Source organism: Vipera ursinii (assembly GCF_947247035.1).
Source record: "Vipera ursinii genome assembly, chromosome: 1".
Taxonomy (NCBI): Eukaryota; Metazoa; Chordata; class Lepidosauria; order Squamata; family Viperidae; genus Vipera; species Vipera ursinii.
The window spans coordinates 217,890,352-218,034,530 of NC_139512.1; the positions used below are offsets into that span (position 1 = coordinate 217,890,352).

Genomic DNA, 144,179 nt, shown 5'->3' on the forward strand with positions numbered 1-144,179 from the left:
AGGCAAAAATGTTCGTACTCATTATGCAAGAAATTTCTTTGGACAAGGCTGCAAAGCTGGGAAAGGCAGAAGGAATAAAAGAAGACAACTACCGGTTGCAGCAAGGTGGATGGACTCAGTTTTAGTGACAATTGGTACAATGTTGGAGAATTTGAAGGGCTGAGTTAGGGACACATCATAGTGAAGAAAATCCATCTATATGGTTGCTAAGAGTCAGCAACAACTCGACGGCCCATAATCAAACAAACAAACAATGGAAATGGGACGAAGCAGCCATTACTTCTTTCTCTCAAATCTCCCAAGACACTTTTCACCTTCCAAGCCTGTGCTTTAAATTCTTCTATCCCAGGGGTGTCAAAATCAATTTCATTGAGGGCCACATCAGCATTGCAGTTGCCCTCAGGGGGCCGAGTGGGTATGGCCAGGGTGGGCGTGGCCTACTGGGTGGGCGTGGCTAGAGTGCATATGGCCTACTGGGTGGGCGTGGCCAGCTCTACATCGTTTGCATCAAGGGTGCCTATGGGGGCCTGGGCAGGAGTGGGAGAGACCTGAGGGTCTCTGGCAGAAGGAGGGTCTCTGGGCCACAGCCAAGGCAGTGGGGGCCGTTCCCTCACTGTTTCCAGGATGGCTTCGCGGGCCACATGAAACCACTTCGCAGGCCGGATCTGGCCCCCGGGCCTTGTGTTTGACATGTCTGTCCTATCCCATTCATTCCCAATGTGTGCCACACCGATATTGTTGAACTAAAAATGCAATGATGATTGATTGCAAGGATCCTCCTTGATTATAATCCAAGACAGCTGGACCAATTTAATTGAAAGGAAATATATTGTGTAAATATCAGCAATTCTGTTCTTTTTGGTAACAGCCCATATGGTTGTAAGTAAATAAAGAAAAGAAACAGCAAAACCCCATCCTCTATATCCTCCCCCATCATCAACTCAGTTCCAATGAAGAGGTCAAATTTGTTTTCCCCCAAAAGGTCTTTTCTGTCTACACTCTCTACAGCAGGTGAAGCCAACTGGAAGTGTTACAGCACCAAAGACTTTCAAGGTACCCAAAATCCTATCTACTGAGGTGTCTTTGCCTTAATAAATGTGTCTATCATCAGACTGCCGGGGACCTTTTATTCCAAAATAATTAAATAGCCATGCATTTGAAGAAATCAGTCTTCATCTCCGTATGTCTTCCATGAAATTTAAATGTCAAAATCCCAGGCACCTTTTCTCCCAGCCACTTTAGAAGGGGACTGTTAGCAAAAGGCCTGGGCATCAATTTAAATATCTCGACAATCCTGCAAGTACAACCTAATGTGGACCGTAAAATGGATGACCCATATTGTGCCATGCCATTGTGCATTTTGCACAAGACATTGTGCTATCTCATGCTTCTGGGTTTCTGTTTGGGATTGGGTGGTGTGAGAGAGCAAAGTTGAGCTCACTGTCTGCTCTTTTCAAAAGTGGCTGCAGTCAGGCAGACAAGACACACACACACACACACACACACACACACACACAAACACACAGAAGCCTTCCCTCAGGCATTCATCCATTCCCCAAGAACTGCACTCAAAGGCATCCAGGCCAGTGTCTCAGCTGCCTGGCTAATTGAGCCAAACCTGGTGTTTTCAAGGACATGGTGACCTATCCAGAGGCAGCCTCATCCTGCTCAGTCCTTTGAGTTTACAAAAGCAAATGCTAAGACCAAGTGGGAGGAGGGGACGTGTAGAGCAGGAAAAGTGAAAACAAGGCTTACTGACGAGGAATCGAGGAAGCCACATCTTGTGATCGGCAGCTCCTCAAGAGGACCTTCATTCAACTGCCAGGACCACAAGCAGTTGGTGAGCAGCATATCCTGGTGGGAGTTGCCTGGAGCTCTGCAAAAATTAGAAAAGGAGCAACCATAAAGAAACAGCAACTCGTCCCAACTAGTGTAAGAACATTTGAGAAAAGGCAAAGGTTGCATGTTACTTTAAAGCAGGGGTCTTCAAACTTGGCCCTTTTATGACTTGTGGACTTCAACTCCCAGAATTCCTCAGGCAGGCACGCTGGCTGAGGAATTCTGGGAGTTGAAGTCCACAAGTCATAAAAGGGCCAGGTTTGAAGACCCCTGCTTTAAAGTCTTTGAGACTCTGGTCTGAAAAGACTATGTATTAAAGGAGAGAGTATTAAAGACATATTTGCAAGGCAACATCACCTTGCAAAGTCCTAGAAGGGTGAAGCTGATCCAGAGCAATATCTGGATTGGTGGTGAGACCCCTCCTCAAGAAGCCCACCTTGGACCCATCCTCATTGAATAACTTTCGTCCAGTCTCCAATCTTCGCTTCTTTGCGAAGGTTGTTGAGAGCGTGGTGGCGCACCAACTCCCTCAGATCCTGGATGAAGCGGTTTATCTAGACCCGTACCAATCGGGCTTCAGGCCGGGCTACAGCACGGAGACGGCATTGGTCGCTCTGATAAATGATCTCTGGAGAGCCCGGGACAGGGGCCATTCCTCTGTCCTAGTCTTATTAGACCTCTCGGTGGCTTTCGATACCATCGACCATGGTATCTTGCTGCGACGCCTCAGGGGACTGGGAGTGGGAGGCACGGTTCTGCGTTGGTTCTCCTCCTTTCTCCAGGGTCGCTCGCAGTCGGTGTTGGCAGGGGGACAGAGGTCGACCCCGAGGCCTCTCGCTTGCGGAGTCCCTCAGGGGTCGGTCCTCTCGCCTCTCCTGTTCAACATCTACATGAAACCGCTGGGCGAGATCATTCGCAGCTTTGGAGTAGGGTACCATCAGTATGCTGATGACACCCAGCTTTTCATCTCAACTCCAAACAACATCAGTGATGCCCTCAACGTGATGTCCCGCTGCCTGAAAGCGGTCCGGGAATGGATGGGGAGGAACAGGCTTCAACTGAACCCGGACAAGACTGAATGGCTGTACGTACCGGCAAGCCAGGATACTCAGAACATCCCATCCCTTAACATCGGGGACAAGTTACTACCCCCTGTTGATAGGGCCCGCAACCTGGGTGTCCTCCTTGACTCGCAGCTCTCCCTGGAAGATCACATAGGAGCTGTGACCAAGGGGGCCTTCTCCCGGGTTCGACTAGTTCGCCAATTACGGCCTTATCTGGACCTGGATGCCTTACGTACAGTCACCCATGCTCTTGTGACCTCTCGCCTAGACTACTGTAACGCTCTCTACATGGGGCTGCCCTTGAGATCCACTCGGAAGCTTCAACTGGTGCAAAGTGCAGCGGCACGGACACTCTTGGGAGCCTCCCGATACTCCCATATCACACCTCTCCTCCGTGCGCTGCACTGGCTTCCAGTTGCCTTCCGTGTGAAGTTCAAGGTGCTAACAATGACATACAAAGCCCTACATGGCATGGGTCCGGACTACCTACGGGAGCACCTTCTGCCAATGTCAGCACCCCACCGTCCTGTGCGCTCCCACAGAGAGGGCCTCCTCAGGGTGCCACCGCTCAAGGAATGTCGGCTGGTGGCCCCCAGGGGGAGGGCATTCTCAGTGGGGGCGCCAGCCCTCTGGAACAGCTTACCAACCGAAATCTGGATGGCCCCCGACCTCCGCACCTTCCGGCGCGACTTAAAAACTTACCTCTTCCAGCAGTCCGGCCTGGCCTGATAGCTCTAATTGGGGTCCCAGTTTGTGTTTTACTATTGTTTTTTTCACTATTGTTCATTCTGTATGCCTACCTTATTCTGTACACCGCCCCGAGTCCCTCGGGAGAAGGGCGGTTTATAAAAACAAACAAATAAATAAATAAATAAATCTTGTTTTTGTGGAAAGTGTGTGCTGCAATGAAGTATTGTGCACAGATTTGTTACACTGTCCAGTCCTTGGAGAGCAAAGAACCCTCATGGGTGTGTGCCCACGTGTGCAGTTTTCATTATTTTATTTGTTCCTAATTAGAATTTAAAGCAGGAAATAATGTGCCAGACCATTACTGTTGTTTATAAGTCCATATATTTGCAGCTGCTAACCCGCCACCCAATCTCCTCAGATAACTTCCTTCCTCTATACTGGAATCCTCAGGCTAACCAAATGCCTGTTATTTACTCCTGTCTCCCTTTAGAATCAAAACCTTTGTTTTTCCATTACTTCTTCCTCTTCCTGTTCATTAACAAACATCAGGAAAAAAAAGAATTTATTCCCCCCCCCCCCGGTTTGCTGTTGCTGCAACAACAACAACCTTGATTAATAAAAATTGAATGATTCTGCATGATACTGGCTGAAGAGCTCTACTGCGATGTAAGCCATTTGCCCTTTTTTGGAATGAACCAGACTTTGGGATCAGAAATAAAATGAAAGAGAGCCTTCTGTCAAGGCTTTCAGATTTGAGCAGCAAAAATCCAGATGACCAAGAGAGTCGAGAGGCTTTCGTCTCTTTCATGCCATTTGGCCATTGGTGAGATTTTTCACAATCTAACCTTACCAGAAATCTACAGGTAGTCCTTGAATTACGACCACAATTGAGCCCAACATTTAAGTTGCTAAGTGGAACATTTGTTAAGTGACTTTTTTTGCCACCGTTGTTAAGTGAATCATTGCATTTGCTAAGTTGGCAATGTGGTTGTTAAGTGAAGCAGTCTTCCCCATTGACTTTGCTTGTCGGAAGGTGTTCATGTGACCCCGGGACACTGCGGTTGTGATGACTATAAAGCAGTTGCCAAACGTCCAGATTTTGATCCCATGACCATGGGGATGCTGCAACGGTTGTAGGTGTGAAAAATGGTCATAAGTCCCTTTTTTTTCCAGTGCCCCTGTAACTTTGAATGGACACTAAACGAACTGTTGTAAGTCGAGGACTACCTCTATTATTCCATAAAATGTAGAACAAAAGTTCACCAAACACCCTGCCCAATCTGCTGTAATATCTGTGAAGTGCTGCTTCTGTGGGAAATAGCAACAGACAATAGTGCAATAGTGTAAAAAAGATTAGCTATATGTTGTTGTTAGTTGCGAAGTCGTGTCCGACCCATCGTGACCCTATGGACAACGTTCCTCCAGGCCTTCCTGTCCTCTACCATCTTCTGGAGTCCCTTTAAGCTCACGCCTACTGCTATATACACTGCTATATTAAAATGAGCTTGAATAAATTACCCCATCTCCATATACTGCCTATGTAAAAGCCTGAACAGTCCTGAATATCAAGGGAACAGGTGGTGCCTCTGCAGATCTGTACAAAATTGTGATATTCCTTAAAGACTGAGATTAGCGGTAGGGTAATGAGTCAACGAGAGATCAATATCAGAAGCTGCAGATTAGCTGTTGAAGCTTCTGATGAAGCAGAACTGAATCAAATGTTCTGAAATAACTGTGCTTTTATATATTCCATAGAAAATCTCTGCATGCATCTTCCCTCAGCATTTAAAGCAGTTGCCAAGCACTTCACATTGGGTCTTTTTTTTGGTCTTTTTCATTGTGCAGCAAGAGGTGTGAAGGACACTGCTGCCCGTGGCACTGCTTTCTCCACTATCAGTCCGTAATCATTACCCCAAATGGATAAGGTTGACTCAGCCTTCCATCCTTCCGAGGTAGGTAAAATGAGGACCCAGATTGTTGGGGGCAATTAAGCTGACTTTGTAATAATGCCGCTTGGGGTGTTTGTGAAAACCCTAATAAGCAGGCATATACATAGAATGAAGGCTATTGCTAAGCACACTGATTTGTGCTTCTTAGATTGTAAGCCGCCCTGAGTCTTCGGAGAAGGGCGGGATATAAATGGGATTAAAATAAAATAAAAAATAAAATAAAAAATCGGAGCTAAATGGCAACAAGGACCTCTTTTTAATTAGTGGACATACTAATGTGGGGACAAGTCTCTGGGAAAGAGATAAATGCCAGTAACATGTTTGCTTTCCCTTTGCCCCTTTCCCTACATTCGCACATACTGACAATGGAAAAGAGACTAAAGCAGCAGCATCTGAAAAAAGTCCTCTGTCTTGAGTCAAGCTACATTTTGGATAACTGTGGCAACCGTATAGAACTAATTTGCCATTGCCCTCTTTCATATTTTCTTATCTTCCTACCGCAGCTTCACCGGCAACCCTAAGATTCCCTGCTTGTTCCCCATCCAAGTAGTAACCAAGTCAACCTTGTTTTAGCTTTGGGTCCACTAGCTGTTGCCACCAACTACAGGTCAATAGTACTGTGAAAATAGTCACATTCATCATTTAGGGCCATAGTCTACTTCATGTGACGCACAGCTTATAGCCCTGTTAATTTTAAGGTGCCACAACTCTCTCTGTACTTTTGCTGAAAATGTTAAGGCAGGCAGCCGTTAGGAAATACCTAACAGACTTATTTCCGAAATCTTACTAGAGAGGGAGATTACGAAGAGGCGGCCCAGCATTTCTTGAGGAGAGCTTATTCCTCTTGGCCCAGGAAGAAATCAATTTCCAGCCTGCAGTGTAATTTTTTTAAAAAAAATGATCCATTGGATCTGATAGAGAAATGTTAACTATCTTACTAAACCAGAAGACGGTAACTGTGCTTATCTACAATCAGCTGTTCTTAAAACACTGGGACTTGGGTGATGGGAACTGAGCTAATCAAGGAATCCCCAGAGGCTGTATTTGGCTTGAATGCTATTTTAGCATAAACAACTGTATTAAAAATAATTATATGCCTTTTTGTTTAAAGGATGGGGAGAGGTAAGTTGTTAGTCTATTACAGGATAGTCCTAGATACAGTCCCGTCACAAACCTCGTGGCCTTCACAATTCACTCCAAAAATACTGTCAACTGACTATTTTCCCAGTGGAGAAAAAGGATAGATTTTGTGCCATGAATAGGATTTTCTTCACAACAGAGCAGTGATTTGTCAAGCCTTTTGGGTTTCAAGTAACAATAAGCCACTTTTGAGTATTTACCGCATACCAAGACACACATAAATCGACAAATCTGAAACTAACGCCAAGGTAGCATCTTTATAGCTGAAAGTTGTCAGTGTGCTATTGCAGTCTAGCTAATTCTAATGATTCCTGTGGTTCCTTGCCATGTAAACAGCTCATGTATAGAATAGCAACATTGTGTTTAGAGTCTATGTCAAAAATAGATCTGAATATACCTAGGTTTCTGTACAAATAGCATCCTCCAAAGAATTGGGCCCACCTTCTGTTAGGATTGAGGCTGTGCAACCTCAATGTAGCCTTTCAGAACAGAAAGAAAAGGGTTGTTTCATCCAAGGCAGAGGCTTCTAAATAGGGTGTGAACTCCTTTGTGGAGATACCATCATGGACATCAGGGAGTGGTGCCTTGGGAATTATATGAGGGATATGTCTCTGCTTGTTTTGGTTTCTATGGCCTCAGGAATAAAAGGAAGCCATATAAAAACAGGTAGCACATCTGCAATTACACGATCCATAAATAGATATCTGAGAGAGAGTCTCCTCCCACCCCTGCCAGCTTTTATATTTAAAAAAGGTAGATTTTTATCATTCAAATCTTTTTTTAAGGAAGGCATGACTCCTAGAAGTTGAACTGTTTGCCTTTGTATCTTCAGTGATCCCATGTAAAGGCGGTGTTTATGGTTTGCATGGGGAAAGCTCTTTTACATGGGTATTTGCTACATGCCCACGATCTGCCATAATCATAGTTCAGAGGAGTGCTTTTGTTAATTCAACAAACAGGCTCAGCTGCACAGCTGGCCTCAGTTCCGTGATATTGTCTGCCCCCCATATGTTAATACTATTTCCTTTTTAGTACAAGCATACTTGTGCCCATCCGGACAGTAAGCTGTTACAAGAGAATATCTGGAGATTTCTGCTATTGCTTTAAATCAACCTATTTTATCACAATAGTATGATTCCGGCTTCTACTAATCCATCCCTCAGAGTTTCAAATGTTGCAGAATAAAAGTAATTGCTTCTTCTTCTTGGAGATTTTTCAGATATTTAATGATTTTTGTGGCTCAACAGGGTTAAAATTATCCTTTTATGTATTTTCCCACCCTTTGTAAAAGTTTTGGGGAGAGAACAGTGCAGAGATTTTTTGTGTTGATGTACATTGTGGCTGTAATTGGATAACAAAAGTCTACAGGTCTGAAGATCATCACAGATGGTACACAATAATGCACAGCAAGTCAGGAACCATGTAGTCCTTGACTTCCTACCACAATTGAGCCCAAAATTTCTGTTGCTAAGTGAAACGTTTGTTAAGTGAATTTTGCCCCATTTTACAACCTTTCTTGCCACAGTTGTTAAGTGAATCACTGCAGTTGTTAAGTTAGTAACCTGGTTGTTAAGTGAATCTGGTTTCCCCATTGGCTTTGCTTGTCAGAAAGCCGCAGAAGTGGATCACATGACCCCAAGGCACTACAACCATAATAAATATGGCCAGTTGCCAAACATCTGAATTTTGATCATGTGATCATAGGGATGCTGCAACCATTGTAAGTGTGAAAAATGGTCATAAAGCACTTTTTTCATGCCGTTGTAACTTTGAATAGTCATTAAATGAACTGTTGTAAGTTGAGGACTATCAGCACAGTTTTTAGGGGGGCAGGTGGCTATTCTCCCACTTTCCTCCAGAAAACAATGTAAAAGGATTGTAGACGTGGGACTGCAAAGAAATAGGGAATACCACAAAGAGTGCATTTATCTACAAACCTTATATAGAGCAGATGGACTAAAAAGTCTGAGCTGCTATAGAGAAGATAGAAATTTGCCACTAAGTAAATTGATAGATGGATCATTATTCTCAGGAATCATAAGAGCATCCTGCTCACCATCCGTTTGCCATTTTACGCCACCTGTTTGCATAAGTCATTTCTTTCTGTCTTCCCCATTTTGTCCTAAAATCCAGAGTTTAGCGCATTCAAGTTAACCCACAGAGGCAAAGCATGTGTTTAATAAAAATGTACTTCCAAGTAAACAGTAATGACAGAATGTGTTTCCTAAAGAAATGGATGATCTCCTACCTAAGCTGAAAGTAAACTTGACATTTCCTGTTGGAGATTTATATATATATATATATATATATATATATATATATATATATATATATATATATATATATATATATATGTTTCAAATGTTAACTCTTTAGATATATATATATATATATATACACACACACACACACACACACAAACACACACACACACGTGTGTGTGTGTGTGTGTGTGTGTGTGTGTGTGTAATAACCTTAAAAATTCGAATCCCAGGTATATTCATGCTAAAAGTACAACAAGGTCACTGAACTCCGGGATAAATATAAAAACAAACTGTTTAATACTAAGCTTTTGTCAGTCCTCTGCCGACATCGCCAGAGTGAAAGCCAGTGGCTGGAAGATTTGCTTATATAGCTAGCTGTTTCAACGATCTGCTCATAGAGCACATAACTGGTCTATCTGCCCCTCGTTCTCCCCCAGGTTGCCCATCCATAGAACAACATGAAATCACAGCGAGTGGAAAGAGGGAGATGCCAATATGACCCACCCGAGAATCAAGAGAGAGACGACAGACTAACAAGAGCAGGACAATGCCCACGACAACAGGAACACCACTAGATGCGATCACACAACAACTTACTGAGGCAATAGGATGAGGCAACTTACAGGATGATCCGGCAATGACGTTGAACAGCCGCACGCAAGTGGCTTTCAAAAAGCAAACGCTTCATAGGTCATTTTTCGAAGATATCATCCAAGTAAAAATCTTGTATTTTGTGAATTTAGAAAAAAAGAGTGAAAAGGACCTTACTTACAATGTAAGCATTGTGCTTCATCTGCAACCTTCCCCAACTCTGCTTTGAACTACAACTTCATCCTTTTTATTCAGCATCTCTGTCTACGGCAGTCAGCACCTCTGGTGATATGAGGCTGAAATTATGAGAGAGGTAATTGTTTAATCGAATGTTGTAGGGAGAAAGGAGAAAGTCAGAGGGAGATTTCAGTCCATTGGCGCTGAAGTAGGGCTGAATAATGCGGTCATGGAAGGAGATTCAATGTTTACTTTTGAAATGCAACATCAATCTCCTTCCTTCGCTGCCCTGTCCAACCCTGCTCAACCTCATATGGACTGAAGTTCAACTTTTTACCGATAACAGAATTTGATAGATTTGTACACAAGGCTGAAAGCTGTTCTTATTTCCATAGTTTGGCTATGTGATTATAAAATCTCTAACGACAAGAATGATAAGATTTAATACGAACCTCTCTTCTCCTGTCTCTTCACAAATCATAAATAGAAAATTGGCAGCTAACATTACCCAAACCTACCCAGAAATAAACCTCTTTTAATTTAGCGGATGTTTTACTGTTGCTTCATCCTGTCCACCTAGGTTTTTTAACTGGTGAGTTCAGAATTGCCATTTTCAGATTCATACGAGATAGAAAGAGGCAACCCCATTTCTGGCCATCATGTTCCAAAGAATCATTTTGCATTCTTTAAGATAAATTCAGCTTTGTTCGACTTAGCCAATCATCCCTCTACAGAAGTTATCCAAACTCAAGATGCTCTAGTGTGATGAAACAGGTATTTCCTGAAAAATTAAAAAAAATATATCCAGGAACATTTCCAGTAGAGAGCTTACAAAATAGTTAACAGTCATCTGTGTGTGAGGATGAATGCTTTTTAAACAAATTATCTGAAATATAACTGATTTTTTTTTAATAAAGCTCTTCCAGGGAAGAAATGAATAAATGTCTTCTTGGCAAGCAAAAAAGAGATGAGAACTAAAAGTTCAATAAGATGCCTTTTTCAAAGAAACACTGGCATTTACACATTGCAATTGTTGGCAGAACAACTTCATGCTCAGATTGTTAAATGGTTAAACAGACTTATCAGTGACTGGGTTGACAAGTCCCAACACTTACATGGTTTTGATTTAGCATGTTCTATCATTCTACTCACTAACGTGTCCTGCATGTTCTCCTTAAAATGAAATGGAACCTTAGAATTTGGATATGGAAAGAACTAGATCCAAAGTCTGTGTTCACACTACATCCATATCCGCTGTTAAATGGTTCACTCAATTAGTTCAATCTATGGAGCTCGTACATCACACCAAACCATGAACTATCTACACCCCAGGCAAAAATAACTGAATACGTAGCTCAGGGTGTAGTCTAAACCAGCCCCAAAATGTCATGCTAGGTTGTATTGTATAAGTATACTTTTGGTGCATACACTTCACCTTTGTATTATTTTTATTAAATAGTGAAAAAATAAAAAATCAAATACTTAAGCTATCCTATTGGAAGATCCTAATTTCTTTCTTTCATTGATAGCCTTGTTTTCTGTCAACAATTAGCTGGAAGACTCATTTGCTGTCAGTTCGTCCTGTTTTAGTTTCTTAGCAGAGACATTTCCTGTTTCTTAGTGTGCTGTTCAAATTATATTTACTTTTGGGTCAACAAATCCGGAAGTCTGCTGAATGCTATTTTTGCACACCCAGCCTCCTTGTTTTTCTTTTGCTAGAGACTAGCCGTGTCTTTTCCTGTAGTGAGAGCTGCCACTCTGACTAGTAAGAGAAGAGCAACCTAGGCTGCTGGCCACAATGTAGATTACAGCAAGCATTGAGTAATCAACCCTGTGTGAACAACAGGAGAAAACATGCCCATTGTATTTTTTTTGCCATTCTATTCATTTCAAAAATTCATTTACGGTCCTATTTCTAACCATTCCATCATTTTAGAACATTTATTTTTTATTACAATATTCACTTTTGTTTTCCACTTCATAATCTTTCAACCTTTTGGGAAAGAGCATAACTGAAGGAAGCAGAACTGAGTTTTAGAGGCTGCCTGGCAGGCCTCAAACCAAGATTGCCATGTGGTGGTTTCTTTATTGTTTAACACCAATAGAGAGAATGTAGCCAGACTGAGCACTCTGGTGTCTGCATCTACCATTTACTCTGTGAACTATTCGGGAGGGGCTGTCTCTCTCACCCTCTTTCTCACACCAAAATAGACTGAGCTGCCTCTCACTCCTCTAGAATACACTCCCTCCTTCCTAGGAGTCCAGACTACTATATTCCGTTCAGCAGCCATCATTTTATTTCATTGGAAGGTCCAGGACACATTGGCCATTGGCCATTGATGTTATTCTAGTGCAGGGGTCCCCAATCCCCAGCCTGTGGACCTTCACCAGCCCACGGCATGCCAGAAACTGTTCTATGCAAACAAGTGAAACTCCATCCATGGGATGCAGGCAGTACACGAAACCATGCCCTCTCCGGTCCACGGAAAAACCTTTCTCCATGGAATCAGTCCCTGGTGCTCAAAAGGTTGGGGGATGCTGTTCTAGAGCATATAGTGAGAGGAAACCATGGCCTCTTCATTCTTCTTTCATATGGCTCCTTTTATCATGACGTTTATTTGGAAAGAACAAAATGCAAATATTAATGAAACCTGAAGACTTTCTTCTGGGTATTCTGAACAAAACAAATGAAAAACAGTTTGGGAGTTTTGGGGGGAAGGATGCTGCAACGCGCACGCACATCTGCGCGCGGAGAACAACTTGCCGAACGCGGACAGCGCAGCAAGATGGAGAATGATCCAGCAGCCACTCTGATTGACCGGGTGCGGACGAGGCAGGGGGGAAGGGCACCGCAAAGTGCATGCACACCTCTGTGCAAGGAACTACCGGAGGAGACGGGATCGGCAGGAGTCAACAGCAGAAGGCATGAACGACAAGTGGATACACCAGAGAAAAAAGGGGGGAGTGGCAATGGAAGGACACATATAATGCCAGTTCAGGACACACAGCTTATGACGACTGTGGGAGGGGGGCATTTGAAAGATGGGTCAGTGATAACACCATATGGCCTGACGCAAGAAAGATGGGTTGAGAAGATAGATAAGGCAGGAAAGGGGGCACAGCAAGGAAAGGCAGGGTTGACAGGAGTAGGAAGGGCAAAGAAAGGAACAGTAGGCTGGAAAGAAAGCAACAAGACTGGAATACATGCAAGGAGATGCGGGACAACTAAGGCAATTACGGTCAGCTAGGACGAGCTACCCCTTTATTTATTTATTTATTTATTTATTTATTTATTTATTTATTTATTTATTTATTTATTATTTGGATTTATATACCGCCCCTCTCCCAAGGGACTCGGGGCAGTGTACAGGGCAATTAAAACACTATGAAACAACACATAATATACAAAAATTAAAATGAAATTAAACCGACTAGCCCTAAACAATAAAGCACATTCTAAAATTTAAAATATTTTAAAATTTAAAATCTAAAATCCCAGTCCCTCAGTCCAGGCCGGCAAGTTCAAATAGCATAGTCTTCAGGTCGCGGCAAAAAGAGCGAAGGTCGGGAGCCATCCGGAGCTCAACAGGAAGCTGATTCCAGAGGGCAGGCGCGCCTACAGAGAATGCTCTCCCCCTGGGGGCTGCCAGTCGACATTCCCTGACCGACGGCACCCTGAGGAGGCCCTCTCTGTGGGAGTGCACAGGACGATGGGAAGTTAACGCCAGCAAAAGGTACTCCTGTAAGTAACCCGGACCCATGCCATTTAGGGCTTTATAGGTCATCACCAGCACCTTGAATCTCACCCGGAAGACAACTGGAAGCCAATGCAGCTTGCGGAGCAGAGGTGTTACATGGGAGTATCGGGAAACCCCCATCACAACTCGCGCGGCCGCATTCTGCACCAGCTGGAGCCTCCGAGTGGCATTCAAGGGCAGCCCCATGTAGAGAGCGTTGCAGTAGTCTATCCGAGAGGTCACGAGCGCATGAGTGACTGTGATCAATGGGTAGAGCACTGAGTCAACAGGGTTTGTAAACAAACTCCTCACCTCTAACACTCACTCTGATAATGCTGGCAGTGGACCAGCAAAAACAAAAGATTGTTTTAAGCTTGTAAATAGTTGTTTTTATTGTTTTTATTATTTTAACAATAAGCAGCTATTTTGTATTCATCCCGGAGTTCGAGGACTTTATACTACTGTACAGATATGCCTGGGATTTGCATTTTTATAGTGTATATATGTGTGTGTGTGTGTGTGTGTGTGTGTGTAATCCAATTACTAGACAGATTTCCATAGCAGAGATATCTTTTTATGTAATATTTTTGTTGTTAAATATAGATAGGAAAGTTTATAATTATGTGTAGAGGAGAACACACTAGATTTCTGATATAGATCATATGTTTAATGTTAATTTAATATTAGTTGTTAATAATGTACTTGATATATGGGGGGGTGTTTGTACACACAGTTGCTTTTGTTGTTTTGTCAGATGCTTGTGTTGTGATTCAGGGTCAGCCTGTGGGTTCGGCAGTTGGGTTGGACGATTCAGAGGAGGAGGAGGGGGGTGTTGGAGAGGTTGCTGAGGGTGTTGGAGAGCTTGCTGATTAGAGCCCTCAGCCAGGCCCCTCCCACCTGGTTATGACACTGACCCAGCTGTGTGAGCCTGACAGCGTGGATGAAGATGACCCACAGCTGGCCCTGTTCAAGGACGCCCGACGCAGGAGGCAGTCAATCAGGAGTAAACAGAGGAAGGCAATGGGGCACCTCGGAAGGAGGCAGAGAGAAGCCATGCCCTGAACTGTTTAAAAGGGGAATGCGTGGGAGGGCTGGTTTGCTGAAGGCAACCGTTTGAATAGCTCCTGTTTCATGGTTCGTGTCTTGTTTTTGCTCTGTTTGCTTTTGTGTCCATAAATTTGGCAGGCTTAGTTCCAGCCTCTTGCCTTCTTGTAAAGGGGTTGTCCCTGCCTTATCTGCAGGGCCGGTAGTAGGCTGGTACAGAACAGCTTGTTAGTTTTCTTTTTCTTTGCTTTGCATTTTATCTTTGAAGCTAAAGAATAATAAATAAATAATAAACCACCTAATGGACCCTGAACGGTTCCAGATGGCGCTTGGGTCTATACCTATTGCCCTCACCCACAGCCCAGTCGATGCCTTGGTGGATGCCTGGAAAAGGGTGGCTGCCGGGGCACTTGACTGTGTTGTATCCTTGCGACCTCTGACCCGGCGCAGATCCCGTTGGGCTCCATGGTTCTCTGCAGAGCTCCGGGAGATGAAGTGTCGGAGACAGGGTCTAGAGAGCGGTTGGATGTCCAGCTGATCCGAATCTGACCGATTGCAGTTAAGAACCTTTATAAGGTCTTATCTTGCGGTGATGAGGACGGCGAAGTCTAATTACTTCGCTGCCCTCATCGCGTCTGCAGATACCGGCTGTTTTAAATAACTATCGTCCAGTCTCCAACCTTCGCTTTTTGGCAAAGGTTGTTGAGAGAGTGGTGGCGCATCAGCTTCCTCTGTTCCTGGAGGAAACTGATTATCTGGACCCGTACCAATCGGGTTTCAGGCCCGGATACAGCACAGAGTCGGCATTGGTCGTGCTGGTGAATGATCTCTGGCGGGCTCGGGACAGGGGTTGTTCCTCTGTCCTGGTCCTATTAGATCTCTCAGCGGCTTCTGATACCATCGACCATGGTATCCTACTGCGGCGTCTCAGGGGGTTGGGAGTGGGAGGCACCATTTTACGGTGGTTCTCCTCCTATCTCCTGGGCTGTTCGCAGTCAGTGTTGACGGGAGGGCAGAGATCTGCCCCGAGGCCTCTCGTTTGTGGAGTTCCTCAGGGGTCGGTTCTCTCGCCCCTCCTGTTCAACATCTATATGAAGCCACTGGGTGAGATAATTCGTGGTTTTGGGGTGGGGTATCATCAGTACGCTGATGATACCCAACTTTTTCTTTCCACCCCGAACCAACCCAGCGATGCCCTCGCCGTGATGTCCCGTTGCCTGGAGGCGGTCCAGGTCTGGATGGGGAGAAACAGGCTTCGTCTCAATCTTGCCAAGACTGAGTGGCTGTGCATATCGGCATCTCGGGCTAACCAGACTATTCCACCTCTAACGATGGGGGGTGAGGTGTTACCCCCCGTTGATAGGGCTCACAACTTGGGCGTCCTCCTGGATTCACGATTCAATTTTGAAGACCATATAGGAGCCGTGACCAGGGGGGCTTTTGCCCAGGTTCGTCTGGTGTGCCAGTTGCAACCCTATCTGGACCGAGATGCCCTACGCACAGTCACTCATGCGCTCGTGACCTCCTGTTTAGACTACTGCAATGCTCTCTACATGGGGCTGCCCTTGAGGACCACTCGGAGGCTTCAGCTGGTGCAGAATGCAGCCGCGCGAGTTGTGATGGGGGTTTCCCGATACTCCCACGTAACACCTCTACTCCGCAAGCTGCATTGGCTCCCGGTTGCCCTCCGGGTGAGATTCAAGGTGCTGGTGATGACCTATAAAGCCCTAAATGGCTTGGGTCCGGGTTATCTGAGCGAACACCTGCTGCTGGCATCAAGCTCCCTTCGTCCAGTGCGCTCCCACAGGGAGGGTCTTCTCAGGGTACCGCCGGTAAGAGACTGCCGGCGGACAACACCCAGGGATAGGGCCTTCTCAGTGGGTGTGCCTGCCCTTTGGAACCAGCTGCCAGTGGAGCTTAGGACCACCCCCGACCTCCGTTCGTTCCGCCGGGACCTGAAGACCTGGCTCTTCAAGCTCTCTGGCCCAGGCTGAGAATTTTAATTTTAATTTTAATTTTAACTGGGGTTTTATTTGTTCAGGGACAGATATAATTTTTTTTAATCTGTTTTTAACTTTTGTATTTTTTGTTTTAACCACCCTGTAAACCGCCCTGAGTCCTTCAGGAAAGGGCGGTATATAAATATAATAAAATAAATAAATAAATAAATAAATAGAAAATAAATAAAAAAGGAAAAATGATGAGACACCCTGTTTTATTATTAGGGGCTCCAGCATCGTCGTGCGATGTTAGGGGAGTAGCTGAGAGTTGAAGGCTTTTTATTGGGTTATGTAGTTGGGTTGTTTTTTCTGGGACTCAAATACAAAGCATGTATTTCTCCATTTATCCTAGAATAGGAACAATATTTGGATCTGGAGAAGTTGGGCTATCCTCTGAAATCATAAGGTTACTGGCCAGAGAGCACAAAACCATGGGAAGAAAAATAAATTAAAAATGTATCATATAGCCACAAGATTGTTACCCAGGGCTTTTTTGTCATAGAATGCCCAGAACGGAGTTCCGGTACCTTTTTTGGATGGAACCTTGTAGGCGGGATGTATGACGTGTTTGAGTTCCAGCACTTTTTTTTTAGAAGGCTTTGTTCAAATATCCTGGCTTGTTGGGTGCTTACCAAATAGGTTAAGGCTTTTTCATAGCTTTTACTCCAGCTTGTTGGAAAAAGAACCTTATTTTGAGTTTGGCAGGCAGAATGAGCCAAATGGGAGTGACAATTGCTCATTTTGGATACAGTAAACTCTGGAGAATTTTGACTTAGAATGTCTACAAGATTCTCAGACATCCAGGTCATGGTTGTCCCAAAGGTGCTTTTTCAAAAGGCAACTGGACTTTTTTCCTTGAAGATGTTTTGCTCCTCATCCAAGAAGCTTCTTCAGTTCTGACTGAATGGTGGAGAATGGATTTATATTTCTTACAATTATCTGATTGTTAGCCTCTTTCTGAGAGTTGTTGAGGTCACTTGGAGGTTTATCTGTGCCCTCAGGGTCATCTGAATCGTACAAATGGGTATGGAACCTTCTTGGGAACTGCTGAAGAAACTGTCTCTAGCCCCCAACTGCTTCAACGACTGTAGGTATATACGGTAATAATTTTTTCCTCAGCTTCTGTTGCTTTAAATACATATTTTGCAAAATAGGATAAACAAGGCTGAACGTTACAATATTAGCACAGGATTTCATAGGACTATATTTTATTTTATTTTTTATTTTAATTCCATTTATATCCCGCCCTTCTCCGAAGACTCAGGGCGGCTTACAAGCTTAGCAATAGCCTTCATTCTATGTATATGCCTGCTTATTAGGGCTTTCACGCCCCCCAAGCAGCATTATTACAAAGTCAGCTTAATTGCCCCCAACAATCTGGGTCCTCATTTTACCTACCTCGGAAGGATGGAAGGCTGAGTCAACCTTGAGCCTGGTGGGATGCGAACCTGCACTAATTGCAGGCAGCTGTTGTTACTTAAGGAGGCATTAGCCCACTGCTCCACCAAGGCTCTTATAAAACCCAGCTGAAGGCCTAGGCCTGGGGTGACACCGCACGTGCCCACAGAGAGGGCTCTGCGTGCCACCTGTGGCACGCGTGCCATAGGTTTGCCACCATGACCCTATATTATTTCAGACAAGTGGCTGTCCAGCCTATTCTTAAAAATGCAATCTTCTCAGCACAAAAGGTTTCCTTTCTGTCAAAGTTTAACTGTTAACATCAAAGCAGTTCAGACTTTCTTTTTTAAACTGTGGCAAGACGCCTAATATTTTCTATTTTAAGCAGTCTATATATACCGCACTAACTCCTAGAGACATTTGCTGATTGTGAATGAAAGCCAGCAAACACATTTTAAAAAGCAATGTCCATGCAGGAACATTTTTTAAATTGGTTTCTGTCATATTAATTAGCTTTAATTCCTTCCAGTCCAGGTGATTACTTGATCAGGAAACAGCATAAGAACTGTTAGAGGCGACAAAAGAGTATGTTCATATGTGCATACACACACAGATATGTGTACACACACACCACACACATTACACAGAGAACATGAACTCTCAGCTATAAAAATCCTGGTCATAAAAAATTCTATTTCAGACAAGACTATTTACCTTGCATGCAATTATTGTGCTTATCCTTCCATCATCTAAAGTGTGGTAAAGATTAATCTCTTCAAGTAGAATTTGATTGATGGTATCTAGATCAACACTGCCATATAGTTTTTGTGGTCACAATAAAACTGTCGCTGTCTTTTTATGAAATGATGACTTTCTAGTCCAGCCTACAATCCTGTTGTTTCCTGATCTCATTCAGATACTAACCAGTCCTAACCCTGTTTAGCTTTTCAAGATAAAAATTACCCTGAGTATTTTAATTTGGGCAATGGTGAAGAACTACCCCACTTAGCCCTTGAGGAAATGAGGTGCTCTCTACTCATTTTGTTCTACTGCTGAAAGTTGTGCATGCCTGCAGCATTTCTGTGCAAAAAGCTTGAAAGCATTTTTGGCATAACATCCGAGTGAATATCCCATGCAAGTTTGTGTGCAGTTAGCACTGTTGTTAATTTATTACAATGGGTATGACAATACATGTAAGTAATTCTTTATATTTGATACAGCTTTTTCCAGTTTGGGTTCTTCCAAATAAGTTGAACTTTGTCACATAGTCTCCAACTAATGTGATGAGAAACAGAATACATCTGAAAAGAAGTACGGTATGTTTGGGAAAGCAATTTCCATTTCATAATTTCTTTATTTGATACAAGCTCAACCATTTGCAGTCATTAAGATGATAGTGTTGAATATTACAATCATCCCTCTGAACAGTTGAGTGGTAATTAGAAGCAAATGCATGGGAATTTGCAGTAATGGAAGAGTCTGTTAATGAGAATGTTCACTGCAAAACATCCTACAGTATGTATTCCACTAGATATGTATAGAAATTTGCTTCCAGATAGAAGTATAAAAGTAAAATACAAAGGTCAATCATTCTGCTTGCTTAATTCATATATTAGAAGAGCTGAAGTCATCCTGTTATAATTACAGGTAGTCCTGAACTTACGGCTACAATTGAATCCAGAATTTATGTTGCTAAGTGAGAAATTTGTTAAGTTTTACCCCATTTTATGACTTTTCTTGCGACATTTGTTAAGTGAATCACTGCAATTGTTAAATCAGTAACTCGTTATTAAGTGAATCTGGTTTCCACATTGACTTTTCTTGTCAAAAGGTCGTAAGAGATGATCACATGACCCTGGGACACTGCAAGCGTCATAAATATGAGCCAGTTGTCAAGCCTCTGAATTTTGACCACGTGACCATGGGACACTGCAACAGCCGTGTTTAAAACAGTCATAAGTCACTTTTTTCAGTGCCGCTGTAACTCCAAACGGTCACTAAATGAACTGCTGTAAGTTGAGGACTAATCTACAATAACAAAATAAAAGCAACAACAGTAAATAGCAAAGCAGCAAAAACTAGTATGACTGAAATACTTCAGAGAGAAATCAAAGTACTACAACAGAAATCAATATTTATTAGCATTCTAGTATTTCTCTTCCCCTTTCACAGTTTTAAACAATGACATGCTTTGTTTTCTTTTCAATTCTAGATGTGTTTAATACTAAATTAAATATGATTCCCTAAATACGATTCGCAAAGAATAATATGGACAATATGCTTGTAACTCAAAACATTTGTGCTTGCTGCAGAAAGTTTAGTGCAGTTCCTGAAGAATTGTAAAAATAATAATTGGGGGGGGGAAAGGAGAGAAAGTAACTCTTAGGATCATAATATGATCTTGTGCTTGAGTTTCCCAATTCATTTGGACATTGATCAGTTATCAATGCATAGTTCATCACATCAATGCACAATAACAACACAGATCAATATTTACCAGTAGCAAGTGCAGTATCACATTTTTCTACAAGAGAATTAAGCCAATAGCAAAGTGGGCATGTACAATAAAAGCACTCACCAGGCACATTCATTTTGTTACCTTTCCAATCTAGTTTCTTCAATGAGGCACATTCCAGTTTACACAATTTTTTTTATCAAAGTCAGCAATAAGATTAGTATCTCAAGATCATCACTTTACACAGAAGCTGAAAGTTTAGATTGTCTGTTTCCAGGTCAAATATAAAGTGTTATTATTTTCAAGGTCTTCTGCATTAGGCTGTGTTTTGACATATAAGGGGGACTCAGGGACTGCATGTTTTGAACCTGTGAAAGCTGCTGTGTCTTTTCCTAGAATCAGGTGATTACACTTGGCCACCGTATATGATTCTGAGAAGTGACACATGGGAGTTTAAGAAAATACTGGCAGGTATCACATGCATGCCCATGCAATGTTCTGGCACATTGCTCTCTTTGACTCTGAAGTGCTGTGCAGCCCTTTTACACAGCTAGAGTCCAAGCTATTTCAGAATGTGCTTCCTTTATGTGATTTCACTATTCATTGAAATCATCTGAGATGATTCAAGATTGGCTCAGGGCAATTCAGGGCTGAACCTTCTCAGTCTTGGGCATATGGTCCTCAAATATAAATAAGAACTGGTGCCTTTGTTAGCTTTAAAAAAGGTCTTCAATCTCACCTTTTAACAGCATTGTTGTGTTTTTAATATTGATTTTAATGGAGGTTTCAAATACAGTAAGAGTCCTGGTGGTGCAACGGTTAGAATACAGTACTGCAGGTGACTTCTACTGACTGCCGGCTGACTGCAGTCTGGCAGCTCGATTCTCACCAACTCAAGTTTGATTCAGCCTTCCATCCTTCCGAGGTCAATAAAATGAGGACCCACATTGATGGAGGCAATAGGCTTATTCTGTAAACCAAAGCACTGTGAAGCGGTATATAAATCTAACTGCTATTGCTATATAGTAGTGGTCCCCAACCCCCAGGCTGTGGCACACTACTGGGCCGTGGCCCGTTCAGAACTAGGCCGTGGAAGCGGTAGGTTCATTTATGCATGTAGTGTGCCGGCGAGTGCACGCACGCAGCTCAATTTCTGTGACGGTGGGTGCACGTGCCTGCCACTTGCACAAATGGAGCTGCGCACACCCAAGCGCTCACCCACTGCTTGCACGGAACCATCCCCTCCCCCCCCACCCCACCAAGGTAGAAAGATCGGAGACCACTGGCATACAATATAATCAGCAAAACAAGATGACTAAATCTTCATCTTCCTTCATCTTTGTCAAGTTGTCTTTCTCGGCAAGCCACATCTTCATATTCCACTGCTATCTAGAATGCTTTTAATGGCAATTCAAACACTGAATTGAAAATGATCTCAGTGCAGCCTGGTCATCTCCTACACCAATATGCTACAGAGCATGGGAGGATCCAATATTAAAAAATAATGCTGAATTTGGTTCAGCTGTGACAACAATCACTTTAAAGAGCATCTGAAAGTAGCTATAGACTGGCCAATGAGTAAATAGTGCAAAGTTCAATATTGCAAAGTTCATTCAAGAGGAAAACATAGTGAACTAGGGTGCCTGAGAAGTATCTGCCTTGGATAGCATTATACTTTGATTTGTTGTTGGGATGCTAAATATTGCTGTACTGTATAAAATAAAGAATAATTAATACTCTTCCCATGGACTATATTCAAGAGCCAATTAACTGGCAGTTCACCAGTAATCTGCCAGCTATGTTGAGTAATCTCCCAGGTGTGTTCAACACAAAGCAATAAAACAGTGATAACTATTAATGGGCTAAAGGACCTTCTGAATACATTTTTAATAGGCGGGGGCCTCTTAAAAGTAAGCCAAGTCAAGCTCAATTTCTGTGATTGTATCTTTCCCTTTCCTTGGCAGAGTTACTCTAAACTCTTCCTTGGCAGAGTTGCTTTAAAAAAAAAAGATTCCTTTTTTCCAGGCCCACATCAGCCTGGAAAATGGTAATAGGAGCTTGGTGGTTTCATCTTTATCAAACATGCCGCAATAGGAAATAAGTGATTACCATTTCATTTTTTGAAAATGCATCTAGACAAAAATGCCCAGGCTCATATAATATGCTATTTAGGTTGGAAAAATCCAACCCAATCTGGCACTCATGACAATTTCTTCATCTTCATTCAAAATATCCAGTGGACAGCTCCTGATCTTCTTTGGTAACTTTATATTCAGTCAAGTCCCTTTATAGTCTGTCAGTTTAGAATCAAGAAAAGTAGGGTTCTCATGGATTCAGAGTTGCAATCTTATGGCAATGAGGGTTAGGCTTCAGAATTTTAGGAAGTGGATAGGTACTTATATATTTTGGCATTCATTTATGAGTAGGCTAGGGCTGGTCTTCTCTCCTGCCTTTGATCTTCCTTCTACAAGAGTTCTGATTACACAATCTGTCCTCCAGTAATTGATCTATAATTCTACATCCTGCACCCTGGGATAACAAACAATAAGGATTGGTTTTTTGCATGACATCTCTTCAGGTACTTGAAAAATGCAAGCATATGTCTGCCTTTATCATTTTTTTCCAAGACTAAATATGCTGAGTAGACTTAAGTTTCTAGTCCTGTGATCATTCATACTGTTCTTCTCTGCATTCTAGTTTCAGAGATTTTTTTTTCTTTAAATGTGGTGTCCGGAACTAGATATGTTCATGCTTCTTATGTTCTGGGTTTTCACTGCAATTCTGCCTCTGCAGAATTTCTGTATTCTATTTCTATATGGCAACATCAGCAACTGGATGTCCTAAAGGCTTTAATGTAGCCACCTGAAAAATACTATTACCGTATTTTCTGGCGTATAAGATGACTGGGCGTATAAGACGACCCCCAACTTTTGAGAAGATTTTCAAGATTTTTTGTCTTATACGCTGGAAAATACTTACATGCCAGTTGCCAAGTGTCCGACACAAGCCCGATTCAGCCCCGTCTGATGCAGATGGTGCAAAGCCTCCCTTTTGAAGCCCAAAGGGGCTGTTCCTTCCACCCACCCTTTGGAATAAACGCAAGAGCTGCGTTCACATGACACGCTCTTCCAGGCCAGACTCTGCAAATGGCATGCCAGAAGCCACAACCACTGCTGGAACTCTGCCTTTTGGCAGCCTGCACGGCCAAGCGCAATCCGGCTTTGAGAGAACATTTGCAGATGGAGCAGCCGCCGTGTCTGGAGCCAAGCCCCGCCCAGGAGGCAGTCGGCCAGGCGGGCCCAGAAGATGTGCTGGAGAGCCGGGCTTGGGGCCGCCATGCCGAGGCCGGCTGGCGAGGGCCGCTGCTTGGTCTGCGGGCGAGAGGGGCGCCAGGCCGCCAAGTACCGCTGTCCAGACTGCCGGGAGAGATAGTGGGTAGCAGGGCGTGCTCTGCTTATGCTCAGATGCCGCTTGGGCGAGGGGGAGGGGCTTCCTGCCGCTCCCGGGGTCTGGCGTTTGCAAGGGGGAGGGGAAGGGGCTTAGAGGCTCTTGGGGGTGGGAAGGGAGAGTCACGTTGGAGGGGGGACTGGACTAAGGAGGCTTGAAGTTGCTTTGCAAGAATGGAGCGCTCAATTGATTTATGTACTATTTTCTGGCGTATAAGACGACTGGGCTTATAAGACGACCCCCCAACGTTTGAGAAGATTTTCATGGGTTAAAAAGTCATCTTATACGCCGGAAAATACGGTAGTACTCTGAACGATCCTCAGCTAGTCCTCAGTACCATGTTGAATGACATCTGGCCTGAGCGATCAATCATCTGGCATTATATTCTCAATCATTTTATCTTTATTATCCATAGGATTTTCTTGGCAAATACACGAGAGGTTTACCATACTTCATAGTATGATACAGTCCCTCCATCAACTTCTTACATTACTTTAATTCCAAGTAGGTGCTGGCTTGCTTTAACCGTGCGGGAGGGAGATTTTCATATATCAGGAAACCCTGCTGGGAGTATATACACCCCAAGTACCCACATGGCAGTCCTTCCAAAGAACAGCCTCCCTGCCATGATGAGGCAACATAGCATGTTTTGGTGTATATGGAATAACAGACCTAAACTTAATTTTAATGGATTAATTGAGGAAGGGAGATCTAGTGGACAGCAGATGATTGTAGCGATTTATATCATTTATGTGATACATTATACAAATGAAACCAGTTGCTTCACTTGTATGACATTGCCCAAAAGAAATAAATTGACGCACATGACATATATCATGTCATCTGTGTAATAACTCTCCTTCATGTAAAATTTAGTCTGCTGCATATAAAACCTGTTCCATCATTGTCCAGTAAACTGGGGCTTCACCATATCACTTACATAATATTTAAAGTATATTTTTGCTAGGGTAACTATTCTCAGCAATGCAAACAAACACTATTAATACAAATTATAAAGTTTAATGCTAGCAAAACTACTAAAGTATCAAATATGTGAAATATTTCTTTTAACTTCCTTCAATTAGTAACAGAAACACGTTTTGGTGGAGCTAAAGACTGTAGTAGGTAGCAACCTCTTTTTGCACAAGTAACTCTATTGCCATCCTCCAACAGAATTCTGCATTTATAACGATTATTGGGAAACATTCATCTGCAATATCATCAGTTATGTTTGCACAACATTCTAACCCACGTTTTGCTCAATTATTCCAACTTTTCAGTTTACACAATACACTAAACCATAAGCTAATCACAGTTAATAGGTGTGTATCGAGTCAGATTAAAAATGATTTAAAATCAAAATTTAAAAATGCTTTCAAATTCAAATCCTTTTCTTAAAATGTCAGTGAAAATGAAAATAGCTAATCCTCGATTTACAACCATAATTGAGCCCAAAATTTCTGTTAAGTGAATCACTGCAGTTGTTAAGTTAGTAACATGGTTATTAAGTGAATCTGGCTTCTCCACTGATTGTGCTTGTCAGAAGGTTGCAAAAAGTGATGCTAAGCATCTGAATTTTGATCACATGACCAAGGGGATGCTGAAACAGTTGTAAGTGTGAAAACTGGTTGTTAAGTCACTTTTTTCAGTGCTGCTGTAACTTCGAAGTGTCACTAAATGAACTGTTGTTAGTCAAGGACTATCTGTAATCATGAATTTAATGCTATTTCAACTTGTCAATATGACATTTTGGGCAATGTCATACAAGTGAAGCAATTGGTTTCATTTGTATAATGTATCACATAAATGATGTAAATCGCTACAATCATATGCTGTCTACTAGATCTCCCTTCCCCAATTAATCCATTAAAATTAAGTTTAGGTCTGTTATTCCATATACACCCAAACATGCTATGCTGCCTCATCATGGCAGGGAGGCTGTTCTTTGGAAGGACTGCCCTGAGGGTACTGGGGGGGGATATACTCCCAGCAGGGTTTCCTGATATATGAAAATCTCCCTCCCGCACGGTTAAAGCAAGCCAGCATCTACTTGGAATTAAAGTAATGTAAGAAGTTGATTGAGGGACTTCATCATACTATGAAGTATGGTAAACCTCTTGTGTAGGGATGCGGTGGCTCAGTGGGTTAGGACGCTGAGCTTGTCGATCAGAAGGTCGGCAGTTTGGCGGGTCAAATCCCGAGTGCCGCGTAACAGAGTGAGCGCCTGTTACTTGTCCCAGCTTCTGCCAACCTAGCAGTTCGAAAGCACGTAAAAATGCAAGTAGAAAAATAGGGACCACTACAGTGGGAGGTAACAGCATTCCGTGCGCCTTTGGCATCTAGTCATGCCGGCCACATGACCACGGAGACGTCCTCGGACAAGCGCTGGCTCTTCGGCTTTGAAACGGAAATGAGCACCGGCCCCTAGAGTCGGAAACGACTAGCATGCATGTGCGGAGGAACCTTTACCTTTAAACCTCTTGTGTATTTACCAAGGAAATCCTATGGATAATAAAGATAAAATGATTGAGAATATAATGCCAGATGATTGATCGTTCAAGCCAGATGTCATTCAACATGGTACTGAGGACTAGCTGAGGATCGTTCAGAGTACTAATAGTATTTTTCCGGTGGCTGCATTAAAGCCTTTAGGACATCCAGTTGCTGATGTTGCCATACGGAAATAGAATAAAAGAAATTCTGACATAGTAAATCAGATCCCTATCACGGTGCAAAGAAAAAAGTTATGAATTATAGTGATGGGGTAGATCTGTAAAAGGAGGAACTTACCAAACGGAAGTTGTTAGGAAGTGTTTAAGGAGAAGTGTGCAACCAAATGAGAGGCACCATACTGTACATGCTTAAGTATTAACAGAAAAAGAGAGCTTAAGAAATGTCCCCATTGATAAACATTTATAAGAAGCAGCAATAAAAATTATAAGAAATGCGTACTACTCTGCAGTTTTTCTCAGGATAAAAAAACAACAGAAAACAAGTCTCCAAATACCGTAGCATAATTTTCCTTACTTCTTTAATGCATCTTTTGGTAAAAACATTTAACGCTCCAGAAAGGCAGACTACTGTAAGAAATATTGCAAAATTTGCACAATCCATATTGGAACAGATGCTTGGAAGAAAGTGCAATCAAATAAATTTACCCGAAATACATCACTGATTAATGAAGGAAGCTAAGTCTATCGGAGCCAATTTTTTTAAATATAAAGGCAGTGACAAGAGTAAAAAAAATATATGTGAAAGGACAAGCACCGTCTCCAGCTTGATTAGTTGCTAATATTTATAATACTTACTGTAGTATCAGGATTAATCTTTAGAACCTCTAGCTGAAAAGAAGCCAGTTGTGACATGAACATCCAAGAATCCCCCCTCCATAATACCATTTATAATGTATTTCGGGCAAAGGGTGATCCATTGAAGAATTTCTTGCAGGTACAGTATTTTAAAAAAAGTCACAGTGTGAATTGGGGGAAGCTATTAAACATTTGGATTCAGAAATCTCTGTAACAATGCTCCAACTTTTACTAGCAGTACAGGAGCTACTTTTGCTACAGTAGAAAAGTTCCTTCAGAACTGAGAAATTTAGAAATGGGGAAAGCAGGAAAACTTACCTTTCTTTGAAGACTCCCTAAAGAAGTTGAACACATATCAATTGAATTCCCCAGCTCCCTGTATTTTAGGTTTCCTCAGCTGACTTGGTTAAAATTGCTGGTTTTAAATATATAGACAAATAAAAAGCTAAATAAAACGACATGCTTTTTCGTTAAAATTCTTTTATTTTTTTTTACCGTTTATTGCCAAATAAGGGGAAATTTATAATATAATGATCGTTCTTTTAGAACATCTTAGCAAAGACATTCTTCAAACATCCACTAAAAGTGAACTGCAGCTGGTTCCATTGTGAATGACTTCATAAGGAAAAGCCTAATTTATTTATTTATTTATTTTAATTCCATTTATATCCTGCCCTTCTCCGAAGACTCAGGGCAGCTTACAAGCTTAGCAGTAGCCTTCATTCTATGTATATGCCTGCTTATTAGGGCTTTCACACACACCCCCAAGCGGCATTATTACAAAGTCAGCTTATTGTCCCCAACAATCTGGGTCCTCATTTTACCTACCTCGGAAGGATGGAAGGCTGAGTCAACCTTGAGCCTGGTGGGACTCGAACCTAACGAAAAATTAATCTGAAAAAAACCTGACTAAATGATTTTACATACAACTATCTGAAAAAGTGAAATCCTACAGCTTTTGGAGTGCTGAAACTGCCCATCCAGTAGGATGCGTCAAGCAACCCCAGTGCACTTTTAACTAAAAACGGTTAAAAAATGTTTCTGACTAATGAATAAGTAACTATTTTAAAAAATTCAACCGACTTTTCCTGAATCGTGATTTACATCGAATCCATCCCGGATCGCGGCATAACAACAGACCAGAATCCAGCCATCGTAAAAAGTTGCTGTACAAAGCATATGAAAGCGAGTTAACTTTTCCTGCGTCAGTCATCAATCCGCTATAGCCGCTTTTCCCTGCAGTGCTCTATATCAGCGTTTCCCAATCTTAGGAACTTGAAGATGCGTGGACTTCAACTCCCAGAATTCCCCAGCCAGCATAGCTGGCTGGGGAATTCTGGGAGTTGAAGTCCACGCATCTTCAAGTTCCTAAGGTTGGAAAACGCTGCTCTATATAGCCTGCAACTCGAATTCCTTTCTCTTGGCTCGCTTGGGAGGAGCAGATCAACCCCCAAGCCGCCCTATAGAAACACCGAGCGGTCGGGTCGCGCCTTGCAAGATCACCGCAGCAGCACGAGACCGACTCCGCTCGCCTCGCTTCCGCACCGTCGCCTGCCTCACCCGGCCCACCCTTCCAGGGCTGGAAAAGCGAACGTGTGAGAGGAAAAAAAAGATGGGCGGGGTAAAAAAAAAAAGGGGGGGGTCGATGTAGCAGCATTTCCATGGCGACGATGACGTCACCTCACCCTGGATCTAATTGGAGGAAACCCCGTGCTTTAGCTGCGGCGGCCCACAGACCAACCGAACTTGCGCCTTGACTCTTGTCCGCCTTCGCGGCGGCGCCCATCGGCCGGATTGGCCGTGCGAACGTGGGAGGCGGAGTCGGAGCCCCGAGAGTGCTTCTGGATAGGTCCAGCCGCACGAGCGCGGGCCTAGCAGTGAGGAGGCTCGCTTTGTGCCAACGCCCTTTAGCAACGCTGCTTCTTTCGCTTGAAAGCGGAGCAGCTTTTTTCTGTTCTTCTTCTCCCCTCTCTTCCTCCTCCCCCGCCTCGCGAGCGCAGTCCCGGAGCGGAGCGAGCGCAGCTGACCCAGCAGGCGCCAGCCGGCCGGCCCTAGCGCCTCAGCGGAGACCGGTGAGAAGCGAGGGGGCCACGGCCCGGGAAGGAGCGGGGACGTCCTCGCCTCGGGCGTCTTTTTCCTGCTTGGCGAATCTGTGCCGCGTCGTCCATTTTGTGGAGGCGGCGCGGGACTGGGAGTCCCCTGCCGGGGAGAGGAGGCGAGGCAGCCTGGCGCTGGAGAGAGAGAGAGAGAGAGAGAGAGAAAGACGCCGCCATTTCGTACCGGCCTGCAGCCGCCGCGGCATTTTCCGTGGGACGGCAGGAGAGGGAGGGCAGGGCAGGGGGGGGGATGGGAGGTGACGAGACGGTGCGCTTTTGCCTCGCCGTCTCGGGCTCGGTCCCTTGTCCGGGGACAAAGGCATCTCCGCTGCTGCTTCCCTGAGGCTCCGAGGGAGGAGCCGGCAAAAAAAGGGACGTTCCGATGCGGATTCCTTTTCTTCCCCTCCTCCTTTCCTTCCCACCACGTTTTTCCCCCTGCCTGGCTTACGGTCCTATGGTTTCCGTCCCAAGGCTTATCTACGGGCCTATTCGCCCTCTTTGGGGCCACCCTGGGGAGCCTCTGGGGCCAGGCAGGAACCTTTTTGTGCCCTCCTTCGCCTCCCCCCACCCACTCACCCGCCCCGGGAGGTTCGCCTCCAGGCATTCCGCGGCCCGTCGTCCTTCGCCAAGCTGGCGCCCTCCAGGGCTCTCGGGTTTTATTAGGCTGCTTCACCTCGCGGGCAGCACCTACCGCTGGGTGGCGGGGGTGATGAGTATTGTAGTCTGAAAGATCTGGAGGGTGCCAGTCCGTGAACGGTTCCGTAATCTCTCCTTGGCTCTAGAGCCGCGAACCGCCGCCACATTCCTCCGGCCGCTTTCGGCGTTCGTTCGCTCTTAGATCGTCGTCCCGCGACCGTTCTGCTCTCTCTCTGGCAGGTTCTTCATCGCGCTTATTCGTCTTTCCCTCTCTGTAGCCTTTCCTATAAAATACCCTCTCGAAGGGCTTCTTTCGGAGGGTGGGTGGGTGGGAAGACGTTGTAGAAAAGAATTTACGGGTATTTTGATTTGTCACTTCGTCTTCAACTACTAAGGAGTCTCTTATTTCTGACCACCATTTCTGGTGTCTCGTTCACATGGCCCCTCATCATCTTCGGAAGAGGAGGCGCGAATAACCGGTTTTTGGCAACTAGTATTTTTTTTTTTGCTTTTGTCTCGGGAAAGTGTTATTTTCTTGTAGACGAAGTGCAATTTTTTTCTGGCTAGATGGGATGGTTTGCAAGTTGGAAACTTAAGTGGTTTATTTCTTACTCATTCTCATTAAACCTATTGCCTTTTCTATTGGTCTGACTTCCTCAATCCACGTAGAATACTGTTACTTACATTAGCTCTTTTTGTCTTAGAAAAAAAACACAGGATTTAAGGGTGTTTCTTCGTTGCAGGTTTCGAGCAACTACTTTGATATACAGTCCATCTTTCCTACCAAATCAGTTGCCTTACTGCTCAGACCACTGCAGTCTAATATGGAAAAGACCGAGATGATCCAGAAAGCCAAGCTGGCTGAGCAGGCAGAGCGCTATGATGATATGGCAACCTGCATGAAGGCAGTGACAGAGCAAGGTGCTGAATTATCCAATGAGGAACGCAACCTTCTCTCTGTAGCCTATAAGAATGTTGTTGGGGGGCGGCGCTCTGCTTGGCGGGTGATCTCCAGCATTGAACAGAAAACTGATGGCAACGATAAGAAAATGCAACTTGTCAAGGATTATCGAGAGAAAGTAGAATCTGAGCTTAAGTCCATCTGTACTACTGTTTTGGTGAGTTGTCTATGGTCATTTTGGTTTCAAAATTTTATGTGATAAATTTTTAATTAGATTAGAGGCTGATGTCTAATGGCAGAGTAAATTGTATTTCTCTGAGATACTAATAAAAATTGTAGCATAAATCTAATAATTTGATGACCAAAGTACTGTTTAATGTAAAACTAGGTTTTCACTGAGGAGTCTTTTAGATTCTGAAAAGTTACTATGTTATAGGAAAAAACATTGAGTTATACTTAAGTAATCCTATTCACGATTAAGATCCTGCTAACGTAGCAGAATAAAGAAATTGTTTTATTTTGATAAATTTGAAAATGAAACAGCTGTTTTATTCTTGCAGTTAACATTTCTTGTATTCTGAATTAAGTGACTATGCTAAGCATAATAGCAGCAAGAAGTGATAAAAGCTGGCCAAAGTAACTGTTGATGATTTATACTTACTGTATTTGTGATTAACTAAGCACTGTTTGATAAATTGTAATAGCTAAGCACTGTTCAATAAATCGTAATAGGTAAATCGGGTAAATCACTTTAAAATATTTAAATAGTGTATAGGTTTAAAATGTTTGTATGGCAATTAACGAGCCAATTTGGTGTAGTGGATTAAAGCACCAGGTTAAAAACCAGAATACTGTGTTGTAGTCTAGCCTTAGGCATGGAAGCCACCTGGGTGACTTAGGGCTAGTCACTTTTTCTCAGCTGTAGGAAAGAGGTAATGGCAAACCACTTCCAAAAATATTGCCAAGAAGATTACATGGGCCTATCAGGACAGTTAACAGGAGCAGAGATTGACTTGGAGGCACACACACACCTAAAGTAGTAAGTAAGTGCTTTGGTTAAGCCAACTAATGGGCAATCTGAATATTTTTGAGAGCTGAACAGCTTTACCTAAACTTCCCATAATTTGGGTGTGTTTTGTTCTTGATATTCTATTAAATCTATTGTGTTTGTGCTACTTTTAAATCGTGTTCCTACCTCAATATGATAAAAAAGTACCACTAGTTTTCAGTGATACTATCAAAGGGTTCTTGGGAGTTGTTTGTATTTGTCCCAAAAACATAGGGCTAACCTATATTTTAAAGGGTGCTTCGGAGGGAAAATACCTTGCACTTTATGTTTATTGAAATTTCTAGTTGAATATATCTACAATTAAGATAATTTATGTACATTTTTGTTTTATTGAGATGTATGTTCCATTAAAGTATCTAATTTCTAACTTGGTGATATGATCAATAGAATTCAGTCTGTCAACACAAATGTTTTTCTCCTTAAATGTGCAAAAGTGTTTCTGTGATCCTGTTAAGCATATATTGTTTGTAATGCACATTTAATTTTGTGGCAGCAACAAAAATTCATGCTGTTGACACTTGCCCCAAAATGACTTTTTTTCCTCCAAAATGGCATTTCACACCATTTAGGAGAACATTTCAGAAATAGATTTATTTAAAAAAAATAGTTTGATTATGGTATTTAATCTACTTTAGAAAGAAAAAGAAAAATTCACAGGAAAAATTCATGCTCCTGGGTGTATCTGTTGTAGCTTTCTCAATCCTGTTCAATCCTTAGTCATCTCCATTATGTGCCATTAACTTCTCTAATACAAGCAAGTTTCTCTATTTTTTTTTCAGCTTGAAATATCTAGCTTAAGAGGTAGTTGTCTGACATTTTTAATCATTAGATCATTTTTTTTAGGAATATAAGTCTGACTCAAATGTTTTGCCACTGTTTTCTTCTATTTTTTAAAAAAATTCCCAGTTTATATTCTACAATCCTGAAATTTCCTGGTGGCCTTCCATTCGAATCTTATCCAGTTGATTCTACTTATCTTGTTAAATCAGCCAGGATCAGCTAAGTACTACTTAGCTTGGATTTCTATAAACTGCTCAGGAAGTCTAAGCCTTAGAAAAGAAGTCATTCACACTAATGTACTTAGTCTATCTTTGCCTAATGACAGATTACAATTTTAGTTAGCAATACATTTTGTACAAGTCATATAGGATTGTTCAGGTTTGTAGAACACATCAAATAATATAATTCAGTTCAATATGATCTGTTTTAAATGCTCATGTATTTAAACAAAATTAATGAATTTTACAAGAACAGAACAGAATTTATTGGCCAAGTGGATTGGACACACAAAGAATTTGTCTATAAAACCATTCCAAGAAAGAAACTATAGCTTATAAACTATTATGTATACTTTGCTTATCATGCTCGGCTCCAATAAATGTTTAGTTTTGTGATATAGTACTACAGTATTGCTATACATTTGCTCAAATTATGTTTTACAAAAGAATGCTAAAACATAGATATTTGGTTTTTAAACATTTGGTAAGATCCAGACTGACCAGAAGGAATGTTTCATAGCATACTTTGCAGATGATTTACAGAACAATAAAATCTTTTGAAGCTTTTCTAGGAGGTAGGATTTCAGGACAATATTTGCTTATCTTCCTTCCCCACAGTGTTTCATATTTTTTGTATTCTGAGCTTTCAGTGATGATTTCCGGACGTTAAAGACTAGGTCACATAATGTCTTTGTTCAGCATTGTTTCAAATAAATGTGATTTTGATCTTCATCTGAAGGATAGTTTTTATTTCTGGTGCTTCTGGAGTGGTAAACATATTTCCAGTTTGTCCCAACCTGGTAATTAAACTTAACCAGTTCACTATTTCTTTAATTTAACTTCACAAAATCCTGGAACTATAAAATTATGGAAAAATAAAGTACCATGTATTTTATAAACTGAAACTTACTTTGGCCTTTGTATAATGTCCAAGGCACTGAAATTCAAGAGTTGGTGAGGCTAGGTAAAAAATTAAATTAAATTTAATTGAAATTAAGTTGAATATAGACTATTATTTCCTATGTATTTTAATCTTTTATCTGTATGTTCAAATTTACAATTCATAGGCTAATATTTGGAGGCACTCTGGGGCTGTATGCCAGATTTGAATAGGATACATGTAACAGACAAGGCATAATAGAGAAGAGCAGATAGAAACTAAGTTTCTGTAGTATATTATGCCCTGGTGAGTTATATTTAGATCACCCTTGTACTCATCCAGAACACTATTCATTTTTTTCCTATTCTGGGTAACGTACTACAGAATTGCATGAACCAATCCTGATGCTCAAAGTGATGTATTCTGTGGAATACATGGAACATTCTGGGAGAAAAACAGAATGTTCCCTTTCCTGACTAGCATGTTTAGATTGTCTCCTACTTTTTGTGTATATAAGTGATATATAACTTGGGAGAGATCTCTCTAAAGACTTAAACTGAACAATGGTAGCAAGACATTTTGCTGTAATAAATATACTTTTATCTCAAATCTTCTCTGTTTTTGAATATGCTAACGGTCTCATGGGAGTTGAGGTTCAAAGCATCTGGAAACACTAAATCACCTTTCTCTATTCTGTAAGGTTTGAGCCATGGAGGCCAATAAGTTTTTTTTTTCTTACTAAGCGTTTTTGAAATTATTTCCATTTTGTAGAATTACATGTGTCTACGTTTTATTATGAATTCTAAGTAGCCAATGTGCCTATTACCCCCAAACAAATTTAAAACAATAATAGACAAAACAAGTATCATAGAAAGATTGCTGTTATTATTGCTGAATCATGGAGTATTTAATCCCTTGAGTGAAGGGATAGACATTCTTTATTAACATTTGTATAAAGTATTTTCCCTCTCCAATAGTAACAACTTTGATTATCCAATGATGTTTCCCACATGAACCTTATTGAAAAATTAGATTATGGGAACTTTTTTTTATAAAAGAATCAAACTTTCTTTTCAGATTCAGTAACATTGCTAAAATGGTTAGATCCCCAAAAGTATTACTAATATCAGAATTTTGTATACACAGTATGATTTCCCCCCCCTACTGTGCCGCCTTATGAATTTTTATAATTGGACTAATTTGGTCGTTTCATGATTTTAATTAATCTGTATGTTTCCTCTTTGCATTATCTGCCCTTAAGCTTACATTTACTTAAATGTATACATAAAGTTGAAAGTAATGTAGAATATTACGAATGGACATGTTGACATTTAAAGTAGTGACATTAGCTCTAAGGTGAGTGATTTGTCTTAGCAATAATATCTGAGGCTTCAACTTGAAATAAATTAGTGTGCATTAAAGATTCTGCAAGATAGCAGTATGAATGAATTGACTCTTCATTTCTTGCTTTCTTGGAATGTATCAGTGAGACTTTCTTAAGGGGAACCTGACCTTACAAATACATTTTATTTGTTAAGGTTACAAAGAAAAAAAATGACCAAGTGTGACCTGTGCCCTTTGAAGTTTAGGGTTCACTTATGTAGCTCTGAAGCTGGAAAGGGCTAAACAAGCATTTCAAGGTCCCTTGTTCTCCCTTGATTAGTAAAATAAAATATTAAATGGTGTAAATGGTTTATGAAGCAGTATTGGTTAGTACAAAATTTGAATGCAGAATAGTATTTTGTTCTGGACGAGGGTACACAGCAGTCCAAATATTGTAGCAACGTGTCCTTGAACCTGTTTACTTAGAAGGAAGTCTTGCTGCAATATTCTTTATTTCAAAGGAGTATATTTGAAAGCAAACTGCACAATTGAATTGTTAGAGTACTTATTTGTTTAATCTGATCCATCTTTCTTCTGAGTTTTCTAATGGAGATGATTAAAATCTTGGCATATTTTTAAGCAATTAAAAAGGGGTGATGCTAATAATCTGGTTTATAGTGGGTATATAGAATATGTGGCATAGTAAGTGTACATACAGAAAATTAAACAGCATCGAAACTGTTCATGAATTTACAGAAAGGTTACAATTTCCCATATTTCATAATGAAAGTTGATGCTTACAGATTATATCTCTAGCTCCTAAGCATGACTTGGGAGGAATAGATTTCATATTTTTTTTCTTCAATGTAAGTATTTTACTTATCTAAAAGACTTGATGACAAGTCATAGTCCAAGTTATTTAATTCCTAATGGTGACAGACTAAACCTGCAGTGTTACTGAAATAAGACAAGAGAATTTATCAGTTTTTTCAGACTTTACATTGTAAATAAGTAAAGATGATGACCCCAGTTCTGTAACTGGTTATTCTTTTTCTTTTTAAAAAATGGAGCATGTAGCTAGATTACAAGAGAGCTATCATATCAGGTTAGTGGGAATAAGTTGTTCCTATAGCTGTATGAATTACTGTTATAGAGATACTAAGAGGAAAATGGGAGATAGTGCTTAAATACTTGTAAGCATCAAGAAAGGCCCACAAGTAGACGTTTTGATACCTTACTAGAGTATTTCATAGTTAAATATAGTGTTTTAGAATGCACACTGTTGGCAGAAATGCTTCATTGTAAATCAGGTTTATATGAATTTTCAGTTCAGAAGAATTCAATAAAAAGATCAGTATAAGGCTTCCCAGATAGCTAAATTTAAAACATTTAAACCAAAGGTATGAAACTATAAAAATGTTCAAAGTAATCACTGAATATTGAGAGAAACCATTACATGCAATGGAAAGTTAAAAGCTCTTCTGGAACAACATTGCAAAATAAACTGGCTAATCTACATTTCTTTGTCTGCAAAAATCTGCACACAGCTTTGGCATTGAACAGCATGGTGCTTCTGCACTATTAAGAGAATAAGTCAAAATTAGAAAAGTGAAGATAGAAATTCTGATAGAAGTTTCATTTTATAAGTGGAAAAAAACTTTAGCCATGTTGTCTCTTTTATCCCTTTTGCATATTCAGTTGGAAAGGGATTCTGCAGGTTGCCACACTGCAGAAATACAAATCACACCCAGTCTATTGTTTTTCAGGCTTGGATAGTCTTACAGTTTAGAACAGCATATACACATGTATAGAAAGATATTAATATAATGTCCAAATGACTTGCAAACCATCACAAAACACTACCTATTACTGTTTTAAGAATCACTGTTGCAAAATATTTTTTTTTATTGGGCAATCTGGGTTCAGTTGCAACAAAATTTTCATTTAAGATACTTTAGATTTTAACATCAAACCATAGACATAAATACATAAAGGGACACAGCAATGATCATAAATATGAACCAATTGCCAAGCATCTGAATTTTGATTGCTTGATCATGGGGATGCAGGAAAGGTCATAACAATGAAACACGGTTATAAGTCACATTTTTCAATGCCATTGTAACTTTGAATGGTCACTAAATGAACTCTTGTAAGTTAAGGGCTCTCTGTACCTACTTATTTTATTTCAGGATTTCATTTTTAGCTTATTTATACCTTGTACTGATTTTAAGGAAGCCTACCTTGTATTAGTTTTCATGTTCAAATCCCTGGCACTTAGATTTTTTTTTTAATCCCATTTATATCCCGCCCTTCTCCGAAGACTCAGGAGGGCGGCTTACAATCTAAGAAGCACAAATCAATGTGCTTAGCAATAGCCTTCATTCTATGTGTATGCCTGCTTATTAGGGCTTTTGCCCCCCCCCCAGCGGCATTTTTACAAAGTCAGCTTATTGCCCCCAACAATCTAGGTCCTCATTTTACCTACCTCGGAAGGATGGAAGGCTGAGTCAACCTTGAGCCTGGTGGGATGCGAACCTGCACTAATTGCAGGCACCTGTTGTTACCATTCTTGTCTTTTGCCTGTACATCCCCTTGCAAATTAAGTCAGCTATGTTCTGCTTGCTCTCATCCTACCTAGAATTAGATGCTTCGGGCTGATAATAATAATAAACCTTTATTGTCAAAGTACAACATGTGTACATTGAAATTAGCTGAGCCTCCCCCCCCCTGCTCTCTCCCCCCAACACACAGTGACAACAAACCCTCCATCCCACCACACTATGTGAACCAACTACACCACACACCGGCCTCCCAAGTCAATTCTGCATAAGATTATGTCCCATTTAAAAGCCTAACAGATCTATCTTCTCTGGCCATTTAGGGAGGGAGGGTGGGAGAGAAAACAATGCTGGGAGAAATTCCAGAAAAATAACACTGTTCCACCCACCTTTAGAATCATCACTCTAGCAATATTCTTCAGAAACACTTATTTATGTATTGTAAACATAGGGGAGCTACTTATTAGTTAAATTAGAGAGTAAAGTAATGTATATATTACATAGTGCTGAAAGAATAAGACAGAAAAAGAAAGTTGAGTGAAGAATAGTCAGAGGAAGGAAAACAGGAGAAGGGCCAACATCTCAACTGAATCAAATGTACTGATTCTCTGCTTTTTTAAAAAAAATCATGATGGGTGAGCAGGTGAATAAGATTCTTGGCCCATGAATGTTTCAGAACAGTTGTATTAATACTTATAGCAAATATTTCTAGAGCTCTAAATGATATGGTAATTAAGGCATTTGATTAGGAATTGGAAAATCTAGGTTCTTGTCTCAAAGTGTTGCAAGGGAACATACCAAGGAGAGCTGTGCAAGTTGCCTTAATAAAATACTGAATGAAATGTGGAATGAATTTTCAATTAAATATATGACCAGTTAAATACCCTCCTTCTGAAAAATACTTAAAAGACTTGGCTTTTCCCCCAGGCACTGGAATCTGATGAGGTGGATGAGAGGATTTAATGAGGATGTTGGAAGCCTAACTTTGGTACCAGGTTTTTAATGTTTATGGTTTTAATAGGTATAAGTATTCTGTTTTTTATTGATTGGAACCTTCCCAGAATTTGATATAAGATGGGCAGCTATATAATTAATAGTGCATTTATTTTATGTGTTTATTTTATATTTATGTGCTTTTCCCCCACTTTAAAGTGCCAGATAATAAAAGTTAATGGGTATGTGTCCTTAATTTCTTGTTAGTAATTTGTATAAGTATTGCCTAGATCAGGAGTCCCCATGCGCCCGCCGCTCTCACAAATGAAGTTATCCATGTGTGTGCATGCCTGTCCCTCACACAAAACCATCCCGTCTTTTCACCCTCCCCTGCGCCAGGCTGCCAACCTGGAAAGATTGGGGAACGCTGGCCTAGATATTATGTATTGCATAACTAGTAAGATAATGGAATGTTGTCCATATGGGTCGGACACGACTTCGCAGCTAACAACAACAATCCTAGAATGTTATTTAAGGCATTTTCTTACCTAAAGTGCAATTGTACCCAGTTACAACATAGTACAGTCGTTTAAATGTTTTCATGTAATTGAATGTGCTGTCCTTTTATGGTGGTAAAATTTTACCTGAATCTAAGCAAGGTGATACATGACCAAATATCCGCTATTGTGTTCATTTTTATTGTGATAGGAACTGCTGGACAAGTACTTAATAGCTAACGCAACTAATCCAGAGAGCAAGGTCTTTTATTTGAAGATGAAAGGAGACTATTTCCGTTATCTTGCAGAAGTTGCAAGTGGAGATGACAGGAAACGTGAGTACTGTGTTCATTTAATCCTATAGTTTTCAGTTACAACAAATGTGTATGAAGCCATTATAAAAGGCAGGAGCATTATGTATTACGTCCTGCTTGTGTGGATAATAGTCTTGGCTAATTTTTTAGGTTGCTTTCACTTATTTTTCCTTTTTCTTCACAGAAACAATAGAAAATTCACAGGCAGCTTATCAAGAAGCATTTGACATCAGCAAGAAAGAGATGCAACCTACACATCCAATTCGTTTGGGTCTAGCGCTTAACTTTTCGGTGTTTTATTATGAGATCCTCAACAATCCAGAATTGGCCTGCACATTGGCCAAGACAGTAAGTTTTTGTTTGTGTATGTCTGTGCATGCACGTTAAGTAAGAGGACTTTGTAGTCTCATCTGCTTATTTTCTTAAATGAGAATTGCATGTAGAGAACATAGAGTTCTTGTAAAATATAGTCTAGAGTGATGTATCTTTTTCCATGATTTACATGCTGAAACTTGAGAGACCCATTAACTGTGAAGTGTACTAAAGGACACTTAATTGTTCTTCACAGATTTTCACTTAGTGATTTCAGGCTGCAACTGCCACTGTATAAGGTTGCATCTTTTCCTTCATTGATCAAAGTGAAACTTTGAAGGAACAGTACTTAGGATTGATTGTTCTCTTTTCCCCTGTTGTCTAAAGCATGTATGATAAATCTTGTTCACCAGATGAAAACATTGTGGCTAAGTATCCCCCTTCTTTCTTTTGCTTGAAAGCTTCATCAAACAGATTTTGTATTAATAATTCTTGTATAATATATAATTATAATATATAACTTGGAAAAGTTTTCATTAAAGAAATAAGATATACTTATGACGAAAACTGATTTAGCTTTCTATGTAAATGTTTACTTTGGGGAGGTCTTTTTCCTGAAATGAGTTAAGACTGGTCTTTGTGTCTCTTACAGGCTTTTGATGAAGCCATTGCTGAACTTGATACACTGAATGAAGACTCATACAAAGATAGCACACTCATCATGCAGTTGCTTAGAGACAACCTCACAGTAAGATACGCCATTTAATTTTCTTAGAATAACTGTTTAAAATCTAAGTTTGCAACTCTTTAATTGTAATTTTTTGGAAAGTACCTTTAGGAATAATAGTTGCAAGCCAAGGCTGTTTGGTATAGGAATAAAAGTAGACATACATTCTTGATATTGTCTAAGACTATTTCCCTTGGCTAAACTTAAATAGAAATGCATATATGACATATTATCCAAGTAAAACGGTTTCACATGATGTAGGTAAAGCTATTTAAAGGAGTATGAACTCATCATTTAAAAAGCCAGTTATCTTTGCCATTACTTATTTACTCTGCCATTTGGAAGATTTCAATATGTGTGTGTGTGGGAGTGAGGTTGTTTGAGAAGTTATTCGCAGCTGAAAGGCAGAATGAGTGTATATTTAAACTTGAATGTGCTGTACTTCAGACTGGTTGTTTTTCTTTCTAGTTATGGACATCAGACAGCGCAGGGGAAGAATGTGATGCTGCGGAAGGTGCAGAAAATTAAGTTGAACCTGGAGTGTCGATTCTCCTCAAGAAATCTTTTTACACGTCTCATTCCTTATAGCTCCACTTGGATTTCCTATAGCAAAGAGAACCCATCCATATGTATGGAAATCAATTTATAGTCTTTTCACACTGCAGCTTTGGGAAAAATCCATTCCTTGATTTGTGTTTGTCTTGGCCTTCCTGGTGTGCGGTTACTGCTGTAGAAAAGTATTAATACTGGCTTAAATTTCATATAAACAAATAATTTCCAAACACTTTAAGTAGCAGACTAAAGTTATTTGGTTTTTTTTTTAAAAGAAATCTGAACCAGGTCCTTCAAGCAATTGTTTTGGTATTACAGAAAAAACACAAATATTTGAGTAACGCAACTAAAGAGTTTTATGCAGTTCAATTCTTCACATTCCCTTTTTATTCAGGAGTTACTTGGTTTGACTTTTACACACTATTGTTAATTCCTTTCTGTAGGATATGGGAGTATTGGGCTACATAGAAAGCATAGTAGTGTGGCTTCCTACATGTGTGTACAGCAGGAGCTATTGGAGTGTTTAAATACAGGGACTCTTCTTACTCTTCAGTTGCTGCTGTCCAATTGCTATCCCCTCCCAATAAAATATCACACTCCTGCCTTTGTAGTTCTGGTATTCACTTGATTATGTCTTAGAAGCAGCATGTTACTGCCAGAAAACAGGGAGTGCCTTTTTGGCAGACTAAATTGCATGTCATTTCTTAACACTGGAATGGGGAAAGTGGTCACATGTCCAAGTATAAAACTTTTCCATGCAGATTTGTGCACATGTATGAAGGTGTCAAGTTTGTCCAGTGATTTGTTCTGTAGGTAGATGGACCACTATTGTGTGTTGCTAATCATTGATTGTAGTCCCAAAAAAGCCTTGTGAAAATGTTAATGCCCTATGTAACAAAATAACATTAAATAAAATTACATTTTATAAACCATAAAATGTTGCTTTGTAACATTTACATGCAGCTTTTCTAAAAATACAATTATTTGCTTAACAAGCTGGACTGCTGAATTGAAAGTAAAGACAAATTACCTATATTGAATCCTTTTCAAAAAGTCTGGGGAGAAAATAATTCAACAGCCGTAAGTTTAAGGATCTCAGTCTTTGTTAATCTCAATATTTTGATAATGTTCTTAGGAATATTCATTGTATCCATTTTCCTTTTATTTATTTTAATCATTTTATAGCCGTTCACCTTGTAACGCGTTCTGAATGGCTCCCAGTCAAAAGTAGAAAGAACATGCAAAACCACACTAAAACTATAAAACCAAGACATTAAAAACCAACAAAAAACCTGGCACCAAGTGAAGCCCATGATGTGCAGTCACCTAATAATACCCTAGCACTTGGGGGAAGAAAAAAAACAGGACTTCCAAGCTTTACACAAGGCCTGGGGGATAGAGGCTTGCCTAACTTCTGTGGTGCACAGTGTTCCATAGGACAGTTGGCTGTCCCAGGAAAGGCATGCTTGCTAGCTCCCACCAGATGATAATATTTAGGGGAAGGAAACAAGCATACCTACCCTATCTGACCAGATAGGACAGGCTGATGTCCTGTAGATGCCTGCATATAACCTGGCTGTGTGACAGGGCTTTAAAGGGGAAGAACACCTTGAATTGCAGCCAGAAAAAAACAAAGCCAACACAGCTCACACAACAGAAGTCTTACATGGGGAAATCTAGGGGTTCTTGTGCATTGCTGCATTCTGGACCACTTCATTTTCTAGATAGTCCAGTAGAATGCATTGCAGTAATCCAAACTCTGTGACCATGAGCAAGGCTTCCCGGTCCACGGAAAAGTGCAATTGGCACAATAGACAAATCTGCGAAAGCTTCCCCCCCGCCCCCCATGGCTGCCACCTGCTTGAGCAGGAGCTATGAGTCCAGATGGACTCCTAAATTGCACATTGCACACCAGCTAAGGCTGGGGAAGCACCATTCCATTCAGAGTTGAACGAAATATCACCTAAGCCATTCCACCTTGCCATGGATGAATAGAAGTTGGTAGGTACTTCCTCATCCAGACTCTTACAGCCTTCAGGCATTCTGCCAGCACCACCACAGCATCCTTTGGTTGGGGGGGGGGAGATAAATCAGAATTATTTCCTTATTCAGGTAACCCAAAAGGATTTCAATTTCAAGATTACAATTGTAGGTGCTAGCAAAAAGTATGTTTAAGTATCCTACTGTCACTATATGTAGCTTGTCTCATGAGATTTTTCTATTTCTTTAAAATTGAGTGCTCGTATCTCCCTTTTTCTCCAAAAATGCCACTTTCACTCGAGAGCATATCGTTGAACATTGGATTAGGTGTAGCAAAATGATTCGTCATATTTAAGGGGCAAACATTATTGATAGCAAAATAGATTTAAGGTTAGATTCATGATACAGATTAGAAATAGACCTATTTGCATAATTACCTTTACAAATAGAAGTGGGGTACAGAATTGGGTAGAAATACAGGTAGTCCTCGACTTATGACCACAATTGACCCCAAAATTTATGTTGCTAAGTGAAAAATTTGTTTAAGTGAGTTTAAGATGATTTTCTTCTAACCTCTGGTCTCCATTTACCCCAAAAATTCCTAGTGCAACAGATTTATTTTGCAAAATGCTAGCCTAGCTTAGAGGTTTCGTGTCTGCTTCATGATTGCCAGTTCCTGTATGCTGATAATTTAGTATTCTTGTACAGGATAGGGACCGTATAGTACTGAAACCTGTTTCCTAGGTTACAATACTGATAATGGCTTGAACCTTTACGCCTGTTTTTTCTGCTCCCTTGTAACTCCTTTATAACTAGATTTGGAATGCTATAAATTAATGATTGTCATTTTTAGTCAAGTTCCTTTCCTTCACTGCTGAATCTTACTCCAGAACTTGAGGGGAAAAAATCTTTAATCATTCTAAAGTCAAACAAAATTACAACTGATGGGAAAGGGAACCCTCATAGGATTTCAAAACTTTTTTCTCCTCCAATAAAGCCATTATATAGCAAGAATAGAGGGCAGAATAAAAACACAATTTTAGGACTGAATAACACACAGTGCCATTGGATGCAGAGGCTTCAATTTCTGAGGAAAGGCTTTAGAGAGGGTCAGGGCTGCCATCCAGATCTCAGATAAGGATACTCCTGACAGTTTCAACACTGACCAAGGAGACCTTCAAGCCAAGAGTGGAGTCTTTTTTTCAGTAGCCCCAAATGGAAAGCAAAGTCTCCTTCCAAATGAGCTTGATTATGTGTAACTTCACTAGAGACACTTCCATGAAACTTTCTTTTTTTGTCGTTCTTCGGGGTTGTCGCTCTTCCAGTCTAGTCTGCAACTCTTACCTCTCCAGATAGTCCTTGTACAGGTAAGTCCTTGACTTCCAACAATTCGTTCAGTGACCAAAGTTACAGCGGCACTGAAAAAATGTGACTTATTGCTGTTTTTCAGAGTTACGATCAGTGCTTTTCTAGTAAAAGAAAAAGGTGCCAGAACTCACACATGTCATACAACCTGCCTTGCCTACCCTACAAGGTTCCATCCAAAAAAGGTGCCGGAACTCCGTTCTGAGCGTTCTGTGAGAAAAAAAAGCCCTGGTTACGATCATTGCAGCATCCCCATGATCATGCAATCAAAATTCAGATGCTTGGCAACTGGTTCGTGTTTATGACCATTGCTGTGACCCAAGGTCACTGTGAACCCCTTTTGCGACAAGCAAAGTCAACGGGGGGGGGGGGGGGGAAGCCAGATTCGCTTAACAGCCAGATGGTTAACTTATCAACTGCAATGATTCACTTGACAATTGTGGCAAGAAAGGTCGTAAAATGGCGACAAACTCACTTAACAAATGCCTCACTTAATTTTGGGCTGAACTGTGGTCGTAGGTCGAGGAGTAGCCTGTACTACTCCGTGACGGCCGATTTAACTGCCCACCTCAGTCAAGCTGGGCCGGCTGCTGCCACCGAGCTCACATAACATTTAGGAAACCTCCGCCTGCCAAGCGGCACAGGAGCCCCAGCAGAAAAAAACAAACAAAACAAAAATGCATTTATTCTTCATTCCCAGGATACCAGCGCTATTTCTCGCCACAGCAAGAAAGAGCGAAACCAAAAAGCCGCCGCTTTTTTTTATTTTTTTATTTTTTTTCTCCCCAACGTCGCTGGGAAACGCTCCTCCCCTTCCCGAGCGGAACAAGATGGCGGCCGCTCTGCCGGCCCGTCATGCTCCGCGGGAGGCCGGCTCTCATCTTCCGTGTGTGTAAGTGTATGTGGGAGAGAGAGAGCCTCCCTGGGGCCGGAGGAGGAAGGTTGGACGTCGGCCGATGTGAGCGCGAAGAAGGAAGGAGAAGGAGTTCTGCCGCCGCCCGGGGACCATGCAGCCTCCGTCCCGTCGCTCCGGTCGGCGGCTGCTTCCCGCTTTGTTCTCGCTGCTGCTGCTGCTAGCGCAAGGGGTTTCCGCCCTGCGACCCCGAGGCGGCCATCGGGAGTCGCGATTCGGTGAGTGCTTGGGGAAAAAAGGCGGGGAGGCGGGAGAGCTCGTTTCGCTGCCACCACCACCCCCCCCCCCCGCGACAGAAACCCGAGAAGCCGAGCGGTCCTCCTCCCGCTTTGCCAACTGGTGGGCTGTTTCCTCCCGTCGGGGTGGCTCAAACCGGGACGAATCCCTGGCTGGAGCCGAGCGGGCTCTCCGAGAGGCTTCCTCCCCGCTTGAAGCTGCCGTGCAGGGTGGCAAGTGGCGGGGTGGCGGTGCAAAGCGTTGGCCGTCGCGGAGAGTCGCTGGAATGTGAGCCTGTTGAGGAGCTGAACTGTTTCTCCATCCGGGAAAGGCCGGGCAACGCCTGCCAGCGCGAACGCTTTGCGCCATTTAGCGGGACTGCGGGATTTGCCGGAGGTTGCCTGGGAAGAGACGCTTCTTTGGGAACATTTGACGGGGGGGGTCGCGGGAAAAACTCCATGCCCAGGCAGGGGGGGCTGCTCAATAGTTGTAAACCGGTTGAACGGGGTGTGTAAGAAAAAAAAGAAAGAAGTCCTCTTCTCCTTTGGGGAGGATTTTGAGTGCTTGAAGAGCTCTGCCTACAAAATAGCCCATACAGGTAGTCCTCGGTTTACAACCGCAATTGAGCCCACAATGAATGTTGTTAAGTGAGACGTGTGTTAAGTGAGTATTTGCCCCATTTGTGACTTTCCTTGCCACGGGTGTTGAGTGAATCACTGCAGTTGATAAGTTAGTAATGTGGTTGTTAAGTGAATCTGGCTTCCCCATTGACTGTGCTTGTCAGAAAGTCGCAAAAGATGTTCACATGACCCAGGGACACTGCAACTGGTTCCTAAATATGAACCAGTTGACAAGCATCTGAATTTTGATCACATGATCATGGGGATGCTGGAAAGGTAAGTATGAAAAATGCTCATAAGTCAATTTATTCAGTGTCGTCGTAACTTTGAACAGCCACTAAATGAACTGTTGTAAGTTGAAGACTACCTGTAGAGACGTTCCTACCCCTGTGCTGGTAGGAAGCAAATGGTCTGAAGAAAGGAGGGGGAGGCCCTTACAAAGAGCTTGGGGAAGTGAAGATGGGCATTACCATCTTAGGTTCCACTATCATTAAATGTTATAAAATAGTGGAATGTCAATTGTTTAAAAAAATTCACGGGGGTGGGAGGCAAATTGGAGATTAAAAAATAGTACAAGAGTTAAGTCAAGCCCATCTTTTGGTGGTTTATTGGAGGCAGTGAGGTTTTCTAGGAAACAGTGTCAAAAACAAGAGCAGCCTACCAAAAAATTCTAATTACTCTTAGATAGAGCTGGGATGGTCATTCGTATTTTTTGCACAGGTAGTCCTCGATTTACGAGCACAATTGAGCCCAAAATTTGATGTCATGATCATGGAGATGCTCTGATGGTCATAATTGTAAAAAATGGTCATAAGTCATTTTTTTCAGTGCCGTTGTAAATTTGAACAGTTGCTAAACAAATGTTGTAAGTCGAGGACTATTTATACTGTTCCAGTACTGAGATCAGGACTGTAAACACAGCCATAGGTGATTTCATGCACAGTTAAACATTGACATGATGCTAAAACTATCCTTATGGCAGGTGAGATACATCTTTATTATAGGGAGCTTAGGCCTCCCTTTGCAGTGTAAGAGTCACCCATATAAATTAAGAAAAGTTTTCAGCTGAGGTTGTATTATTGAACAGTACTGTACTGTGTGGATAGGCATAAAATAGCTGCAGATGCTCATAGAAGATATTTTTAAAGATTTGAATGTGTACTATTTTTTTCTGGCGCAGGAAACAAGTAGTTGTAATTCTTAAGAAATATCTCTGGAATGGGGTGTGGAGTTTTGAGTTTCAGTTCCTGATTCTGTTACAGTTTTCTAATATAGCCATTTATTCATGCTTCATGTCATTTCCATAGAGTTCTTGAAAGAATATAATTACTGGTATATACATTTCATTTTGGCACTTTCTTGTAAATGAAATGAGACATTAAAAGAGAACAATATTCCATATAACAAAAACTTAATATTTTCAGGGGCGTGAGTGACGAACACAATCCAGTTTACTAAATCACAAACGTCAAATTAGTGGGACTGAGTCACTGACTTACATAGTGCAGCTTCAGTGGGAGATATGCTTGGATGCCTCTTTTTAACATTGCATCTTGTTCCATTTAGTTACAGACCAATACTTCACTTTATATTTGTTGTGTTTAAGCCTTCACTTTCTTTATTCCTCAGAGAGATTGGAGTCTGTCCTTTCAGACTATGATATTCTTTCTGTGTCCAACATCCAACAACATTCAGTCAGACGAAGAGATCTCCAACCTGAATCCCACATAGAGAAGCTTATTAGTTTTTCAGCATTGCATAGGTATGATTTTTTTTTTCTAGTTAAATGCAGAATCAGTCTTGTTTATGTATCGCTGCAATCACGTATTATCTGAGTAGTAGGAACATTATGTCTATTAGGAATGAAAAGGAAATTATTTTAGGGCCTTTATAATGTAAGATAATATATCATTGGCTTTCACCCACCAGGCAAATGTATTGGCAAGCATGGTAGTTCAGTATCTAAAGCTCAAATACGTATGCAGAGCCTTTGAATCTCTCTTAATAATGTATTGATGTATTTTCTTAAACATTTATCTCAGGTTTGAAAATTAAAAAAACAATTTGTGCTAAAGCCGCTAGTAAACATTCTTGAAGCTATTTGTCATCAACTCCATAGAGAGCCATATGCAACAGTTGCTAATATATTGTGCATAAAGAAATCAAGTATTTTAGATACATCTGAAATTTTTTTTACAGGCATTTTCAATTATATTTAAGATCAACAGCAGACCATTTTTCAAAAAACTTTCAAGCACTTATTCTTGATGGCCAAGGCAATGAAAGAGAGTATCCTGTACAATGGCAAGAATTTTTCACAGGTCATATTGTTGGTAAGTGTATACAAGTAAGCATTGCTTGCTAGCATTGTTGTTCAGTTGCTAAATCATGTCCGACTCTTCATGATCCCATGGACCATAGCAGTTCAAGCTCTCCTGTCCTCTCCTGTCTCCCAGAGTTTGCCCAGATTCATGTTTGTTGTTGATGACACTATCTAACCATCTCATCCTCTGCCTTCTCCTTCTGTCTTTGCCTTCAATCTTCAATCTTTCCCAGCATCAGGGTCTTTCCCAATGAGTCCTCTTTTCTCATTAGGTGGCCAAAGTATTTTGAGCTTCAGCTTCAGTATCTATCCTTCCAAAGAAACAGGGTTGATTTCCTTTAGGATTACTAGCATACGAAAAGTCAAATTGGATTAAAAAAAATGTATAAACTGCCATGATCTGGAATACCACAAACAACTTTCTGTTCTGGAAAAATTAATCTCAGAAGACAAGGAACAGCTATTGGAGCAGCCAAACCATACTACGGATTTTGCAGATAGCTACTAGGTATTTGTGTAAATGGAATGCATAATAGATCTGTTACTAGAGTCTATTGGCATTCTGAGTGCTAATATTTATTAATTATATTCAAAAATGACATAATTCTTAGAAGCTAAAATGATTAAGACTACAATTCATAAACAGTAGAAACCTAAGCAAACTCATTACAACTTTTGATTTCAGCATTTACCTTTTAAACATTAAGGTAATGAAAGGACTGGAGAGAATGAATATGTTTGACCGGTGCCTCAAAGGCAAAATTATAAGCATGCCTTATTGCGTTGCTACTTGCAGCATCTGAATTTGGGAAAGTAATTGGAGCAGAAGCTCCGCCAACAAACGGGAACAAATGGGTAGGTAGTACGGATAGTATAATCCCCAGCCATGGCGAGTTTTATAGGCTAATTTAGACTGATAGAGCTTGATTTTGGTCCACAAATAGACCGGGCGACCATGAATATCATATAAAAATGAGACAGGATGGTTATAATCTTTGGGTCCAGTTAGCGCACTTGGTCTGATACAGGTAGTCCTTGGGTTATGACAGTGGCACTATACAATGGGGACTTAACGATGGGTCCTCAGAGTGCTAGCCAGATTGTGATCTGGGTGCCTGGCTCGCAATTATGACATTGCAGCAAGCCATGATCAGGTGTTCACAGCTTCCAATATTTCCTGCTACCTTCCCAGAAGCAAAGTCAATTGAAGAAGCTCTCAGGAAATCAGAAGTCATGATGATGTGAAATCCTCCTTTAACAATGGCAATTGAGACTGCGGAGATGCCATTGTTAAATGATGCAGTCACATGATGTTACACTTAAGAACCTTGTTACTTAGCAAGAGAATTCCCAGTCCCAATTGCCATTGTAACCCAAGGACTACCTATATGACAGCAAGAGCGTTAATGGACCCATAGTACAAAATACTAAAGCAAAGTGATTAAAAAATGTTGGAAGGTAATATAAATTTAAAAGAAGTGATTCATATTGTTTACAATAATAAAATCATTGGAAATAAGTAATATTGATATTATATTGATTCAGATGGCTTCCCATCTCACAAATGTCACTCCCCAGTTAACAAATGCTAAAAATTAAAAATTAATATTAGCAAAGGATAAAAAATAATAAAACGGTCACCAGGGATAAACTCAAGCAAAAAAACATTTTGACAAAAGACCTCTTAGTGGTTCATTTTGCTTCCCAAGCTCCAGGCCCTGGAACATGTCTTTTGATATAGTCAGTGAATATACCCAAAGATTTTCCTTGAATCTCATGAAATAACCTCAAATTCATAATATGTAATTTCTTTGCAAATGGGAACTGACCTGTTACAATCTAGCATGTTTGGCTTAACTCAAGTAGGACCTGTTGTGTATTTTTCACTATACAGTAGTTGCTGACTAAAGGAAATTATACTATTTGCTGCCATTAATAGATCCATTTTTTTTCTTTTTCCCCCCATATCCAGGTCAGAGTAATTCCAAAGTTATAGCTCACATAGGTGAAAGTGACTTCACAGTGAGGATCAATACAGATGCAGAAGAATATAATGTTGAGGTATATCCCATTACATAAATCTACATGTAGCCAAATGATTGCTTAAATTTTTTTAATAGATTGTAATATTTTAACATTCTTTTAACATACTTTGAGTGGCATGGCGGCCCAGAGATGAAGACACTTGCCTCCTACTTGGAAGGTTGAGTTTCTCGTGTCAGGGTGCAAAGAGAAAATATCTGCTGCAAACTCCACCTAGGCATCAGGAAGGGCATCTGGCTAGCAAAGGCTCCATTCAATCACCCCTACTCTATCCCAAAGCAAGGGATTACAGGGTCGTAAAAAGAAAAAATAGTTTAACATTCTTAAAATGTGATATAAATAATCATATCAAAAAGGAGCCTGAATGGAAGATTATCTTCCTGACTTATGGAATATGATGCTTTTGCAAAATCTAGGAAAATCATATTACACCATATTAATTTTCTCCCTTGCTGTAAGTAATCATCTGCTTAGAAAGTGTTTCTTTAAAAATTGCCATAAATTGTTTTAGCCTAAAAACTACCTGAAAAAGGCAACTTACAATCCAAACCCAAAGTTCTGACTATCAGATATGTCCCTGCTGCCTGTGGTCACGTGACCAAACTTCAGGTTCTTTGCAACATGATTGCATTTATGGTTGTTTGCAGCATCCTATGGTCATGTGACTACATTTTAAGCCAGCTTTGCTGAAAACCAGCAGATACTTCATTTAATGACTGCAGAGTTCGGCTTAGTGACCACTGCATAAACTGTAAAATAACAATAGGAATAGCCCTTAGACTTATATACCACTCCATAGTGCTTTACAGCACACTCTGAGCAGTTTAAAAAACTCAGCATATTGCATCCAACAATCTGGGTCCTCATTTTACTGACACTAGAAGGATGGAAGGCTGAGTCAATCATGAGCTAGTCAGGATCGAACTCCTGGCTGTGGGCAGAGTTGGCCTGCAATATTTTGCATTCTAACCACTGTGCCACCATGATCATAAAATGGTTTTATGACTGACATAATGGGCAGGCTCTGTTGTGGTCATAACTATAGCACTACCTGTTTTCCAATTAACCTTTTGGGCATCTTCTGTATTTAAGATCCAGTCGTTTTATTAATGCCTAGTATTTCCATGAAATAACTTCCTCTCATTGTAATGGTCAGTGTTTTTTGAATATTTTACAAAACAGTAAGGAGCAAAATGAGCCACTTATGAATGTCTCATTATACTGCAGTGGATTTTGGTATGAGTGGGAATAATATACAAACCTAAATCCTGGCTCAGTATCAATAGCGAGTCTGATAAATGTAATGACATTAATTTGAAACTAACCAAGGTTCAGACCTGAATGAAGTTATTTATTTTAAAATGTAGCATTATTATTCAAATTCATGATTTTCGCAAGCTATTTTAAAGAGAATGGATAGGGGAGCTGTTTAGCTATATTGACTAGAAATGAAGATAATTTTACCTAATGAAAAAAAAAAACAAAAAAACCCCAAATCTATTGCATACTTACAAAGCCCCGCAAGGTGGTTTAGGACAGAATTAGATATATTTACAAACATAAATAATTGTTTTAAAGAATACTAGTCTTTAGCATATTGAGTTCTGAACTGACAGCTTTTGATAAGTTACTCCACTTAAGGTGCATTTACTTAAAAGACATTCTGTTGAACGTAGGGTAGCTTATTTTTGAACAGACGTGAAAACAAAATCAATTATTTTTTTTCTATTCTAGCCCTTATGGAGGTTTCTCAACAACACAAAAGATGAAAGGCTTTTGGTGTATAGATCTGAAGATATCAAGGATATCTCACGATTAGAATCCCCAAAAGTATGTGGTTATGTCAAACCAGAAGAAAAGGGGCTTTGGGGAGGAGGGCACAAGGATAATGATGTAAATAAAGGTAAGTGTCTTAACTACTTGCAATATTTTTATAGAATTGTATAAGATTCTTCCGTAACAGCATAAGATTCTTCCGTAACAGCATAAGGTACTACATAATCCTCAACAACCATTTGTTCAGTGACCATTCAAAATTACAACGGTGCTTAAAAAAATGGACTAATAACCCATGCCCAAATTATGGCTATTGCAGCCTCCCGGTTTTCATATGATCAAAATTTGGGCGCTTGGCAACCTCCTTGCCCTTACAGCCTCAGGGGCCATTGTTTCTTACCCAAGGCTAAAGTTGCGCTGAAGAGATTTATGAAGATTTAGTGTGTGTAGAAAATGATCACTGGAGAAGCTGGATCCAAAAAGGAGACGGCAAAGGAAGTGAAAAGGGTCCACAAAGCAGGCAGCAAAGGCAGTGAGGTGCTTCTTCAGCCACAGTGGCTGGGCACAAAAGGTGAAAGGCTAGCGCGGGGAACTGGAGAGAAGGCAAGCTGAGTAAGCTTCGTGGTTCTGAGGCTGCTTGCCATCCCACAAAGTAGGTGGGTGGGGTGAGTTGGAGGCAGTCCATTATCTTCCTGGAGGTGGGGGGAAATCGGAGCTGGAGGGTCCAAGTCCGGGATGGCTTTGTTTTGTGTAGATACTTGATCAATGACTTGCAGTTCTTGGTTAACAACTGCAACAGGGAATGCTGGGATAGCCGCCATTGGTGTGGTTACATGACATCTCTCTTTACAACCACATCAACTTATGACAAAAATTCTGTTCTCAATTGGGGTAGTAAGTTGAGAATTACCTGTACTTTCTGTTTAACATTGTGACGTTTATATGCAACAGAAAGTTGTCTCCTTCACACCGGAAGCTTATAGGGAATTTACTTTACTATAAAGATCAGGATATTAGCATACAGCAACTCATCCATAGTGTCAGAATCCATTTATATCACATTTCATAAATGTATAGGTAGAACATTGTATACTATCTGCCTTGAATACTTGTCTTGTTCTCACTTTATTGGAAGAAGGCACATTCTAGCCTGGCTTCTGCATACCATTGGTAATAGTCCATTATTTTAAAAACTGGCTTAGCATTTTTTTTCCTAACACTATCTCTCTGGCATAAAGAAATGATGTAAGAAAGATTTAAGCAAAAGATTTCTGTAAATGAGCATGCTGCTTCTGCTTTTTTATTGTATGGGGGTGGGGAGAGAAGAAAAGCACTTTAAAAATAGTTGCTCTTTTCACTCTGTCACTGTCTCTGCCTATGTCACATGGTTATGATTGTGGAGATAAAATTGAGAAAGGTTTTCTTGACCTTTAAAACATGGGATGAATAAATACCCATAAGCAATTTCTGGAACTCCCCAAGGTTTTCTGTTCTATCCATAGCATTTGCACTGAACATACCATTTTGTGATGAACATATTCATATGTTACAGAAATTCTTGATATAATAGCTATAAATAAGTTATCTGGTAATGTTCCAATTATCATGATAGAAAATATTCCTCGGAGAAGAAGAGCTACTCCAGACCCCTTGAAAAATACTTGCAAGATGTTAGTGGTGGCAGATCATCGTTTCTTTAAGAATATGGGCCGTGGGGAAGAAAGCACTACCATTAACTACTTAGTAAGTGTAATTACCTGCTGTCAATTGGCTGATAAAGTATGCCCAATTATTTTGCTACATTTAAGGTCTGGCAGATTTGAATGAGAGGGTATAACTAAATATTTAAGTAGTACTCAGCAGATACGATTAAGGATGTACATATGAAAAATGCTTGGGATAGACAATATTAACTTACAACAGTTTGTTTAGTGATCGTTTGAAGTTGCAGTGGCACAAAAAAAGTGATCATTTTTCACGCAGCCATTTCAGCATCCCCATGGTCACATGATCAAAATTTAGATACTTGGCAACTGACTCATATTTATGATGGTTTCAGTATCCTGGGGCCATGTGATCCCCTTTTGTGACCTTCTGACAAGCAAAGTGAGTGGAGAAGCCAGATTCACTCAATAACCGTGTTACTAACTTAACAAGTACAGTGATTCACTTAACAATGGTGACAAGAAAGATCGTAAAATGGGGCACAATTTACTTGACAACTGCCTCACTTAGCAATCTAAATTTTGCTCTCAATTGTGGTCGTAGGCCGATGACTACCTGTATGTTTCTTGTAAATGGCATAAACTCACCTGCTTGTGAGCTTGTGCCAATTACAGTCTTTAGTTCAACTTGCCTCCATTTTTATGGAGAAAAATGATGTGAAAGACACAGTATTATTATTTTATTTCACAGTTTTTATATACAACTCAAGGCAGCAAACATACTAATACTCCTGCCTCCTTTTCCCCCCCAACAACAGCAGTTTGTCCCATAGTCACCCAGCAATTCTTATGCATAAGGGAGGCCTAGGATTCATAGTCTCTTGGTTTTGGGCCAGCACCTTCACCGTTACACCAAACTGGGTTTACAAACGGTCCCTTGAACTCCTGCTTGATTAGCGTAACACAAATGTTAACAAATACAATGACTTAAATAAGTAGAATGCTACTATTCTTTTCTCATGCACAGAACATGCATGTATTTATAAATAGCCCACAATGCTGGTTCTAATGACATGGGTTGACTGGAATCCCTTGTTTTCCTTTCTGTATTTAGATTGAGTTAATAGACAGAGTGGACGATATCTATCGCAATACCTCGTGGGACAACGCCCACTTCAATGGCTATGGCGTACAGATAGAGCAGGTATTAAAATACCTCCTGGGAGGGATGTGAACACTTGCTGTATACCAGAGTGTATTCAATTCAGTATTTTATTGAATTAATTTAATTGTAAATTGTGATACGTGCAAAACATGTGATGAATTATGATGATCCTGAAGGTTATAGTTCTTTTTTGTTCTCCTTCCCCTTTTTCTTTCTAATAGAAATGCAGATAGAGGAAGTAGCCAGGTAGTAACATAACTCAAGAAGAAGAGAGGCAGCAACAGGCATTGTTAGTGAGAAAAATCTTTCTTGGTTTATACTTTTTAAAAACCATTGGTGCTTCTGCTTACTTTAAAAACATATTCAGAAAACTTTCCTTAACTTGAAATTTACATGTTAAATTATTAAAGAAAAGCATTCGTTATTAAAAACAATACAGCATAAACAATAAGAGACTATGATTAAATGAATTTATATAAGTCCCATTGCAGCATCACTTACTATTCTACAATAAATTAGAAAAATTAAAATTAGAGCTTTTCCTGTGAAGAGAGCATTCTGCCTCTGCTGTAATATCTCCCCCAAATTCGCCAATTTTTGTTCTATCATATTTTTTCGAATCTTCATATTTAGTAGAGACAAAGCCCCATGAGAGGATATTACAACAGATCTGGTGAGTTTGGGAGTATTTCAGTCAGAAAAAAAAATTGATTACAGCAGTAGCCACGAAGGGAAAACTCATTGGAGTTGTCTTGCATGCTAACCCATCCCTCTCCCAGCAGCAAATCTTGCTTAAATTAAGAAACTCTTAACCAGAAAAAAGTGTCCTTCAATTTGGAACTCTCTTTTTGTTGATGGCGCTGACTATCTTTGTGTGAAGTAAAGAATGAATATGCCTCAGTAAATTATGCTGTTTCATAATAAACATCTGCATTAAATATATTTATTTTTTGTCAGTAAAGATAGTAAAGAGCAAACAGCTGTGTTACTGATCCATTTTTTTCATTGCCAAGAGAAGTCCTGACAAGGTGTTCAATATTTGATATGTAAAAACAATTGTTTCCCATATGAGATAATAAAAGTAGCCTATGCCTGATTATTTTCTTACCACTGTTGGTCCAATAATGTTTTCTCTTTAAAATCAGTCTTATTGGATATATAGTTGCAACTTTTGTTCAAAAAGTATTTATTTACCAAATTCTAGAGATTTAGGTTAAGCTATTGAAATTTAAAAGCTTGATAATGCGCTTGCTGTGCTGAAGGATTTGTTTGGATCTGATTATTTCACTCAAGAAATAAAAATATGTTTTCTTTCACCAGATAAATCACTTTAGAAAGTTTCTGTTTGAGTGATAGTTTGCTTGGGCGGGGGGGGGGGGAAATTGTGTAACAATTCTAAGTATATGAATGGCTATGAGCCTTTGCTAATGAGTAATGTTATTTTCTCTTCATTAAAAAAAACTGAAGCATTATTTTGAGCCCTTTTTCTGGTTTTGCAAAATTTCTAAATATTTTCTTTCTGTTTAATAAAGATTATTGTTCATAGTGAGCCAGAAAATTTACCTCCTAAACAAAAACACTACAATATGGCAAAAAGTCAGCCTGATGAAGAGAAAGATGCCTGGGAAGTCAAGCAGCTGCTAGAGGTAGGTAGGTGTGTGTGTGTGTGTGCGCGCGCGCGTGCACATGCATTTTAAATAATAAAATTAGGTATAAATATTTTTTTTCTTGACTCACTTAAGTTTCAGGTGATCTCCAAATTATTGAGTCACTTAAGTTTCAGGTGATCTCCAAATTATTGAGTCACTTAAGTTTCAGGTGATCTCCAAATTATTGAGTCACTTAAGTTTCAGGTGATCTCCAAATTACAACATACCATGTTTCCCCAAAAAGAAAACCTGTCCTGAAAATAATCCCTAGCTTGATTTTTTTACGCATAGACCTAATATAAGCCTATCCCCAAAATATGCCCTAGTTTTGGGGTGAGGTACACACGTAAAATGGGTCCGGATTATCTTAGGGAGCACCTGCTGCCAGCATCAATTTCCCATCCTCCTGTGCGCTCCCATAGGGAGGGCCTCCTTAGGGTGCCGCTGGTCAGTGAGTGCCGGCAGGTGATCCCCAGGGGAAGGGCGTTTTCTGTGGGTGCGCCTGCCCTATGGAATGATCTGCCTGTGGATCTCCGGACTGCCCCGACCTTCGTTCGTTTTGCCGGGACCTAAAAACCTGGTTATTTGATTTATCTGGCCTGAACTGAGAGGTTTTAAATTTTAATTTTTTTAACTTTTTGGGCTGTTAATTGTTATTTAATTTTATTTTAACTATTTTAACTTATATTGTTTTTTAACTTTGCCCTGTAAACCGCCCCGAGTCCTTCGGGAATAGGGCGGTATATACAACTAATTAAATAAAAATAAATAAAATAAAATCAAGCTAGGGGTGGGGGGGGAGGTGGAGCTATCCCACACACCCTGTACCTGCTTACCTTAGGACCACTGCAGTCAGTCTCCCCTCGCCCCGACACCTGTCACATTGTTGCCTTGAGTTCTTCTGCGGCTTGCGGCCGCACCCCACATGGTACATCACACCATTGCTGCCACTTACAGCAGGAGGCCGCATGGCTCGTCGCGCCAATCATAGCATGTTGATGCAGCATGCTTTATCAAGTATATCATAACTATTTTTCAATCGTCATTATGCAGAAATGCTATTATAGGGTGTTTAGTTACTTTCTGGAATGCTTCACTATGCAGTCCTGAGTAATTTATGACAGAAAAACAATCTCGGGCAAAATATTTTCTTGGGCAAGGAAAATGGAAAAGTGAAGTGCTATTTGATGATGCTAGAAGTGGAATCTCTTATTTATTGATCTTCTTTCCTAATTTATTGACTAAGCATCTCTAAACTACAAAGTGTTTGCTTTATTTGTCTCCTAAAGCAATTCAGTTATGACATAGCTGAAAAGGCAGCTACAGTGTGCCTTGCTCATCTGTTTACATACCAAGATTTTGATATGGGTACTCTCGGACTAGCTTATGTGGCATCTCAAAAACCAAACAGCCATGGTGGCATATGTCCAAAAGGTAAATCTCTTTCTACTTTGAATTTGGTTTTTCTTCTAGGAAATGAATTTAAATGTCAGAAGAAGAAAAAAAGGATCTACTGTAGGCAGTTAAGATGAGCTAGTGACTTACAGCAGAGGTCTCCGATCCTTTTTGACCAGGAGGAACATTTGAAATGTTGAGGCTGTGTTCTGGCACTGGCACAAAAGGCCTGCTTGGAGGTGGGCTTTCTTGTTTACAGAGTGGCTGTCCTGGGAAACATGAACTCATCTCGAAGCATTGCTTTTATTAGAATGGTACTGCTACCTCAGTTTCTTATTGTCCCTGCTTAATTTTTTCCGGGAAGATATGCACATGTCCAAACATGCAGTAGATTACATTTTCATTTTTGAGGCTTATGGGCCGATAGGCATTTACTGAAAAAGCTAGTAATTTATTTTGTAGAAATAACTTAGTGCAAGTTCAGGCAGGACAGAAACATGGTAGGTGTCAAAGACTTCCTGTAAAAGTCTCAAAGCTGAAGAAAAACCTGAACTTTCCCACAAGTCTAGTTTCTTTAGATTTAAATTTATATTAAGCATTAACTCCTAAAACACAGCCAACAAAGAGTGGCCTGTTTGTACTCTTTGTTCCCTTCCCTAGTGAGATAGCATAATTGAGAGAAGCACCAGTGAAAAAGAATTGTCAAAATATGTTCCTAAGATTGTGAATCCTTCTGCATGTAGCCAGCAGTATCGAATGACTCTTAACTTGATATTTTTATCTTCTCTTTCCTAGCTTATTCTAATTCGGTACCAGGAAAAGCTGTTTATCTTAACAGTGGCTTAACCAGCACAAAGAACTATGGCAAAACAATCCTTACAAAGGTATTGCAAATAAATTATGGATACCATTTTAAGGAAATCAATAATGTTGCTTTTGGGGGGCTAATTGTCTAATGACTCTTTGTTGTTGAAGATGATTTTTCCTACCAGCCATGGTGACTGAGCTGCTAAACACATTGTGGTAATGTTGAGTATTATTTAAAATTATTGGATTGTTCAGTATTATATTTCATGAAAAAGTGTAGGCATTCCTGATTGTAAGAAATAGGAAAGCAATGAATTTGGTTAAGTGCAGAAGTTGGGCATTGTTCCAGTCAGTAATTCGTAACACCTATTTTGGCAGAAATAACAGCTTCCAAACGTTTCCAGTAGCCAGTTAAGTTTATTCTTGCTTCTGAAACTGTTTCTCACCCTTTGACCTCAGAGGTATTCTTAAGTCTTCTTGCATGCTAACCTCCTCGAATACCTTCAGAGTTGATTTGGTTGATTGTGTTTTCAGTTATTGTCCTGTTGAGATATCCATCCTCTTTCCAACTTTACTTTCTTTACTCACTGGAAAGGTGTCCAAACTTCTGCATTTGCTATATTCATTGTTTTATTACTTTCAACTTATAAAGAATTTTATGTAAATAGTATGCATTCAGATTTGCAGAAAGATAGCACTTAGCGATATACACCTCTTTGCAGTGCTTTACAGCCCTCTCTAAGCAGTTTACAAAGTCAGCATATTGCCCCCCCCAACAATCTGGGTTCTCATATTACCGACCTCAGAAAGATGGAAGGCTGAATCAACCTTGAGCCGGTGAGACTCGAACTGCTGACAGCCAGCAATCAGCAGAAGATGTTGTGTTTAGCTTTATACCTTGTAGAAGTTGTGTCAGCTTCTGCTCACTTAGGCATTTATTGAATCATACAAGCATGTGTGCCTAAAATTTTGCAAACAACTGTATAGTAACAGAAATCTTTGGAGCATTGTTGGTCCTACTGTCAGAAGTCGAAGTCACCTAACTGAACAGAATTATAATGAAGTCTTGTCTTCTAACGCAAGATAATATATGTCATAGTTCAGGATTGCACTATGGTGTTTTTGGTGCTCTCTGAGTTTGGTTGTTTGTTTGCAGATGTTTCATTACCCAAGTAAGTCCCATCATCAGTGCGAGTGGGGGTGGGGTTTGCTTCCTATTTCTATATAGTAGCTTGCCCTGCTGTTTTGGTGGAGTGTGGTTTTCTCCTTAGTAGTTCCTTGATTCTGTTTGACTGATGTTAATTCTTATTTATCTGGGAGTTGGCTGCTGAAAAATATGTTTTTGAATGATGTATAAACATGGGTTACTTTTTGTGTCTATTGGTGGCTGATTAGTCTGAATGCCAAGTTTCCAAGAATTCCCTAGCATTTTTGGATTTAGGATGGGGCGATCCTGGTGCTCAGTGGTTAAGACACTGTGCTTGTCGGCTGGAAAGCTAGCAGCCCAAGTTTGTGACCCAAGCTCTGATGGAGTGAGCCTCCCATTCCTCGCCCCAACTCATGTCAACCTAGCAGTTCAAAAGCATGCAAATTCAAATAGATAAATAGGTACCACTTTGGTGGAAAGGTAACAGCGCTCCGTGATGTCATGCTGGCCACATGACTGCAGAAATATTTTCAGACAGCACCGTCTCAATGGCCTTGAAGCAGAGATGAGCACTGCCCCTGTTGGCAACAACTATCTGAGTAAAGTCCACAAGGACTCAGTTCAATTTACCTTGTGATCTAGGATGCCTGCAGTTTCCCAGTCAAAACTATGTTTGAATCTCTCCACGTCTTCTGGCTGATAGTTGGTTTTCATAGATGTACTCTGTTAGTCTTCTGCCTATTTGTCCTGCATAGTGGCTATTATGGAGGACATTATTGACCTGCAAAGATGCCAGATTGTTATAATAATCTGTTGGTTGTTTATGAGATGTCGCCATGTTTTTTTCATAGCTTGTGTCAGTTGTGCTGCAGTGAGTTGAGTGGTCTGGCACTTTTTGATAAAGTTGCATAGGTATCCATTTTATTGGAAGATATTGTATAGGTGGTCTGTTTCTTTTTTTTCTGATGTTCAGGATTGCTGCAGTGTACTTCTGTACTTTTCTGAATAATGTTCTTACACAGCTCCTCTTGTGGGAGGTTGGATTGTTACTTCATAAATGGAGTACTTGGTTAGTGTGGGTTGTTTAGACTTGCATTTCTAATTTGCTGCCATTTCCTTTGCTGATGAAGATATCCAGGAAGTCTAGTGTGTTGTTGTTTGTTTCCCTTGTGAATTGAAGATGCCATTCATTGTTACATGTATCTTCTCTAGTACAATTTTATTGTGAGAAATAAATGTGGGAGTGCCCTTGCATTGCGATCTGTGGTATGAGTCCTCATAGTGGTGATCCCACGGGTGTTCCTCTGATTTTTTTTCCCCATCACACGGAAAGTAGGTAATGAGGCTTATGATTCCGGATATTTCCATAATAGCGTCTTCTATTTTCGGTCTTTAGCTCTCTGGAGGCACCGTAATGAGGAGTTGATAGATTATTCGCTACCCTCTGTAAGATGTACAAGATTTTGTAGGGTTTTTTGGCTATGCTGTACGTTGGCCTCTTTAGTAATGATACAGTTGGATGAAGAGGTAGGCTGGGCTTGTGTATTTTGAGGTCTCCACAAAAGCATGGCAGACAGTTTTTCATCTGCCACTGTTTTTTTTTTAATGATTTGACCTTTATTGGTTAGGTCACAGGTCTGCAACCCGCGGCTCCGGAGCCGCATGCAGCTCTTTCAGCTGTCTCCCGCGGCTCCCAGTCCTCTGCCATGTTCAGTCCAAAAAAAAAAAAGTGGGACTAAAAAAGTTCAACCAATCAATTCAAATATGCAGGGTAGGTGCATATCTCGCCTTGGCTCCACTCTTCAGTCAAACCCTGTTCTGCGCATGCGCACATGTACGCACATGCGCACACATTTTTTGCGGCTCCCAGCTTTTCCTTTAGTGAGGGAACCGGTTCCGAGTGGCTCTTTCACTGTTTCAGTTTGCTGACCCCTGGGTTAGGTCATTGAGGGTCCTCTTAATCAGGTTGTTCAGTTTATGTTATTAGGTTGATGTTTACTGGAATGTAGAATTTTTGGCCTCAACTAATTTTTTGGCATTTTGTACGTATAATCTTCTGTCCATTATAATCATAATGGACAGACATAACCATGTTAGGAACTTTGTCTGCTGAGAAGATGGTACTGGTTTGGTCCTTTAGATTTTTAAGGTTTTTATGTCTTCTGCTTGAGTTGGTTCTGCTTTTTGTTGTACTGGTCTGTGGTATAATTGTTTGGCTTAAGTTCCCCCCCCCCCCCCCCCGGATCTGTGTGGTGAGTTCTGTATTTCGTATGCTGCTTCTAAGGCTGCAGAGAATTCTAACTGATTAGCATTGTCCATGTTATAGTTGACACTTTTCTGGAAGATGTTGTGTATACTGCAGTATACAGTGGGCAGCTGGACATATTCAGATACCTCTTTGCTTCTGGGGTTTAGCTGCAACAGTTTGGTTTTTGGAGTCCTTGGTGCTCTCTGAGCTTGCAGACATTTCATTACCCAACTAGATAACATGATTTTGTTTTCATTTAACAGGAAGCTGACTTAGTTACTACTCATGAGCTGGGACACAATTTTGGGGCAGAGCACGACCCTGATAGCATGCTGGAATGTGCTCCCACTGAAGATCAAGGAGGAAAATACGTTATGTACCCTATTGCTGTGAGCGGGGACCATGAAAACAACAAGGTATTTTTTTTTAATCTCCATGTTGTTCCATGTATAAATAGCGTTCCTTTATTTATTTATTTATTTATTTATTTATTTATTTATTTATTTAATTTATATACCGCCCTTCCCGAAGTACTCAGGGCGGTGGAATGATCTTTTAATTTTTATATTTCAGTTTAATTTAACCTTTGCAAATATTACAGTGTTTCATTGCATTTTTTTAAAAAAAATACCGACTGGTTTGAGGAAAGGTATGAAAAGAAAGAAAAGAAGAGAAAATATAAAATTAGGAATGAAGCATGAGAAGTCAAGATGGAGGCTAGAAATACCCACGCTGTGTTCTGAACTGTGGCAAGAGATCCTGAGTTAATGGATTTTATTGATTGCATAATGGGGGGGGGCTGACGGGGGCCTCGGGTGGGTGAATTCTATACCAAAGTTTGCAACTGACCACATTTGCAAATGACAGCATTTTACAGCTATTATTTTCCCCACTCTCCTACAATCTTTTTAGATGTTTTCGAACTGCAGTAAAGCATCCATTCTTCAGACCATACAGGCCAAGGCCCCAGAATGCTTCAAAGAACGGTCCAACAAAGTATGTGGCAATTCCAGAGTGGACGAAGGGGAGGAATGTGACCCGGGCCTCTTGAATCTTCAGAACGATCTTTGCTGCACCTCTGACTGCAAGCTAAAGCCGAATGCAAAATGCAGGTGAGACAATAGCGAAGTAAATAAAATAAAAAATTGGCTACAGAAGGAACAAAACTGAAGTGTGTGTGTGTGTGTGACTTGGAGTTTTTGTTTTCCTATATTAAAGTAAACAAAAAGGTATCGTGTATCCAATATTTTTTATTAATGATTGATGGTTTGGTAATAATACCTAATGTGCTTTGTATAGCTTTGTAATTCAAATAAGACTAGATAAGTATGTACTACATGTGGCTTATGTCACCGTTGTAACACAAGGTACAATGGGTAGCACAGCAATAGATAGACATCTTCTGAAACAATTTTAACACCTAGAACACAGGATATAGAATGTTACAAACTTTATTATACTAATTATTATACCCATTTCTGTTCTGACTCTGGATGATGAACGTAAGATTAAAATCAACAATCAACGAAAACAAATCTCCATCATTATGACAATACAGGGTAGCATGCAAGGACAATCTGACACAACCCACACAACCGCAATCACATTAAAAAAAAGCGCGTCATTGACAAGCCCACTCTGCCTCCAGGCTCCACATACAAAGGAGCTTCCCGGCTTCGAGGACTGATGAAACGCCAGCAGGGTCAGGGCGATCTTGGGGAGGAGGAGGAGGATCCAGCACTGTAACCCAGAAGACTTGCTTCTGGGCTCTGGCAAATGGCCCTGGCTAATAAAGGGGGACCACCGGGGCATGGCCATCCTGCTGGAACTACTGGATCTGGCAGAAACCATTAAGAGAAAGGTCCCTTGCTTGAAGGGCATTCTAAGTGATAATCAGCACTTTGAATTCCACCAGCTCACAGTGGCGTAACATAGGCACACTGCGATACATTTGTAGAACTGCATTGCGGACCAGCAACAGCATCTGAGTACTCTTTTAAGGGTAACCCCATATAGAGCGCATTGCAGTCATTCATTCAAGTAATCAAGGCTTGAGTCATTGTAAATAATACTTCCCAACCTAGGAAAGGGTACAATTGGCACGCAAGGCCAAACTGCAGATGGTCTCCTGGCCATGGCTGCCAGTTCTTCAAACAGGAGTTGCGACTCCAGAAAAAACTCCCCTATTATGTGCACCAATTCTTTGTGTCGCAGTAGAACCCCATTGAGAAAATCTGAATCTCGTGGGAGGGGGCTTAAAATGGGTGAGTTGAAACCCGTTCTTCCCCATCTAGACTCGCATAGCCTCCAGGCACTGAGGAAGCACCTCAACAGCGCCACTTATTGGCCCTAGGGTAGACATCTATAGCTGAGTGTCAGCAACTACTTAGACCACCTAATGTCATGCCAGTGAATAATGTTGCCCGTTGGCTTCATCTAAAAATGGTAAGTAGGAAAAGGGGATGAACAGAACTCTGAAAGGGCCCATGGGAAAGTTGGAGACAGGATGAAAATTATCTAAAACAGTTTCTGTAAAAAAAAAACAAAAAAAAGTACAGATTTTTTTTTAAAGTATACAACCTTTATGGCATTTTTTTTCTTTGCTATTTCTTGGAGCTTATCAATTTAGATATTTTATTATTTCTGCCAATCTGCTTAGTGACCGAAACAGCCCCTGCTGTAAAAGATGCCAATTTGAAAGTGCCGATAAGAAGTGCCAGGAAGCTATCAATGCAACTTGCAAAGGGGAATCCTATTGCACAGGTGAGTCCTTTGTTTTTCTGTCTTTTGTCCTAAACCATTTTTGTTTTTAATTTCAATTTTTCAGTAGTACACCCTGCATGTTTTGTTTTGGAAAGACAGTTATATTGTTTAAGATAATTAATAGTTTTATTAATAAATTACGAATGTTGTATTCCAAGACAAATGTGCTTCCAAAAGAGAAATTGACTGAAAAAGATACACCCAGAGTTACCTTGATGGACAGCCAATAAATTTTTATAAATAAATAAATAAATGTGCTTATGTGCTACTGCTTTCTCCTTGCCAGGGTTTTGAACTGAGCATCCTACCCAACGCTAAATTTGAGCTTGTAATCTTTTACTCCTCAAAAAAATCCTGAGATAAACTGTAATTCAAGGTTCTGGTAATTAATTACCTACAAAGAGCTTCATGGTATGAAGCCTGATGATCTGTATCTTAAATATAATCCTAACTCTCAAAAAAAAAACCCACCCCAAGATACATACAAAAAATTAAAGCATATTTTCAGGCTAATTTTCTTACTTATTTGTAAAATGTACAGGTTGTCCCAATTAGAATACTCAGTAAAAATGCAATAAAACACTCACAAACAGAAAATCTAAATTCTAGAAAAAACAAACAATCATTTAGTAAAACTAGAACATTACCAAGAGGTCTATCGCTTCTTGTAACCAAGGCCTGGGGATGGCGCCCATTTTTAAGGGCTAGTTTAAATAAGGCCTTGGTGAGGGCTGTATAGATCTCAGGAAATGCTATTTCACAGGGCAGGTGCCACGATAGAGAATACTCACTTCCTGGCTCTTACCAGGTGTCATTGTGCAATTAATGGGACTGGGAGCATGCCAACTTTGTCAAGACCCTGTGGGACAGATATCAGTTGTAAGGGTTTGGAAACAGATAATCAGGCTTCACACCATGGAGGGCTTTATAGGTAATTACCAGTACCTTGAAGCTGAAAATCTACTGGCAACCATTGCAGCTCATGGAGCAAAAATGTCATGCAGGCAGGCCATGCCGTGCCCACAACCGCCTATGCTGCTACATTCTAGACCAGCTGCAGCTTCCAAGTGGCTTTTGGGGAAGTGTAGTGTGCACTGCTGTAGTCATAAGGTAGCCAACGCACGAGTGAATGGGAGAGGAAGTGTTCCAGTGGTTCTCCTTTTTCTTTGGATGGGTGCAGTTAATGTTGACAAAGGGGGGTGGGATTGAGCCAGAGATGCCTCTTGTGTAGGACACCTCAGACCTTTTGTCCCTCTTGTTAAATGTCTACATGAAGCCACTAGGTGTGGTCATCTCTTGGTTTGAGGTCCAGTATCATCAGTATGTTTCCTTCTGTTATAGGATTCGGGGTTTTAAAGAGGGATATTGAGCAATGCGGACTGCTTAGGCATGGATATAATTGCAGCTAATCCATTTGTAGATTCACGAAAACATTGATTAACTTTCTGGAACGAAAGCAGCTTTTTTGTTCTGATAAATGATTTAAGAGCAAACAGTCCACTGATCCCCTCAGATCCTTCATCTCATTCTCTGATGTTACCGATTTAAAAGAGTTTCACCAAAATCAAATGTAGAGAGGAAAGGAGAAAATGCTAATCATGAGGTGTGTTTGCTCTATACCAGTAATGGCGAACCTTTTAGAGACCAAGTGCCCAAACTGCAACCCAAACCCCACTTATTTATCGTCGGGGACCAGGTGGTCATGGCCCACTGGGTGAGCGTGGCCATTGGATGAGCATGGCTGCAGTGGTCATGGCAGACGGTGGGCGGGTGTTGCTGGGGTGGGCATGGCCACCTCAATGTTGCTCGTGGGGAGGAATGCCTGTGGGGGCCTGGCAGGGTTGGGAGAGATCCAGAGGGTCTCTGGCAGGTGGGACGGTGGGCAGGAGGCTCGTCCTGTGGGGTGAGGCAGGGCAGGGGTGCCATTGCCGCAGGGCAAGGTGAGGCAGGGGCCGGGGCGGCTGCTGCCTGACACCATCGGCCCACACACACCATGAGCGCATGGGGGCCAACAGTGTCCATCAGCAGCCCCTCGACTGGTGCACTCGGGTTCTGCAGCCCGCTGCGAATACTGGGCCAGCCCTCTAGCAGCAGGGGGAGGAGGGAAGTTCATGATGCAGACTGCCGGACGTGCCTGCTCCGTCCCATCTGTTTTTGCTTGTGGTTGGAGAGCAGGTTGCTGCTGGTCATCTCATTGGCCCTTGCTCATCTTGCTCTTGGCCCGCATGTGGAGCCTGTTCCCTTTACACACACGACGCACCTTAGCCCCGCCTCAGGCTCCCACCGCCAGCAGCTTGTGCAGGTCCATTAGGCCAGTGGCGTAGTGTGGGGGGTGCAGGGGGGCCCGGCCGCACCAGGCGCAACATTTGGGGGGAGCGCGCTCGCACTGAGCCGCTCAGGGAGCCCCAAGGGCTGCACAGAGTTGGCTTGGCTCCGCTCTCGAGCTGCTCTTTCTTGCAAAGCGAAATGAGTCCGGCAGGTGAGATGGGCGGCCACATAAACTGAATAAAATAAATAGAAGCGGCCAACTCTCCGCCCAGGCTCAGGCCAACCGCAAGCGCCCCGCAGGCGCCCTGGCAGGTTTGGCCGAGCGAAGATGGACCCGCTGGCCGGCCGGCCTAGCTTTGTGTGCATGCGTGGCTTTATTTAGTGGGGCTCACGTGCGAGCTTGAATGCAGCGGCTCTTGCAGGTCGGAGCCCCGCCCAGCCGCCCTCGAGAGGGACCCGGAAGCATCCCGCATGCGCGCGACACTTCTTGGAAAGTCTACGCCGCTGTGGGGCGCATCTTTTCAGCAGTGCCGTGACGTCACCGCCCGCCCGCCCCTCTATTTCCGCTTCCGGTTGCCTTGCCCCGGGTGCTGACAACCCACGCTACGCCACTGCATTAGGCTACCACCGCTGCCTGGAGCACTTGGTCCGCCCAGCACAAAGAGGTGAAATGGCCAGCTAGCAAGCTCGAATAGACGTGATAGAACACGCCCACGCCCGGCAAGCCAAAGGCCACCCCAAGCGGGGAAAGCCAAATCTCCTTCAGCACCATGGCTCCCCAGTCCTAGCTAGGCTTGCTTGCCTCCCCCCAACTCTGCTGGGCTTGGGTGACCATGATGCCGATGGGGATCCGGCTTTTCCTGCTCAGGGTGGCCTTTGGCCTGCTGACCCTGGGCATGCTCTACCACCTCTACGTGGGGCTTCCTAGCTGACCGCTTAACCTCCTTTGTGCTGGGCGGGCCTGTAGCTCTGGGCGGCAGCCTAGTGGACCTGCGCGAGTGGCTGGTGGCCACGGTAGGTACTGAAGTGTGCAAGAGGAATGCGCTCCATCCACGGGCCAAAGGCAAGACCCTCGAGGGGGCTGAGATGACCAGTGGTGACCAGCTCTCCAACCAAAAAGCCATTTCAGTGTTGCTAAGGATGGAAGAAGGTAAGTACTACAGTACTTCCAACTCACACGGATTACAATAATCCTAAATGGAAAGATTAAAATGGTCTCACAATCAAGAGTTCTTCTCTTTTAAGCTGATCTCGAATTTCAACAAGGGAGCCACAAGGTGACAACATGAAAGACAGTTTGGGTTGTTGGCTAAGCACTAGGCTAGAAACAGGGAGATTGCGAGTTCTCGTCCCGCTTTAGCATGAACTTTAGGTCAGTCACTCTGAGCGACTTTAGGTCAGTCACTCCCTCACAACCGAACACATCTCACAGGGTTGTCGCTGCAGTGGGGAAAATAGGTTGAGGAAAGAGTATTAGGCTTGAGTTATTTATAAAGGCAGGATAAACGTGAATAAACATGAACCAAGATGTACCTCAGCAGACATGACAGGGGGACTAAGGGGATGGGAGCCAACAGCGTAAAATTATTAAACAGATCATGATGTTAAATCTACTTACAGGGAATAGTAGTGACTGTCCTCCCCCTGGGAATGCCTTGGATGACACCGTCTGCGTGGATTTGGGCAAATGCAAAGATGGCGAATGCGTCCCTTTCTGTGAGTGGGAGAAGAGCCTCCGTTCGTGTGCTTGCAATGGTGAGTTCAGCCTAATTGTCTGCTTCGCTTGGGCCAATGCTGCCTTCGGCCTCTTGAGAGAGAGCTCTTCCTTCAGGCTTTTTCTCCTCAACCAGGACCCTGACCGCTGAAGATGGATTCCTGGAGCTACAGGGCGAAAGAGAATTTACCGAGGATTATTGGGCATAAATATGGGTGCTTCAGTTAAGCGAGAGTGTGCCTCAGTGGGCTGACAGCCTCCCTGTCCTCTGAGCTTAAAGGTTTGCTTGATCCTCTTCTCAAGAAGCATCTTATCCAGAATTGAGGGGCCAAAGGCAGATATCGCCTGCTTTTCTTAGAATAACTTTCCTTGACCTGGATTGGAATAAAAGTAGTTTGATTTTTTTGGGTGGGCTCCTATAGCATTTTTTATTCATTCTCTTCCTTTTCTCCTAAATTCCTTTTGGGCAGTTGCTTATAGTCCTCTTTATAGATTTGGCTTTCTTCTCCTTTGTCAAGATTCCTTCCAAAAATAATGAAATCTCTTTTAAGTATTCTGTAGTGTCCTTTGGATGCTCAGAAAACTAGTAAGTTTACCCTGGCATTTAAAGAGAAGGGATTGAATGCACTAGCCCAGGGGTAGGCAACCTCGGCTCTTTTATGACTCATGGACTTCAACTCCCAGAATTCCTGAGTCAGCTGACTCAGGAATTCTGGGAGTTGAAGTCCATGAGTCATAAAAGAGCCGAGGTTGCCTACTCATGCACTAGCCAGCCCCCCCCCAGAACCCTGACATCCCTTTCAGGGATGTTATATGTGGAAGGTGGGGGGGGGGGTTTCTTCCATTGTGGATCCAGATTTTCCAAGTTCTCCCTGGCATGGAAAGTAGCTCTTTTCTTCAGGTCTTGAGAATCAGTCCTGCTAGGTCAGGGAACAGGAGTGGCGGAGGGTCTTGAAAACTCTCAGAAGGTGACAAGCGGATTGTAATGGAGTCTTGGAAGCCTGTCGGTGGCCTTTTCTGTTTCTGCTCATTTCTAATCACTCCAAAGCAGAACTGTGTGGAGTTTCTTTCTCAGGTTTTCTACTTTCCCACTTTATCATGGCTCCACATTCTCCTGAAGTCCCATCCCGCTTGTCCGCTACATGTGTAAGGAACCAGGAAAAAAGCAGGATTAGCCCAGGGACCCCCATTTTTGGGGAATGTGAGGAGAACCTTGTCATTTTTAATAATGCCTGCTCTCTTTGGGACTCTTTTCTGCCAAGAATCTCTCCCTATGTTGAAGAATCACATTGTTCTCTCCGCACACCTTCAAATATCTCTTGATTTTTAATACAGGTAGTCCTCAATTTATGGCTGGTCGTTTAGTGACATTTGAAGTTGCAACAGAAACCCCCCCCCCTCCCCACTTCCGGTGGCTGTGCGGCGCCGGAGACAGCCTTCCCGGGCTGCCCGCGGCTCAGCTGTGTGTTTTTTCGCCCGAAACAGCGCCGATCAGCTGTTCGGGCGAATTTGAAGCCCCCTCCTTGGGAGAAGAGGAGGGGGTGAGGCCCCAGGTAGGGGTCGAGTTCTCCGGGGCCGCCTGAGCTTGGAGCTTGGGCGGCTGAAGGATTGAACTCCCCCGAAGCCTGGGTTGCTCCCAGCTGGCTGCGTCTCTGCTCCGGATTTCTTGGAGCAGAGCCAGGCGTCTGCGACCACCCCTGCCTGAAGGAAGGACTATGGATTAAAGGAGCAGGCAGAGCGGTACAAGAGGAAAAGGTGAAGAGGATTATTTTATTTTACTCTCGAGCTTGATGGATTTTTTAAACTTTAAGTGAAAGTGCGTCACAATTGAAAGTAAAAGATGGCGGCTAAACCTCCCCCTAAAACTCTTCGGAGTGGTGGATCTTCTCCGGTGCAACAATCATCATTACAGGCGTTGCACCCTCCTGATGTATTGACACCGAAGGACTTACGAGATGCTCTGGATAAACATGCCCAGGTACTTTTGGAATCAATCAATCAATCAATGGGTGATAAATTTGCACAGATGGAGGAGAAATTGGAGAAACTGGAGGAGAGAATAGAAGAGAGGATGGAACAGAAGTTCAGCGTGATGAAGGTAGACATTTTGTCTTCAGTGCATAAAGTGGCGGAATGTGTGGATGATTTGGATGAAAAAGTGGATGACTTGACTCAAAAGAATGCCATATTAGAAGCAAAAGTACGGGAGAATGAAGATTTAAGAGACAAAATGGAAAGGGAATTAAGTCTTGCTCAATATTACCAGATGCAGTTTGCTGTTAGAATCAGAGGCTTAAAAGAGAATATTAAGGAAGATTTAAAGCAGCTGGTTTCTGAGGCTCTCGAAGTGGTATTGAAACAGCCAGCATCTGAAATAAGAGAAGCTATGGATAAAGTGTTCCGTGTGAATTCATGGATTGCTAGACAGAGAAAGCTACCTAGAGATGTGGTGGTCTACTTTGCAAAAAGAGAAATTAGAGATGAAGTTATACAAGCTGCCTATGATGCTAAAGTTGTGATTGCTGATCAAGAAGTCTTGGTTTTAAAAGAAATTCCTCCAAAGATTTTAAGGAAAAGGAAAGACTTCACATTTCTTGTGCAAGAGCTTAAGCAACGAGATATAAGGTTCAGATGGGAGATTCCAGATGGGCTGATGGTGATGCATGAAGGTAAAAGGTACCGGCTGATTACTGTGAAGCAAGCGCGTGATTTCTATAATAACGTTTTAAAAGCAACCCCATTAACACTTCTGGAAGCTGCAAAGGGATCTGGAGAAGGAGAACATCAAGAGGTTGAAGTAGAGGAAAATGGTGCTGGAGGAGATCAAGCTATAACTTCTTTGGATGATCCTAGAGAGCAAAGGGTAACGCGTGCTGCTTTAAAACGAGCAAAGAAAATAAAAGAACAAGACCAGCAAAAGTCTTCGGAATCTTCACAACGTACTCATAGCCAAGCAGTGGGAGGAGCACGGCCTAAAGATGATAGTCCTATCAAAACAATGCTCCAAGAGCTTTGGGAGGATATGCATGGCAACTAAATTTTTAACTTGGAACGTTAATGGACTAAACTCACCACAGAAGAGGAAGAAAGTTTTTCAATATTTAAAACAATTCAAGATAGATGTTATATGCTTGCAAGAAACGCATATTAGAGTCTTGGATCAAAAGTATTTATTGAACTCAAGGTTGGGTACGCAATTTGTCGCTTCTGCAATGAATAAGAAAAATGGAGTGGTTGTTTATGTTAAAAGTGCCTTAACAGCAGACTTAATTGAAGCAGATAAGCATGGAAGATACGTTATGATAGAGCTGCTGCTAGAAGGTAAAAAGACGCTTTTAGTTGGATTATATGCACCTAATCAACAACAAGCTGACTTTTTTAGTTTACTTCACACAAAGCTTACCCAGTTGGATTATAAATCTTTTATTTTTATGGGGGATTGGAATGGTGTTTTGGATGTACAGATGGATAAGGCTGGAGCTTTTAAGCGCATTCCAAGTCATGCTAGACTGCCTAAATCTTTTTTTGAAATGAAGGATGATTTGGAACTGCGAGATATTTGGCGTGAGAGACATCTGCAGGAAAAGGATTATACTTTTTATTCTGATAGACATCAATCTTTTTCGAGGATTGATTTTATTTTGTTGACTAATGACTTTTTTTTGAGGACTAAAAAGGTGAAGATTTGTGCAAGAACTATCTCTGATCATAGTCCAGTTTGGTTAGAGATTGATAAAGAGAAAAGGGACAGGCGCTCCTGGCGTGTAAATGAGAACTTATTTAGAAATCAGAGAAATGTGGAAGAATGCAAACAGCGGATGAAGGATTTTTTTGAAATTAATATGAACAAGGGTACCTCTATGGATATGGTTTGGGATGCTAGCAAGGCCTACATGAGAGGGGTGTTGATATATATGAATAATAAACATAGACGTGCTGTGGAAGCTAGAAGGAAAGAATTGGAGAATGAAATAAAGGAAAAAGAAAAGGCTTTGATTTTGAACCCAGAGGATGTGAAGATTAAGGAGGTTATTAAATTGTTAAGAGGACAATTTGATAAATTAATGGCTGACGAAGTGGCAACCAATTTGCGGTTTGCCAGGCATAATACTTTTTGCAACGCTAATAAACCAGGTAGATGGTTAGCTTATAGATTGCGGAAAAAACAAAGGGCTTCTAATATTGATAAGATTGAGCATAAAGGAAGGGTCATGTTTCAACAGGACCTTATCAAGGATGCATTTGTGGATTTTTATTCTAAATTTTATGCTAAGGAGAAAATTAATGAAAAAGACATTGATACATATTTGGAGAATGCTAGCATCCCGGTTCTTACGCAAGTACAAAAAGAGGGGATTAACCAATTGATTACAGAAGAAGAAATTTTTACAGCAATTAAGGAATTGAAGGTGGATAAAGCACCAGGTACGGATGGTTTGACTGCGGCCTATTATAAAAATTTGCAATTAGAGATGATAAAACCGTTAAAGGAACTGTTCCAGACAATCCAGAGGGGGGAAAGGTGCCACCGTCGTGGAGAACAGCTTTTATTTCCCTGATTCCGAAGGAAGACCAAGATGCTACTCAAGTTAAAAATTACAGACCAATATCGCTTTTAAATACAGATTACAAGATATTTGCTAAGGTTTTGGCTAATAGATTGATGAGGGTTCTGCAACAGGTGATTCATGGGGATCAAACGGGGTTTATTAGTGGTAGGCAAATGAAAAATAATGTGAGGCATATAGTTGATGTGTTAGAATTTTTGGAAAGGAACAACCAGATCTCTGCGGCGCTAATTTTTCTAGATGCTGAAAAAGCTTTTGATCAATTGAATTGGCAATTTTTGATGAAAGTTTTAGATAAAATGGATTTTGGGGAAAAATTTTTACAACCGATTAGGGCATTATATCAAAAACAAACTGCCCGAATTATAGTTAATAATAGTCTGACAGAAGCATGTAATATTGAGAAGGGCACAAGGCAAGGGTGTCCGTTATCGCCCTTGTTATTTGTGTTAACATTAGAGATATTATTGGTTAAAATACGGAATTCGGAAAAAATTAAGGGGATACAAATTAGAGATCAGGATTATAGATTGAGAGCATTCGCAGATGATCTGGTTGTTACAGTCACCCAGCCAGAGAACTCTGTTGTGGACCTGATGGAGATAATAACACAATATGGGAAGGTTTCTGGATTCAAAGTTAATATACAGAAAACCAAAATTTTGGCCAGAAATATGACAGTTTTGCAAAAGGCTCTCTTAGAAGGATTAACTGGATTTGAGATTGTTAAAAGGGTTAAATATTTGGGGGTGTTTTTGTCGCCCTCTAATACAAAGTTATATAAAAATAATTATGAAAAACTATGGGGGAAAATTCAAAAAGAATTGGAGAGTTGGGAAAAATTGCAATTGTCTTTGTTGGGACGGATTGCAGCAGTGAAAATGAATGTCCTGCCTAAATTCTTATTTTTATTTCAAATGATACCTATTCTTAAGAAAGACTCTAATTTGGAGGAATGGCAGCGAGGTATCAATAAATTTGTGTGGGCAGGGAAAAAGCCACGAGTTAAACTTAAGATTATGCAGGATACTCGTGAGAGAGGTGGCCTTAAAATGCCCAATTTTAAACTATATTATGAAGCTGCTGCATTAGTAGGAATAAGTGATTGGATTAATTTGACACAAGAGAGATTATTAAATCTTGAGGGCCATGATTTGTTGTTTGGCTGGCATGCATATTTGTTGTATGACAAGAAGGTAGACAATGTGTTTAGAGTGCATATTTTAAGACAGGCATTGCTGAGAGTTTGGAAGAAGTATAGACATAAGTTAAGTTGCAAGATACTATTGTGGGCAATTCCAAAACACGCAATAGAAAATATACATGCTGGCTTCAAACATGATGTGACTACGTACAAGGAGATCCTAAGTTTGGAAAGAAATGTCTGGTGTTTGAAATCATACAGCCTCTTGCGAGAAGAGAAGGTTGTTCAAAACTGGTTTCAATATACTCAGCTACGGGCCAGGTGGAAAGAAGACCAGAAAAATGGTTTTACAATGACTGATGAAAATTTGATAAAGCAAATTAGAAATCAGGGTCCAGCACATATCAAACGGATATATCTTGCATTGATAGAGATTGACTCAGAAACAGAGCTTGTTAAGGATTGTATGATAAAATGGGCCCAAAACATCCAGGAAGTTATCACAATGGACACGTGGGAAAAGATTTGGGTGAGGAACGTAAAATTTACACAAGCTCAAAATCTAAGAGAGAATTTTTACAAAATGTTTTACAGATGGCATTTAGATCCTAAAAAGCTTGCAAGTATGTATCCGAATTATCAGCCTAAATGTTGGAGGTGCGGTGATGAAGATGCAACATATTTTCACATATGGTGGACATGTAAAAAGGTTAAGGCTTTTTGGATAAAAGTCTGGTGGAACATGCAGAAGATTTTTAAACAGAGGATAAAGTTTTGTCCGCAACTTTTTTTGTTGGGAATAATTACAGATGCTACAGTTGTGGACACCAAGCTGATGTTGCATTTAATTACGGCAGCAAGACTTTTGATAGGTCAGTATTGGAAGAAAGAGGAACTGCCGACCATAGAAGAGTGGACTTTAAAGGTTTCCGACCTGGCAGAGATGGCGAAGATTTCGGCCTATTTGAAAGATCACTCGCAAGAACGCTATATTATGGAATGGAGAAAATGGATTGAGTTTATCCAGAATAAGTATAGGGTTAAGAAGTTTCATGTAGCATTTGAATAAATCTTCTTTCTTTTTTTCTTTTTTTCTTTTAGTTTTTCTATATATATTTAATATTATTAAGGCTTGTTCTATCCTATATAAGCTAGAGAGTGATGGATTTTAGAGTTTATAGTTGTTAGTATATGATTGTTTATGATTGCTTTTTATATATATACCTTGTATTTAGCTCTGGGAAGTCGGGGGGGAGGGGGGAGGGGGGAGAGGTAGGGGGGGTGAAGGGAGGGGGAGGGGGTTTTTAAAGGAAAATTGTATGTTAAAACTTTTCAATTAAAAAAAAAAGAAACCCCCCCTCCCCCACCCCAAAAGGCACTTACACTCTGGATTCAAAGTTCTGTTGGCTGCACCCCCAGTCATGTGATCATATTTTGGGTACTTGGCAACCACGTACTTTTACAGCCATTTGCAGTATCCAGCAGTCATCTGATTGTATTTGCCCAAAAGTGATGTTTACTTCTGGTTTCTGGTAAAAAGAAAATCCATTGTGGGCAATGGGTTCATTTAATGATTGCGGCATTCACTTTATGACAGCTGTGTTCACTTTACGATCACTGCATTTGTTTAAGGACCATTAGAAAAGATTTAAAATCAGATCAATCCTGTGACTGCCTTGACTTACGACTGTCTCATGATATATGATAGAAAATGCAGAAGTTAATCTATTCCTAGCCATGCATGTTAACTAGGGAATTCACAAAAAGCCAGTAATCACAATGTGTGGGAATGATTTGAAGACTTGTGAAATCTTTTGAAGAATGATCTGTTTTCTGTTGTTACAAACATTTCATTAGTACTTACTTTTGTATCTTGTTGTTTGTGACAAAATTGGTTTGCAGTGGACACTAGTTTTTAGATCCAACGAAATGTAACACTGTTTTTGTTGGATTAAGTTAAGAAAGGAAGCTTTGTGCTTCATTTTGCCCTAGGATTTAATGAAATTCCATAGTTTTTCTTACTGTGCTGAACGCACTCAGTGTTTACATTACATTAAATATTTCATTTTTATGATCTGGGGATCATAAAGACATATAATTAACAATGGAAGGTGGTTTCCGGTATGAAATAAGATGGTTAAGAGCCAAAATAAACTTCCTTACCTCTTTTTTTTTTTTAAAAAAATCAGAAACAGATAACTCTTGCAAAATCTGCTGTCGAGATGAATTTGGGAGATGCAGTCCTTATCATGGTGCCAACCAGACCTTCTTATATTTGAGGAAGGGGAAGCCCTGCACTGTGGGATTCTGTGACATGAATGTGAGTATGCGTACACGATCAGGATGTATTCTCTTTTTATCTATCCCTGGATGTTGGTCCCACGTCCTGGAAATTGCTTTATTTGCTTTTTTTGATAATTGAAACAAAGCTTTAAAGATTTTCCCTCGCTAGTCATAACCGACTCAAGGGGGCAGTGCTCATCTCTGATTCTTGGCCTAGAGCACGGCTTTTCAACCTTTTCACCCATTGTACTTTGGTCGCTTCACGTGACCCTAGGACACTGTGACTGTCATAAATATGAATCAGTTGCCAAGGATCTGAATGTAAATCACAAGAACCTGGAGATGCTGCAACATTCCAGCTGGAGCCTGGTGCTGATCCTGGCGCTTCCGCTGAGTCCTGACAGTCCCGAAGAAGCGCTGATCCTGGCTCTTCGCTGAGCCCTGACAGCCCTGCAGCTCCAGCCACTTCTCGCTCAGGCTTGTGCAGTGCTGCCACCGGTTCAGCTCATTCCCCTACCCCGCTACCACTTTTCTAGGATGGTCACATACCACCTGCCAAGTGCCAATGTACCACAGGTGGTACCCGTACCACTGGTTGAAAAGCCCTGGCCTAGAGAGCCTGCGTTGTCTGAAAGGTGCTTCTGTCATCAGGTGGCCAGCATGAAAGCACTGAATGCAGTAACCTTTCCCACCAAAGTGATACCTATTTATCTACTTGCATTTGTATGCTTTCAAATTGCTAGGTTGGCAGAAGCTAGGGCAAGAATGGGAGCTCACCCTGTTGCACGGCATTTGGGTCTTGAACCTAGGCTGTCAGCTTTCCAGCTGGCAAGCCCAGTGTCCTGTGAACATAATTTGGGTGCTTGGCAACTGACTCACAATTAAGATGGTTGCAGCATCCCATGGCTATATGGTTCACCATTTGCAACCTTCATTGCCAGCTTCCAACAGGCAAGGCCAGTGGAGAACCCAGCAGGAGGTTGTAAATGGTAATCATGTGCTGTCATACGTAACAACCTCATGGGATTTACTGAACAACCACAAGTGGAACTTCTGCTGGTAATCAGTGCAATCGTGTGACATTGGGCCTTATGACCATTTCACAATGATGGAATTGTGGGTTCCAATTACCGTTGTTTTTATTTATTTTTATTTATTTATTAAATTTTTATACCGCCCTTCTCCCGAAGGATTCAGGGCGGTGTACAGGGCAATAAATATTAAAAAGCAAAGTACAAAAGTTAAAAAACAATTAAATAATTTATGCCCGATCTATACAATAGTTAAAACCATATTAAAAACCCAACCCCAGACCAGGCCGGATTGCTCAAATAAATTAGTTTTTAGATCCCGCCGGAAGGAGCAAAGGTCGGGGGCCATCCGGAGCTCAACCGGCAAGCGGTTCCACAGGTCTGGTGCGCCCACAGAGAACGCCCTCCCCCTGGGGGCCACCAGTCGACATTCTCTGATCGGAGGCACCCTGAGGAGGCCCTCCCTGTGGGAGCGCACAGGGCGGAGGGAAGTTGATGCCGGCAGCAGGTGATCCCTAAGGTACTCCGGACTCATGCCATGTAGGGCTTTAAAGACCATTACCAGCACCTTGAATCTCACCCGGAAGACAACTGGTAGCCAATGCAGCTCATGGAGCAGAGGTGTAACATGGGAGTATCGGGAAACTCCCAGCACAACTCTCGCGGCTGCATTCTGTACCAGTTGGAGCCTCCAAGTGGTCCTCAAGGGCAGCCCCATGTAGAGAGCGTTGCAGTAGTCCAAACGAGAGGTCACGAGCGCACGAGTGACCGTGTTAACTGAGGATACCTGTATTAGTTTTCTTTCTGGGACCACCTGTCCTGTAGCTTTTGTTATGTTTTTGCAGCCCATTGTATTTTCTTTTTTATCAGTTTCATTTGTTCCTTAATGCTCATTTTTTTGGCCTAGCTATATTTAGCCTAGCTATATTTAGTTATATTTAGTCCTCGGACAAGCGCTGGCTCTTCGGCTTTGAAACGGAGATGAGCACCGGCCCCTAGAGTTGGAAACGACTAGCACGCATGTGCGGGGGAACCTTTACCTTTACCTTATATTTAGCCTTAGGAGCAAATAATTTCTTCTCTACCTCTACCTACATATCCTCTGTAAGGACTGAATGTTGAGATCCAAACAACCATCCAATTAACTTGATTTATAGTGAAATTAATGTATTTTCTTTTTTCCTGTTTTTTAGAAGTTTTATTAATTTTTAAGAATTACAGTCTTTAAAGCTTAGTAAACAACATGTTGTCTGGGTTCACATGTTTGACATTAAGTTCTTCAATATAAGTCTGTTCAATACTGCACAATCCAGTATTTTTTCCCTGATCCTCCTTTCCTCCCCATATTTTTTCCATTTCCCCCTCATTACACAATTACAATTCTTGATACTATTGATGTATACAGAGTTAGATATAAATATCTTCATCATATTTTATTAAGATAATAGAAATAATAATATAAATTCATTAATATCCTGTTTTTCGTGCTCTTGTTAAGGTTTAATTTTCCATCAATATTTAAAGTATCTTTGTCAGTTATGATTTTCTCAATGTTAATTACATTTATATAGCTAAAAAAATTATTCATACCAATCCTCTTATTTTCATATTTCCCATATCAAAAAAGAGGAAAAAATGCTATTTTAATTCTAAATCATATCTTTCATTGTAAAAGTCTAAATATATCTAAGGGTCATCCATTCTTTTAACCATATTCAAACAAGTACTTAAAGATATGATGCCCCCTCTAACAGGTCAAATCTTCTATTTTTTAAATGTAACACTCAATTTTTTTCTTTGCCAAGTAACTTTCCAAGCCAAGGCAATTAAATCATCTAGGAATTTTCTTTCTATTTTTGTGAAAGTTGCTTGGTATGAGGAAGACAATTTATGTAGGGTATTTTTGAAGGGCAATTCCGCCTATTTATGTTCCTTAAGCCACCTTCCTTCTCCCTCAATTTCTCCCCTCATCTTTTGACTCCCAAGTTATAACATTTCCCCTGACAGCTCTGTGTTCCATTCCCCAAAATCTTCCTTGTCATCAGGTTCATCTTGCAAGCTTAAAGGGTAAAGAGTCTTTTGCAATTTCATAGTTATGGGTAGGTCTTGCAGTATTTTATTTGTGTATGGTAGTTTATATTTCCCTTCTTTCATCTCTTCTGTCTCTAAGTCCATTTCCACTGCTTCATCTTCCAATCTCTGATTTATTTGTTCATACTTTGTAGTCATTGTCTGGGAACTTTCTGGTTGTAGATTTAATTTGGAGATTTGCTCATTTATATTATGTAAATTATTTTTAGTCTCATTGTGGTTTCTTTTTATGTCCTCTTTATATGCAACAATTTTTTGCTGAATTAGTTGTAGCGTAGAGTATATTTCCTTCTGAAAGATGTTTGTTTATTCTTGAGGCATCATTCCAGGAGATCTTCTAATATCACCAGTCTCAGTAAGAGTAAAACAAAGTTTCCTCTTGCTTTCTGGTCTTTATATGCAGCCTTTATAATCCAATAGATTTTAGAATATAGGTCCAGTCCCCAAGCAATATTTTATAGTGATCCTTTGTCTCAGGCATCCAAAAATTGTCAGTCAGGCAAGGTTATAATTCACAATGTTCAAAGTGTTCAACCTCCCTGAAAACTGCTCAAAAGTTTCTCCCAGCCAGGCATAATCAAAGGTCAAGTTTTTTTTCTCTTCCATTAGCTCTTGAAATTAAAAGTCCAAGCTCAGTGGGTGTTTATAGTCCAACAAGGTCAGGTTGATAAGTATGCCAAAACATTTTCCTTTATTGCCAACTTTTCTCCCTCAGCAAGCAGGCAGGAAGCTAGTTATAGTGCTGTACTCAGATCCACCACTACATGTCATTCAAAATCTATTTTCCACTCTTAAAGGATTGATTTCTTATGTTTCACCTCAGTGGGTTTTTTTTTCAAAGAGAAAATCTTGACAATTATCTCAGTTCTCAAATTTCAAAACTGTAGCTTTATGTTACTTCCACTTCAATATTGTATATTTCTGTCCCCCATAGAAATTAAAACACCGCTTCCGTTCACATTCAGAGGTTTTTAGCTTCTTGGGAGCCTTTCCCAGGAAATGTAGTTGTAAAATAGTAAAAGGATCGATATTCTCACCCAATTCCAAACATGCTATTTACAATGTGTTAATTCGTACTTTTCGTCTTCGGTTGTCAGCAGCCAGTCTTTCCCCTGCTGGTTTGGAGGGCTTTTCTCGGATCGAACAGAAGGACCGCCATCTCTCTGTGATTGACGAGACACCCCTCCTTCATTGCTTCTTTGGGGCAACTTTAGGCCCTCTTTAGGGCCCCCAGCAAGGCAAAATCGGGCGCAGAGGGCAAAGCCCTGCCTTCCTGCATCTGTCTTGCTGGGACGCAAAAGCGGAAGTCACAGAAATTAAGGTATTTTCCATGTCACACACACACACACACACACACACACTCACACACAAACACCTATTTTCCATGTTATATGGAAATGTGTGTTTGTGAAAGAGAGAGAGAAAGAAAGAAAGAAAGAAAGAAAGAAAGAAAGAAAGAAAGAAAGAAAGAAAGAAAGAAAGAAAGAAAGAAAGAAAGAAGGAGAGAATCTGGCACAGGGTATTGCTATCCAAAGATAATTAAATTTGGCCAGACCAAGCAGTTCTTTGCTTTGGAAGCTAAGTTTCCCAACTAAATAATCCATTGTGCATAAAAATGTCCAAGGATCAAGATCAAGACAATATCAGCCCCCTTTCCCCAACTTCCTTTCATCTCTTGTATTCTCTCATATTTTGTAGTGTTATTAGGGGAAAGAAAACCCAGCAACAAAGCCTGTTTTGTAATGAAATTGCAAATCCACCAATAGTTCTTAGTTTTCTTATTTCAAATTGATTAATGGTGTGTTTTTATAAGAAATTAACTCATTACCGAGTTTTGTTGCACTTAACTGCCTTTTCTGTGTCTCGCTATTCTTCAGATAGGTTGTTCTGTCACTATGATGGAAACTTGGTTTACTAAGCCAGCATTGTTTCTTACAGGGCAAATGTGATAAGCGTGTGCAGGATGTGATTGAGCGACTTTGGGTTTTCATTGATCAGCTTAGCATCAATACATTTGGTAAGATATGCACTGCTTGAAATCTTACTTTCAGCCCATCTTTTCTACTTCGTGTAGTATTCTCTTTGCTTTTTGAAATGTGATAGTGTAGCAGATGTGTAAATAATTTGGTAGCATGAATATATCTAATATTGACCTGATAATGATCACGAAGGTTTTGATATAAATTGTATATTTGCAATTTAAATCATAGGTGTCCAAACTTTTGGCTTGCCTGGACCACATTGAGTGAAGAGGAATTGTCTTGGGCCGCATATAAAATATATAATATAATTAATGTATATAGATAACTTTTTTAGAAAAAATCACATAATAATGTTAAAAGTTTAAAATCTTGTGGGGCTGTGCTACTAGCTGTCCAGGGCTGCATGTGGCCCATAAGCCATGATTTGGACACACCTGCATTAAATATTTGTGTTAACTAGTGCACCTAAAGTTTTAATAAAACAAACAGTGTCTCTCCTCCATCCAATTGGGAATAATTCTGGATTTATAATCCAATCATGGAAATTCTGGCTATGATAATAGTCATAAAATTAGCATCAATCCTATTGCTATACAGGACAATGCTAACTGAAAGAACAGGTTTGTGTGTATTTCCAAGGTGAGCGGTACAACTTGTTAAATGTTATGCAAAAATAAAAAGGAGGCTTATAATTTGTGTAACTATTTACCTAGCAATGGTAAAGACGACCTGTATTCAATTTCCTAGTTGATTATCCTTCTTAGTTTATTAGATAGATATATAAGAAAACAGTATAAAATGCATTCCCTGAATAAATGTCTAGCTTCCATTCCTTTCCATTCTCTACTGGTAATAAAATCTCTTTAAAATTGATAATTTATATCCTGATATTTAAGCTATTTCAGTTATTTCAATATATATGATCCTATTTTGTCATACGCACTAATCAGTTGGGGAAAAGGGACATGTAAAATTTACCTCTTTTTATTTTTGCATATTCTTTACTCCTAAGATTGCTAGAATCGTTGTTCTCTTTTAAACAGGGAAATTTTTAGCAGACAACATAGTAGGATCTGTTGTTGTATTCTCCTTGCTGTTTTGGATTCCTCTCAGTATTCTAGTACACTGTGTGGTAAGTTTTAATTTAAACAGATGCCTTAAATTCAAGTGTAAATTTATAGTAAAAGACATTGAGTCCATAATTATAAAAATCCATGCTGAGTATTTACTCATTTGATACTTACATCTTTTCACAGTAAGAGTATTCCCTGTTTATTCATTCTACTCCTTCCTACCCCATCTCCAGTAATTTGGAAATGTTTTGATTCCTCAAAATTTGCTTCCCTTTCAGAACTTTTGAGGTGTTTTTTTTAAAAGAAATCATTATTTACAAACACCTTTATTTTTTTTTAAAGCAAGAGGAAGAAGTATATTAGCTAGGTAACTTGAAAGTCTTTCCAAAGTTACAATAACTTGCTTAGTGGTTGACATAACTACTCCTGAGTTCTGATTATTTGTAAAATAATGATTTGTTTATAGAAATAAAAGATGTGATTTCTCCCCTTTTAACAGGACAAGAAATTGGACAGGCAATATGAAGAAAACACCAAATCTCTGTTTGGTCCAAGTGTAAGTTTGCTTGAATTAATACTTTTAGTATTGCATTTGTTGACAACAAACCTCTGCTGGATAAAGTTTTCATCAGGTAGTCCTCAACTTACTACTAGTCATTTAACGGCCATTCAGAGTTACAACAGATTCAAAGTTACTTATGACCAAACCTTGAATTACAATGCCATACCACCCCTGCAGTCCTTTCATCAAATTTTGAGCACTTGGCAACTGCCTTGCATTTACTCGCCAGCTGCAGCATCCAGCAGTCACACGTTAGCAGTTTGTGACTTTTTTGCTACTTTACATAAAAAAAATTCCACTGAATAAGCTGGATTCAGATTTATGACCGTGTGATTTGCTTAACGACTGAGGTGATTCACTTAATAAGAACAATCGTAAAATCGAGTCCGGTTTTATGGTAACTCAATGGCTGCAACAAGAGACAAGCAAAATTCCAGATTCAATTGTGGTCCTAATTCAAGGACAACTTATAAAATGTATATTCAGCTGAATAAAAAAGCCAGCATATATTGGGTAAGAAGACAAAACTTTAAACAAATCATATAAGTATAATGTCATGTTTTTGAATTGTGTTTTTAAAAAGCTATGAGGTTGGGGTGCAAGAACCCAATCCAGTTCCAACTATAGTTTAGTTTAAGTTAGTTTCAGTTTATCGTAGTTGTAATTAATTAATTAATTAATTAATTTATTTATTTATTTTATTTATTAATTATTTAATTCCATTTATATCCCGCCCTTCTCCGAAGACTCAGGGCGGCTTACAAGCTTAGCAGTAGCCTTCATTCTATGTATACGCCTGCTTATTAGGGCTTTCATACACCCCCCAAGAGGCATTATTACAAAGTCAGCTTAATTGCCCCCAACAATCTGGGTCCTCATCTGCAGCCTCATTTATCATAGCTCCCTGTTTAAAAATAATCTTGCAGAAATTCAGCAGCTTCACACTATACAAAACTTCTTCCCTATGGCCCATTGTGGCAATGCTTTTAAATGGTCATCTTTCATTACTGGTGTGGAGGTTTGTATGGACCAGAATTCTCCCAACAGTCTCCTATCTGTCCTGATTCACAGGACTTGCCCTCTTACCATATGTACAGAATACGTGTTAGTGGCCCTTAGAGGCAGGCCTTCTGTGAACACTTGGCTCAGATGCTGTATAAAGCAAGCTGTTGAGGAAGATCTTTACCATCCTCCTCCTCTTCCTCCTCCTCCTCCCATTAATGTACATCCCGCTTGTCTCTTGCAGAACGTTGAGATGTTGAGCAGCATGGACTCAGCCTCCATCAGAATCATCAAGCCTTTCCCCGTTGTGCCACCGGCAAGTCGGCACCAGCCTTTGCAGCCCATCATACCCGTGTCTGTGGCAGCGGGGGGCCCAAAACTGGATCACCAAAGAATGGACACTATCCAAGAGGATCCAAGCACGGACTCCCATATGGAGGAGGATTGCTTTGAGAAGGATCCTTTTCCAAACAACAGTGCAGCTGCCAAATCGTTTGAAGACCTCACGGATCATCCGGTCACCAGGAGTGAGAAAAGCTCCTCTTTTAAACTGCAGCGCCAACACAGAGTGGACAGCAAGGAAACCGAGTGCTAGTCTCTGCCTTCTCAGCTGCTGACTCTTCTGCACAACATCAGGTTCCGCTAGTTGATCTAAAACCATTTCATTATATTCTCTGCCTCTGTGTGTCTGTGTGTATGCATTTGTACATGCATATGCATAGGTATGTATACTGAGAAAAAAGCAAGGAAGTGCAGATGCTGGCCATATGTAAGATCTTCCTGATGTCAGTATGAATTACTACCTAAAAGCATAAAAAGTGAGGTCAGATTGAGTCTTGCTGACTCTTTTCTGTATTCTCAAATTGAACATACACTTCAGTTGATAGAATCAAGCCATAGTCTCTCTGACCTAAGATTTGTGTATCTTAATAGTATTTTTATAATGTGCCTTCTTGGTATTAAACAGCACTGCTAAAAGAGATTTCTTTTTTCCCCTCCAGAATACAATTCTTCCAAATAAATGAAATCTTTTACTAGAGAAATCAGGAATGCCACTAAACAGTATTTTTTAAAATGAAAGATGAAAGGAACATTTCAATTTCATTGATATTTAGGAAAGGCACAGATTTCAGCTAAATGTGAACGGAATATTATATAGCAGCTAATTACTTCAATGCAAATCTTGGAATCCAAGAATGTTTTCAGAAGAAAATACAGTGTGGCTTTAATTAGGCAGTTCTGATCAGACTCCAACAGGAAGATAATCAAAATCCAACTGAGACAGAAGCAATGTTTTCATTGATTTTCAGATTTATATGCACATAGCCTGCTGAATGTTGATTTCTGATCCAAAACGAATAGCTTAGATGTGTAATTATCATTTCACTTCTTTCACTTTGCGAGGAAGGAATAGAAGTCTAGAAAGGAAACTTCATAAAACTGTATTTCAAACCATGTCAGTACAGTATCCAGGGCATCTGCTGTAGCGTATTTCATGTTGCATTTTTATGGCTGGCCTGCTTCTGTGAGGAAAGAATAATTTGTGGATGCCATGAGGAAAAAAAGAGCATCTTGTTCTGCCACTAGCCTGGCTTATCTCAGTCCTGATCTCCGTCAAGTGCCAATTGCTGCCTTTGTGGCTTTCTCCATGCCTTTTGCTGAGAGAACAAAAGCAGAAACAGCACAGCTCTCTACTTTTAGGGATCTAGTCTCAGGAGTGGAGGCAGTGCCTATAGAAGCAGTGGGGTCACGATTAAAAGGGTAGCATTATTTCTGATTGCTCATCTAATCATGTTCAAAGTTATGCTTAATATAAAATACAACAGCTTGGGAGCTGGTCTAAATGTCAGGAAAAAAAGGATGAAAAATTTGTATTCTGTAGCATTTAAAGGGGATTAATACACCTGTACGTTTTTCATGGATATTTGTTGCACTACTTGAATTTGTGTCTCTAAGGTATTTTTACCGATATTCTGTTAATTTTCAGATTTCACAACCAGCTGTAAAATAACCTTTCCATGAAGAGTAAGAGTTCTCATTGCCATGTAATAAAATGATTTTCTAAAATATATTGAATATTAAAACTAGTTGGTGTTAATTGAAGCTTCAGATTTTTCAGGTCCTGGAGAAGGGTGAGGGGTGACATGATAGCAGTGTTCCAATATCTCAGGGGCTGCCACAAAGAAGAGGGAGTCAAGCTATTTTCCAGAGCACCTGAAGGCAGGACAAGAAGCAATGGAAGGAAACTAGTCAAGGAGAGAAGCAACCTAGAACTAAGGAGAAACTTCCTGACAGTTAGAACAATTAACCAGTGGAACAACCTGCCTCCAGAAGCGGTGAATGCTCCAACACTGGAAGTTTTTAAGAAGAGACTGGACAGCCATTTGTCTGAAATGGTATAAGGTTTCCTGCCTGAGCAGGGGGTTGGAGTGGAAGACCTTCAAGGTCCAATTCAATCATCATCATCATCCCTGACTGGGTTCCTAAAGCTAAGCAAGATCAGGCCTGGTTAGTACCTGGATGGCAGATTTAGCAAGAAACCCTAAACTGTGGGGTAGATTAGACATTCCAAAAACATTCTAGCAGGAAGAAATCACTTTCCATATCATTGCAAAGCTACTTGCATGCTTGTATCTGTGGGGTCACAAGTTAAGCTTGTACCAAGGGTGATTTATAAGTTTCTCATGAGACGCATGTTGGCATTCATTGTAAATACGAAAGTCCACTTTTTTCTGTGATAATTTAAAAGCTTCAGTCATTGTTAAATGTACTTCGATGTGTGTCATAACAACCAAGGCAATTAAATGCTGCACTTGTCTATTCTATCATCTTGCATTCTGGAAACAGCTTTGCAGGATGCTTGTAGACGTGAGTAGTCTAAAATATTTGTTTTGCCCTTATATTTTCAATTGTATATGGAAGACATGACTGTAACTGATAATTGGCACGATAGCAGCAATCAAAGTAGAACATGAACGCTTGTTCTTAAACTGTTCAGCTCATCTTAGTATGGTATTGTCAACTGCTGAACATTGGAAAAAAAGGAATCAGATTATTTTAGCAAGGTAAGTACCATAGAAATCAGACAATGGAAGTCATCAGTAAGGTAACTACTGCCCTGTAGAATATCTAAGGAGGAAGCTTGAAACAGCCATGTCACACTTGAAGCAGAAGTTGATAATGGGAAATTGCAGAAAGCACATTTTGCTGCATTCCATTTTGGGCCCTTGCTTTTAAACTGCCTTCTTTGGGCAGGTCTGATGTATTTCCAAAGAGCTGCCTGCTCACTTCCAACCTGCAAATGCTAGCTGCTGATTGAAATTGCAATTTTTTTAGACTAAGCACCCTTATCAGCAAAGACTAAACAGCCTTTTGCTTGTATCATTGTAAATGTGGTTCTTGTTTACCAAGTATCAGCTTGGGTTGCTTACATGTAAATACCTTAGCTTTTTCCAAAAACATTGTTTTTGGCCCTTTAGACATTGTGGCTCAGTGTGTTTATCACAATTATCTGAACAGCTCTTGCCCCCCTATTGTGTCCCTGCTTCCCTCTGCAATCAGAATATTGCATCTCTAAAATATTTGATTCCCCCCCCAAGACTTCTCTTAGCAGGACTTCATTACTTTCTCTAAAGTGCCTGAAAACAATCTTTGCTATTATCTCATTCAAATTGTTAATTGTCTCAGTCAGAATCATGTATGACCACCCACATTCTCAAGATCTGGTCCAGCTTGATTCAGAATTATAGTCTTGGATTACGATTATTATCTATATTGTTTGCATTAACTATTGCCCCTCATTCTTTTAACCTGTTATTTTAATCCCTGTGCCACATGGCACAATTATCTCCAATACAGAATCCTGACTGCTAATGTCCATTACCGAAATCATTAACATTTGCCAACCTATCTAAATAAACTACTTGACCGCTGACTGTATGCATGATGGTGGGTAATTTAACCGATTTGATATTGCCAGAGGAGAAAGATTTCCTAGGGCAAGAGTGAAGTCATCTAAAAGTGGATGTCAATCCCTGAATGTCAACTCTAGGGTTGAGGATATCAAATGTAGCCTTTTTTTTTCTCTTTTGCATTTCAGAAAATCCAGAGGGTATGGCCAGCATTACCCCATTAAGATCCCTCCTGAAATAGTCTTAACCCTTAAGGCAGAGGTCCCCAAACCTTTGGGCACCAGGGACCGGTTCTGTGGAAAGAGGTTTTTCCATGGACCGGATGGTGTGTGGTTTTGTGTGCTGCCTGCATCCCACAGATGGGGCTTTGCTTTTTTGGGTGGACCAGTTGCTTGCATGCCGTGGCCCAGTACTGATCCACGGACTTGGGGTTGGGAACCCCTGCCTTAAGCCAATAGTCTTTTGGAGTGCAGCCCCCCAACATGCTATCAAAACCCTGATGATCCTTCCAACCAACCCAAGTTAGACACCCAGCCCTCTTCTGAGTCTGAAGTATAAAGTTATATAGCAATGTAGGATTGTCTGATCCATCAAGGCTTGTTTTCTGCTTCTTGCTTGTGGTGACAATGTTCTTCTGCATACAATTTTTAACAGGTAAATTGCCCTACCTATGCCAGTACCTAATAGCATAATTAGGAAACTCAGCAATTATGCATGAATATTTATAGAGGCCTAATAATTGGGAATGCAAGTTCGTATCAGAACGCTCTTTAAGAATTGAAATCACTGATTGTGGAAGAAAAGGAAATTTTATTTTGTCTCAACAAAACTTATGGAAGTTGTTCTTTTTATGACTTCTTAGCAGTGGGGATGCCCAGGAGACTAGCTTCAGGGTAGAGAGGATCTACATCACGCCAGTAGGGAAGCAACTGAGGAAGGGTTGACAGTTTCTCTTCTAGGAGTGTCCAAAGCTGGTTTGCTAGAAAAGTATTTCCTTTTTCTGATAAATGGAGTCCATCTGACAGGTAACAGGAGAAGTCCTAAACCAGAGATTTCATAAAATATAAAATGTTATAAATTGCTCAGATGACTTTACAGAAAGAAACTTAAGCCAAAAAATATAGGTAGTCTTCAACCTATGAGCACAATTGAGCCCACAATTTCTGTTCCTAAGACATTTGTTAAATGAGTTTTGCCCCATTTTACAACCTTTCTTGCCACAGTTTTTAAATAAACCACTGCAGTTGATCAGTTAGTAAGACAGTTAAGTGAATCCTGTTTTCTCCATGACTTTGCTTGTCAGGCTGCAAAAGGCGATCACATGACCCCAGGACTCTGCAACTGTCATAAATGTGAGTCAGTTGCCCAAGCGTCTGAATTTTCATCACATAACCATGGGGATGCTACAGTGGTCATAAGTGTGAAAAACACTCATAAGTCATTCTTTTAATGCAGCTGTAACTTTGAACAGTCACTAAATGAACTTTTGTAAGCCGAGGACTACCTGAATTAATCATTATTCAACTAAACTGCCAGTCTGCAAAATAGAACATGAGCTGACACTGCACCCAGTAAGGAAATTAGCTTCACTTTGCTGCATACACTCTGTAACGACAATCTCAGAAATCATACCTGGTCTCCTTTTTGCATAAGTGTCCACAGGTCAATGACATCGGTGCCACATTCTTCAGCTACTTTAACACAAACCTTTGCATATCTCCCAGTGACAGAATTTCGACGATTTAATTTGTCACCTGTTGAGAATTGGGGGGGGGGGAAAATACATCAAACATAAAAGCTTAGTTCAGGTTTTGCTTTTTGAGTAAAACATGAATCAGAAATGGATCCAGATGATGCAACTCACTACCCTATAGGCTTTAACAGTATACAGTCAGTCCTCATTTAAAAACTGCAATTGCAATGGACAACTTGGTTGTCAAGCTAAGTGGTTGCTTCAGCATTCCCTTGCTTTCTAGACTTGTGAAGGTCATAAATGTGAGGATTGGTCATAAAGTTATTTTTTTCATCACTGTCACAATTGAAAACAGTTTGCTAACCAAATTAGATCTGGTACCCATTTTTCTTTTTCCTAGCAAGAGCTATGAGAACAGACAAGACTGAGTGTAAGTATATGCATAGTGTAGAACCACTGTTGGGTACAAAGAATCCTGCTGACCACAATATCCCACGCAGTAAAGTTTAGAAGCTGCCCTTATAGCTTTACTGCAGATGATTTTGAACTACTGCATTTTCTTTTTTTAAAAAAGACCTATTTCCATACAGTTGTATGCTTTGGTTCTAATTTTAAGATGGGAATAAATAAAACATACCAACAGTCATTTTAGTTTGCAAAAAAAAGAGGCTAAGAGGACAAATTTGGCAGAGCTGATGGAAAAAGGCTAGGCCAAACATTCTATTCCTGGTATCATTTAACTGGGTAAAACATGGAATAAATCATGCAGGGAAATTTGCCAATACTATTCAAATAGGAATAGGAGAATGCCTTACCTTTAGCAACACACTCTTTTTCCCAACTAGCTTCGTGAAGGGGTGGTGGAGTCACTAATATAATGTCCTGTTTGGAAATGTCTACAGAGTTGAGGTAGCATATCATACTTTTCAAATTGTCAGTATACTCCTCCAGTGGAACGTGCTGTCTGGGGTTCTCATCTGTTTAAGGAGACACAGGAATTAATTTTCTGGGTACAACAGCTGTGTGCTCTACCCATGTTGCGCTTCTTTTTCTCAAGCTGGGAAAAGGTAGGACAGAGGAGTTTAAGTAAAACGGGTGGTGATCAACCAAAAAGCCCCAATCTAAATATGTTTTCACAAAGCAAAGAAAGAGGTAATTTGGCTATAAATCAATTACACACAAGGAACACTCTTGTAAAAAAAAGGCACCCAGTTGTTCCTCTTTCCTTGAAAGATGCTCACCCCTCCCAGCATGGACCTTTTGAAGGAAAATATAGTCAACTGCTGGCTCAGCCAGACAGCCTTGGACACCAAGAATGCTGATTCAGCAGCCTGGGAAACAATGAAACATCATCTCAGTAATACACATTCTAAGAGCCTTTGTTGAAATTCAAGCAAGCCATTGTCTTCCCCCATTGCCTCAACATTATAATGCACTAACATGCATTTTTGCCATAACCCAACAAGTGGTTGGCTGTGCAGATTAAACATATCTGGAACAATGGGTGAAGGCTTTAAAATATTTGAAGTAACACACTTTTCAACTCCAGCCTAACAAAATTATCACATTAGAAGAGTAGGATCTAGAATCAAAATGTACCATACCCTTTAAAGCGCTGTCGTTTGCTCCAAAGAAGATAGTTACTGCCAGGGTGTTTCCAGGATTATGGTCTTTGTTGATTAATCTTGGAAGAACAATTTTAGCCCACCTGGTGTTGTAGCCAGAGAGTCCACGATTCAAAACATCGCATTTTCTAAAATAAGCGTATTCATAAAATGAGTGTCTCTCTGTGTGTCTCATTATGTAGTAAATCTACATCTTGAAATGGTAAAGATTGGCCAGGGAATTATTAAGTAGTGTATTCCATGTGGGTTATTCAGAATTTTAGTCCCAAAGAATTCACTGATACATACTACCAGTTAAATTGGTTCAGCCCTTAGTGTGAATCTGACCTTTTCTTCCTCTCCTCTCCATAATGCACTATATTCCATGTTGAAAAGAAGCATTTTGTATCTTTCTATCCAGAATTCATACCCATTTTCTTTATTTGTCAAACCTTATTTACAATACAGAACAATCATGATGTTCATGTTTTCAATCAGTTTCCAGGGATTATGCATCATTACAGATTCAAAGAGCCTGAATTACTATAGAGGTCAAGTAGAACATTTAGAAATTGTTTAAAAATTGGTGGGAGAACACAACTGAGGGAAGATGATGTTGAGGAAATGGGAACATACTGTTGCCTAGGCCAGGGTAGGCAACCTTGGCTCTTTTATGACTCGTGGACTTCAACTCCCAGAATTCCTGACCCATCCATGCTGAGGGAAAAGGGAGAGGTTTCCAAGCTGAGCCATGCTGGCTCAGGAATTCTGGGAGTTGAAGTCCACGAGTCATAAAAGAGCCAAGGTTGCCTACCCCTGGCCTAGGCAAATGGGGAAGGAACATTGTTTAAATTCAGAGGAATGGGATCCCATTCAGACATGGCTTAGGCAGACCCCTCCCTAATTCATTGAACTAAGAAGGTAAGAAGGTATAGCACAACCACATCTGCACAATTCTGTTATTCTAGCAATCTCATTCAAAGTGGATTTTGCATTGCCATGCAGTTGATTTCCTGGTCTGATCTACCTGGTGGGGCTGGCAACTCATCAACAACAAAGTGGGATGCCAAAGGAGCCCCCAAAGAAAGTTAGATTAATAACAACAGCAGAAAAAAGCAAGGAGTCTACCGTTTTACAGTCACAGAAATATTAATTTCACTGGTTCCTTAGTGATCTCTTATGATTTCCTGTGTGTCAGATGAGAACAGCATCAAGAATGCAGAGAGAGAAGTATCATTTTAATATTCTGGCGGTGTGTTCCAATGTGACAAAAGAACTGACAATATGAGAGGTAAAACTAATAAATAAAATGCTAGGATTTCTTACCTAGCTAATCTATTAGCAAGTGTTGCGCCCCATCCCTTATCTTGGAAGGAAAACTAGAAGAAAGACAATTAACAATTTATATAAATGCAGAGATCCCAATCAATGTACTAATCCTTACAGTTCAGCATAGGGTCTCCAACATTATTGTATATTTTAAGTCTCATACACAGTGACCCACTGCAATCAAGTGCAGGAAAGGTCCGGCTTTGCAGACCAGCGGAGGGACGAGAGGGGATGGTTCCATGCGAGTGGCCGGCAATTGTGCTGCTCACACAAATGGAGTGCGCACACACGCTCGCCCACTGCTTGCACAAGTGAGGATGGGTGTGTGCGCTTGCCGGCTGTTTTCGCAGCCTAATTACAATCCCCTCACAGTCACAGCCCACAAGTTGGGGACCTCTGAAATACAGTACCAAATTTAGGGCTATCAGTTCTGACTTGCAAAGTCCCAATCTCTACAGTAGATGGCAGTAAAGAGGCACAAGAAACTCTCTGCTGCCACAAAGGGGTTGTTCAGCATTTGACAGCCCATACCTGGTAGCCCTGCATAATTTCTCTGTTAGTAAAAGCCAATGTACATCAGACAACTTTATGAATTATTACTTTAAAGAGTGACAAATACCTGCAAAGCAGAATAGGGCATTTCACTGATGCACTTTGAAATAGAACTCAAAAACCACCATCTACCAGCCATAATGGATTGCCAGGGTTCCCAATCCAGAATTTAGGAACTACAAAGCCCCATATCTATTCAGGGAACTCAGGAATGCTGGAAGTGATCACCATCATCCTCCATTTGAGCAGGAAGTTTGGCCGCTTCTTTTCCAAGAAATATTATTAGGGATCAACTCTTCAACTTCATTTGAAAGACTGCTGAGTGTGCATGTACGTAATATTCTAGCCTTGCACTGTGTAAGTAATCCTGCACTTATGACTGTTCATTTAAGGACAATTTAAAATTACAACAGTCTTGGAAAAAATGATTTACAACCTGTCCTTGCACTTATGGCCATCGCACCACCCCTAAAGTCATGTGATCACAAATCTGTGACTTTCCCAGCCTGTTTCTTGCAAAGAACAGCAACTGGTGAAGATGGATTGCTTAATGACCATGTTTTATTTAACAACTGCAACGATTTGCTTAATGACTGTGCTAAAAGTGGTTGTAAAATCAGGTCGTTACATGACAACTCACTTTATGACCACACTGAATTACGATGAAATTCTGATCCCAGTTGTGGCTACAATCAAGGACTACCTGTATAAAACATGCAGTCTATTGTATCTGATCAAAAGAGTTGGTTGGGAATCCTTCAGTACCAGGTACTTTTATTTAGACCATTGGAAATAACATGTAGCCAAAATAAGGAGGTTAAAAAATATCTCTGTATATTCAGGTTTTCCACAATCTTGACTACCTACAAATATTTTCCCTGAATGAAAAAGCCATGTGTAAATAAAGTTATTTATGTGTGCAAATGTCAAAGGTGCTATTCTCACAGACCATTATGAAATAGTGGTGGCCCTTATGAGCAACTTCAGTTTAAGGGCAAAACAGACCCACAGGATGGGCTGAAAGTCCCAGCTGGGATCTTGAAGGAAGAGATATTCCTTTACCTTTTCCCTGCATTCTAAGAACTATTTTAAGATGGGTAAAAAATAATACGGTAATCCAGTCTTGAGATTTCAGATTATGCACAACAATCTACTGCTACTGCTACTGCTAAGCTTGTAAGCCGTCCTGAGTCTTCGGAGAAGGGCGGGATATAAATGGAATTAAAATAAAAATAAAATAATCTTGAAAGGCAAGCCACATGTGTGGTCATTTTGACTTTCCCAACTATTTCAGCAAAATTCCTGACACTCCTGACTGTATTTTCAATTTCAGTAATGTAGAGAGGGGAAGCCCATTTCCAAACTTTTCCTCCAAACTCCTTAAATTTGAAGTCAGCTGCACACCATCATCTCCTCTTTCTCAGGTATTTTTAGCTTGGCTCCAAGCCTGGCAACCAGCTGTGATCGCGTTAGACTAGCTAGCAGTTCCAACTGGCAGCCCTGCTCCCCTCGCAGCTCAAACGCCGCTCCTTAAATTGTTGCCTAATAGAAAATCCAGTCCAGCAATCCTCCCTCCAAGCCTCTTTGGGCAGCTCAAAAGAAAACTTCGCCTGATGAATTTCTACCTAAAGAGAGAGGAGTGTGTGTGGGGGGGGGGTAAATTTTAGGTAGAATTTTTTTTCTAAGAGAAATTTTTTTTCTAATTTTTTTCTAATTTTTTTTCTAAGAGAAAAATTCTTAGGTAGAAAAAAATGCTACCTAAGAATTTCTACTTAAGAAGAGATTGGACAGCCACTCGTCTGAAATGGTATAGACTAGACTCTAGTCACTCAAGTGCCCGTCACCAGGGAGACCAGTCGCCGCTGGCGTGCAGGTGCATCCACATAAAAAAAAGTGGAACCGCGCACGTGTATCCACGCACGCGCACATTTTGTTTTATGCGCATGCGCGGATGCACGCGCGCGGCTCCCACTTTTTTTTATGTGTGATGGAACCGGTTCCCAGTGGCTCTTTTGCTTTTTCAGGTTGCCGACCCCTGGACTAGAGCAGGGGTAGGCAACCTTGGCTCTTTTATGACTCGTGGACTTCAACTCCCAGAATTCCTGAGCCAGTAGCTGGCTCAGGAATTCTGGGAGTTGAAGTCCACGAGTCATAAAAGAGCCAAGGTTGCCTACCCCTGGACTAGAGTGCCCTGCTTGAGCAGGGGGGCTGGACCACAAGACCATCAGGGTACCTTCCAGCTCTATTCTGACTAGAATACCTCGGAAGAGATCGAGGCTGCAGGCGACTGGGAGGCAACCGCTGGCGTGGAGGGAGGGGCAGAGAATTGACCGGAAGTAAGAAGAAAAAAGGAGAATAAGTGTGCAAATCAACCGGAGGCGGGGTGGGGGGAGAGGAAAAGGGGCACGGGGGCCTCTGCGTTTGTTTCGGGGCCATGTCCCCCCGCCCCGCGATACCTCAGTAATGGAGTCTCCGAAAAGCACGATCCGGGGCAGCAGAAATAGCCCCCGGGCAGCCGCCGCTTCCGTCAAAGCCATGCTTGCAGTTTTTGCAGTAGCGGCTGCAGGCCGAGCGCCTCCGCTGGGCGTTTGTGTGTGCGCTGTGTGTGTGCTGTGTGAGTGTGCAAAGGGGCGGGGCCGTTGTGCGGGTGGTTGAGGCAGACGCGCTCTTTTTTTCTAAAAACAGACCCGCGGATCTCGCATCGGGGACGCCGAGGAGCTGGAGAGTCTTTCGGGTCTTCCTCGGGCTCTCCGACGACCGAGGCGAAAAGCGATGAAGGAAATAAAAAAAAAAAAAACCAGCCTCGATCTTCAAAGACCGATCGCAGAGACCCGGGATCTGTTTTGCACAATAGCCAGACCTTTTTCCTTCTTTGGGGGCGGGCAGCTTTGCCCTTTTGCAGAGTTGGGACAGATCCAAGACAAAACGGAACCCTTTCTTCCGGGGACCCCAAACTGCCTGATTCAGACAACTAAAAGCGCCTTTTTCAAAGGAGACAAAGAGGACGGTGGGAAATCACAAACTTCATTTTTGCCAAAGACTAGACTAGACTAGAAGGTGGCTCAGTGGGTTAGGACGCTGAGCTTGTCGATCAGAAGGTCGGCAGTTTGGTGGATCAAATCCCGAGTGCCGCGTAGCAGAGTTGAGCGCCTGTTACTCGTCCCAGCTTCTGCCAACCTAGCAGTTCAAAAGCACGTAAAAATGCAAGTAGAAAAATAGGGACCACTCCGTTCCGTGTGCCTTTGGCATCTAGTCATGCCGGCCACATGACCATGGAGACGTCCTCGTACAAGCGCTGGCTCTTCGGCTTTGAAACACGCATGTGCGTGCGGGGGAACCTTTTAGACTAGACTAGAACACGAGGCATCAAAAGGGACAGAAGCAGCCCAATCGAAACGTAAACGTAACACTCAAGTTTACGTGGAAGAATGTCTGTGGGGATTCTCAGTCATCCGGGTCATAGTTGTCTCAAAGGTGCTTTTTTTCATCAAAAGGCAACTGGACTGTTTTTCCTTGAAGAAGAAGAAGAAAACGTTTCGCTTCTCGTTCAAGAATCTTCATCAGTTGTGATGGTGGTGGGGGAAATGGAAGGATTGGCTTTGCAATAGTGGTGAACATCTGTAGCTTGAGTGTAGGATGACGGTGGAGGTTCGTTCTCCAAGCCTGTGGGTTGGTTTCCGGACGTTTCATTACCAGGCTAAGTAATACCTTCAGGGGAATTTAGGAAATGTCAAGAGTTGGTGTTCTGCTTATAAGGGCTTCTGTGGTCAGTAGAGGGGGAGGGCTGGCTGTGCTTACCACCTCCTCAAGGCTGCTGCTGATTGACTCGTAGTCCTTGGCCAAGTTGCTCATGGTGTGCGGAAGGGCAAAATGTGTGGGTTAGAGGGAGGCCCATTACCGGTGAGGAGACCTGGCTTTGTAACCAAAGCATCCTCAGCAATAGGATGGGAGACCACCAGGAGAGGTCAGGAGGAGGAGGGGACAAGGGGATAGCGAAAGTGCACCAGGGCTGCTCGTGGCCAAGTGCTAAGGCAGGATTTCCATCAGATCTTTCCTCCCTCTTATAATCTTCCTTCCTTCTTTCTTTCCTTCTTTTTTCCTTCCCTCTTCCTTCTCTCTTCCTTCTTCTTCCCTCCCCTCTTTCCTTCTTTTTGTTTGTCTTTCCCTTTCTCCTTTCCTGTCCCCTTCTTGGATGATCAAATGCAAAAGGGGAAACATTTCTCAATGCTTCCTTGCCTTGTGACCAAATGCCACTTTTGCTAGTAGTCTGTGGCCACTTAAAAGACCCAGAACAAACCAGGCTCAGTTTATCCCATGCTTGCGTTTAGTGGGGATTGTCCACAGACAACAGTACAGCAAAACTGTCAAAATGGTGGCTGTGATAGTTGATCAGAGCTGCTCTGTTTTTTATGTCCAACAACTTTAGCATTTAGGAACAGAAGTAAGTTAGTTGCTTTTCTAATAATACATAATCCTTAAAAGAGCTCTCCTGCAGGGACCTGCCACAGTCTAATTCAGATTGAAAATATAGTAAAGGAAAATATTTTTCCCCACTCTGCTTTGTCCTGTTTCCCCCACTGGAAATGGCTATTTGCAACACACAAGGAGGGGATACTTCCCTAAGAGTTCACAATTCAAGAATACCGGTGTTAACTTGGATTCCCAATAAAGTCCTGTTTGTGACTTAAGGGAACACATAATTGCTTTCTCCTTTGAGCCCAAGTTTCAATGGACCCAGGATTGAAGCAGAACTGTGTGAAATGGGACATCTCCAAGTTGCCTCTCCCTCCCTTCCTTTCTTTTTTCCTCCCTCTCTTTTTCCCTCCTTCCTTTTTCCCGCCCTCCCTTTTCTCCCTCTGTTTCTTCCTTCCTCCCTTTTTTCCTTCCCTCTCTCCCTCTGTTCCTTCTTCCCTCCTTCCCTCCCTCCCTTTTTCATTCTCATCTCTTTTCTTCCTCTGTGCTCAGGAAGGGGTGATGGGAGGGGGAGAGATTGCCAGCGCTGCCAGTGTTCATGCTGCCGCCGGCCAATTGGTGTACATTCAAAATGACAATAAAGTTATTGTTGGCCAGATATGGATGTCTGCAATGAATTATGGCATCAATTTATTGTCTGTAAATAGACATCTTGCATGTTTCTTCTTTTTTACCTTTTTCTCTCTTTTATAATTTTGTGTACGTTTCACTGGTTTTTGCATTCAGTTAATGATAATTTTTAAAAAAAAAAAACAGTTCAGGAGATCAAATTTGGTGTGGGTTAGGCAGCATTTTTATTGTGAGGTCTCACCATTAATGAATAAGTATCACATTCTGTCCCACAAAGTAGCTAATCAACACAAATCCAGATTGTTGCATAACACACACACACATGTAATTAAGAATCAGTGGGCTGCATGGATTAAATAATGACATCAACTCAGCTTATCATAGGAATGCTTTCCGTTTAAATGCTCGATGCACACATGTTCCCTAAATGTAATAGGTTTTCGGCCATTTATTCTGACCACCAAAAGTTCTGCTGTGGACAGAAAAACGGTAAGAAAAGTACACTTATCATATGATAATGGTCATGCAATATATTACAGTATGTAAACCAACAGCTGAGGCAGAAAATAAAGGGCTGTTGCTAAATTAAGTTTGTCTTGATTTTTTTTTCTCCAAAAGGAATAGGCAAGTACAGTATGGTGGAGCAAGAGCCATACTGTAGTTTACTATGCCAAGCACAGAAATCTCTTCAAATCTCTCCTCTGCGCCATTTTTCCTTCTAAATTGTGCCTAATTCTCCAAAAGCTTCCCTGTTTTCTTCAATGGCACTAATTTTTCTATGGCATTTTTCTTGTTGGCTGATCCTCTGTTTCCACCAAATGCATCTATGGGATTTTGTACTAACATTTTCCCCAATATTGAAAATCATTACAAAATAGAAAAATAAATAAAGCTCTGAGTAGCATCCATTCAGCCCATCAGTTCGCTTTGCTTTTCCTTTTAGGTCATGCTTCACAATGGTGCTGACAGGTAGATGAGCTCACAAAGAAGTAAATAAAACTTTTGGTGGGCTGAAGGAAAGCTCTTGTGGTTGTTGAGTATTGGTGGCTTAGTCAGGTTTTGTTTTTGTTTTATTTCAACAGCTTAGATTTAGTTTACTTTTCATTATTTATTTGCTTATTTATCTTATTTAATATCACTTGTTTAACTGGATTAGTTTACACATAATTATCTTTTTATTTATTTATTATATTTAATATATTTAATTTAGGATTAGTTTAGTTTAGGGTATTAAGGATGGAGACATTCTTATACTATGCAGGGAAACTCCTGTTTGAGGTAAGAGGTCCTCTTTTATTTATCTTTTTATCTATTTATCATATTTAATACATTTATTTACTTTAGGATTAGTTTAGGTTAGGACATTAAGGATGGAGACATTCTTATGCTATGCGGGGAAACTCCCCATCTTAGACCAAGGCAAGTCCAAAGATACAAGAGAATTCCTGGAAGCCTGGCACCCTTGACAAACTGCCCATCAAGAGACACACGGACAGAAACAGAAATGACATACTGTGCAAGAGACAGTCAACAAGCCAAAAAGGGAAGAAAAAGCCCCAAACGCCTCCCCACTAGAAACAACACCTAGATGAGCATAGATTAACACCAAGTTTAACATAAGACCAACAACTGCGGAGCAGCTGTGCGGCGGAATCGGCGCGGATCAGCTGGGCGGCGGAGACGGCGGCAGCGAGGGCAACGGCGTCGGTGACAGCCTCTCCGGCCCCCCTGATTGACCGCTTTACCAGGGGCCTTGACAGCGACGGTAGGGGCGGCGGCGCGACATCCCCGCCCCGCCCCCTGAACCACTGCAGCCGCTTGAGTGGAACCGGCATCTCTGCTCTGCTCGTGAGCGGCGGCCGCCTCCCTGAGGGATTGACATCAAAGAGGCGCCACGGATCAGCTGTACGGCGGCAGCGAGGACAGCGGCGGCGACAGCTTATCCGGGCCCTGGTCGACCGTTTTTCCAAGGGGCCTTTGACAGCGGCGGTAACGGCGGCGGCGTGGCGCCTCCAGCCCGCCCCTGAACCGCTGCACCCGCTACGAGTGGGACCGGCATCCCCGCTCTCCCTCGGCCTCCTTGGCCCCGACCCCCGGTCGACAGCTTTTCCAGGGGCCTCCGACAGCGGCGGTGGCGGCGGGAGATCTCCGGCCCGCACCTGAACCGCTTGCAGCCGTTTCGAGTGGGTGCCGACGTCCCCTCTATGCCTCAGCCGCCTCAATCTTTCCTGGGCGGCGGTGGCATCTCTGTACGGATCTTCATCAAGGAGACGCCGCGGACCAACTGATCAGTGAAGACAGCATCGACGATGACAGCGACGGCGGCTACATTGACAACAACAACATTGACCAACATACCAAAAACCCTCGACGGCAGCACTACTAGACGCGGCGTGGCGTCTCCGGCCCGCACCCTGGGTGCTGACGGTGTCTCCGTGCCGATCTACAACCTAAAGACGCCACGATGCAGCTGACCAGTGGAGATAGCGGCGACTAGACCACCAAGGCCATCATCATCTTGCCTCCACCAGCTCCCAACCCCCTGCCCTCCCTCGCCCCACAGGACATGATGGGCCTGGGTGCAAGCCACGGTGGCAGAGTGGCCTGTCCTTACACCTGCAACCCCATAGAGGTGTGAGCTCTATGGGGTATGCTTCACCCAGAGTGGGTCCTGGACCACCCCCAGAAGCAGAGTCACAACCCATCGTGAGAAGATGGGGCGTGGCCTGCTTCTGGGGTTCACCCAGCCAAGTGGCAGTGGATGGATGACGGTCCAGATACCCACCTACCCAACTCGACCCTCCTTCCAATGCTCCACCCAGGGGACCGCCTTCCCAATGCTTCCCAATGCTCCCTATGCTTCTCCAATATTCAAGCATAGACCTACTCGCCCTCAGGAGTTCCCCCCTCTCCTGGGTTCGCCCTGCCTACAATACATCGAACCTCGATGACGGGCCCGACCATTGGGCCTCTGAGAGATGGCCAGGCAGGGTCAGGGGCCTTCATCACAAGTCCAACAAGAGGCCCCTGGTTAAGTTTCTAGTCAAGTTTTTTGTCGGGTTAGGGAGGGGGGCGGGAAAAGACTATGGTTGCTCGGGGAAGGCAGGCCTTCCAGCTACCATAGCGCAGGCCAGGCCTACGACCACTCGCGATGGTGAAAAATGAGGACCAGTCGCCGACAAAGCCCAGTGGCGAACTGACGAACAGCCTATTCCCAGGATGGTGGGGAACGGCAGAAGGTGCACAAACAGAGGGCCGTATTGTCACCGGGAGTGTCATCTCCGCTCTGTACAAGCGGTGAAACGCTCCGACCCTCTGTACTTCCCCCCAGGACCCGGGAGCGAAGGTGTGCAGCCTCCTATGCTCAGGCTGGTCTACCTAAATGCCAGGTCCGTAGCTAACAAGGCTCACCTCGTTCGTGACCTAGTGGAGAGCGAGCACGCGGACCTGGCTTGCATCACGGAAACCTGGCTGGGCCCAGAGGGTGGTGTCCCTCTGGTTGACCTCTGCCCGCCAGGTTTCCAGGTGCTGCACCAGCCTCGGGCCCATGGGAGGGGCGGGGGAGTGGCAGTTATCATCAGGGAATCCCTTAGCCCGCGAGAGACCACCGTCCCTCAGATAGTCGGGTGTGAGTCTCTCCTTCTGAGATACGGCCCGGGGGCGCAGTTGGGCCTGCTGCTGACGTACCTACCACCTAATCGTGCAGCGGCAGCCCTGCCCAAGCTACTCGATATCCTCTCAGGGTTGGTGGTTGAATTCCCAAAACTCATGGTCTTGGGCGACTTTAACCTACCGTCCCTGGGAGGATCGTCTGAACTGGCTCGGGAGTTCATGGCTTCCATGGCGGCCATGGACCTGTCGCAAATAATTTCTGGACCGACTCATGAGGGAGGCCACACCCCAGACTTGGTGTTCTTGTCTGGACGGTGGCGTGATGATATCGGTGGGGGTGCCACGACCGTTACACCCCTGTCATGGACCGATCATCACCTCCTATGGCTAGACTTCCCCTTTGCCACCCCCCGCCGTGGGTGCACGGTGCCAACCAGATGGTACTACCCTAGGCGCCTAATGGACCCTGATAGGTTCCAGGCAGCGCTTGGGGACGCACATGCACTCCCTGCTCACAGCTCGGCGGATGCCTTAGTGGAAACCTGGGAAAAGGCAGCCACGGAGGCTCTGGACCGAGTTGTACCCCTGCGGCCTCTGACCTGGCGCAGATCCCAGCGAGCCCCATGGTTCACCACGGAGCTCCGGGAGATGAAGCGTCGGAGACGGGGCCTAGAGAGCCGTTGGAGATCCAGTCGATCCGAATCCGACCGATTGCGATTAAGAATCCTCACCAGGTCTTATCTCGCTGCGATAAGGGTGGCAAAATCCAACTACTTTTCCACCCTCATCGCGTCCGCAGATAATCGCCCGGCTGCCTTGTTCAGGGTGACTCGCTCCCTACTGAACCAAGAGGTGAGGGAGGAACCCTTGCAGGGTCGAGCCGAGGAATTCGGTCAATATCTGTTGGATAAAATCGCTCGGATTCGAACCGGCCTGGACTCCAACTGGGCAGAGTTGGAAGAACAGGACATGGACAGTCTTGTCGATGTCATCTGGGAGGAATTTGATCCTGTGACTCCTAAGGAAGTGGACAGGATTATGAGGAGGTTGAGCTCCTCCACATGCTTACTGGACCCGTGCCCTTCCTGGCTGGCTTATGCGGCTCGAGAGGGGACACGAGGCTGGTTCCTGGCGGTCATCTCTGCTTCTCTGAGTGAGGGTCACTTCCCCACCGCCTTGAAGGAGGCGGTGGTGAGGCCTCTCCTCAAGAAGCCCACCTTGGACCCATCCTCATTGAATAACTTTCGTCCAGTCTCCAATCTTCGCTTCCTTGCGAAGGTTGTTGAGAGCATGGTGGCGCACCAACTTCCTCAGGTCCTGGATGAAGCGGTTTATCTAGACCCATGCCAATCAGGCTTCAGGCCGGGCTACAGCACGGAGACGGCATTGGTCGCTCTGATGAATGATCTCTGGAGAGCCCGGGACAGGGGCCATTCCTCTGTCCTAGTCTTATTAGACCTTTCGGCGGCTTTCGATACCATCGACCATGGTATCTTGCTGCGGCGCCTCAGGGGACTGGGAGTGGGAGGCACGGTTCTGCATTGGTTCTCCTCCTTTCTCCAGGGTCACTCGCAGTCGGTGCTGGCAGGGGGACAGAGGTCGACCCCAAGGCCTCTCGTTTGCGGAGTCCCTCAGGGGTCGGTCCTCTCGCCTCTCCTGTTCAACATCTACATGAAACCGCTGGGTGAGATCATTCGTAGCTTTGGAGTAGGGTACCATCAGTATGCTGATGACACCCAGCTTTTCATCTCAACTCCAAACAGCATCAGTGATGCCCTCGACGTGATGTCCCGCTGCCTGAAAGCGGTCCGGGAATGGATGGGGAGGAACAGGCTTCAACTGAACCCGGACAAGACTGAATGGCTGTACGTACCGGCAAGCCAGGATACTCAGAGCATCCCACCCCTTAACATCGGGGATGAGTTACTACCCCCTGTTGATAGGGCCCGCAACCTGGGTGTCCTCCTAGACTCGCAGCTATCCCTGGAAGATCACATAGGAGCTGTGACCAAGGGGGCCTTCTCCCGGGTTCGACTGGTGCGCCAACTACGGCCTTATCTGGACCTGGATGCCTTACGTACAGTCACCCATGCCCTTGTGACCTCTCGCCTAGACTACTGTAACGCTCTCTACATGGGGCTGCCCTTGAGATCCACTCGGAAGCTTCAACTGGTGCAAAGTGCAGCGGCACGGACACTTTTGGGAGCCTCCCGATACTCCCATATCACACCTCTCCTCCGTGCGCTGCACTGGCTTCCGGTTGCCTTCCGAGTGAAGTTCAAGGTGCTAACAATGACATACAAAGCCCTACATGGCATGGGTCCGGACTACCTACGGGAGCACCTTCTGCCAATGTCAACACCCCACCGTCCTGTGCGCTCCCACAGAGAGGGCCTACTCAGGGTGCCACCACTCAAGGAATGTCGGCTGGTGGCCCCCAGGGGGAGGGCATTCTCAGTGGGTGCGCCAGCCCTCTGGAACTGCTTACCAACTGAAATCCGGATGGCCCCCAACCTCCGCACCTTCCGGCGCGACTTAAAAACTTACCTGTTCCAGCAGTCCAGCCTGGCCTGATAGCTCTAATTGGGGTCCCAGTTTGTTTTGACTATTGTTTTTCAGTATTGTTTCATTATGTTTACCTACCTTACTCTGTACACCGCCCCGAGTCCCTCGGGAGAAGGGCGGTTTATAAAAACAAACAAATAAATAAATAAATAAACCAGGAGGTAAACTACCCCAAGCAAAGAAGCACCAAACAAGCTATCATAAACAGTCCAAATGAAAGAAACCTCCAAGAATGCGGCTTCCAACACTGACAGGAGAAGGCACTAGAATGTCAAGTGAGAGTAAACCTCACTCCTTACTAGCACTGAGGACGTTGCCTAGTTCAGGTAATGAAACACCTGCCAGAAAGCAATGAAGCTCAGAGAGCACCAAGGACCCCGCATTTCTGATTATTACTGATTATTGAATCCACTGAAGCAGTAGGCGTGAGCTTAAATGGACTCCAGAAGATGGTAGAGGACAGGAAGGCCTGGAGGAACATTGTCCATAGGGTCGCAATGGGTCGGACACGACTTCGCAACTAACAACAACCAATTGAATCCACACTATGATTTATACTTGGGAAATTCACCTCCTCCAGTCGGTTTGTCCCCAGGTGTTCAAAATGTCTTCTTTCAACAGGTCTGTCTGCAGAAATACAGACAACACCAAAGAGACCAAAGTATTTTGTTTGTGTGAGAAGCTGTAGCAGGAGTGGGGACACAAAGGCAATCCTCCCCTCTGCACCACTCCTGACCTTTCCTATTTAATGACCAGTCTTCAATTTCAGAGTCATTGGCGGGTTAATATGTAATGTTTCATGTGAGCATTGTTTAATAGAACAAGTGTTTTTCCATAAAAATACAGAAAAGAAGTGGATGGAAGAACTAAGATCCGTGCATGAAAAGGAGCTGACAGAAAAAGATGCCACCATAAGAGCTGTAAGTAATCCATTTCCCTTAACAATCCTGTTTTAAGCTCCTCTTTTTGTCTGCTTACTTACATTCTGTGACTGATGGATGCATCTTGTACTTTCTGCATCTTAGTTGGAAGAAGAAAATGACTGCTTAGCCAGCGAAATGGCCCAGCTTATGAGGGAGAATAAGGAGCTGGAGAATCAAGTGGACGACAATCCAGAAAGTGAGTATTATTTTAACCTGACATTTTGTTTTCGTTTTTAAAAACAAAAGTCATTTATTTCATCTTAAGTTTGGCTGTACAAGTTCTCGTTCTTTTGCAATGTTTTTGCACGGAGATGCTGAGAGGGATGAAGGGGAGTAGGTGGAACTAAGAAGGAACCAGGGTCGCAGAAGAGCCAGGAATGGCACGTAATTAGGCTAAAAACACTCAGCCATGAAATAAGATATTTTAGACAGAATGTTCTCTCTCGTGGCATTAGAAATGGAATTTATTTGGTTTGGCTGAATTGTTCCAAAGGTAAATGTGATGAAAAAGCTTGCTAATTTCTACCGAGAAATTATTCATCAGCTTAAATTATAGTCGCTTTCAACTTGGCTAGGTTTGATTGGACAAAAATGCTCTTTGATATATAATCTAATGTGTTGCTTTTTTCCATTGAAATATTTATCTGATTTCTCTTAAAATACAGTCTTCAAATACAGGATTGTCCACAGCTGATTCTGTTCTAATGTACTTGTATTTAATCTACTTCAGTGAATTACGATATCAAATTTGAAGAGATCTGTAGTCCATTTTTAGGACTCCCTCTGTTTACTGCTTAACACAACCAGAGACAACCACGACTGGCTGGTTTGCTGTGGCTACGAGATGCAGTCATGTGACATCGTGTTTTCAACTTCTTCGCATAACAATCACAGCGGCAATTGATCCCAGTTTGGCCCCAATGAAATAGTAACGTGATGACTACCTGTATTATGAAAATTCTCCTTTGCCACCAAATACCCTCCTGAAGAAATTGCTTTTATCATCCCCTTCTTGTCTGGGGGTCAAAGTGAATTTGAATGTCATGCAGGATGGTCGTGCCCTACAAGCTTCTGCCTCAGCAACTGGGATGTTAAGAAAGAAAACCTCAACAGCAAGGAGTGCAACGATAAAAGAAGGTAACTACATAAAATTATTTAACCAAATAAAATTAGATCTGGAAAAATGGAAAAACTTGCAACTATTAGTGTTACGAAGAATAGCTACTGTGAAAATGAATATATTACCAAAAGTGCTTTTTTTGTTCCAAACAGTACCTATAAAAATAGAGAAGAATTTTTTGATGACTTGAATACATTGATTTTGAAATTTATTTGGCAAGGAGAGAAAGCCAAAATTAAAATGAAAATGCTACAAGAATCCAAAGAAAATGGAGGATTTGGATTACCAGACTGGGTCTTATACTATCAAGTGTGTATCTTAACTTGGCTAAAAGATTGTATAATTCTCAGACATAAAAGACTGTTATCTCTAGAAGGACATGATCTGCAACTGGGATGGCATGCATTTCTATGGTATGAGAAGAATAAAACTCATAGATACTTTCAAAACCACTACGTAAGAAATTCACTACTTTATGCGTGGGGGAAAATAAAAGCTAAAATCTACTTGAAAATCCCAGGATGGCTTTCAACAATGGAAGCATTTGTTTACCTGAACTTGGTGCAATATGAAAAATTTTTGACATGTAAGAATATTTTGGATACTGAAGGGAAACTAAAATCTAAATGAGCTTTTAGACCAGGGTGTTGAATTATCACGGTGGCCTGAATAGCAAATGCAGTCGAGATATGATAAAGAAGGAAAATATATGGCTTTTATAAAGAACAGACAATGTTTGATCAGATATTGTTAACCTCTGATGAAAAACTGATTAAGAAACTGTATATAATTTCTATTTAATTTGAAAATGGAGGATGAATAAGTGAAAAATACAACGATACAATGGGCAAAAAACTTTGGATATAATATAGAATTAGAGAAATGGCAAATATTTGGGAAATAAATTATGAATTGACAATGGCAGCTTCTTATAAAGAAAACTTTTATAAGATGTTTTATAGATGGCACTTATATCAAGCGTGCTTTGGCCAACGGCCTTGCCAACCAAGTTAATACATTTCATCTGGCCAAACATCCAACCTCATCCTCACCAGAGGAGGCAGACAAAGAGTGTCTCTTCGTTAAGACATAATTAACAGAAAAGCACACCTGCTTGGTCATTGCCCAGATTACAGCAACTGTGCTAGGTTTTGGTGGAAAATGCACTATAGAAACAAGGAAGATTAAGGAAGCTTTGGAAATCATAAAGCAGCAAATAAAGCAGCTGTAGCCCAGAAGATCAGCAGATATAAGGTTCAAATTCCACACTACAGACAGAATCTCCAATTTCAATCCAATCAGAAACAATCCATCAACTGAGAGACTGCATCGAACCAATCAACACTTGACAAGGAACACACAGTGCAGTTCTGGGTGCAGATATGGGCTAATCCAAAGAAAGACAAAGAGAACGCAGCTTGGATAAAACGGGTGGATCAGAATAAAAAAAGGCTGAAATGAAAGAACAGAACAGAAATGATGGAGAACAAAGCAAAGATCATCAAGAATTGATCAGCAGCAGGTAAAGTTGAGCTGCATGGTTTTTGGTTGAAAAATCTGTCTACATCAGGGGTGTCAAACTCGCAACGTCACGTGATGTGTCGCAACATATCACAACTTTTTTTCCCATTGCTGGCAATGGGATGGGTGTGGTTTCAGCATGATGCATGCAGCCCGCGAGCCAGCAGTTTGACACCCCTGGTCTACACCCACTCATTGCCAAGCAGTTAATAACATACTGCAAGGAGATGAAATTGAAGAGTGTTAACATCTGGCAAAACCCCTACCTGATCATGAAAAATCCAGCAAAAGGGGAGGACCAGGCAACTACAGGCCAATTACCTTCTTATCAAAGACTTTTAAATTGCTAACTGGCTGATGTGTTTCAAGAGATCTAGATGAAAACAAGCTCTTTTCACCTGAGCAGAAAGGAAACCATCCCAACAGCAGATGAAAAAAAATTTCAGCTCATGACTGACAAGAGGATTCTGGGAAACTACAAGAAAAGCAAGACCAAGCTGAAAGTAGCATGGATTGATTACAAGAAGGCATTTCACTCCATGTCACGTGGTTGGATAATCAAGTGTCTAGAAATAACATGAGTCAATAGAAACACCAGAAGCTCTTTCCAAGGTCTATGGGACAAGAGAAGACATTGCTAATGAATGGCAAGAGCATGAGAGAGGTTACTAATAAAAGAGAGGAATATTTCAAGGAGATTCGTCATCACCATTACTGTTTGTCACTGATTGCTCTGTCAAAAATACTGAATAACTCCAAGAAGAAACTTTGCAAGACCATAAGAAAAAGAATCCAAGTAGAAACTCTTCAGTTTAACATGAAGCTTGTAAAAAAGGCAACTGAAGAAAAAAGGATTGATAAAGCAAAATGCAAGGTTGTAAATACAAGAAAGAAGGTTTTTGCATTAAAACATGAAGATTGATCTGTGTCTACAAGAAGGCAGGAAATGTTATAAATAATTGGAAATTACAAACATCAAGATCGCTCAAAAGTAACAATACCTATAAAAGAGGACGTGTCAGACATCCTAGAATAGAAACTATCAAGTGCCATAAAAAAATCTTCAGGAAATGAGGGTGTTACGATTGAAATGCTGAAAGCTGGTTGTCACAGTTTATATACCGTATTTTCCGGCGTATAAGATGACTTTTTAACCCATGAAAATCACCTCAAAAGTTGGGGGGTCGTCTTATACGCCCAGTCGTCTTATACGCCGGAAAATCAGTGGGTGACGTCTGGCGGGAGCCAGCAGGGCAGTCCTCCGCACGCGCGCACTCCCCGGCTGCTCCTTAGCAGCTGGGGAGTGCGCGCGTGTGCAGGACTGCCCTGCCGGCTCCCGCCCGATGCTCTTCCCTCTTTAGGCAGCATCGCTCCCCGGCTCCTAAGGAGTCCTCGGGGATGCTGCCTCAAGAGGGAAGAGCGTCGGACGGGAGCCGGCAGGGAAGTCCTGCACACACGCGTGCACGCAGGACTTCCCTGCCGGCTCCCGTCTGACGCTCTTCCCTCTTGAGGCAGCAGCTGCCTCAAGAGGGAAGAGCGTCGGACGGGAGCCAGCAGGGAAGTCCTGCTCCCGTCCGACGCTGTGCTTCTGCCGGGCGGTGCTGGCCGAGACGAGCCAGCAGGCAGCCGCCTTGAGCGCGGTGCTGAGGGGCAGTGGTAGGACGGCCCAGCGCCTGCAGGACGGCCAGCAGCCCCACGCGCAGCAGCAGCCGCCGGCTCAGCAACAGGTCCGAGCGCAGGAGCCGCACCGCCAGGCTGCCCAGGAAAAGCAGCCACACTGAGAGGCTGCACGCCCAGTCCAGCTCCATGAGGGGCAGGGTGGGAAGCCGGCCGGGAAGAGGGACCGGGAGCCCGGGCCGAGCGCACCTCGGCCGATGGTGAGAGGGAAGCGGCACATGAAAAAGAGGCTGTGGGCGGAGCTGCCCCGCCCTGCGCTGAATGGGAGAAGTTCACGGCCTGGGGGGAAGCAGGAGGGACGCCGGCCGTGGTGGGGTGGTGGCTGCCCTCCGGCGCTGCCTGCCACCCGGGAAACGCTGCGCCTTGGGGGCCAGCAGAAGCGCGGGAGCAGTGGGAGGGCCGGCGGGGCCAGTCGGGCCTTCGCCTCCTCTGCGACGGACAGGGAGGGCAGGGCATGTAAGTATTTTCCGGCGTATAAGACAAAAAACCTTGAAAAACTTCTTAAAAGTAGGGGGTCGTCTTATACGCCGGGTCGTCTTATACGCCGGAAAATACGGTAAGTACTAGCAAAACAACACTCGAGATGCCTCAGAGGAGAAAAAATACCCGATGCTTGGAAAAATGGGGAAGTGATTCTTATTCTGGATGAAGATGATCACTACAAATACCTGGGCATCCTTCAAGCGGATAACACCAAACACACTGAAGTCAAGAAAAAGGTTGGAAGTGAGTACATGAAGAGAACAAAGAAGATCCTAAAGTCAAAACTTAGTGGAGGAAATACCATCAAGGCAATTGGTGCCTGGGCAATTCCAGTCATTGGATACAAAGCTGGAACGATGGACTTCACTCAAGCAGAATTAAAGCTCCCTGATCAGAAGAGCAGAAAGATAACGAAAAAGGAATCATGCCCTTCATCCAGACTCTACTTACCAAGAAAATGGGTCCGTGTAGAATGTTGCAAGTAGGTCAGTGATTGAAGAAGAAAAAAAGAGCATTCGAATAATATCTGAAGGGTAGTGAAGAAGATGGACTGAAGCTGGAACCACCAGGAAGGTTTACTGAATACTAGAGAGAATAAACTGGCCTACAAGAAACACCAAATGAAGTACACAAAAGAGATGTGGAAAGACACAGTATTACATGGCCATTATATTTTTAAAAAGCAGGCAAAGCAGATTGTAACAAGATGGAGCAATAGCTGAGAGCAGGAAAGTAGAAGAAAGAGACAAAGCTGCATAAGACCAAACCCTGACAGCAAACGCACAGAAAGGCAGAATTGAGAAGGAAGAAAAATCACAAAATACAAAGACCTTGCCAATAGAAGTTGAATGACTGTGGGAAAAGAAAGCAGAAAATGTTTTCCTGATCTTCAGGGACAGATTTTGCTAAAGGACAGGAACTTTGTACCATGAACTCATTTTGCAAGAAAAAGGCTAGCAGAAAATCCACCTGGAAGAGTCCATCTGGATAGACAAGTGAAATTGATTACATCATTACCCCAAACCACCTCAGTGATGCCTTCGATGTGATGTCCCGTTGCCTGGAAGCAGTTCAGGTCTGGATGGGGAAGAACAGGCTTCAACTCAACCCTCACAAGACTGAGTGGCTGTACGTACCGGCATCTCGGGATATTCAGAACATTCCATCTCTTTCTATAGGGGGTGAGTTATTACCCCCCGTAGATAGGGCTCGCAACTTGGGAGTCCTCCTAGTTTCACAGCTTTCCTTGGAAGACCACATAATAGCTGTGACTAGGGGAGCCTTTGCCCAGGTTCGCCTGGTGCGACAATTACGGCCCTATCTAGACCGGGATGCCCTGCGTACGGTCACTCATGCACTCATGACCTCTCGTTTAGACTACTGCAATGCTCTCTACATGGGGCTGCCCTTGAGGACCACTCGGAGGCTCCAACTGGTACAGAATGCAGCCGTGAGAGTTGTGTTGGGAGTCTCCCGATACTCCCATGTTACACCTCTACTCCGTGAGCTGCATTGGCTCCCAGTTGTCCGAGTAAGATTCAAGGTGCTGGTAATGGTTTTCAAAGCCCTACATGGCATGGGTCTGGAGTACCTTAGGAATCACCTGCTGCCAGCATCAACTTCCCTCCGCCCAGTGCGCTCCCACAGAGAGGGCCTCCTAAGGGTTCCGCCGTTCGGAGAATGCCGTCTGGTGGCTCCCAGGGGGAGGGTGTTCTCTGTGGGAGCGCCTGACCTATGGAACCGTTTACCGGTTGAGCTCCGTATGGCTCCCGACCTTCGCTCCTTCCGACGTGACCTAAAAACCTATCTGTTTGAGCAATCCGGTCTGGTCTGACGGGTTCTGTTGTAATTATTATTTTAAGGTAACTTATCTTCTGCATTTGGGCATTAGGGTTTAATTTGTTTTCAATATCTGTATTTGTACATTTTGATACTTATGTCACTGTTCACCGCCCTGAGTCCTTAGGGAGAAGGGCGGTATACAAATCAAATAAATAAATAAATAAATAAATAATCATGTCAAGTAATAAAACCATATTTTGTGATTGTACTGTCATCGCTTTAATGTTGGAAATGACTATAGAATGGTACAAACTGAACACAGACTGTTGAAAAGAGTGTATGAAAATGATAAAGATGTCAAGAAAAATGAAAATAAAGAGTGATCAGCTGTTAAGAGAAGATCAGCGATTTTGAGATTAATTTATCAAACTGCTTTGCTCTATTGCAAGACTTGGAAGAGATAAACAATGGATCTAAATGAACAAATAGTCAAAAATGTCCTTGAATCTGCTATATCTATAGCACCGGCGGGAAAACATTTTGTACAATCAAAAATATCTTATGAAACTTTTGTTGTAATGAAAAAATAATGGACCATGAAGAATACTGTAAGTTTCACTGATAAAGTGGAGTACATTGAAGTTTGCAAGACCATTAAAAAATGTATCCAAGAAGAAACACATAAGTTTAACAGGAAGCTTTTGAAAAAGGCAGTTGAAGAAAAGAAAGGGATTAATAAAACAAAACGCAAGCTTATAAATACAAGAAAAGATTTTTGCATTAAAACATGAAAATGGCTCTATGTGTAGAACAAGATAGGAAATATTAGAAATAATTGGAAAATTCTGTTCAGAGCTATACAAAGATCAAGATCACTCAAAGTTATAACACTCACCAAAGAGGAATCCTAGTAGAAGAAGTATCAAACACCTTAAAAAATCAATAAAAAATGGCAAAGCTTCAGGATATGATTATGTTACGGAGAAATGCTGAAAGCGGGTGGTCATAGGTTATACAAGATGCTAGCAAAAGTATATATGAGATGCCTCAGAGAAGCAAAGTGTCCAATGCATGAAAAAAATGCTGAATTGATTCTTATGCGCAAGAAACAACAGATGATCATTAGATGGAAGAAAAGAGTTAGATTTGTGTGCATCTTTTTGCTTCCTTATAGCATTCATCTGTCAGACCCCAAACCATGAAGGACAATGGTGATACTTCCAAGCTGAGTTGTTTATTGTTTCACGCCTATAGACAGAATCTTGCCAGACTGAGCACTCTACACTACCTGCAACTACAATTATTCTCTGTGAACCATTAGGGAGAGACTGGCGTCATCCTCTTTTTCTTACACATGATATCTGGGCTGAATTGCCTCTTATCCTCTAGTGTGCATCCCCTCCCTCATGGGGAGCCACCACCTTACTACATTCCATCACACATTTGCATCTGTCCAGTCAGAATTGATCATTCTACAAGCATTTGCAAATAATAGGGAAATATAATGATTTAACCATCCATATTGAGTATCTCCATCTACAAAACATTAGTATAGGTGGAAGTAATCTATCAGGAATTATTTCCCAAGATGACTACAATATTCAAATGTCCTATTTCCATAGGCTGGAGGGTAGTATTGTAGCGTAGTAGAATGCATTTCACACACAAAAAAACACCCCTCTTATCACATAGAAAATCAGCCACTCAAGGAAACAATCATGTGGGGCTTTTCTTCTCCTGCCACTTTTCTATGGACATGGAGAGTAGTTTATATTCTAGTGTTTCAGTAGCATGATCTTCACCTGCATTCTAAAAATTAGAAACTATTTTCATTCTGTAGCACAGCGGTCCCCAACCTTTTGGACACCAGAGACCAGTTTCATGGAAGGACAATTTTTCCATGGACCAGGGAAAGGGGATGGTTTCAGTTAGCTCACTCACCGTCCACTCACCTCCAACTGTGCAGCCCAATTCCTAACAGGCCATGAACCGGTACCAGTCCGTGGCCCAGGGGTTGGCAACACCTGCTGTAGCAGACATACATATACACATACATTCCATATAGTAGACCCAATGAGCAGTTCTTACGATGAGTTCCTTAACTGACAGCTTATTCCTATGATCCTCTTTGCATCAGTGCAACTTCTGTTTGCTCTCCAAAAGAGACAGATTGAAAATAGCGTCCAGGGCGGAGTTATAGGAAGCTTGTTAACACCATACATTTTCTTTACCCTTTTGGAACACCAAACTAATGCGGTGGGCTGGTTGGAGTTTTTCTGTCCTTCTGGGAAAGCAACTATCATCTTCATTTCTCACATAATGGTTGACAGGTAACATGATTCACATTTTTATGTGGATAAATGCCTTCTTACAAATGCCTGAAAAGAAAAGTGAAGGATTAGTTTTGAAAATAATAAAGCAATTAGTATTCTTTGAAAGTTCACTTCCATAGATAATTGTTATCAACTTTCAAGGACAACATCCTGTCAAAAACAATATTCATAGAAGAATAAAAAAATTCTCCCCTTCTCCCAAGTCCTCCAAACAATGACAACTTTCCTTAAAAATGTAAGCTATTAAAAGAGAAGATCTTGGAGAACTTAATCAGTTTCCCCAACTAAAAGCAATTATTTTTTCTGTATATATAGATCTGTTTTTTTAAAAACCTAACTACCCACAATTTCTTTCAGGCATTTTTAAGGTAATAAACCTCTTGAGTGACCATATTTTTATTGCTGAAAAATGGCTTCCAATTTTTCTTCAAAATTTATGGTTTTAGCTTTAGTTCAAAGGGAAAAGACTCATCTTGGAGTTTATTTTCTGTGGTGGTTGTGGTCCCAGACAATCCAATAAATTGAATGGTAAGAGGATATCTTCCATTTTACCACCTCTGTATCGAAATTTCGTGCAGATGTCAGTGACAGATGAAAATTTAGTTTAGTTTCTTTTTTAGTAAATTCAGTAAATTCAGATTTTTCTCCCCAAGCCAGGGAGAAAAAACTTGAAACAATAATTAAAGCAACACTATTTTAACAGTGTAAGCATCGCTTGGTTAGCTCTGTAGTGTAAACATATCTTTTAGAAGAATAAAATTTCACTGACTCTATCATTAGAACTATGCTTAAGACACAATCCAACACGTTATGCATTTTTCTTTTTATCATGTTTACTTAGCTTTGTTCAAAATAATAAACAGTGCTAAAATGTTGAAGGTGGATTCCAAAAATACCAAAGACAGTGGGATAATTCTTTGTGCCAGGACTTACCCTCCTCTTAACTTCTATTTTTAATTGCTGTTACTTGACAATCAAGCTTCAAAGAATACACCAACTAACCCTTCTTCCTATCAGTCTGGGGTTTTTTTGTCTGCCTGCTTGAGACATATATTTTTTTCTTCATACCAACACAAGTGAGCAAATGCTTCATCATCTCTTCTGAGTTTTCCATCTGAAAGCTGCAATTATAGGAAGAAATTGTAGTTGGTATAACTTTCCCTTGAACATAGAAAATACACCTGGCAACCCAACAGTAAACTGTGTCTTGTCTAACCCTTATTTTTGATTTCAATGGCTTGCCAGTGGTTATATAGAAATGGGAAGAGAGGGGGACTGAAATGCGAATTGTGATGTTTTGTATACTAGGAGTGGTTTTTGATTCATGCCTTTCTGAACTGCATTTTCAGACCATGGATCAATACAGTTTGGCTTATCGTGGTGACTTTGAGCGACCTTAAACAAAATAACCTCTGAACTACCTCTTAACTTCTTTTTTTTCTTCTTGATTTTTCCCTGGTGTTCTTTGGTCCCATTTCTGCTTTCAGTATCTTGCAATACTAAGGCTGGAGGTTGTTTAAGAATCCTTTTGCAACACCAAAAGGTTGCATATTACAGCAGCATGACTACTTTAAAAACCCTTTCTACACCTTTTGAATTTTTTCAAACATGAGCTCTTCCCATCACATTTCTACTTCAGTGGTATTTTTCTTTAAATATCTGCATTTTTAAACCTGCAATTTTAAATGTGCAGATGAGCTGGCTTGTGTTCTTACAGACATTTTCAATCTTTCGTTGCAGCAGGCTGTGGTTCCATTGTGCTTTAAGACGGCCATTATTTTGAGCCTTGGTGGAGCAGTGGGCTGATGCCTCCTTAAGTAACACCAGCTGCCTGCAATTAGTGCAGGTTCGCATCCCACCAGGCTCAAGGTTGACTCAGCCTTCCATCCTTCCGAGGTAGGTAAAATGAGGACCCAGATTGTTGGGGGCAATAAGCTGACTTTGTAATAATGCCGCTTGGGGGGTGTATGAAAGCCCTAATAAGCAGGCATATACATAGAATGAAGGCTACTGCTAAGCTTGTAAGCCGCCCTGAGTCTTTGGAGAAGGGCGGGATATAAATGGAATTAAAATAAATAAATAAAAATAAATTTTGCCAGTGCCAAAAAAAGTGTACAATTACGGGTGTCAATAATTACCATCCACTTGCACTTATGTCCATCATTATGAAATGTTTTGAGAGACTGATAAAGGACATTATTGTACCTAGCCTCCCTCCCTCGCTTCACTTTGCTTACCTTCCAAATTGCTCTACAGAGGATGCTATTTCTTCTGTTCTCCATCTGAGCTTGGTGCACTTAGAGGAAAGAAATACTCATGTGTGAATCCTGTTTGTCGACTTCAGTTCAGCATTTAATACAATCATTCCTCAGTATCTAGTAGACAAACTGTGCCTTTTAGGCTTTAATACTCCTTTCAATCACAGTTTTGTTCCATACAGTATCAACCTTGAGAATTCTCAAGCTTCCTCTTTCCACTATATATTCAAGATGGACAGTGTTAAATATTTATATGTAATGGAGTAGGTATATACACATGTATGTATATAGCATGTTTATATGTGCATTATGTATGTGTACACTTTTGAGAGCAGGCAACAATTTCATTTTTAATGTGTGCCAATGTGCCCACAGTAAAAAAATGACAATAAAAGTTATCTTATATCTTATATCTTATCTTATCTTATCTTATCATCTTATCTTATCTTATCTTATCTTATCTATCTTATCTTATCTTATCTTATCTCTTACCTTACCTTACCTTACCTTACCTTATCATCTATCTAATTACTGCTTTTCCTAGTACATATTCTTTGGTTTGCAGTTATCCTCATGTGTAATGTTTGTACACACAATTTGCTGTAGTGGACATTATTTTAATGAATGTGTGCATTTTTACTCAGAACTGTTTCATAAGATTCTGTTCTGAACCAGCCCTCTTCTAACAAACCCCTTATCAGAAAGAAGAGACTGGAGAGCGTCCAAGGCTAAAAGGCTTCTGCCAAGATTTAATTACGCAGTTAACAAAAACACTAGAGCTTGTCTTCTCAAGCGGAAAAGTTGCTTTCAGCAACCAGCCCCTCCCCAAACACTCCTTTTATAGAGAGCTCAGGGCGTGGTCTCCCTGTGCCTCCTCCCGAGGAGTCCCATAGCCTTTCTTTGTTTGTTCCTGCTCGACTGCCTCCTGCGTCGGGCGTCCTTGAACAGGGCCAGCTGTGGGTCATCATCCTCCGCACTCTCGGGCTCACGCAGCTGAGAAGAGGTCCCCGGCTGAGGACTCTGCAAAGCCTCCAAACCATCATCAGCCGGTTCGTCTCCCTCCTCCCCCTCATCTGAGTCCTCCGATACGTCGGAGCCGGCTGTCGGACCCACAGGCTGGCCCTGAGTCACAACAGATTCAGAGAAGTGTGACAAACTGAAGGATAATTGCAATCAATTTCATATATTAAACCATTTTTCTCTTAATTTAGCACAGGGGTTTCAAACTCAAACCCCATAGGAATTAGTGAGCTTGAGGTCCACATACATCAATAAAATTCTTTCATCATGAAGAAAATGAAGAGTTTCGTAGAATGTCATTGAATATAAATTTATTAAATAAATGTTAAAACTTGATTGTCAAGCAGGGCTTTTTAAACTATTTCACTTTGGTTTGTTATCTGGCAGCATATTAATATTCAAACACCAATATTTGAGTATCAACACAAAACCTTTGAATCTAATCATCTGAAACTTGGCAGGACCTATTCCCTCGGAAGTGTCCATTATATCTGAAAATTAGTTCACATTCTGCCAAAACAGTTAGAATGATGCTGGCAGTAATCAAAGAGGAAAAAAAGAGAAATGTTTTGTCTTTAGTTTGACATGTGTCACCCTCTCTTAAGAGGCTATAATTCCTGGAAAATTTAGCCCAGTTTCAAATTACTTTGAATCGCAGCAGGATAAAAAGTTGATGAAATAAATGCATTTTGTCATAAGGGGGGGGGGGGGCAGAGAAAGTGTTTTCTAGTTTCCTGAATTAATAGTGAAGCATGGAGGCTTGGCTATTTAAACCAAATTTAGGGTTTGAGTAAGGCCCTGCCCTATCCCAGAGGAAAATGAAAAGCAGGCCAAATAACCTTTGTATTTATTGAAGCTTTCAGCAAATTAAAGACCTGTGTCTCTTAATAGAAAGTCATCTTGAACATGGTAGCGCTTCTCCTACCGTGACTCAATGTCTACTCCTCTCCCCTAAGACTACTAAGAAATACGAACCAAATATGTATTTTTGCCAACTTTCATCTGATTATAATTTGCCATTTGTTGAATTTGTATCAGAAGGTAGCACTCAATACAAAGGTCCCATGACTAGTATGGGAAAGCAACATTGAAAAGCACTTTTAACAGGAACCAAAAAGAAATAGAGTCAATGGAAGCTGGGAAGGTTATAGAGTTGGTCTTTCCCAAGAATTACTGGGAAGATAGAGGAGAAAAGCAGGTGGGATTAGAAAAGTCAACAGGGAAGGAGAAATAACAATAGCTCAGCTGAAGAACATGGATATAAACCCAAGACGCAGCAGAGGGAAGATGGGGAAGAAAGAATAGACAGATACGGTGAGAGGAGGAAGAAAAATCACAGCTTCCCTCTAATAAAAGGTTGATCAAGAAGTTGGAAAGAAAGGACAATAAAAGAACAGGGTAGGAATAACAGTGGCCATGGGAGGGGTGTGGATGAGGACAAGGGATCTTGTGAGATGCTCCTGACCCAACCCATTGATTGACTATCTGTGTATGGTACAGAAAGCATGTTTTGCAATCCCACCTTACTCAGTGTCTGGAGAGTAACAGTATGCCAACTCTAGGGAAATCATCTTTCTCCAATTTTAAGCTACTACACTTGCACAAGTAAGCTCAATCAAGTTAAATGACAAGCAGATAAAGCATTCATGTTGGCCTGTAAGAACTTTCTAAGATTGGCTTAATGAGGATAGTTGCTTGGTTTGGTTCTGCCTTCTGGTTTCTTACAAGTCTTTTTTTTGGTGACCAACTTCATATGAAACCCTAGTTTGAATTGGTTGCTATTTGTGTGAAAATAACTTGAAGTGTACAACAACGTTTAGCCATGGCTGGTGCTAGGGAAGAATAATTATAGTTCTTTAAGAGCAGCAGAATAACAGAAACACATACTTTAAGTATGTGAGCTTACATACATTAATAATTAAAGAAAAACAAGTATATTTGATTTTGTATCAAAGCTTTTCTAGGCCTATCACTAACTCCAATCACATGGAGTTGTGGGAACTGGGATAATCCAAAATTCTTTGTTCATTCTTATCAATAAAAGCAGAAAAATTAAAAATCAGATTGCTTTTTTATCTTTCTAATATGCACTGATTTCCTGATTAAATCACCTTTTTATCTATATAGTTCTTTAAGAGCAGCAGAATAACAGAAACACATACTTTAAGTATGTGAGCTTACATACATTAATAATTAAAGAAAAACAAGTATATTTGATTTTGTATCAAAGCTTTTCTAGGCCTATCACTAACTCCAATCACATGGAGTTGTGGGAACCGGGATAATCCAAAATTCTTTGTTCATTCTTATCAATAAAAGCAGAAAAATTAAAAATCAGATTGCTTTTTTATCTTTCTAATATGCACTGATTTCCTGATTAAATCACCTTTTTATCTATATACCCTGTAAGTGGACCACTGTAAGCAGCCGATTCAGTGACCACCTGGAGGTGTCAGGTTGTTCCTTCCTCCGCCTCCCGTCACTGCCCACCCTGCTCCCCCAGCTCGCCTGTGTAGCCAGCCCACTACGATGTACTTAGAAAATTCACCTTTTCCAGTTGGTTTGTTGGTTCTCAGGTGTTGCCCTCCAAGGTCCCTTCCAGCCCTATGACTGTAGATGATGAGAAAACAACTACTGTTAGTCACAGCCATATTATATATAAGGAAGAGGTGAAGGAAATGTATTCCATTTTAATCAGATAGAGAAATTACACTGTGGGATCCTTGGTGCTCTCTGAGTCTTGCAGACATTTCATTACCCAACTAGGTAACATCAGCAGTACACCTTTATAGCCACTTATTTTTCTCTTGCACTCCCTTCCCCCAGCCTGCAAAAAAATACAAGGAGCTGGCAGTGATGGCACAACAAAAGAAAACACCAGCAGACCATGAGGAATGTAGAAACTAAAAGACGAAATCCAGAGATTCAACAGAGGGGTTGATCAACTGAAAATTGTATCTTACATGATAGTACAAAATTAGAATAGCCTCAGTAAACAAGCTTATGTAATGCATTAAAAGTTGAGACTGGATGGTGGGGGGGATGGAAGGGAAATACTGACAGTTGAGACTGGATGGTGGTGGTGGGGATGGAAAGATAAATACTTAATTTTGGGAAGAACATTATGTAGGAAGGGTGCCAGAACTGAGTAGGCACATGTTGTGCGACCCATCAAATATAGATCAGTGGCCATCTTGAAGTTCTTTCAAGAGAAATGGGCAAGCATAATATGGTGGAGCAAGAGCCATACTGTAATTTACTCTGCCAAGCACAGAAATCTCTCCAATTCTACTCACTCCCCTCTTCACCATTTTTTTCAGTATAAATTGTGCCTATTTCTCCAGAACTCTTTTTGGTGGGCTGAATGAAAGCTCTTCATTCAGATTTTTTTCACTGTGTGTACGCTGAGTGTACTGCTCCTTACTCATTTAGGACTGGTAGCCTAGATTTGGTTTTGTTTTTATTTAATGGCATTTATATAGCTTAGGTTTAGTTTACAATATTTGTTCGTTTGTTAATTTATCTTATTTAATATCACACTTGTTTACTTAGTTTGATTTATATATACTATTTGTTTCTTTATTGTATTTAATATATTTGTTTAGTTAGGATTAGTTTGGTTTAGGACATTGAATTAATCATGGAAACATTCCTATATTATGCTGGGAATGCCCTCTTTGAGGTAAGAGATCCTCTGTTTTATTTATTTATTTGTCAACTTGCATGTCTGACTCTAGGATTTAGGATTAAAGAGGTAACTTGACCGGTAACATGGCATAAATAATAATAATGAAATAAAGAATCAAAAGAATCTACTGTAGGAACAAGCAAAAATTGTTTTAGAATAATTTTTAGAATAATATTTGAACCGGAGTATTTTAAAAATATTTCCACATCGTCTTTCAGGCCCTTCCTTGATGAATTGTGTTAATATCTTCAGTTAAAACACATTCACAGGACAGCCTTCCAGAAAGGCTAGGAAACATGGCTCTGTGTCCTTGCTTGGGGTGCACAGAAAAGCACACATTTGTGGGGCTGGTTAGAGCCCTCAAATCCCTCTTCCTAATTATTTTTTAACATTGCTTGCCTCTTTCAAATGATATATATGGTGCTTATGTTTTTAATGTTTCATTTGTACAACTCCTATAGCCCCTCTGAAAGGGAGATAGGCAGTTCCTAAATATAAGTAAACAAATAAATAGGGTGTGTTCTGTTCTCATGATAACGCTAAACTGCATTGGGTATCAGTCATGGTTAAGGGCTATAGGGATGAAGCACCCAGCAGAGAAGAGTTAGTGAACATTGTTGCTTCACTATCCCAGGTTCCTTTATAGCATTGGAGAAGGTTCAGCGTGTCCTTGACCCCATTTTCAATTCACCAGGTGGACAGCCTAAAGTAGTGGGGCAGGGGAGAGAGCCCCCCTCTTCTTACTGTTTTTGGCTGTGACAGGTGGAGACAATATACCCGATCCCATGACAAACAACCCATTTGTTTGCATCATCGTTTGTGCACAAAAAGAAACAATCCCCTCTGTACAAAGAAAAGTGATTATTTCCAAGCAACAATATTTCCAGGAATTTATATGTATTAAGAATTCAAATCAAATTTAATATAGTTCCTTCCAGATCTGTTTTTTATTTTTTTTTGTTATTTTATTCAAATACAAATAATACAAACGTAATACATATAAGTCTAAATAAAAAGCAGTATAAAAATACAAATACTACAGTGCACCCACCCTAATGGAGACCATTTTTATTACCTACATTTCTTCTCATGTAACAACTAACAATATATTTCAATTGTGCCCTTATCCCCTCCAAAACAGCATATACGGTATTCTTGAGCAGGTTTATTCTTTTTGCCTTCCACCAAGTCTGTTTTTATAAAATCATCCCATATTTCATTATAATTATTTACTTTAATCATTCCTTTTTTAAATTTAATTTCTGTTGTTAATTTATCATTTATTGCCATATTCCATATTTCATTATACTACTCATTTCTTTGAATAACCCAATTCCGTCTTCAATATTTAACCATCACTAATCTAGCTGCCATTATCAAATTTACAATCAATTCCTTTTTTGCTTCATTTATATCTTGCTTTTCCACCAGTAATAGTAATGCAATCCTCAGTGACATATCTAAATTTACCTTCAAAAGTTCTCTAATTTCCCAAAACACCATGTCCCATACCTTTTGTGCGCTATCACAATCCCACCACATATGTTTATATGTTCCAATCTCTTTCTTGCACCCCCAGCAAATATTTATATATTTAACATCTATTTGATTTAATTTACATGGTGTTAGGTACCACCTCCATATCACTTTATATACATTTTCCTTAACTCTAACTGACATATATTTATATACTCTTCTCTTCCAAATATTTTTCCAATCTTTATCGTTTATTTCTCCTAAATCTGTTTCCCAGATTAATTTTAAACCTTTTGCCTGATCTTCTAGTTCAGTTAATATTCTCTATATTTTCCCAATTCTTTTACCTATATATTCATTTTCCTCACTTTCTTTTATAATCATTTCAAATTTTGTTAAATGTATATCTTTCACCTCGATTTTTTCTTCCATTTTTAACCATTTCTGTCTGTATTCAACCAATTTAATTTAGTATCTGATAAAACATTCTTTAATTGTATCATATTCTTTTATCTTTTTCTTCCAGTCTTTTATATATCTGATTTTTTTAATTCTTAATTTTTTAAATTCCATTCTTTCAATTCAATCTTAGGGAATTTCTCCATTTCTAACCACTAGTGTTAAAGGAGAAATTCCTGGCATTAACCAATATCTCCATTTATTCCATAAATCTATCAATTTTTTTAAAAAGGGATTTTGAATTCTCTTAACAATTTTTTAATATCCTTTTTAAACCAATATTTTTCTATAGGATCTCCTATTTCCCTTAATTCCTTCAACTCTATATCGCTCCATAATAAATCTCTATTTACTGCTATAATATCTGGGACCACCCTTAATTGATTAGCTACCCAATAATTTCTAATATTTGGAAGACCCAGCCCACCCTTTTTTAATGGTTCATACTGTAATGTATTGGGCCTTTTACTTGAGCTGTTTCCACTTGTCTTTGAATGCTGTTTGAGATTGCTTATTCAGGGAGTCTGTGTAATGGTCGCAGGCTGCCCAGACATGCAGTCTTCAGGACCACCATTGGTTGGCTTTGGGGCGAGAATAGGTTCATTCAAACCTATTGGCCGCCGTCTAGTGGCCAGCTGTATAAATAGCTGCGTAGAAGCCTTGGTTAGTAGTTCAGTTCCTGTTATCCAATAAAGTAATGTTCCTGTTTGAACTCTCTCGTCTCGCCTCCTGCTTGCAAGAAACCCAGTACACAACACATACCATAATGCTTTACTTACTCTTGCTCTCTTACCTCCATTATAGACACCTCCAGCAATCTCTGTATTTCCTTTAATTCTTGATCCAAAAACTTAATTGGGATCATCCAAAACAAAAAATTAATTTTTGGTAAAACTTTCATTTTTATTGTTGCAATTCTTCCAAACCATGATAATTTTACTTTTCCATATTTATCCATTTTATCTTTTATATCTTTCCTTTCCCTTATATAACTTTTAAAAAAAACTTCTGAAATATCAACAATTTTTCTCTCATCATGTTACACCTTTCTCCCTTATTGTTCTTTATTACTCCAATCAGGCTTTTTGCCTTTTTAACTTGTGTGGCTCTAGGCAACATTCTAGAATTTTTATTACGGTACTATTTTCGTAAAATTCCCTATTTAAATAAATTAGATTTCTTTGAACCTGTTCTAACTCAATATTTTGCATCTCTTTTCTTTTAGCTGATAATTCTAACACAATCCTTTTCTCTCTAGTTCTTTAATTTCCTCCTCCAACCTTTTTATATGTTTCTCTTTTTGTTTTTTTATATTATAAGAATATTTTATCCCTAAACCTCTTACCACTGCTTTCATTGCATCCCATATTACACCTATATTACTATCTCCTTCATCTATAGTCCATATGTCTTTTAATTCTCATTGTTTTCTCTAAAATCTCTTTATTTTTAAAAACCCTCAAATCCATTCTCCATCTGCTTGCCTGTTTGCAATCACAATCTATTTCCATTGCCATAGTTACCATTGCATGATCTGATATTTTAATTATTTTTATCTCTGCTTTCATTATTTTAGATAATATTTCCTATGTTACAAATATGTAATCTATTCTTGTAAAATTTTTATGTCTACTAGAAAAATATGTATAACTCTTTTGATTGCAAAGGGCTGTGAACAAAAACATCAAAGAGATGTGTTCCAAGTTGGACTCTATACACATCATCAACAACAACAACAAACGGATGATGATGATGATGGTAAGATTTGGCCGTTTCTGGAAGAGAAATAGACATGTTTCAATGGATGACTTTGGAAAGTCATCTGAAGGAAATAAGAGAAAAACAGCTGAAGGAAATAAGAGAAAAACACCAGGAAAAGATGGCTGAGAGAAATGCCACGATAAGAGATGTAAGTAATTCATTTCCCTTACAATCCTGTTTAAAGCTTCTCTTTTTGTCTGCTTATTTGTATTCTATGACTGATAAATGCTTCTTGTAATTTCTGCATCTTAGCTAGAGGAGGAAAACCAATTCTTGGCAAGCAAAGTCGCCAGCCTTGCGAACCAAAACAAGTAGTTGAAGGAGAAACTCCTTCAAAGTCAAGGAGGTGAGTATAATTTTAACTTAACATTTTAATTATTTTCATTTTAAAAATGAATATGATTTATTTCTTCTTAAGTTTAGCTTTACAAGCACTAGTTATTTTGGGGTCTTTTGCCAGGGCCTGCCCAAGTTGAAGAAGACATTCCAGGTGAGAGACAGCCGGCTGGAAAAGTATCTTACATGATAGTAAGAAATTAGAACAGTCTCAGTAAGCAAAATTATATAATGCATTAAAAATTAAATTTTGATGGTGCTTCATCCATTTCGTTTTACAGGAGGTAGCAAAGGTGAGCCAAAAGCAGAAAGAACTGCAAAGGGCTGTGAACAAAAACATCAAAGAGATGTGTTCCAAGTTGGACTCTATACACATCATCAAACAACAACAACAACAACAAACGGATGATGATGATGATGGTAAGATTTGGCCGTTTCAGGAAGAGAAATAGACATGTTTCAATGGATGACTTTGGAAAGTCACAATTTATTTTTTATTTTAATCCCATTTATATCCCGCCCTTCTCCAAAGACTCAGGGCGGCTTACAATCTAAGCACAAATCAAATGTGCTTAGCAATAGCCTTCATTCTATGTATATGCCTGCTTATTAGGGCTTTCGCCCCCCCAATGGCATTTTACAAAGTCAGTTTATTGCCCCCAACAATCTGGGTCCTCATTTTACCTACCTCGGAAGGATGGAAGGCTGAGTCAACCTTGAGCCTGGTGGGATGCGAACCTGCAATAATTGCAGGCAGCTGATGTTACTTAAGGAGGCATTAGCCCACTGCTCCACCAAGGCTCCATTCCCAACAATTGGGAATGTTGTCTCTTCATCCTCCCTTGCTAGAATTTTAACCTTTTAGCAGCACACTTTCTTTGAATACATCAAAAATAGTTCTTACACAAATCCAGTTCTTTAGTATGAGTCGATACAATAATGTTTTGCACTGCAAAATAAGCAGTTGTAAGATTATAAGTAAAAACAATGTTAATAAAATGCCATTTTTTTCTTAATGTGACATACATAAATACATATCTGCATTTTTGCTTCCATAGCAAAATCATCATCAAAATGCGACAGAGCGAGAAGATGAGTTTTGAACAAATTCTGGGTTTATTCCCAGAAGTTCCCAGATATACCTGTTGAAAAATGTTTAACCAAATATAACACAGTCAAAGATGAGATGCCATGTTTATATAAAAAGTGAAATTATCACACTTGGAGGCCATTGAAAAAAAATGAAGAAATTTTTTTCTCTGAATTTTTCAAGGTGTTTTTCTGTGATTTTCAAATTCTGTAGAATTCTATACCAGGGATGCAGAAGAGTCAAGGACATCCCATAATTATGTATGTAAACATCCACTTTTAATAAATTTGTCTATCTTTTCAACGTGTAATTTCCCAGAAATGCCTTTTTCTTTTCAAAATAAGTACAAATAAGACATTGGTCAACCATTGACATGTGCTGCATAATCTTATTGGGCAGAAAAGAGATTGCCTTTTTGTATCTATGTTACTGATTGTCTTATCAAGCCAAGTCCAAAAACATTAGAAGCAGGCTGCACCCTGCACTCTGCACTCTGACAAATTGGCCATAAATGGACACATAAACAACATCTACGTACTGTGCTAAAGAGACTTTCTAGGGCAAGTAATGGGAGTTCACCCCGTTGCACAATGCTCACATTTTGAACCCAGGCTGCCGGCTTTCCAGATGACAAGCTCAGTGTCTTAACTCCTGGGCCATCACGCCCCCTCCTAAGCTGTTATGGTTTAATCAATACATCCTGTTTAAGCAAACCGTGGCTTCATAAAGCACAGGAACAAAAAGACCCAAACACCACCTCACCTAGCAATCAAAACTCAGATGAGCATAGATTAACACTAAGATGAACTTCAGACCAACAATCAAGAAGTAAACAATATTCCAACCAAGGAACTGCCAAACAGGCTAACAGTAAACAGCTCAACCAAAGATCCGCCAAGACCACTCCCTCCAACACTGACAGGGCAAGCCACTAGAATATAAATTGAGAGCAAACCCCACTCCTTACTAGCACTGAGGATGTTACCTAGTTTAGGCAATGAAACGTCTGCAAGAAAGCAACTAAGCTCAGAGAGCACCAAGGACCCCTTGTTTCAACTCTGAGCTACAAATTTTCTCCTTTATTATTACTGTTCTTCCTGCTCAAGCATGTTTCTAATGTAACTTTCAGCAGCAGTGTAGATATTCATAAACAATGAATATTGGGATTTGGAGAGTACTTAGAATGACTGCAAAGCCAAATTTCTCATGGCCCCTCTTTTGAAAACTGGGCTGCCTGTGCACATTTTGTATATCCTCAGAGTGTACAGGCCAGAGGCAGAAGGTCTGTGGAGAATCTCAGTCACCTAGGTAATAGTTGTCTCAAAAGTGCTTTTCCAAAAGGCAACCAGACTGTTTTTCCTTGAGGAGGAGGAAGAAAACGTTTTGTTTCTAATAATAATAATAATAATAATAATAATAATAATAATAATAATAATAATAATAATAATAATAATAATAATAATAACAATAATAATAATAATAATAATAATAATAATAATAATAATAATAATAATAATAATAATAATAATAATAATAATAATATAATTTAATTTCTATACCGCCCTTCTCCCGAAGGACTCAGGGCGGTGTACAGGGCAATAGATACAATAAAAATACAGTGTACAAAAGTTAAGATAGAATTAAATATTAAGCCCAATTACAGTAAAATTAATTAAAATTAATATTAAAATTCCCAAACCCATCAGACCAGGCCAGCTAGTTCAAATAAATAAGTTTTTAGTTCACAGCGGAAGGAGCGAAGGTCAGGAGCCATCCGGAGCTCAACCGGTAAACGGTTCCAAAGGTCTGGTGCGCCCACAGAGAACGCCCTCCCCCTGGGGGTCGCCAGTCGACACTCTCTGACCGACGGCACCCTGAGGAGGCCCTCTCTGTGGGAGCGCACTGGACGAAGGGAAGTTGATGCCAGCAGCAGGTGCTCCCGTAAGTAAACCGGACCCATGCCATTTAGGGCTTTATAGGTCATCACCAGCACCTTGAATCTCACCCGGAGGGCAACCGGAAGCCAATGCAGCTCGTGGGGTAGAGGTGTTACATGGGAGTATCGGGAGACCCCAACACCACTCGCGCGGCTGCATTCTGCACCAGCTGAAGCCTCCGCATGGTCCTCAAGGGCAGCCCCATGTAGAGAGCATTGCAGTAGTCTAAACGAGAGGTCACGAGCGCATGAGTGACCATACGCAAGGCATCCCGGTCCAGATAGGGCAGCAACTGGTGCACCAGGCGAACCTGGGCAAAGGCCCCTCTAGTCACAGCTCCTATATGATCTTCCAAAGAGAGCTGTGAATCTAGGAGGACACCCAAGTTGTGAGCCCTATCTACGGGGGGTAATAGCTCACCCCCCCATAGTTAGAGGTGGAATAATCTGAATTTCCCGAGATGCCGACACGCACAACCACTCAGTCTTGTCGGGATTGAGCCGAAGCCTGTTCCTCCCCATCCAGACCCGAACCGCCTCCAGGCAACAGGACATCACATCGAGGGCATCACTGGGGTGGTTTGGGGTGGAGATGAAAAGCTGGGTATCATCAGCATACTGATGATACCCCACCCCAAAACCACGAATGATCTCACCCAGTGGCTTCATATAGATGTTGAACAGGAGAGGCGAGAGGACCGACCCCTGAGGAACTCCACAAACGAGAGGTCTCGAGGCCGACCTCTGCCCTCCTGCCAACACCGATTGTGAACGTCCCAGGAGGTAGGAGGAGAACCACTGCAAGACAGTGCCTCCCACTCCCAACCCCCTGAGATGCCACAGTAAGATACCATGGTCGATGGTATCGAAAGCCGCTGAGAGGTCTAACAAGACTAGGACAGAGGAGCAACCCCTGTCCCGAGCCCGCCAGAGATCATTCACCAGCGCGACCGATGCCGTCTCCGTGCTGTACCCGGGCCTGAAGCCTGATTGGTACAGGTCCAGATAATCAGCTTCCTCCAGGAACAAAGGGAGCTGATGCACCACCACGCTCTCAACAACCTTCGCAAGAAAGTGAAGGTTGGAGACCGGACGATAGTTGTTTAAAACAGCTGGGTCCAGGACAGGCTTCTTGAGGAGGGGTCTCACCACCGCCTCCTTCAAGGCGGTGGGAAAACTACCCTCACTCAAAGAAGCAGTTATCATTGCCTGGAGCCAGCCTCGTGTCCCCTCCCGGGCCGCATAGACCAGCCAGGAAGGGCACGGGTCCAATAAACACGTGGTGGAACTCAGCTTCCCCATGATCCTGTCCACATCTTCCAGAGTCACAGGATTGAACTCCTCCCAGATAACATCACCAAGACCGCCCATGTCCTCACCGTCAGACTCTGCCCAGTTGGAGTCCAAACCGGTCCGGATCCAAGAAGTTTCATCAGTTGTGGGGAGGGGGAATGGAAGGATAGGTTCTGACAAGATGGTGGGTGGGGGACGTGCTGTCTTGTAACAGACGTTTCTTCACTACCATGACAGGTTCAGTTGTTGGAATGCAGATGAAGAGTGAAGTCACATAAGAAACCATAGTTTCATCCAGATCCAATTTTAGTTTCCAAACCTTGCTGACCAAGTCCTGTGAATTGTTGAGGTGATGGGTGGTGCTGCCAACCAGAAATGCTAATAAGATAGTTAAATATTTCACAATGTTGTAGGTGACAGAGTTGATGCTGCTGACAGTTGGTCTGAGTGGAGTTCCCACTTTATGGATTTTGGGGATTATGCATGGAGCCTCTTTCCTAGGGTAAAATTGTCCTTCAGTAATTGTTGCATAAAATTGATGACCTTTTCCTTCTAATTGCTGGTAGGATCTCTCTTCAGAGTCTCATAGGTAGCAGTGTCCTTCAGAAAAGGGTCCATCTTGGCATTGTAGTCATCTGTGTTCAGGATAACCATGTATCTTCCTTTATCTTCCTTCATCAGCTGCTAAGATGGTGATGTTGGGTCTCTTGCTAAGGATGCCACGGCTCTCCTTTCTTGAATTGTGAGGTAGGAGAGGGGTGTTTTGGCACTGGCAAGCATTGCAGATACCTTCATCCTTAATTGTTCGGTCTCTGGTTCTGCCACTTTATTGTTCCTGAAAACTGACTCTGTGGCTGTGAGGAGATGCACATTTGGTAGCTGTTCTGATGTTACTGCAAAATTTAGTCCTTTGGATAAAACATTCTTTTCTGTTTCAGTAAGTTCGCTGTCAGACAGATTTCTCACCCATCAGTCAAGTTCTCTGTTCTCTCTCATCTGGATTGATTCTTCTCTTTTGTGTGCTTTTTTCTTGTCTAAACTGTAAAGTAGAACATTTGCCTTTCTGACTTTTTTTTTTGCCCTTGTTATTTTGTGCTAGTTGTGCCTTCATAATTTTTTTTGGTGACCTCTGCCAATATTTCTGTTGGAAGAAGTGATTTCAACTCTTCAAGTTTGTGTTCCACTCTCTTTCAAAACCTCAATTGTAAAGTTAATGTCTTATTTTTCCGTTGAGAAGTTGGAGCTGTGCTTCCTGTAGGTTTCCTGTCCTGTGTCCTTTCACTGTTGAAACACCAGTGCAGGCTGATGAGATTGAGTCTGTGTTGTCTGCATCTCAAACTGAAGCGCAAATGGTCCCTGTAATCTGAACGTTTTCCGGAAATCTGTTCATATCCTAACCCTGTTCCCCACCCCCACCCCATTCAAAGGGCATTCATCGCAAAGTGTATGGCTAAATGTCTGGATTTTCTCAACCATCCTGGTCATAGTTGTCTCAAAGCTGCTTTTTTCTTCAAAAGGCAACTGGACTGTTTTTCCTTGAGGAAGAAGAGGAAAATGTTTCGCTTCTCGTCCAAGAAGCTTAATCAGTTGTGATGGGTGGTGATGGTGGAAGGACAGGTACTGACAGTTGAGACTGGATGGTGGGAATGGAAAGCTAGGTTCTGACAGGATGGTGGGAGATGGGATGGAAGGATTATTACTTCTTTGCAGTCATTGGCTGTTAACACTCTCTATGAGTGCTGTTGAGGCCACTTGGGGGTATACCTGTGCCCTCAGGGTCCCTTGAATCAGGGTGCAATTCTTCCTGGAACTGCTGCAAGGGCTGGTTGTAGACTCAAGATAGGTGTCTTATTCTTCCCCCTCTGTTGAGGGAGAACAACTTGCAGAAGAAAATCAGTATAGGCAGTCCTCGACTTACGACAGCTCCTTCAGTGACTGAAGTTACAACAGCGCTGAAAAAGGTGATTTGTGTGACCCTTTTTCACACTCATGACTGTTGCAGCATCCCCATGATCAGAATTCAGACACTTGGCAACTGATTGATATTTATGACGGTTGCAGCATTCTGGAGTCATGTCATCATCACCTTTTGTGGCTTGACAAGCAAAATCAGTGAAGCCAGATTCACTTATCAATCATGTTACAAACTTAACATCTGCAGTGATTCACTTAACCACTATGGCAAGAAAGGCTGTAAAATGGGGCAAAACTCACTTCAAACTGTCTCACTTAGTAACAAAAATTTGGGCCCAATTGTGATGGTAAGTTGAGGACTATCTGTACGACGGGTCCTGTGGAGGGCCCTTGCTTGTGACTAGCACTGATGTTACCTATTTTGGGTAATGCAGCTGCGAGAGTTGTATTGGGAGCCTCCCGATACTCCCATGTTACACCTCTACTCCGTGAGCTGCATTGGCTCCCAGTTATCCTCCGGGTGAGATTCAAGGTGCTTGTAATGGTTATCAAAGCCCTACATGGCATGGGTCCGGAGTACCTTGGGAATCACCTGCTGCCGGCATCAACTTCCCTCCGCCCGGTACGCTCCCACAGAGAGGGCCTCCTAAGGGTGCCACCGTTCGGAGAATGCCGCTTGGTGGCTCCCAGGGGGAGAGCGTTCTCTGTGGGCGTGCCTGACCTATGGAACCATTTACCGGCTGAGCTCCGGATGGCTCCCAACCTTAGCTCCTTCCGACGCGATCTAAAAACATATCTACGGTATTTAAGCAATCCGGTCTGGTCTGAGGGGTTTAATTTTAATTGTGGTTTTAATTTATCTTCTACATTTGGGCAGTAGGGCTTAATTTATTTTCAATTTTCTGTATTTGTGCATTTTGACATTTATGTCACTGTTCACCGCCCTGAGTCCTTAGGGAGAAGGGCGGTATACAAATCAAATAAATAAATAAATAAATAATGAAATGCCTGCAACAAAACAACCAAGCTCAGAGAGCACCAAGGGCCCCCCCCTGCTTCTTGCCTATACTATTCACACAACATCTGGAGTTCACAAGGGCGATGCTGTGTTTTAGAAACCCTTTTCTTGGGGAGCAGGGCTCAGGTGCCAGTGTATGGTTTAATGAAGTTTAATGTATGGTTTAGTTAGTGAATTTTAATGGATGATTTAGTTTTAAGTTTAATAAAAAATATATTACAATGAAATAAAACTACTTTCAAAATTTGTGCCATTCTATGAACCTTACAACCCTTGTCACCACAAGCAAATTATATTTCCAGCATTTCCTGGAAAAAGAATTACTCAGTAATCAAGATTGACGTTCTGATCAAAGATAAAACACTTTGTACCAACTCTAATTGTGTTTGAAGTAAATTTAATATTTCTCCATTCAGGTTCCCATTGTCCCACCTCTATAATTTTCCCCCATTGATTTAATTCATACTCTCAATTACATTTCACTAATAAATTATGAATTGTGTCCAACAAATGTTCAGTATTATGACATTTTCAAATTCAGCCAGAGTCTCTTTTGCCTTGTTTCCATAATTCTCTCGTTGCAGTATTTTTCACTGGAAAATACTGAAACCAATTAAATCTAGAAAAGCATTGTAGAGACCCGGAGCTTTGCCATTAATAAAATTTTGCAACCTGAACAAGTTGTCTCAACTGAGAAGTGTCTCCTTACTCCTCTAAGCACATTGTGCTTTAGATTGTAAGCCGCCCTGAGTCTTCGGAGAAGGGCGGGATATAAATGGGATAAAAAAAACAGGCATTCAATAATGAATCGGGGGGGCGAGGGGGGGAAGAGTAGTCTGGACGTACACTTTTCCTATACAATATTTGTCTCAAATATTCAATAAATTACTTAGTAACAGTACAATTTGAAATCTGGTGCCACTTTACCACATTGTTCTTTTGAAGTCCTGGAATGTTAAGTTTTGGCCTTTTATTACATTATATATAATTTATTGCTTGTCTGTGCCAGCTGTTTAATGCCTCATTCTCATTAGAAACTGGAATCGCTTGAAGTAGAAAGTTCAGACCTGATGCAATGTAGCAATTTAATTTCAAAAGTTTACCATGAAGCTTCTTTCCACTGGAGGAGGAGACATAATCAAGGGGCATTTAGAGGCCTGGCACAAGGCATCTATAAGGGCTGGGGGATCCAAGCTCTCCCCCTTGCAGCCATTAAATGATTCTATGTGAGTGCCTCAGGATGGGGGAGGCACTGGGAGGCCCACCAGCATACAAAAAAATGAGTGAATGCATCGGCCAGTTAGGCCCGGTCCACTTTCCTTTCAGTCACCATCCTGTACTGGTAGTCCTTGACTTACAACCATAACGGAGCCCAAAACGTTGGTGGCTAAGTGAGACAGCTAAGTGAATGTTGCCCCGTTTTACGACCTTTCTTGCCACAGTTGTCAAGTGGCCAAGCATCTGAATTTGGAGGATGCTGCTGCAACGGTCGTGTGAAAAATGCGTCACAAGTCACTTTTTTCAATGCTGTTGGTAACTTCAAACGGTCACTAAATGAACCGTTGTAAGTCAAGGACTACCTGTACACAGGCCCAATTCCATAATAGTTCAGAAGGTTCTTTCTCAAAAGCATGCGATTTGGAGAAAGGCCCTTCCAAGCTATCTTGATAACAATGGTGTTTGCTAGTTTTTTCTCCCCGAGAGGAAAATGCTACTGAAGCCAGCATTCTGAAAGACTTGGAGCTTCAGCATTTCAAAATGTGGCTGGTGTGACTGTAAACAGTCATTAAACAGCCACTTGTAAGTCCTGAACTATCTATCTGTACTGCAACTTCTGTGGATTCTAGTATATGCCAAGTCAGGTTAAGATGATGAGTTCAAAACATTCTGATTCTTCTGGTAACATGAATCTAATAACAATACAGTGAAGCATTTTTTTTAAAAAAAAAGACACTTAAAATCTCAGTTTATGTACTTGAGGCATTCATAGCCCATTTCAGCCAACAAACCAGGAGAAATGAGCTTTTTCTACAATATATTTTTTAATTGTCAACACAAACAGCAGTTATTTTGGTCTGCCCATCTGGGGGCAAAATTATTTGAACGAAGAACATTTTTAAAAAGTGTAAACTCCTTAGAGTTTATTAGTTTATTGTATAGGAGTGATAGCATCATAAAGTCGCTGTGCAGCCAGCTCGACCATTTCCCGAAGAGTTTCATCATCATCCTCACATCCTGGTTCATGATCAACAGTCTAAAAGAGAACACAACAGAAGCAACGTTAAGTGGGCCTTCATATGTAAATTCCACAGGCCTGATTAGTACCTCAGGCCCGTAACTGCTTGGGAATGCAGGGCCCATTGGCACCATGGCAGCCCAGGATGCATTCCCTGATCTCTTGCATTGGAAAAATATTCTTTATGATAAGTGGCTGCACAAAAGATGTAATCCGAAAAAGAGAAACTACATGCTGAGGAGGGAAATTTGAGTGTTCTCAACATGGGCGTATAAGTTAGCTGCAGATATGTAGTTTGCCAACGTATCATTCTGGGAAAAATAAGCGCCCATGAACTAAAAGGGGTAGGGTGGTTTAGAATATTATGGCAAATAAAGAATTTAAGACAGTGCTGTCAAGGGTAGCATAAGCATTTGAATCAAGCTGACAAATGGGAACATATTCACTGGTCACAAAGCATATTTTTGCTTAAAGAATATTTTTTTATTTCCCCTAGCAAATGTATAAAATTTTTGCAGCAGAAACCTTGTCTGGTGTATGCAGACAAGCTGTGAAAACCCAGGAAGCAGATACTCCACATTCTTACACATGCTTTCAGAGTCCTTTACTGTAAGCTATCTGAAAAATGTTGCTTATGAGATGGAATAACACTGCATATGCTGAACTGAATAACTGATATCTTGTAATCTTTCAGCTCTTAAGAACTCATATTTTGGCATGGTCATTATGCTGTAATGTTCAGTGACAAAAATATTTCTATTAGACTGAAACACATTCCAAGTGCTGGTGGTGAAGCATCAATTATTATAAACCTTCAATGTATTCAATTTACCAAAGTTTTTTCCTATTTTTGTCCTAACTTTTAGGTTTTCCTTTTTTTTTAAAGCTATAGGTGTTTCCTAAAGCTTTAAGTGGAGATTACGGTAGTTGACACTTTTACAATTTACAATATTTTCTACTATTGTAGTTGATATCTTAGTAACTTTGAGCAAGTTCTAAAATGACTACTAAATGTTGAAATGCTCTTTCTAATTAAATTATTTAACAGTATTTACCCGTGTATCCAATGAAAGGTTTGCTGTTTTTCCATCCACAGTAATACTGAGCACATTATCCTTCTTTGTACTTACACAGTCTTCTCCAAATATGTCCCTACAAACAAAAGGCTAAATGTTAGAAATATATACATTCGCTGGCTGCTGTTTTACATTTAGAATAGAGTCTGTTTAAGGAAACTAACACTCTAGTCTTGTAAATTGTTCTTTAAAAGAAAATCCATTCAGTTCAGTAGAACATTTATTGAGGATAATTCTGGATATTACCGTAAACCAAGGAGCGCAGTCTATAATTCTTCCGTAAGTGCATAATCATAACTTACTGAAGCATAATTTCCATTTTTTTGTGATAATCTTCTATTTCTTCTTTTTTTGGAATTTTACGCATCATTGCTGAAAAACATAAATTGAGAGTACTGTAATTTAATTACTAATTATGCATTGTCCCCAAGTGCAATGGTTTGTGTCCAAAGGTAGCCAGAATAACTTCCAACCAAACTCCTGAAAGTTGTGCACAGTGTCTTTCACATAAGAAGAAGAAAGATGTGGGCATACGGACCCAAATTCCTTGAAGTAGGAATGATTTCCCTTTTAAAATTTGGTAAATTAAATTGTGCTTGAATCAGATAATTCTGGGAAAAATTAAGACTGTCAGTTATAGACAAGCATAATGATTTCTCATGCACGATAAGCTGTAGAGATACAATGAACCCTTGATTTAATTGAGTAGTAAGGAGGAAGAGATGATTTTTAAATCCAAGTGCCAGTTAAAGACCGAATCAGATGTTTTTGAACCCCAAAACATATTTGCAAAGAAGCAAACAAATTTTATTGATAATAGGGGTAATATTTTCAAATGCAAACACTGTCTAGACACCTCCACAGATACTGGATTTTGTGGAATAAAACCTTGGAGAGCAGTCCATTATTGACTGAAATTTGGACCCAGAAGATTTTGTCCATTAAATCCAAAGTCTGCCAAATCAAGAGTCTATTGTTTGTTGAATGAGAGACTTGCAAAGAATCAGGAATGTAGACTAGAGGGGGAGGCAAAAAAACTCCATAAAATCTGAGAAGAAAAGTACTTTCGTAACTGCTGCCAAGAAAATTACATGGACATATGAAAGAAGCAACTGGGAACGGACTTTAACATGAAGGAAACTTTTACCTGTATTAAAGAGATCTATTCTTAAATAATATTAATTGCAGCTGAGGTAATCAAGTCAACTAATATTGAAATAAGCTGTTAACTCCATCTCCTTCACTGATTTGGGGAATAATCTACTTTAGCCTCAATTACATTAATTTTAAATTGTGCATAGTAGACCATGCTATTGGAATAACAGAAGCACTTGTCAGATTACAAAATTGCCTTGCATCCTTTCAGAACAATGCATACATTTTTGTTTATACCTCTCAATCAAATTAAAAAAGTGAATACCTTTGTGAACCTTGGGATTTGATTGAATTTCTAGAATCACTGTTGTTACGGTATCCGCATACATATCATTGGCAGGATTTGCTACCCACTGAAAAAAAAAGTAAACAAAGTTTGTTTGAATCAAGCCAGACAGCTTCATCGTCTGGCCTCAGAAAAACAAGGAAGATTTGTCCCTTGGGGTTATTTTAATGATTAAATTATTACAATATTAAAATATTATTATTTAATAATATCAATTATTTAATTAGCAAGATGGGCTGTCATTGTTGCTCCAGTTAACTAGTTCTAGTATTCATTAATTGTGTATCTTGTATTGTATATGAAAAGTACTGTAATTTGTTTGTGGGATTTGTTTTTAAAAGATGGCAATTGAAAAAAATAGTAAGTCTGCCTGCAGCTGAGCATAGCCAGAAGAAAACTAGGAATGAAATGGGAAGTTTAAATCACAGACTGTAAGATAAGATGAACTGCACCAGATTCATTTTGTCAATTCTATGCTAATAATATACTGGCACTGGACTGTTTTGATTTACTGCTTTATAAACAACAAGCATCACAAAATGACTGATGACCAGAAAAAGAAGAGCCAGATACTCAAAATCACTGCCATTCTACTTTATATATGATAAGATTGTTTAATTCTCTGTCAAAGCAACTTGCGAGATACTTAAGAAAACCGCCAAATTGTCCTTACCTCAAGCACCACCATGCCTGGTTCTTGGACCACAGTAATATTTTTAAAAACTTTCAAGGCTGGCTTATCCTGGACTTCTATTTCTTTTATGTCCCCTTAAAAAAATACAATAGCAGCAAAATTACAACATGGTTTGTCATGGAACATATATACATATGCACATGCAAACCCACTTTCCACTAAATTATTATTCAATAGATGTTTGGACTGCTGGCTCCTGTTTCCTTCTACTGTACACATCCAACAGTCCTGGGAGCAATCCAGCATGGGCAAATAATGACCAGCTTCATGAAGTCCTGGCTGCTTAACCATAGTTTACTGAATAAATGCTGTTAGGCTTGCACATGTTAAATTGCAATGATAGTGTACAAACCATAATACTTGGATTCTAGCAAGACACTAAAATCAGGCAAACTGTTCTACTTTAGCAGATGTGTACACAGTGAATGTGTCAATCGGATATATCCAAAGACAAATTATAAATCATTTTAATTTACCTTCTTAATCTTTTTAAAGTAGATCCAAACAGTCAGAAGCTGATGGAATCATCAGTTTTGCAAAACCATCCTTGCTACGGTGGCTTTGGAATCACAAATATATGGCACAGAATACTGTGATAAATTTCAGCATCAATTCCAAGGTAGTAAGATGTTCCAGGTCTGCTCTGGAGAGTAGGACCATTGGGCAAATAGCTCTTTCAATCTCTTGCACCCCCTTCCTGATTAACAAATCTCCAATGAGCTTCTGAAGCACCCCAGTCAGTATCTCTTTCAATGCTTGTGAAAGAGCAGCTTACAAGGTAGTCCTCGACTTACAACCAAAACTGGCACTGGGAGCTCGGTCGTTGAGCAAAATGGTTGTTCATGGCCATTAAGCGAGAAGCCCGCATGACTACTTCGCTCAATGACTGCAATCTCATCACTCCAGGTTGGGATTGCTAAGTGATCTCCCGGGCGGTTAAGCAGACAAGTCCCAGGGAAGAAGAAAGAAGACCTGGGAGAGTCCACTGGGGGCAACTCCTTTACTGGGCTACAGGAACAGAAGTAAGATCTTCAGTGGATGAAGGGGAAGTTCCAGAGGAAATCTGTCCAGTGGGGGGGGGGAGAATCCTTCATTGGGCTGTAGGAACGGAGCTAAAATCCCAAAGGAATTTAACTTTATTCCTGTAGCCTAATGAAGGATTTCCTCCCAGTGGACAGAAGAGAGGGGACATCATCAGGGGGCCAGACATCTCAGCTCAGGGCCAGAGGGGAATCTCATTTCCATGGGATTTCCTCCTGGAAGGCAGCTCCTTCAGCCAGACCCCAGAGATGAGAGGGAGTCTTCTTGGCCGGCAGCGGTAGCTTACAACCTTCCCTACTTTCTGGAGACGTCAACGGAGAAGATTGCAAATGGCAATCACATGTTCATGGGGGAGTGGGGGGGGCTTGGAAACCAGTCATAAATGTGAACAGGTTGCCAAGCTCCACATTGGGATTATGTGGCGGGGGGGGGGGGCAGAGAAGGGACGCTTTACAACAGCTAGAAATGCTTTACAGTCTGCCAAGCACCCTTTCCGAGGCCATCGTAAGTTTGAACGGTCCTTAAAATGACTAGGTGCAAGTCTGCTGCTTGGAAGCCCACTTCGATTTTGCTCTGACCTGTTATCCTACGGAATATTAATCATCCCTCTCCCAATTACATCTATCCATTCAAATTTTAACTGCAAACTAAATCGTATAAAATGTTAGCAAGCAGAAGAGAATCGGAGGGAAAAGTTGAAGTATTTCATCTACATACCTGTTAATTTTTGCAGGTGATAATGAAGCAGACTGAATGTGCCTGTGTATGGAATAGCTTGTGTCTGTGTCACAGTGCTCATGGCAAGATCTGTGTAATCTTGAACAATTTTAAAAGAAAAAAAAAGACAATATTAATACCTGCCACAGCATTATTCTTCAATTGATCTAACTAAGACAGCGATGTGAATGTTACTATCTCCTTTCCAGATGTATTTCATTAGAGAGGGTCCATCCATCACATCACTACAAAGCAGCAGCTTTAAGAAAACGTAGATATGGCAGAGCTCAGGTGGGTTTCAGGTAGCAATTTGCAGAGCGGTCTTGAAGGGCACACCTTTACTGAAGTGACGCATCCCTTCTTCAAGGCTTTGCACGGGTGTAATTTTTGGACTTTCATTCCACAGAACTGTTTTAGTCTTAACTGATTTTAGAGCCCTGTAGAATATTTTAGTTTGGAATTTTTCTTCTTTTAAAACTAATAGCCTAATTGCATAAACTACAGTGATTTATTACATAAATAATTAAATCTATAAACAGTATAGTTTTTTTAATTTATGAATACGAAACCACTGTCATGACTGAATATTCACAGTCCAAACTGAGGAATAGGAATTTAGAATAAGGAACACACATTTGGCTTATTAAAAATATATGAAGTATTGGATATTGGGGTGGGGGGGAAGGATAATCTTTACTTACTGGACAGATCACAAGGAGACAGAATATGATAGTTAAAGTTTCTTTTAACTAGTATTCCTGAAACTCGCTGTCCCTGTTCCGGTTTCTTATCAGCTAGAGAACCCATTACCTGAGGAAAAAGTACAAAATTGTGGCTATTAGGAGAGATTACAGAAAGGTGAATCAAATATATAACCTCTATTTAAACAATTGAAGATAACATTTTAACCTGCATGTTTCCCTATTAGGCTCATGAATAAACATCTGTAGGTAAATGTATAGAATGACTTTAACACCATATAAATATTTAACAGTGATACTAATGAAGTATACAACATCCTTTAAGGTCTTCCATTTTTTTGACTGACAAATGGATGCTTTGCTAAGAATCCCAGATGCTAGTTCCCAGTTTTATACTTTTATCACGGATTTGTCCCTGTTTTAGAAAACAGTGTATCTCAAATTGCTCCCCCCTCAATATTATCAGTCCAAATATGCCTGTCTGGCTGTTTGATGTCAATTTCAAACAACAAAAAAAGTTTCCACCAATTGCACCCTATAAGAGTCAACCGAACATTCTGAACATTCTAAATTTTACTACTTTCATCCTCCATCCATTCAATCCGTGTTTCTACCACTGGAGAAAAAGCCCTATTCATTCCACAGTCGTTTATATAGTTTGTTATTCCTATATCGGACAAGAGTGGGCTAAATATGTTTTAAATAAAAAATAATAATGACCTTTAACAAAGATCCAGGAAAAGATTCTTTTAATAGAGCAAAGAAAAGGTTAGCAATCACCTTGGCAAGTTTTTCTCCTCTGAAATTTAGAGTCACAGCTTCGGTATTTCTAGGATTGTGGACCTCTATGTGAACTTCATCGTTATCTTCATATTCACGTATTAAGGCAGCTTTCAGCCTGGCCATTTCATTCTGCTCACCGTGCACCAATATCTGTGTGACAAATTTACACTAGGAACATGCTAGTGAAATATGAGCTCGCGCAATTAAGAAGGTCATTCTTCAGGTAAGAGGAGGAAGAAAGAGAAGAGAAAGCAGTACTACTACGTGCAGAGTATGATTTTAACAGCTTAATGTACCATTTTTCTTGTACTGAATTACTGTATATCTTCCTGGTCCTCAAATGTTACTATTCTTTTCCACCTTTCTCATTCTGTTCTCAGCACCCTAACCCCAGATAAGAATGGAAAATGAAAAAAGGGGGGGAGAGATATCCCTCAGTTCTGTTTTTCCCAAAAATAGTCCCCCAAAGCCCTTCCATTTTTAGACAGTGAAATGGGCTGTAAGAAAGTGGTGGTGGACAAGTGCTGAAATGAAAACCCTCATTTTAAAAAAACATTCTGATACCTCATTCTATCGTTTTCTTCTTGTATCATTCAGGTGTTCGCGTTTTTTCTTCCTTGGAACTTGTTTCCAAAGTATTATCTCAATATGCACCATAACATTTCTTGAAGAATCAGTTTAAAAATAATATTTTTGACAAAACAGTTGAATAGGAATGATAGATGTGCTATTAAATATGGCTGATGGTAAATTAGTACAGGAAAGGAGGAGGTTAATATTAGATTGAGCTGAGCTGATCAATACTTGTTCTATGTCTTGAAAAGAATTTAGAGACTAACCACGTGGGGGGGCTTGAGTGCCCGAATAAACTCGCTGGTTTGCTGGTAATCTGTGTGAGCAGAGAAAGAAATGTAATCCACAGACATCTTCAGTGGTAGCTTCTGTCCTGACATTGTTGTAATTTCTTCAGGCTCAGACATGATATGCTGCAACAGCAGAAAATATACAATTTCCAACTATATTTTATTATTTCATTTACAACACAAAAATATAATAAATTGAACATGCATTTTAAACACCTAGCATAACAGTTTTTGGGCACCAGTCTGGTCAGGTTACCGAGTTTAACATCTCAAGGATTCTGCCTTTCACTACAAAATACACAGGTGCGATAGAAATACACACAAAGAACTTACTATAATAACCGGAGAGGATCCAAACAATTGTTTACCGAACTACAGTGAGTTACTAGACACGATCAAGACAAAGAGACTTGATGTATGTTAATTTAACTAGTGCATGCACAGGAATACCACCCGGGAATGACATAGGCCACTGACTGGCAACAAAGGTGAGATAATCTTTCTTGGATGAGCTCCTAAATCCTCTGTGTGATGCTACAAATAGTGCTTTGGTGTGCATTGTTTATACCTCTTTAGAGAGCATATGAGATTACGCAGACCATTTAATCATTCTTCAGACATCTAGTCTCCTAAGAGATATGCCTGTCTCACAGATTAAGGAATTAATCTTTGGAACCCCTTAAACATATCTAATTGTTGGGTCCTTGGTGCTCTCTGAGTGCATTGATGATGTCACCTAGTTTGGTAATAAAATGTCTGTAAGAAAACAACTAAGCTCAGAGCAGCAAGGACCCCACAGTTCAACCTTGAGCTACAAATATCCCCAGCTTTCGGGCCTAATTATTATACAGTTAAGTTTTACCATTTGTCACATAAACTGTAAAGCAAAAATGAACATTTAATATGAAATAAATACATAAATAAGTCTGTATCTGTATCAATGTAAGTATACTGTGCATATTGTGCACTGCCATGCTACCAAATTTATTCGATTAAACTAAGTATGGGCTGTCTTTGAAGCACCAGCAGAATACTCAAGCACTAATGTCTTCCGCATAGTACAGAGACAAGTCCTCACCTTGGCAAGTGTTCCTTCCACACAATAACCTGCTATGATGACTCCATTTCTCTTGTCAGTGCACCAGCTCTCAAATAATTCTCTGGATAAGCCACTCTGCATCATACCAGGGGAAGCCATTACCACACTGGGGCCAATGTCATCAAAATGATCCATGCTCTAGGCAAGAAAGAAGGAAAACGTCTGGTGTGGTACCTCCATTTGTAAGAAACAGATTCTATATAAGGACTGGGGGTTCCATATATTTGGGCTGAGTCTGCATGCCATGAGTCCCAGAAAGATGCCTATCATTCAAATGTTCACAGCTAAGAGTAGGTTCCCCGACCTCTGGTCCGCAGCCCGGAGACATGCTGCGCAAGCGGTGGGCAAAGGCAGTTGCACACAAAGCTGCATTTGCAGAAACCATTCCCTCTCACCCCTCCCGCCACTGGTCCAGAAAGGTTGGGGACTGCTGCAGT

The 144,179-nt window shown here is 41.2% G+C and overlaps 4 protein-coding genes across 7 annotated transcripts in view; 2 read left to right on the top strand and 2 right to left on the bottom strand.

The window, feature by feature from the left end:
- The first annotated feature begins 28,969 nt into the window (after positions 1 to 28,969).
- On the top strand, positions 28,970 to 41,839 carry YWHAQ (tyrosine 3-monooxygenase/tryptophan 5-monooxygenase activation protein theta). Its single transcript, XM_083350077.1, has 6 exons — positions 28,970 to 29,175; positions 30,579 to 30,953; positions 39,209 to 39,332; positions 39,496 to 39,659; positions 40,276 to 40,371; positions 40,819 to 41,839. The coding sequence occupies exons 2-6, from the start codon at positions 30,660 to 30,662 to the stop codon at positions 40,876 to 40,878; spliced, it is 738 nt and encodes a 245-aa protein (XP_083206203.1). The 5' UTR covers positions 28,970 to 29,175; positions 30,579 to 30,659; the 3' UTR covers positions 40,879 to 41,839.
- A 3,316-nt stretch (positions 41,840 to 45,155) lies between these two features.
- ADAM17 (ADAM metallopeptidase domain 17) lies at positions 45,156 to 87,519 on the top strand. 4 transcript variants are annotated; one of them, XM_083367892.1, is made up of 19 exons: positions 45,156 to 45,378; positions 47,626 to 47,758; positions 48,196 to 48,329; positions 50,292 to 50,380; positions 52,097 to 52,265; positions 53,751 to 53,881; positions 54,917 to 55,006; positions 56,500 to 56,613; positions 57,906 to 58,050; positions 58,807 to 58,895; positions 62,477 to 62,629; positions 63,126 to 63,325; positions 64,873 to 64,976; positions 68,865 to 68,999; positions 76,860 to 76,990; positions 82,014 to 82,092; positions 83,101 to 83,189; positions 83,630 to 83,686; positions 84,939 to 87,519. In XM_083367892.1, the coding sequence occupies exons 1-19, from the start codon at positions 45,255 to 45,257 to the stop codon at positions 85,287 to 85,289; spliced, it is 2,517 nt and encodes an 838-aa protein (XP_083224018.1). In that variant the 5' UTR covers positions 45,156 to 45,254; the 3' UTR covers positions 85,290 to 87,519. The 4 variants fall into 4 exon arrangements, with proteins under 4 accessions (XP_083224018.1, XP_083224019.1, XP_083224020.1 ...); XM_083367893.1 differs by lacking the exon at positions 83,101 to 83,189 and having other exon boundaries at positions 84,939 to 85,134; XM_083367894.1 differs by lacking the exons at positions 45,156 to 45,378; positions 47,626 to 47,758; positions 48,196 to 48,329; ... (2 more) ...; positions 53,751 to 53,881; positions 54,917 to 55,006 and adding an exon at positions 55,187 to 55,260.
- A 1,884-nt stretch (positions 87,520 to 89,403) lies between these two features.
- IAH1 (isoamyl acetate hydrolyzing esterase 1 (putative)) lies at positions 89,404 to 96,368 on the bottom strand. Its single transcript, XM_083378947.1, has 6 exons — positions 96,240 to 96,368; positions 93,229 to 93,281; positions 91,903 to 92,051; positions 91,114 to 91,275; positions 90,238 to 90,359; positions 89,404 to 89,645 (listed from the first exon to the last, which is right to left on the bottom strand). Exons 1-6 carry the CDS (start codon positions 96,318 to 96,320, stop codon positions 89,454 to 89,456), a joined length of 759 nt encoding a protein of 252 aa, XP_083235073.1. The 5' UTR covers positions 96,321 to 96,368; the 3' UTR covers positions 89,404 to 89,453.
- A 38,681-nt stretch (positions 96,369 to 135,049) lies between these two features.
- The window catches only part of CPSF3 (cleavage and polyadenylation specific factor 3), a 20,678-nt gene continuing 11,548 nt past the window's right edge, over positions 135,050 to 144,179 (bottom strand). Inside the window, exons 9-18 of the mRNA XM_083349542.1 lie at positions 143,722 to 143,880; positions 142,620 to 142,766; positions 141,778 to 141,930; positions 140,998 to 141,106; positions 140,297 to 140,395; positions 138,518 to 138,612; positions 137,824 to 137,911; positions 136,706 to 136,775; positions 136,383 to 136,479; positions 135,050 to 135,345 (exon numbers count right to left, since the gene is read on the bottom strand). Coding sequence (XP_083205668.1) covers positions 135,241 to 135,345; positions 136,383 to 136,479; positions 136,706 to 136,775; positions 137,824 to 137,911; positions 138,518 to 138,612; positions 140,297 to 140,395; positions 140,998 to 141,106; positions 141,778 to 141,930; positions 142,620 to 142,766; positions 143,722 to 143,880 — 1,122 coding nt within the window. The 3' untranslated portion in view covers positions 135,050 to 135,240. The remainder of the gene's footprint in view (positions 135,346 to 136,382; positions 136,480 to 136,705; positions 136,776 to 137,823; positions 137,912 to 138,517; positions 138,613 to 140,296; positions 140,396 to 140,997; positions 141,107 to 141,777; positions 141,931 to 142,619; positions 142,767 to 143,721; positions 143,881 to 144,179) is intronic.

What these genes read in the sequence shown, in the direction of transcription:
- YWHAQ (XM_083350077.1), top strand. Translation starts at nt 30,660, where the DNA reads ATGGAAAAGACCGAGATGATCCAGAAAGCCAAGCTGGCTGAGCAGGCA. An exon ending in AAGTGGAGATGACAGGAAAC is followed by an intron (nt 39,333 to 39,495) that starts GTGAGTACTGTG and finishes TTTTCTTCACAG; the next exon opens with AAACAATAGAAAATTCACAG. An exon ending in TGCTTAGAGACAACCTCACA is followed by an intron (nt 40,372 to 40,818) that starts GTAAGATACGCC and finishes TTTTCTTTCTAG; the next exon opens with TTATGGACATCAGACAGCGC.
- ADAM17 (XM_083367892.1), top strand. Translation starts at nt 45,255, where the DNA reads ATGCAGCCTCCGTCCCGTCGCTCCGGTCGGCGGCTGCTTCCCGCTTTG. An exon ending in TTTCACAGGTCATATTGTTG is followed by an intron (nt 48,330 to 50,291) that starts GTAAGTGTATAC and finishes CCCCATATCCAG; the next exon opens with GTCAGAGTAATTCCAAAGTT. An exon ending in AAGTCAAGCAGCTGCTAGAG is followed by an intron (nt 56,614 to 57,905) that starts GTAGGTAGGTGT and finishes TGTCTCCTAAAG; the next exon opens with CAATTCAGTTATGACATAGC.
- IAH1 (XM_083378947.1), bottom strand. Translation starts at nt 96,320, where the DNA reads ATGGCTTTGACGGAAGCGGCGGCTGCCCGGGGGCTATTTCTGCTGCCC. An exon ending in CTTGCTAATAGATTAGCTAG is followed by an intron (nt 92,052 to 93,228) that starts GTAAGAAATCCT and finishes CGCTTATTTTAG; the next exon opens with AAAATGCGATGTTTTGAATC. An exon ending in AAAAGAGTGTGTTGCTAAAG is followed by an intron (nt 90,360 to 91,113) that starts GTAAGGCATTCT and finishes AATTCTCAACAG; the next exon opens with GTGACAAATTAAATCGTCGA.